The following is a 144,179-nucleotide window of genomic DNA, read 5'->3' on the forward strand; positions in this document are numbered from 1 at the left end:
GAACGACGGACTGGGCTTTTGGGTTTGGTTGTAAATCCCTCAAGGTCCACCACTATTTCAGATAACTTTAAACTACCGCAATCATCACAATGATTGGTATGTTGCAGCATACAACTTCCTCTTCAACGTTAGCAGCACTAAATTCCCTCCTCCAAGCATGCACCAAAAATATCATCAGATTAATACAAAATTACCGAACGTGAATGTACTTCAGTCACAACGATTGAAGCGCCGAATCACGCGTCCCGTACGTACAGGCTTTGCGAAAAGTAACCAGGCTGCTTCTTTTTTTTTCTCTCGCTTGTATTCTGAGATCCCCAGAGGATCACAACTTTTTAAGAAGTGAGGACAGGGGCCTTCCTTTACTTTGCACAGATTTGCAGCTGAAGAAATGGTACGAATTCTCTACTACCCGACTGAGGAGCCGAACACGGAGTCTGGGTAATTTTGGCAAAGAGGGTACTTCAAATGACTAGCGCCGTTTCCTACGGCAAACTGTCGCAGTTCGATGTCCCATGTTTACCTAGAGCACACAGTCAGCGACTTCGGACTTCTCGCAAAGGAAGGTTCGGTCGAGTGATCTTTCCGCGCTCGCATATCTCCGCGAGCACGTTTCTTTTGTTCGGTTCTCCACCACCGCGTTTTCTCCAAAACTAGGCGACATCCTTTCGTCTGGAGGCGCGATAAGACTGTCACCTTCTGATGGCGGTGTCGTGTGTCGGCTCGTGCGGAACGCTTACGGTCGTCATGCACCAAGGCGCTGTTACGACCGTGCATCCGCATTTGCGCGCTCTATTGTTCGCCTGTGGGCATGGAAAAGTATTGTGAATATGTGGTGATGGTCCAATGGCTCTAAGTGAGCCTGTTTCCAGGAATCCTGTTTTGTAAGCCTGTTTTGCTTTGTGGAGGCCTGCAAATGCCAAATTGACCCTGTCAAGAGAACGTCTGGAAAAACACAAAGAAACGTCCCCCTGCGGGAAATGCAGGAAGTGCTTTCTTTCTTTTGTTCACCCTTCCAGTAGATAAGCCCTATCGTCCAGTGAGGAATGCCTACTTTCCAAAGGAGACGACAGAGTGACATGTCCGCTGACGTGCAGGACAAGAAAGGAGCATGACGCATACAGCCATTAAGTGATTTCCCAGGAATGCAGGAAAGATTTGCAATTGTCGAAAACGGACAATGCTGGGAGCGGATGCGGCGCCACGTGCACTCGGGTTTCTGAGAAGTAAAACCACTTGTCAGAACCAGCCTGTGGTTTCTTTGCTGAAGAATAGAAATGTACCTCCTCTCCTCGCCGTTCCCAAGCTTTTCCCGCCAACAAGTGATCACGCCCAACGAATGAATGCCGGACCAGTCAGTGCTTCAGACCATCAGTGCAGTGATGTGTTCGATTGGATGCCGATACCTGAGGGGCGTGCCCTGGATTTGGTTGGTCAGCATCTTCAGAGAGGGGCTGGACATAGGGGGCTTTAAGGACGCTGCAGAGCACGAAATGTCGCTCTGAGCCCTGGGTAAACGGCTCATCCAGTCGCTTCTCGCTATGAACTCTTAACGCTTGCCATTTTGCTGATGTACCCTTCTTTTTCGTGTAAATAATCTTGTAAATAAGTTTCTCAAAGTGCCATTAAACCTGCTTGTACATATTCCACCAACTTCGAAGATTCAATCCTACTTCAACCCCGAGTCTCTGCACGCTACCAAGTGAAGGCCGGGTCGACGTAGCCCCAGCGTCACGACAACTGGTGGCAGCGGTGGGATAAAGCCGACAACTGGTGACCAGCGTTGGGATCTGAATCTACAAGCCACAACATCTGATGACTGGAGGTGGGATCTGGATCTACAAGCTACAACATCTGGTGATTCGAGGTGGATCAGAATCTACAAGCCACAACATCTGGTGATCGGAGGTGGCATCTCAAGCAACAAGCAGGAGCAACAATCGGCCAACAAGAGAGCAGCTCGGAACATCGATCGCATGTGTGGGTGAGTGCTTGGCTTTTCTTCTGATGTGGACCAGGTTCTGGAACAGGGTTAGATTTTAGAACTGGTAAAAAGTGTTGAAACGCCTTTAGGTTTGGTAGTTTGCACTGTTGTTTTGGAAGTAGCCGACACTCGGAGCGATCATGGACCTACAAAAGCTGCAGAAACCGGAACTGTTGCAATTGTGTGAGGAATTGGGAATTGATACAAGTGGTTTGGCACGAAAACCTTTGATTATAAAGGCAATCACAGATTTGGGAGCCGATGATGAGGAGCTCAGTGAAGCATGGAACCTCATCGCCCAAAAAAAGGAGGAGCAGCTCAGACAGCAGAAAGAGCGGGAAAAAGAGGAAAAGAGGCGTGAGCGTGAACTTGAGAGGGAAAAAGAGGAAAGGGAGCGCGAACGTCAGAGGGAAAAAGAGGAAAGGGAGCGCGAACGTCAGAGGGAAAAAGAGGAAAGGGAGCGCGAACGTCAGAGGGAAAAAGAGGAAAGGGAGCGTGAACTTGAGAGGGAAAAAGAGGAAAGGGAGCACGAACGTGAGAAGCTTGAAAGAGAAGCAAAAAAGCTGGACCAAGAAATTGAGCTCCGGAAATTAGAACTAGAGTTGAGCAAGAGGTCGGGCGATTGTCCCCAGCTAGCGGTACCTCGTCTCAACAAGGAGGCAGATTTCAAGATGTCAAAGTACATGCAGCCATATGTGATATCAGGGGATATCGGTCTGTATCTGGCTAACTTTGAGCGAACCTGCGAAAAACTGTCCTTCCAGCGAGACACTTGGTCTCAGAGATTATTGACGGTTCTGCCCTGCGAGGCAGCGGAGGTTGTCGCGCGGCTAAGCAAGGAGGACGCGGACAACTACGAGAAGGTTAAAGCTTGCCTTCTGAGAAAGTATAGGCTTAGCGCCGAGGCGTTCAGACAACGTTTTCGGAACGCTACTAAGTCCAGGGACGAGAGTTACCCTGAATTCCTGTACAATTTAAGAGTTAATTTGGGCGAGTGGCTAAAGAGCACTGATTCCTACAGTGATAGGGACGCTGTAGTCGAGCGAATTCTTTTGGAGCAGTTTTATAGCTGCCTCCCAGAAAAAGAAAGAAATTGGTTACAGGACCGAGGCGACATTAAGTCGGCAACTGAAGCTGCCGAACTCATTGAGGAGTACGCTTCGCGCCGACAATTCAGCAACCCAGCAGTGGATAGGCTCCGCAATCCCAAGTTCAGTGTGAATAACCGTCACAAAAGGCACTTTGCTAGATTTGCAAACGAAGAAAGGAAGGCTTCTTCAGGCAAACGCCCTAGAAAGGACGGCAGTGAGAAAAGTGGGGAAGTGACCAACGCGCAGAACACAAAGAAAAAGTTTGAGGCTAGGAAGCCGCTCACATGCTTTAGGTGTAATGAGCAGGGTCACATTGCCGTCAACTGCCGGAAAGAAAAGTTTGCTTTCTCGTATGTCAGTGACTGCGATGAAAATATGCAGCTTTTGGAACCCTACCTGCATGACCTAGTAGTCAACGGGAAGCCTTGCAAGGTACTGCGCGATTCGGCCGCAACGATGGATGTTGTCCATCCGGCGTATGTGTCGCCTTCCGACTATACAGGACAGCGTGCATGGATCCGCCAGGTAGTGGAGGAACAGAGTGTGTGCTTGCCAATCGCGAACGTGGTCATCGAGGGCCCTTTCGGCAAGTTAACAACCGAGGCTGCCGTTTCAGGAAAGCTTCCTAAGTGCTATCCGTATTTGTTCTCTAACAAATCGGACATGCTACTGCGAAAGAGGGGCATCCTTTTCGGAGACAGTGTTGTGCAAGCATTAACACGTTCAAAGGCGCGAGAACTAGCTACACTGCTCATACCAGAAAAATCCACAGCGGAGGAAACGGCAGTTAAAACAGTGGTCGATGCGGAAGATAGCGGGTCGGAAAACTTTGAGAGCGAGGCATCTCAGATAAATCAACTTGAAAGCGAGCTTGATGAGACGCGGAATGAGGACGTTATTGAGAGTAACCTCTTGCCGCCAGTCTCTAGTAATCTCACGAGACTACTAAGTGGAACCCGAGAGGACTTAGCTATGGAGCAAGCCGTGGTAAATCTAACGTTAAACCTTCCCGAGGAGATGGGGGACAACTTGATTTGCCTCGGCGGAAAAGGAAGCAACGCTCAGGAGCTTCTCAAAAAGACGGAGCAGAGAGGAGAACTAAAGAAATCCCAGCTGTCCGATCTGGGCGAAATAATAACAGAGTTTGAGGCCTGCTTCGTGGACAGGCCAGGCAGGACTGATTTGACTGAGCACGATATTGAGCTGACTTCAGACGTGCCAGTGCGATCAAGGTGCTACCGATTTTCTCCAAGGCAAAGAGAAATTCTGGATAGGGAAGTAACTCGCATGCTGGAATTGGGAGTAATAAAACCCTCGGAAAGCGATTATGCTTCGCCTATGATCTTAGTAGAAGCTCCAGGTAAAGACCCTAGGCCTGTGGTAGACTACCGAAAGCTAAATTCTCTCACCAGGGATCAAGTGTATCCTATTCCGAATATTGAGGAGAGAGTAGAACAGGTCAGTAGAGCGGCATATGTGACTACGCTGGACCTTACTCGAGGATACTGGCAAGTACCGCTCACTGAACGCGCCAGCAGATACGCGGCTTTCGTCACTCCGACGGGCAGCTACCAGCCAACAATGATGAGTTTCGGGCTCAAAAATGCTCCATTTTGTTTTTCCCGACTCATGAATAGGGTTTTAAATGGGTGTGAAACATTCGCGGTGCCTTATTTAGATGACATTGCGGTTTTTTCCGACTCATGGGCGGACCATATGGTACATCTAAGAGCTGTACTGAGCCTTTTGCGTCAAGCTGGACTAACCGTAAAGGCCGAGAAATGTTGCCTGGCAAGGGCGACCGTGGACTACTTGGGTCACAATGTAGGTCAAGGTTTCAGGAAACCCAGCGAGATTAAGATTTCTGCGGTAGCAGACTACCCGCGGCCGAGCACGAAGACGGAAATTCGAGCATTCCTGGGTCTGACTGGGTACTACAATCACTACATCCCTAACTATTCAGCTTTGGCTAGCCCTCTGACCGACGCTCTCCGCAAGACAGAACCGACAAATGTAGTCTGGGACGAACAAAAGGAAGCCTCCTTCGTAAACCTGAAGGCTGTGCTGATTAGCCGTCCGGTATTGCGAGCTCCAGACTATGGCCGAGAATTCACGGTCCAGTGTGATGCCAGTGATCGAGGGTTAGGTGCTGTTCTCTGCCAGAGAGATGACGACGGTAATGAGCACCCCGTGCTCTACTTGAGCAGAAAACTGAGTACTAGAGAGAGGGCTTATTGCGCGTCAGAGAAAGAATGCGCTTGCATTGTATGGGCCATTCAAAAATTGCAGTGCTATCTTGGAGGGGCCAAATTCACCGTAGAGACGGACCATTGTCCCCTGGCTTGGCTGCAAACTGCGACATCGAAGAACAGTCGCCTTCTTAGGTGGAGCTTGATTTTACAGCAGTACAATTTTGAAATAAGATACAAAAAGGGGAAGTTAAATGGGAATGCGGACGCGCTTAGCCGCTCTTTCTAAGCGGTCCGAGATGTTCCTCACCATGTATCCAAATTGATAATCGGGTTTTTTTTTTTTTCCGTGCGCTTGTATATGTGTGGCTATGTAAAGCAGCACGTTTGGTTTTCTAGGAATACGTGGGTCCTGAACGTCTTGAGAGTGGGCTTTTCTCGAACAACAATGGCAGTTTTCTTTTAACCTGGTCTCTTCAGACGGGAGCCGAGTGCTTGCTTCGACATGTGGTTGAGTTTCAGACAGCTCGAGCAATTTGGCCTACAACAATCAAGACAACGCGACAAGCAACAGCGAGCTTCAAGCGTTCACGTGCAGGCCATTAAGTCGTCTCTTCATGCAGCAGCTGGGACTGCTGCCCTCCGTGACTCTTCTGGCGGGGGAGGAGGCTGTTACGACCGTGCATCCGCATTTGCGCGCTCTATTGTTCGCCTGTGGGCATGGAAAAGTATTGTGAATATGTGGTGATGGTCCAATGGCTCTAAGTGAGCCTGTTTCCAGGAATCCTGTTTTGTAAGCCTGTTTTGCTTTGTGGAGGCCTGCAAATGCCAAATTGACCCTGTCAAGAGAACGTCTGGAAAAACACAAAGAAACGTCCCCCTGCGGGAAATGCAGGAAGTGCTTTCTTTCTTTTGTTCACCCTTCCAGTAGATAAGCCCTATCGTCCAGTGAGGAATGCCTACTTTCCAAAGGAGACGACAGAGTGACATGTCCGCTGACGTGCAGGACAAGAAAGGAGCATGACGCATACAGCCATTAAGTGATTTCCCAGGAATGCAGGAAAGATTTGCAATTGTCGAAAACGGACAATGCTGGGAGCGGATGCGGCGCCACGTACACTCGGGTTTCTGAGAAGTAAAACCACTTGTCAGAACCAGCCTGTGGTTTCTTTGCTGAAGAATAGAAATGTACCTCCTCTCCTCGCCGTTCCCAAGCTTTTCCCGCCAACAAGTGATCACGCCCAACGAATGAATGCCGGACCAGTCAGTGCTTCAGACCATCAGTGCAGTGATGTGTTCGATTGGATGCCGATACCTGAGGGGCGTGCCCTGGATTTGGTTGGTCAGCATCTTCAGAGAGGGGCTGGACATAGGGGGTTTTAAGGACGCTGCAGAGCACGAAATGTCGCTCTGAGCCCTGGGTAAACGGCTCATCCAGTCGCTTCTCGCTATGAACTCTTAACGCTTGCCATTTTGCTGATGTACCCTTCTTTTTCGTGTAAATAATCTTGTAAATAAGTTTCTCAAAGTGCCATTAAACCTGCTTGTACATATTCCACCAACTTCGAAGATTCAATCCTACTTCAACCCCGAGTCTCTGCACGCTACCAAGTGAAGGCCGGGTCGACGTAGCCCCAGCGTCACGACAACTGGTGGCAGCGGTGGGATAAAGCCGACAGCGCCTAATTTCCTCGTTAGGGGTTCATAGATAGTCAGTCACAAAGTGATGTTTGATACCCCAATGGCTCTCTGTGCTTTGTCCCGCGTTTTGCGGCATCCGTCTTTCTACCTGGCGCGAGCCTCTCTTCATGCTACAAGGAAAATTGCCACAAGCGCTGGGCATAGCCGTTTACTTTAAATGAGCCTCCTGCGCTATTTTGCGGCGTCCATCGGCTTCTTACACTGTCACAGTGAGTTTGTCCTCGGCGTACCAAGGTACAAGATGTCTTAATCTACAAAAGGAGTGTCGTGTGTTCATTTCCTAAGGATTTATCCAATGAAGACAAGCACCTGCCCACTGAAACGCTTTTACGTACGCTAAACTGGTGAGTTCCTGACGTCAGGGGGAATGGAGCCCTGCATATCCCCGTACCACAGCCGAAAGATAATTCGTACCGCTGTTTCGGACGCTCTCGTATGCAAACTCTACCACAGTTGTGAAGAAAACATTCATATTTGGTTTAGAATTTCGCAGAAGTTAAGGAAAGTTTCGACCTTTTGTCTCTTGCAACGACTCCACTTGGCCCTGACGTAGCAATATACTTGTCCATTTTATGTATTAAACGTTCAGAAATGAAATTCGTGCACTTAGTAGTGCACCAATTTAGTAGTACACTTAGTTAGGATATCCTTTCAGCTCGGAAACTATAGTGTCGGTTCGATTAAAAAAGCGAATTCCTCTTATCTTACCTGCATCAAGAACTTCGCACCTACTTTGAAGGTGCATACATACTTAAAACAGATTTATTGACAGCTCACAGCTACGAGGCTTCACCGCAGCGTTGTCTGAGTGGCTTCTGCGTGTGTTTAACATACAGGATGTTTGGCATTCGATCCCCTGCACGCAATGTAGCTAATAGTAAAAAGTTGCTGCACTCATTTCTTTTGACGGCCTGAGATTTTCAAAGCAACAATTCTTGAAAAAGGTATATCTCATCACACCTTCTGTTAAAAAAGAAAAAAAGAAATGCGCAAGGCGGACTGTAGTCACTCATGCATTATCTTTCCATTGATGAAAAATAATGTTGACTAAGGCTGTTATCCTGCTTTCCATCCCAGTTCAATCGACTTCCATGTGATGCTATTGATTCCTGGTGTAATACCAGTTCATCCCCGCTTCGTAATGCACACTCACTGAGGACCTTCTTCGCTCTTAGCGATATATTACAACGTCTACAAGGACGAGCAAAGTTCAACCACCGCCTTGTCCCCCCCCCCCCCCCCAGGCTGCATGATATATGAAAGGTTATTAACCATTATTAACTGTTTCCTTCGTCCCTGGTATTTCCATTAGGAATTCAATGCCATTCGTATTTGCCATGTCATCGTCCCTGCGAGAACACTTGGATGACCGTAACGCACTTAATCATGAGGGTATGTGCGCTACAGCTGATTTTCATCGTTTCAAAACCATTGTCAGTGTACCGAAGCAGACAGTAACTGATGCCTCCCTTCAATATGTCGAGAATCACGGTGCCAAAATCTTTCTTCAAACGGTATTTATTATTGTTGATTTATTCACACCTCTCACTGATTGAACTGTCAGCTAACTCAAAATTGCTCCAAAATATTCATCTAGAATCAACGACCTTGCGCACACTTCTTCGGTGCACTCTTTGAATGCATATAGTGCACACAGTTTGAACAGATAATAGTTGCCGACTTGTTTGGCCTATTCAAGTTATTTCACACAATGGTAATGCAGTCTGGACATGAAGCGCAGAGCGTGCATTTTTTGCCATTAACAATGAAAAAAGGGCGAGAACCATGTGGCCAACTTGTCCTCATCGTGAATATTTGATGCACTAATTAATACACAAATTTCATTACGATCCTCGGAGAGATTAGCGCTATGGCGAAGGTAGTGTCTCTTCTTTTCCTCAGGCTAATATTGAATGTGATCCGTTGGCCGCATAATCGAGACTTCACATTTTAGTTACCAGCACTGAACAAGCAGCTCTTCTACTCTGCGCGCACAATGTGTTCATAGGCCTCGCAGAGATGAGAATATCATTCAAGTAGATACCTCCACACGCTTACGAGTAAGCCGTACCACTGAATGGCACTCTCGGCGTAAATGCTTTCCTCTTCCTCTTTTCGCAAACAAATTATATGCAGCGGCAACCAGGCGCAATTATTCTCCACTTTTCGTGTCGCGGGCCTCTTTGCCATACTCTAGAGACACCCCAAAAGTATATTTGGGCAGGACGCATCCACATAGCTTTGAGCGTGACTGGTGGCGTGAGAAGGAACTACCAACACTTTAGAAATCAACGCTGCGGCGCTTCATGGCACATTAAAGCTGAACTGTAACTCCTGTGCAAGCACCTGATGATGGCTTCAGTTCCGAAACATATAGCTAGGAACACAAGTCATTGCCGCATAGTGCACTGGAAAAATATACCAAGCCAATAAACTACATTCCTTCCGTAGCCCACTACATTCGCCTCCCGCGGAATAATATTTCTCTCAATTTCTGACATTCTCCTCCGCACTATCCTGGTTTAAGCTGATACCTCTGGCTATAGAAGAAAAGAAAATATTCCACTATTCAGTTATATTTTTGAAGGTAACAAGAGTTCTTAAGCAGTAATAATAGCACCCCTATGAACATATTTATGTATTCATGTCCATGACTCCGGGATATCTTTTGTAGTTAACTCGGCTGCCACAACTTGGCATGTAGCTGTGAACATTTAAAATTTCTGCGATAAAATCAGCCGGGACGTAAGAAAGAAACAGGAGGACTTGGTGGCTGCAGAAAAGAAGGGGGTAGGAGGTAGTCGATATATAAAAACTGAACTAAATGTTACGATTTGCAAGATACGAATGGAAGTTCTCTGTAATCTGCTATTTTTGTCTTTGTATATTTGGTACATTTTTTGTGTATATCTTTTGCGCTCATTGCTGTGCTCAGGTGACTGTGCAGCCCTATGTAATAACCCCACGCGACGCGACCAGACAAGCTATAGTGTTTAGCTTTTTCAATGTGTCCCAATGCAGCCTAGTTTAAGGTGCGTTAACACGGACATTCTTCGTCCTTTCTACAAACAATGTGGTCGAAAGTAGTGAGTGGCTGGTTCAGGCATAGCCTACAGCCTTCTCCTTTTCCGTGGTTGCTGCGGTGATATGCTTTGACTGGCCGCGTTCGCACAGGAAAAGGCGTTTGTTTTGTTCTACCAAGACGCGACCTCCCGAAGAGCCTTTTAGGAGACCTTCTCTTCACACCGGACTGCGACCTGAACATGGAGTTCACCTGTACACATGTAGTCCCGCGGACAAAAGTGGTATATTCCACGTGCAGCGAGAAAACTGCCCGCCAGATTTTTCAGGCAGAGAAGCAGTTATTTCTGAGATGTGCATAACACACCCTTCTTGATATACTTTCCATCTAGTCCAAGCAATTTTGTGTGGCACATTTTTTTTTATACTTAAAAGATGCAATCGTTACGATTCGCGTGGAGATACCACTTTTGTCCGCGACTGTACTTTGCTGCTCTGCCCTCCCACTTCGCGCTTTGCTATATTTTTTCCTTTAGCTTTATTTTCTTTTTTGGCAAATTGTCTTGGGGAGGAGTTCTGTAAAATGAAAAAAATGCGCGGGCGGTTGAAGAGAATCGAGGTGCAGCCACCCAGAGACTAAAATATTCTAGGGCACTTCGTAAGATCTAACGTGCTGTCCACTAGCCCCCGCCTATCATGGCGTCTCATGTCGTCTTCAGAAAACCTCAATCTGGGGGATAAGCGCCCAAGAAAAAATTCTCTCTCTCAAGCCTTCTTATTTATAAATCTGAAGAAAGCGCTTTCCGACACAACTTTCATTCTTGGCAGCAGCAGGATTCTACACTTCGCTATTCAAACTTTCTTCTAGAAATGAAAGAGCTCCCATCTTGAAATATTTATGAATTCTAACTTATTTCTGCTCGCGCACACAATTCCTGACCATTTACGCCTTGCAAACTTCTGCAGATAAAGCTATCATCCCATGTTAGGTTTTTATCACATACGGACTGAATTGTTCCTAATTATAGTACTCACTGTTCGCTCAACTCTTAGCCAATGCTCACGGTCCTCTTGTGTCATCAATGTCACAAGAACAACAACGACATTGGTGACACTACCTAACGGGGGAACAGTGACAAGGAACTAGTTCGAGAATCTCCAGCTCAGGCGCTGAAGTATCTTCATTCTGGCTCTGAGACAGCACCCCACAACAGGTGAGAGGTTCCGCAAAACTCGAGCAGTTCTCTTGGGATACCACACCACAGCCGCCGCAGCGGCACACTCCTCGACGCCACCGGGACCTTCACTTTCAATTTTCCTCCAAACATTTTGAGCCCTTATTTCATAGACATCGCTTTCAACTGTTATGCAACAGCGGAATATTGGTAGATAGTAGTTTCAAACATAACGCTATATTATTTATTTAATAGTTATATACTGCTTTTAAAGTTTTTCTGCGCTCGCGCCTAGTCGGTAATACCACCATAGATTGGCAATGGCATCATCATCATCATCATCATCACCATCATCCTGACTATACTCAGTTTAGAACGAAAGCTTCTTCCACAGTTTTTCAATTTACGCGGTCCTGTGCTAGCTGCACCCACCTGACCCCTGCGAACTTCCTAACCTGATCCGTCCACCGAACTTTCTGCCGCCCCCTGCTACGCTTTCCTTCTCTTGGAATTTAGGTTGGTTATTGGTTACCCTAAGCGACCATCGATCATCCTGTCTTCGCAATACATGTCCTGCCCATGGTAATTTCTTTTTCTTGATTTCCACTCCCGAAATGTGGTCTTTCTTTATCATGCGTAGCAGGACACTGCAAGCTCAGCGAGGGGTGAAGTGGGGATATATAGATCATTATGGTATATTTTTACAATAAACGGAACAAATTGCATTATTAAAAAAGTTCCCGCTGAAGATGCTCTTATACAGAATGTTTTTATGGGCGCTACTTCGACAAATTGTCAGTCTATTCATAGCGATGATCCCAGACGTGTTCAACGGCATCATGCGGTTTAATTGAATATTTATTTATTTATTTATTTATTTATTTATTTATTTATTTATTTATTTATTTATTTATTTATTTATTGTACTCTCAGGGCCAAAGGCATTACAGAGGGGAGTGGGTAATTAGAATACAGAACAATGAATATAATACAGTGAAAACAAGTAGTACAAAATAAAATTCCTCTAGAATAAAACAAACAACATTCACAAAGCGTAAATAACATAAAATCAATAAAGAGATAAAGTGGGATCGAATATTTGCCTTTTATTTTAGATTTTATGAATCCGAGTTCCCTAGAAGCGCGTTTCAGTTCTCAGAATTCTCCATTAATTGGCTGTTTTATAATTGATACGAATATTGTTAGGTTTGGTTTTTATGGTTTGACGTCCCAAAGGTACTCAGGCTATAAAAGACGCCGTAGCGGAGGGCTGTGGAATTTTCGATCACCTAGCGTTTTTTACGTGCACTGACAGCACAGCCCACCGGCACCTTGCTTTCCGCATCCGCCGAAACAGGCCGCCATGTCCAGCCGGATTCGATCCGGCGTCTTTCGGTTCAGCAGTCGCGTACCTTAATCACTGAGCCACAGCGGCGGGGCTTAGGGACTGCTTGAATACTTAATATATGTGGTATTCTTGGTCTCAATACACATCACTATAGGCCTAGATTTTAAATTCTTAGTCGCTAAACACCAAAGTGCGCGTGATATTACCTAAGTGCACATTCGTCGTTGGCAATTTAGGCATATAATCATATTCTCGAATAATCTAAAAGAGTGAAACCTAAAATTTCTCCAACCATCGCTTTTTTATTTGACAAAATCCGACGTTTCAGAGCCGGCTCGGCTCCTTCTTCAAAGGTGCATGACGCGGCGCTTCGTGCAGTTATAGACCTTTTTATGACTGAGAAACTTGTTTGACTGGGCTGTTAAGGGGTTCAGTCGTCAACCCTTTCCTGTGCTATAAAAGCAGCCCAGCGCTAATATGGCAGCGCCCTTCCTCCTTTGTAAAATCATGTATAAGTAAAGGAATGATCCAGGGGGAGAAGGGGGGGGAGGAAAAGGGGGAAGGGGGTGAGATGGGTGCAAAGAAATGAGAAGGAAGGAGGGGGGTTAAGACGAGTTTTTTTTTTCTTTATTGCGAGTCGCGGTGCCCCAAGGGCAGGGGTGCTGGCTAGCGCTTTTTTTTTCTTTTCTTCTGTGAAGTGGCCAGTAGGGAGCGAAGCCTTGCAAGTATACAGGAGGATGATTGCCTATTGTCCGGTTGATATTATTTGCGGTCGACTGTATATGTCATGACTCGAGAAGGTGTCTTTTCCGGTAATGTGTCTCGGTGTCCAGGATGACCGTTCCTTCGAAATTTATTCTGTGTTCGGAATCGTCTGAACGTTCTGCTAAGGGGTTGCGTTCTCTTAAAAAATTTTGTACATCGTTCTTATGTTGTGGAATTCTTTCTGTCGACGCTATTGCTGACTTGGCACTCACTCCGCGGAGCAGCCACAATGTATGCAGAAAATGTACGACTTCATCCGCGAAAAAATTGCACGCTAGCTCTCCCTGCTACATCCCGTTAAACCAACCCTTCGCACTTTGCGCCGGCCATCGCGACGGCTATCCGACTAATTATTCAAGTCATTGAACAGAAAGTCGCCCAAGTCTTGCCATCTAGTGTTCTGTTTGCTCCTGTGTAAACACCACTGACGGACCCCAAAGTAACCGCTGGAAAGCGGGGTCCGCTTCCTACTCCGTCCTACCTGATCAGCCCTATATTTTATGGGGGGCCACCCAATTTCGTGCCGCCGCAGTCTCCTTCGATTCCTCGACTGGGAAGGCACGTTACGCACCCATGGCGAACCGCCGACAATGATCCCATCTGCTGCGCTTGCGGGCTTCCGACCACGTCACAGGTCTTTGCCGTCAGCGTCCGCCTGATCCTGGGAATGATGTCCGCAAGTACCACTGTGATCCACAGCCACTCATGATCGCCTCCACCTTGTGCTCAGTACATGATATGACGCTCGCCTTCGCCCGGCGTTCCATTTCACCGATGCTGCGGCGACAGGGTCGTACGCAAGAGAAAACCTGAACACCGCAGTTCCGGAGGAAATAACTGCCCGTTTGACAAACGCGTAGTCTTCTTCCACCAATTTTATTGAAGCATTCGTTAAATACTTTTCAGTTCTCGCGCTTATGGATACCGGCGCTGTCATGTCCGTCATTAGTGACGCCTTTCGCCACAAATTCACAGGGTCACGATGCCGCTTTCACCATTTTCGCTTCATACAGCCAGTTCCCAGGGCATCAACCTCGTGGCAGCATGCACGGTACGAGTTTGTATACAAGCCGTTTGCGTATATCGTCAAGATACTGGTGCTGTTTGAATGCTCTCACAATATCGTCTACAGCTTCCTCGCAATTCTCAGTGTTGTGATTGATTGCGCCTGTGCTGAAGTTGCGCTTTCCTCCGTGCGTAATGTTTCCCTGTACGACCCGCCTGGGCGGCCTGCTTTATTCGTCATAGCTAAAGACACTGACATCGCTCCCTTTTCTTCTGCTCTCGTTCGCCTTAATTCGACCTTTGCCCTCCTGAGTACTGTCCTCTTTACGCCCACAGCCATTTTCATCCACGTGGACCTTTGTCGACCTCTTCGCCGTTCTTATGATTTCTGATGGCAGCTGTGCCGTCTATGCCTCTAACCCGTTTTGCTGTCAAACGGCTGCTCTTTGAGGCGAGTGGCTTGGCTACATTGGACAGTTAGACCCTGATCCCACATACTCTCCGAACATCGTGCTTCTCCCCGCGTTGCTGCTATGACGTCTTATACGACTACGAGTGATCCGCTTCCTGATGATGCCCTGCATCGAGCCATCACTACCGACCTTCCGTAAGCTCAACATCACCCTTCTTTTGACATATCTTTTCTTTGACGTGTCCCAGCCTTCCTTGGGATGTGTCCTGGCTGTCTCACGAAATTGACACTGGTACGCAAGATCCCTTGGACCAGCGACCGTACCGCGTATCGCCTACTGAGCGCCGCGTCATCTGTGAGAATGTCGACGACATGCTTCAACGAAGAATCATACAACCCACTCACAGCCCTTAATTGGGCCTCCCTTGTTGTTCTGATGAAAAAGAAGGTGGCGCCAACGACTTTTGTGTCGACTACCGCCGTATGAATAAGATCACCCTCAAGGATGTTTATCCATTATCACGAATTGACGACGCGCTAGACTGTTTGCAGGAAGCGGAGTTCTTTTTATTGCTAGAGTTACGCTGGGGCTATTGGAAAGCACCGATAGCTTTCGTTGAGCGCCTGAAAACAGCCTTCATCACTCGCTACAGCTTGACTAAACTCAGCGTGAGGCCGTTCGGCATGTGCAATGCATCAGCCACCTTCACGAGTATGATGGATAATATTCTCAGTTGGATCAAATTGTAAACGTGTTTTTGTTATCTTGATAATATCGCCGTTTTCTGGAAAGATTGTCCTTCCTACCTGCTAAGCCTTCAGCGCGTACGCACATGCCTTTCTGAAGCCAGCCTACACTTCAACTCAAAGCAATGTTTTACATTTTTTTAGCTGCTACTAAGCTGATGACACTTGGTCATGTCATCTCCAAGGATGAATCTCTACCTGATACTAGGAAACTTCGTGCCGTCACAGACTTCCCCAAACCGACCACCTTGAACGAACTTCGCAGTTTTATCCGTCTGTGCACATATTTGCCACGTTTCATCCGCAACTTCACCAGTATCATCGCCGCTTTAACGCAGTTTCTCGCTGGCAGCCCTAACCTCTCATCGTGGTCACCAGCCCCTCATGTTGCCTTCAATATATTACGCCGCCTACAGGTATATCCACTATACGCCGCCATTTCGATCACGCCTGCTGGATCGAAATGCACACTGGTACAAACAGCATGGGTTTGGGCACCTTTCTGGTCCAATGGAAATCTTCATGTTCAGAGTATGGCGTCTAGTAGACTAGTCGCACCCTTACCAAAGCGGAAACAAACTATTCTGTGATTGAGAAAGAGTGTTTAGCAATCATCTGGGCAATTTCCAAGTTTTCGTCCATATATCTAGAGTCGCCCAACCTACGTCGTTGAAGACCATTACGCAATCTGTTGGCTGTCCTCTCCCAAAGATCCGCCTGGCCGCCTCACCAGCTGGAGTTTACGTCTTCAGCAGTACAACATCCACGTCATATATTGATCCGGACGGAAGCACAGTGACGCCGATGCCCTTTGCCGTTATCTGCTTAAAAACGATTCGATGGCTGACGTCGTCTGTGTCTACGATATGACGCCGTTTAAGGTACCGATATCCTATTTGAGCAGTTGAAGGATCCTTGGATTTCCTCACTCTTAACACTGCTGTCTACAGCCGCAAGGACGTCTCCATTCTGTGCACTTTGACATCAAGCCCAGCATTTTGCCATTCGTTTGTACCGCTGCAGTTACCACCCTGCGGGGCGAAAGTGGCTGCTTGTGATTCCCTGATTCCTCCGTGCTGCCATCTGTGGCTTTCCACGCAGATTCCCAATGCAACGACGCAGGTGTATTGAAAACGTATGCTCGCCTGTGTCTGCAATATCACTGGCGCGGCATGTGCCACTTCATTGTTCAATACATACGATCGTCTACCGCCTGTCAACATTGGAAGAACCTACCTCTCCATGCAGCCCCTCCATTGCAGCCATTGCCTTACCCCTGCTACCCTTTTTATCGCTTCGGCATTGATCTCTATGGCCCGCTTCGGATCACTTCAGCTAACAGCCTCGGTGTCATCGTCGCAGGTAACCACCTAATGCGTTACGTGGGAACATTGGCCTTGCACTCAAAAAGCACGCGGGATGCTGCTTCGTTCATACTGCATCGCCTGGTCTTTTGTCACAGCGCACCGAAAGAACTGATCAGTGACCGCGGACGTGTGTTTCTTTCCGACACCGACAAAGCCCATCTTAAGCAGTGCATACCGGTGTACTGCAGCTTATCACCCCCAAACAAACTGCATTACGGAGTGATTTAACCGCAGTCTTAGTGCCGTGCTACCCATGTACGTTGACACCGCTCACTCCATTCGGGAGCAGGCGCTGCCTTTCATCATGCACAGCTACAATATGGCTACTAAACCAGGACTGGGTTCTCCCCTTTCTTTTATACGGTCGTCAATCTGCGTCCACTTTATGGATACTATCCTGCCCTACCTCCCTGATGATACAGAGACCCCTATACTGTCTGAAGCGCACACATATGCCGAGGAATGCCGACAACTGGCGGGCTCGTTCACCGCAGAGAACCAGGCTCACCAAAAGCATAGTTGAGACCTTTCGGATAAAATGCCTTCATATCCCTCCAGCGGACTTGTTTGGCTATGGATGCCTTCCTCCGCTACCGGCTTTCTCAAATAACTCCTATCTGGTTATCGTGTACCTTACCGCATTCTGGAACAATTTTCTCGTGTATTCATAGTAGAACCCCTGGACCCATCTCCGGAGCATCATCGCCGCGGCCAAGAAACTGTACACGTCGACCGCCTCAAGCCCTATTATGATCCGCCTACCCTTTCCTTACCATGAGCCGTCAGATTGGCTACTTTTTCGCCGGGAGGTATTGTAATAATTCTGACCAAGAGCAGCCAATGCTTCACACCGAAGAGGTCGACGAAGTGGAGCAGAAACTTGGTTGGTAGAGAAGAAGTGGTTCAAGCGATACACGCTCGCTTGATACTCAGCGACCCCTACTGTCCTGGTGTTCCAATAAACAGCTTATACAATGCATTGGATCATGGGTCGCATTCATATTAGCGGCATTTTTAGGTAGCATTGACCAGATGTTAACATCGTTTATTTTCCCACGAGGTAATCAATGTTGGCGATATTTTCATGACACTGATCCCTTAAAATAGATGAGCGGAGCCCTTTACACTACTGCGCTAATGCTACCATGATTGCAGATGCTTTCTAAAAAGCATGGAAAGATACTAACATTCAACTTGAGATATCGGATAACGACGAACCTCACTTTTATATGTACGGATTAACTGGGGCAGATCATGTGTAATGGGCGTGTGCCCCTCATGTTTAAAATCAACTCGTTCCTTAGTATTCCGCTCATTCAAAGGTTATAAGAAGATGCACGGATAGCTTGTGTAAGAAATCCGGGTTTAAAAAAGCGTGCGTTCATTAAATGCAGACAAGCAAGCATTTAAAACCAATTGGCAAGAATTAGGGCTACGGGCTACCCCTTGTCAGTCGTGACTACTGTTGCAAAAACCCTTCCGAAAGAAGTGAAAGCGCGCACAAGGTGCCCGGCAACGCAGAGCAGCAAAATTCTACATCAGAAAGTTGCTCTCTACCTACAAAAGCTGTCATTTCTTGAGAAGATTGCGAAAACGTTTTGGGGGCCGCTCTTAAGAGTCTTCCGAAGAAAGGTCTTCACCTGTATCATTATAACTTCACAGAAGGCTACAGCAGTTTTTTCTTGCTCCATGATGAGATAGTCAAGCTGTTTCTCTTCTTTCCCTCCCCAGAGTCATATGTAACCCCTGAACAAAATACTACAATAGAAGCTTGAGAGGAAGCTGAATAAAGAAATAGATTACAGCGGTGCTCACATGCACATAACAAGAAGGCTACGCCACACATAACGCCAAAGGTCTTTCAAACTGGGTGTTAAACAGGCATCCTGGTGCACAGAGGGCCTGTTTAGCAGTATGGTATCGATTTACCATAGAACATGATGGACTAATCAGTGCAATGCTTCCATGGCAGGAAAGAACTTGGAAAATCTACATATCCTGTTGTAAGCAAACAATTGAAGCCCTTACGTGGATTTCCGCCGCTAAAATGTCGCGAATTCAACGTTTCCACATAATTCTTGTATCTAAACAATTCTTCCGGCTCCGGAATCGGCACACAAGTGTCGAACTAGTGCGGTCAATCTAGAAATGTACAGTGCCGAAGCTGCCGGTGTGTATTGATGAGCTAGCAAGTGAACCTTGGGTGATATTATTCTCTTAAGAAAGTTCAAAAGGCTTCCAATAAGGAAGTTGTTACGATTGCTCCAATTTACAATAATATGCCTGTATATTTGTCCTGCGCGAGAGCGTGGCCCTATTGTGCGAGGAATGAGTTTAATTGTTGTCGTATTAGTAGCATCCCCGCGTAAATCATAGCGTCGTTAATGTTCACGAAGACCCAGTGCTTATTAATAAGTTTTGCTAATTTTTAGGAAAATAGTCGATATTGTATCTCTTATGCTGCTATGAAGGAGCGGCTAGCTTTCTTAGCCTTCTTCTTAAGAGAATCGCGATAGTTTTGAGGTGTCGACATTTTAACGTTATGGCCTAAACGTTATGTGGGATACACGGCATTGGCGTTGAAGGCGTTCTCTTCGTTGACGGCATTGGCGTTGTCATCAAAAACTCGCGAGCATGAATCTGCGAGTTGTTAGTCGGATGGTGACATTGAAAGGTGCCAATTGGTCAGCTAGTTTAACGGCACAAGAACACATGACAAAGAAAAACGAACCCACCAAGTCCACTGCGTCTGGAGTCAAACAAGCCCCTATGCCACGGAGGTACGTTCGTACGACTTGGTTAAAGCGGGGCTTTATGTCTATTCTCGGTAGTCTCATATAATCTGGTGGCTAAATAATTTTTTCACAAATTTGGTCTTTCATATAATATCATAGAGACAATTCGACGCACCGCGAAGCCGCTGAGATCATTCGCAGAATACGCGCCCGATGCAAGAGGAATTCCAGAAAGGCCGCAGTTAACGACAGCCGCAGAAACGAGCAGCTGGCGCCTCCTCTTCACCCTCCTCCTGGTTCTCCTCGTCCCAGTGTGACCCATTCGCGCACTCCGGATAATGAAGACCAGACGGCGACAGGGTGGGATCCTTGGCCAGAAATTCCAAAATAAACTCCGCTGAGGCACCTCGAAATAAGCTCCCATCATCGAGCAAATCAACCACTCCTGGAGCAAGACTGCCAAACCCTTGTGATCTTAAATATGGTGGCCACTCGATCTTTACTAAAAGCTCTGCTATCCCCAAATGCTCCAAGCTTCTTAGTGGTGCTGGACTCTGTCGGTTTAACACTTCAGGATGTGTAAAGTACAATGGCTGGCCAACTTCTTAAGTTTCTTGAGGAAGTCAGAGGAGCCGCGTTCTTCCAGTGGAATGCAAGAAGCCTGAAGTCGCGAATCTCAAGTTTCAGCAACACGACTTCACCAACACTTCCCAAATTGGTTATCTGTGAGCCTAACTTATCTCAAGGAATCAGACTCTCCGGGTACGAATCTTTTTTCGCTCCAACATGCAGAGAGCGCAGCAAAGTCTTGCTGTACATCCGCATTGACATGACGTACGTTTGCAGCTCAGTTCCACCTCACAATGAAAATAAGTACGCATGTTTCAAAGTGATGACAAGAACGCTACGATTAACACTGCTTGCAGCATATGTGTCTTCCTCCTCTCACTTGGACTGTGAGCGACTGAAGGTCATTTGAGGCAACCCGCGCTCTTTGGATTATTACTGGTGATTTTAACGCCCACCACTATGGGGAAGCACTAGAATCAATGCCAAAAGAAGTAATCTGGCGTTATTTGCTTCCGATAATGACCTCTGTATACTGAATGAGTCCAGTCCGACTTACCTACGCGGTTGTTCCTAGACCAGTTGACTGGACCTCGCATCAGTTTCTCGGTCTTTGCACCGATCTGCTCACTGGCTTAGAAATGTGGAGACACATGGCAGGGACCACGTTCCTACGCATACGTCAAATTAAATGGACTTGGTGCGTCGTTGACTGGATGATATTTCAAAAAAATAAATAGGAGGCGTGCAAACCACCTTTATGACTGTTGCTACTAATGACATCTCGTAATCTAAAATACACAGTGATATTTCATATCAAACTTGAACACTAACGCGCTCTTCGGCGGCGAGCAAAAAGACGATACATAAGAAACAAGTACTTAACTGATCTGAGAGCGGCTAGACGTAGGCGGACAAAAATGAAGCGAAGAATGGATAGACTGGCAGACCATCGCTGGAATTCGTTCTGCCAACACTTGGACCCTGAAAGCCATCCCTCATCTGGAGGACTGAGGCGCATTTTAGTATGCCTCCAAAGTAAAGACAGTAATTCTGTGCTTTGGCTGCATGTCAAGATTGTAAGCTGATTGAGGTAGCAGATGACTTCTGTAAAAACAATTGTGGTTGCAACGACATCCTCGGGTTCCCAGCATGTTCCTCCTGCGTCACGAGAACTAGCTATAGATATCATATTTTCTCGCGAGAAACTCGATTCTGCTGTTGAGAAAGGAGAAACTTTATTGGCGAGTAAATTCGGGATTTGCGAGGACCCAGGGCCACCGCACGGCCCTCACATTACGCGAATTTGTCCAGGCCACGTAGAGCCAAGGCACTGGCACCCTGGTTCACACGAAGAAGTTGGATTTCAGGTCTTGCGATGCAAGGATGGTATGTCATTCCTCCCACGATCGGATGGAGGGCTGTCCCTGCGGGGAGGATCGGCAGGGCAGCCAATGAAAATGTGGTCTATGACCGCGTGCGCCTCTCCACCGAGAGTGCACTCAGGGGAAACGGGCCGGTAGGAAGATAGAAGCTGAGAGGGGGGAAGAGTTCGGTCTGGAGACGCCTCCAGAGGATTTGTTGGGAGTGTGACAGCTTGGAATGAGGTGGAGGGTAAAGTCGACGGGCAAGGCGTCCTTGCTGTGTGAGCTCGGAAAACGTGTGTGCTGGACATTGTGGGCATTGGAGGTCGGGTATTTGTTGGGATAGAGAGCTATCTGGCCAGATCATTTTTATTGAGTGCAAAGATGGCTCGCCTTCAGCGCATTATACACACCATATTGTGCCCCAGGGCGGTGTGCTCAGCCCTACTTCGTTTATACTGACATTCATCACCCTGCCAAAAAACCTCCCTTCCACCATCCAGATATCAATGTACGCGCCGATGACATCTGCATTTGGGCCTCTTCTATGACGTGCCACCAGGTACGGGCAAGACTTCAACGGGCAGCAAAATAACTTCGTCTTATTTTTAGAAGCAAGGTCTCAGCGTTTCACCGGAAAGTGCGTGCTGGCGGCATTTACACGCTAATCAATGACCTCATATCCGGTAGGCGTCGATGGTGATGTCATTTTTACTTCATATCTAATCGTTTCTTAGGGATTCCGATAGACTGTTATTTATTATGAAGCTCGCATTGCATACTTTTGAAAAGAAAGCGAACACTCATCACTCACTTACGGCGGGTACTTGACGGAAGATTATGGAGCTCGTCGGTTCAGTCAATGCTACAGTTGGACAGAGCACTATTTTTAGGATTCCTGCGGTACAGCACACTCGCACTTTCAAACACATGCAAGGCTAATTTGCGTGCCCTTCAGGCAGTCTGGGGTCAGGCCTTTCGCACATGCCTGGGACTCCCTCGGAGCGCATCAATATTGCGAAATATTGCACTCGCCAAAACCCTCCAGCTTTCTACATGTATTGACCTAGACTCATTGCGTATGTATAGGCGACATATATCAATGGTTCCACGGTATTATCTTGCGTAGATGCCTCTGCAGATATCACATTCTGGATGTGCAAAGATCATAGCAACGCACCAGTCATCCATCCCAAAACAATTCCCTCCTGCAGTGCGACGGCGTTTGCGGCTCCCCCATGTGTGCACTTTGCTATATTATCCACGCCATTCGTTCAGCACCGACACTGCTCATGCTATGCAATGACTATTTTGACCGTACTTACATCTATATGAATGGATCGGTAATCCCTGCTAAGTCTTCCTGCGCCATCGTCGTTCATGTGAGACAGGCAAAAAATTACCATTTAATTTCTCATAAGGCTATCTTTAATGTAGCAGAACTGGCCGCACCTCGTGCTGCTGTAAAGTATATCTCTGAACAAGCACCTCGAAAATGGGCTGTGATCTGTGATTCTATAGCTGCCCTAAACAGTCTTCAATCTGGCTTGAGCCATGGAGACCATGAGCAACTTGTAGCCGAGGATATGACACCTGCACCACCACGTATTAGAAGAGGGTCGCGAAATTGTCTTCCAGTGGCTATTAGACCAAAGTGATATTGTTGGCAACGAATTAGCTGATGATGCTGCTCGATTGGGGCACGATACAACCAATATTACCCAGATACCATTGGCAAGAGCTCACGCAGCAAGGCACCTTCGTCTACTCTACCAAAATGTGACTAGACAATCATGGTCTACGCCTGGAAGCTGGACATCCCGCTCGCACAACTTTGACCAATTACTTCAACTGTAGATAGTATTCAGCCACCCCTTCTGTGATGCTGAAATTTTATGCCGCCTGTGGCTAGGAGTGGCGTTTGCAAACACCTATTCCCATCTCATCGCAATGGCAGAGTCTCCAACGAGTGAATAGTGTGGGTGTAATAAGACGATTGCGTACACACTTTGTGAATTCCCTCAGTTTGAGCGACAGCATGCCTTGCTGGCTGCTGGACACCGCAGCTTGGACTCTCGCCCTCTTACAGAAGCTAATATTCTGGGCTCTTCGACGGCACCATCATCAGAAAGGAAAGTAGTGAAGGCTCTCTTTGTTTTTATGAGACCCTTAGTTGAGTTCTAAATTTTAAGCCCTCTATCCCCTTTTACTACAGATCTCAGGACAAGCTACAAACTGCTTTCCTTGCCTCTGTTCCTTTCCTTTACTCCTTTTGTTCTTTTCCCCATTTGTAGGGTAGCCTACTGGCTATCGGCTAGTTAATCTCCCAGCCTTTCTATTCTTCTATTTGTCTCTCTCTCTCTCTGTCTTGGTAGCTTGTGACTGGAGCCTAATTTTATGCGCGAGATTATAAAAGCACAGAATAAATTATTAGTGGCTAAGCTAGTCGCAAAGGGCATGAAGTCGAGCGACGATACACAAGGGCATCCGTAGACAGAAGCGGATAAATTTGTCGCGTCACACACTGAAGGCGGAACTTCAATAATCTGCAAGGTTTTACTTACTGAAGAAATAAGCAATTATATTAGATTTGAACCAAGTGTAAGAGCGCCTGTTCTGACCTGGACACTTCGACCTCCTTTTTATCATTATAAACATTTGTTGCGATCATCATGGCTTGACCAATTCAATCGAAGCCAAATAGCTCGGCAGTACTATAGCGCTAACAATTTCAGACAAAGCTCTCGCGATACGCATGACCGGTTTGCCGTGGAGGTGCTTTAATGCGGATATGCTATGTCGCGAATGTTCTCAATATTTATATGTGCCCATGCGTTGTCTGCAGGAAAAGATAACGAGATGTGTTTAGCCAGAAATATATTCTGCCATTGTATGAAACATCGCATGTCCCATAACATCTTCACATATACTATGCGATTGGCAGACGTAACTGCGCCGAAAACGGTTTTGCCCACTATCTCGATCCCATGACCTTTTTTGTCGATCATATTGCCAGTGTATTTTCGCCTGCATTTAGCTGTCTGAGTCTCTGTAACACATTACCCTAAACATATTCCACATTTTTTGTGTTGCTACAGATAGTTCAGAATATTTTTGCCTCATGAATCCACATGCTGACATGATTATTGAACAGACGCGACTCCCTACTACGGTAGAAGAGAATGCGTTTATTTGGAACAAAGCTTTGGATGCCTTCTTCGCTTTCGACTGATGGTGTCATTGTCTTCAGTAGGTCCACAGCTCTAGGGCCTGCAAAAATCGTACGTAACCAAAATATCAAAGACGCATGCATATATGTGACAAACCATAATGTAAATTTGATCAAACAAATTTACAGCGCGTGAAACAGCTGACCGCTGATGCCAGCTCTAATTACCTTATCATATATTATATAGAATGTATAGCCTGCTCTATGAGTGCCTACCAGAAAACATTAAAAAACACCGAAAAATTTCAGTCGTAGACAAATTAGGACACTCTTTTAAGAGGGTGCTTCTTTGTTTACACTTAATTAGATATGTTATATTTCTTAATGCAGTACAGTAGACAAGAGGATAGAATAAAACTTTTTTATAGCTCATGGCACCTGCTTGAAGTACTTTTGTACTCGTGCTAGCCATTCGTCTACGCCTATGTAAATCCACTTCGATGCTAGTACTGATGATTTGAACCATACACAATCGAAAAGGTGTAGATTTGTTCGCAGGCAGCCTAACACAAGCGCTTTAGATGTGACGTATACTTCCCATTTAAATGTGAGGCAAGGGCTAGAATGTCTAAAACACGAGTTAGGTGAGCGTAATTAGTGTAAATGCTTGATTACAAAATTTTGATTCTAAACATCACAATTATGGGCTAACTAGTATTTCTAACTGAAAATGGCCACTAATCTCTCTGCTGAACTTATCTACAGCCTAGCCTGATGGCTTTCTGATCATGACAGCTATTGCTCCATTCAGTTATGATCTAGGCAAAAAATACCGTAGCATGCAATATAGTATTGAAGCTATACCTATCATTATTTGCAATTAATGCCATCCGTAAACAACCAGGCGGCGCACGAGGAACTGACTTTTTCCGCAGATTGTACCTTCTGAGTTTCTTTAGCGTACGCGACGAATGACGGTGAGTGAAACCTGACGCTTTATTTAATCGTTATGGTGAAATGAGAAGCGAATTTTATCACTGAAAATAGCTTCAAGATCTATTTGTGAAAAGAAAAATTGTTTCTTTGTGCTCAGGTTTCAACCTTTGTGAGGGGTCACTGCAGCTCACGAAATGGCGCAGAGAAAAACTTTTATCGCGATGCAAGGGTTCTAAATTTTTTGCCAGATTTGCTTCTTCTGTAAAATGTGTTGAGAGCGTTACCTATGCCTTGGAACACTTGTCACGTGTCACGCAGACCTTTTGGTCGTCACGGTAAAACCCTTCCTTGCAGAAGCAACCGTAGCCGCAGTCTTCCGTACAGGCCTGCTTCACCTCGGAATCCTCACAGGTCGCCTCTGCGCAGGAGCTGCTCACGCACTGCTTCCATATCTCGCCCTCAGCACAGGGCTTGGGAATCTGAGGCCATGTGTCCCCTTTCGCATATGTGAGGGAATGAGGACACGTTTTAAAGAGATAGCCGAACACCACCATTGGGTCAGGCTGCGAAGATCTTTATGGATACGCTTTATCATCATCATTGTCTGACTATGCCCACTGCAGGGCGAAGGCCTCTCCCATATTTCTCCACTTAACCCGGTTCTGTGCTAGCTGCATCCACTTCACCCCTGTGAACTTCTTAACCTCATCCGCCCACCTAACTTTCTGCAGCCCCCTGCTACGCTTTCCTTCCCTTGGAATCCATTTTGTTACCCTAAGCGACCATCGGTTATCCTCTCTTCGCACTACATGTCCTGCCCATGCCCATTTCGTCTTATTAATTTCTACTAGAATATCTAGGATGTATAGGAATGTATAGGAATAGACAAATGTGCACCATATCCTGGATTTTTTTTATCACGCTGAAGAAATCAGTAGCAGAGAGGTCGCATTTAAAAATAACAAATTTGCTCAAAAAACGCTTATTAGTTATAACAGGGCAGAACTAAAGACCATCTTCCGAAAAGAGGTTAGAATGAACAGGGGCATAGTTAAATGCCCGTGGTTTGTATGAAACAATTTATCTTCAAGCAATTAGAGTATATCTTAGGCATATGGGACTGCTGTGCTAGTGGGATAGCTAATATTGATAAAACCTGGCTTTGGATCATGCGCACCACTTGAATTTACCTGGTGTGCACTGAGCGCTCAGCAATGTGTGATACAATAGCCTTGTCGCTGACATTGCCTCGAGTGTCTTGGTGGTCGTGAAAGATCTTCAAGTTGTCCAAGGTAGCATCGACCCTGAAGGGATGTTATTTTACTGTGTATTTACTGTCTCGTGATGACTATTATTGTTACCAAAGTTGCCTTTCAGCTGCAGTTGTACTATATTTGCAGCTTTTATACCTGCCTAGGTGTACAAGAGAGGACCACCTCCACTTCTTCGTACTTTGCAGTTCCAAATGTGCAAAAGCGCACTGCACGAATCAGCCCCCTGTCTGCTGATAGCAGTAGCCATGCGCATTTTGTAGCCTTGTTTTCTGAATATGAAGGGAAATGGTGATTCGACTTGCGGTCGGACAGCCAACCAAATTATTTTGTGTCTGCAGTCTGCAGTCAAACACAGTTGAAGGATGCAGCTGCAGGTTATCCTCAGAGAACACCACGACCACTCACACCGGCTGTCCAGGGATGATAATGAAAGCATTAGCTTTTGTGATCTTCCGTTTCTTCCGTTTATCCATCTCTTTTCTTATTAATGAACACTGCGACACATGGCGTTTCAGAATATGTTATGAACATTGTGACCTATAGGTTTTTTTACGGAAGAGGCCAAAGAGGAAGAATGCGGTAGGAAATGGCAAAGGACAAGTATAAATTTAAAGGTGGCACGGTGCCATTTTACGCCTAGCGAGAGCAGGAGGAGCTATACTCGGCTTTCTGTGCCGATGTAGGCAAGGTTATACAGTAGCGGAGCTTTCCTTACAGTGCTACTGCGCCAAGTAGTTCACAAATATCAGGCCTAGCTCAGTTACGATTTCGGATGCCATTCGGCCTTGATAGTTAGTTAAATGCTATCTAGCTGCGAACCCATAAGAAATATGTTCCTTTGCACCACTGAAGGCCTATGTGAAGATAGATTTGACGGCATTTAAGGGTCTAGTCTATGGAAATTGTCACATCGAGCGTAATGCGAAAGCAGCAGCAGCAGATGCCGTCCAACGCCAAGTAAGTGCCGCATTGTCATCCTTACGACGTGTTATAACCTTGCTGTAAAAGCCAGTGTCGCAGTATAATCTGAACAGTAATAATACTATAATAGTGTAATATATTGCCACGTGCCTACCGCCGCGCGACTGCCGTGCTTGGTGCCGACGACGACGAAGTGGTTGTTGGCTCCAGAGGCGCGCTGGTGCTGGACTCTGTGATCGGAGCTAGAAGCCGACCTTATTCTCGGGTCCTCGTCTACGTGTACCTTCACGGCTACCCGGGCTTGAGTCGTGACAATATTAACCTGCATGGTGGCGCAGTGGTTAGGGCGCTAGACTACTGGTCCAAGAATGTGGGATCAAAACCCGGCCTCGACGGCCACTTTCCGTTGGAGGCGAAAAGCTATTTGTCCGTGTGCTGTGGGATTCAATGCATGTTATAAATATCCCAGATGGTCGAAACTTCCGCAGTCCTCCATTATTGCGTTTCTTATAGCCTGAGTCGCCCTGGGACGTTAAATACCAGAAACCAAATGCAATAGTGTAATATTCCTCAGCATGACCCATGGAATTTCTCGAGGGATTGTATTCTGTACGCTTCGGAAGGAGCTGGTGCGTTTAGGCTCTGTAGCTTTTGCGGTATAGCCACAGAAAATTGTCCCCAAGTGTAATGCCCGCGTTGAAGTCTGGGCTATCAGAGCCACCATCAATAGAGTTCGATGAGGTTAGCGAAGCAGTGCATGAAACAAAAACAATCAGTGCACGAGTTAAGTGGGATAGACTCGAATACAAGGTGAATAAAAAAAATAAAAAAAATAGAAGGGTTCAAAGCGTCTGAACCGAATACGGAGCAAAAGCATTAGCTGCGGGTGACCGAGCGTTCTATTTTTTAATAATGTTGTTTATTGCCTCAGGGCATAATGGAATATGAAAAAAATTAAAGGGGGTATTATATGAAAGAAAAAAGGTGAGCTCTTCTAATAAAGTTCAAGAGAGAGCGATGATAAGGCCCTTGAGTCCATGCAATGTATGAAGATGAGTTGTTCGGCAAAAGGCCCACTGCCGTCAGGTGCCGAATTCTCGTCGGCTTCAGTGCCGGGCAAGCCCACAACAAGTGGTGAATATCTGCCTCGTGATCTGGTGACTTGCAAACAGAACATCCTGGATGTTGATATAAATATCGATATTGCGGCCATGTTCATGTCACCGCAGGTGTGAGGGCAACCCCGACTCGGATCCTCCGTAGCGCAACCTCCTTAGCGCGGGTAAGACCGCCGGGGAGGGTTACCGCACACGGTGGGACAAGAGCACGTGAGCGGGGCCGGAGGTGCTCCTTTCTTGTGAGAAGCAGAGTGGCATCATCTATAGTGAGGAAGCGTGTCATTGATAAAGGTAGAGTCGCCTGGCGGGTTGGAGAATCTGCAGAGGTTTGCGAACTGAGTAGGTCACGTGGGACCCACTCATTTCGAATGGTTTGCGAGATGCGAGCTGCCAGACGATGTATATACTGGCAGATTTCTGGACTGCGACTGACGCGTCGGAGCAGACGTATTGCTTGTAGGGCGTCGGTGCGGATGAAAATTTTGGCTGTAGGTAGCAAGGTCGTGACGGTGAGAGCGAAGAGCCTCTTGGACAGCAACCAGCTCAGCACAGAAAGAAGAAGGGAGTTCTGCAAATTGATATCTGGATGTGCTATTAGCGCCGGCTTACAAGGACAATGAATTGCAGTTGTCGTTTCATATCCGTAAACGTTGGCATCTACATATGCAATTATTGAGCCTTGGGGCAGCTTGGTGTCTTGCTTTGCGATCCTTTCACAAAGTGAGCATAGTTTTGCTCGTGGAAAGTTCTAGGCAGACAGATTTAACATAGTTGGCAGTAATATCCAAGGCTGACTGCAAGGCTGCCGCTTGAGTAAACATATATTGGTATGTACTCCACACCGTAATATCATCAGCATAGATCAGAAAGGTTGACCTCAGGGAGATTATGTAAGCACCAAGCAAGGGGAATGAAAGCAATATTAAACCACGTTGGTGGCAGTACCAAGCCCTGGGGTACACCGCGAACAGAGATAAATGATCCGATGGAATCGCCATGAAGCCGTATTGCAAATCTCCAGTTTTGAAGGAAGGATTTTACGAAACTGCATACCCTAAGAGGGAAATGCAGCGTGTCAATACAATTCAAAATGGCGTCGTGGCTGATGTTATCATACGCCTTTTCGACATCCATCGCGAGAATGGTGCGCACATTGAGGCTGCGGGTTGACGACAGAACTTGCGAGGCCAAAACAGCCAGCCCATCTTCAGTGCCTATGGATAGACAGAAGCCAGTTTGTGCGGGGCGGTAGAAACCGTGCTGCTCAGGCCACCAGGACTGTCGTGTGGCTAACATTATTTGTCAGCTTGCATAGTATCGATGTTAGAGAAATCGGCCGAAAGTTGCAGAGATCCGTCGGTGGCTTCCCTAGTTTTGAAATTGGGATCACAAAGGCTGATTTCCAGGTATCGGGTAAAGAGCCGTCTAGCCATATCTTGTTAATGGTGTTCAGAAGTTGAGGTAGTACAGCGTTACTCAAGTTTTTGTACACTTGATATTGAATGGCATCCGGACCTGGTGATGTCTTCAATTTGGCCTCATCTATTGCCGCAAGCAACTCAGGCATGGAGAAAGGACTGGCAATACCATCGGTTTCGTCTGCTGTTGGCAGTCTGCCTATGTGTGCTGGAATCCCTACAACGTTAGAAATGGTAGTTGAGGGAGGCAGCACGTCATATCTTGGAAAAACTTCCGTGTCGCTTCTCCGGTAAAATCATCCGGAGACAATTAGCTGCGAAGAATGCGGTAGTCGCTACGTCGGTACGACGGCGACCATGTTTCATTGCCTGGAAAGTTCGCCAGAGAGATGCGTTTGATGAATTGGTATTAAACTGCTCACACCAAGTACACCACTGCCGTCGTGCTAGATCCCGTTCATACTTGTGAGCCTTAGCTGTAGTATGGTTCACCCTTGTACGTGCCTGAGGTGATGTAGGGTCTCGTGAAGCTGTCAGCTCAGCTTGTCGGCGAGCAGCCCACAAGTTCAGCAGACCGATTTCAGGAACCGGTCGATCGACATCTGTCCATGCACTAGTTGTAGCCTTGTCTAACGCGCATTTTAAGCGGTCAACAAGCAGTGGTGACGACTCCACAGGCAGATCTTGCAGAATAGTGCGGAAACTATCCCAGTTGACCACCGTGCATTTACGGCGTAACCGGCGGGCGCGTGATGGATGAACACCAATGATGATTGGGTGATGGTCACTCCCCCAGCAATCAGGGTCAATGCGCCACGAAGGATTGCCAATGCCAGACCACCACGTCAGATCAGGAGCCCATGTGGCAGTGCTGCTGTTGCAAACAGTCCGCGTGGCTGTGCCGGGATTGTTCCGAAGAGTAAATAACGCATCAGCGAAGGCGTCCCGCAGACGCCTACCACGAGGGCTTGAGGTAGGATGCCCCCAATCTTGGTGTGGAGCATTGAAATCACCTCCCACTAGAATCGGGCAACTGGGGTACTTCCTACGCACAGTCAACAACCAGGCCAGATTAATACGTGAGGGAGAGCCACCTGCTGGCCTGACGTAAAAAGACACTACCACAAAAGTTCCCTTTGGCAATTTAATAGCAACTGCAACAATCTCCTGGTATGAGTTGCAGAAGTTTTCCAGAGAGAGGCACACGTGAGGGAAACGTGTCTCAACATATACCGCCGCCTTTCCTGGAGGGGAAGCAGTGTGCACACGACGGTCAATCATCGATGGGGACGCGTAACCACAAAAGCCTGGAATTGTTGGCAAAGTGTTGGTCTCCTGAAGCAACAGGGCCCACACCTTAAGCTTGTGCGAACGAAGAGCAGTTTTGAGCTCACCCACTTTAGTGAAGATGCCTCTGCAGTTCTATTGGAGCACACCAGAAAAGCTTTTAGAAGCTATCCTTCGTTAGCAGTCCAAGCAGTGCAACAGAACAGATGTCAGTTTGGACAGCTGTGTCACCGTGAAATGGAGCAAGGATGCGGTAGAATTATCTGAGATTGCAGAAGACACTCTGGGATTAGCACTGAGTGAAGCAGCTGGGCGGGACATAGTCGGTGGTGATTCAGCATTTCCATTTGCGGTGCTAGATCCCTCAACAAGCCTTCGGCATGCAAGAACTTCACGATGCTGTCAAAGCTTAGCAACCTCTACCAAAAGGCGTGCAATCTGCTTATCCACTTCTGTCAGCCTTGCTTTAACAAATCCGCATGAACGTGCCTTATTGGCCTATAGGGGCAACGTGAATTCCAGAGTCCGGTAGGCTGATTCCGGCATAACCGCCCCATGCGAAATGAGAGACCCAAGTTGGCAGCTCCTGCCAAGGTACCACGGACACGGACACGTACACGGACACGGCACTTAACGACAAGCGGTTAGACCTGGCGTAGTACTGCTTTCGCAATAAAAAACAAGTCATACTGCAGCTGTAGACACTGTAGACATGTAGCATCACGTACATAGTGCGTAAACGTCGCTTTTTTCATGTTGCGATGTGAGTGCTGGACGTCTGTGTGCACTTTTATTGCTAAAACAATACTACTCCCAGTTTCAGCCCTTCGCGTAGCCATGGTCGGTAGGCATGTTTCACCTTTAATGACCCTAGATGGCTGTGACGTCACACTAGCTGCGAGAGAGGGTCTACCAAGTCGAGTCGTCGGGTGGCGGCGGTCGGTAGGAACGGCGCGCCGAGGATGAGATGATGATGTCACTGTCACGTCATACCAGCTGCGAGAGATGGGCTACCAAGTCGAGTCGTCAGGGACGGCGGTCGGTAGGCACGGCGCGCTGCAGCTGTAGCAGAGCTGCTACCGAGTGGAGGCGCTGCTTCCACCTTTTCTCTCGCAGTTGAGAGGAGAAGGAGGGAAACGATGGGTACATAAATGCCCGCGCTTGCTCAGCTGAGGCACTCGCTATGCATCCTGATAAACAGAAAGAAAAGTCACGCCGTCTCGATGAAGCCAGGAAACGACAGCGGGCTACAGAGACAGATGAAGAACGGGAACAGCGTCTCGCTCGACGGCGTGCTCAAGATGGAGCAAGACGAGCGCGTCGCGTTTCTCTTGAATCGTCCTCAACCGGTGACGACTCCGAATGGAATGTAATGGACGCTTTGAACAGTGAAGACTCTTTGTCGACGGTGTGTACTCAGCAGTCAAGAACGTAGGAATGCAACTAGGCGGCAACGACGCGCTCAGGAACACAGAAGAAGAACGGCAACGGAACTGTAGCGTGGCCATGCTATTATTGCTTTCGCAACCTGCCGGGCTTAACTAAAGCTAAGCCCGAGCTAATTTTATTGCGAAAGCAATACTACGCCAGGTCTAACCTTTCATCGCTGTATGCCATGTCCGTGTCCGTGGTTCCTGCAGGAGCGGTCATCTTAGGTCTCTCGTTTCACATGGGGCAGTTATGTCAGAATCAGCGTACTAGGACCCTGGCATTGATGTTACCCCTATAGGCCACTAAGGCACGTTCATACGACTTGGTTAAACCGGGGCTTTATATGTAGGCTGGTGAAAAAGAACAAGAACGCTCGGTCATCCGCAGCTAATCCTTTGGCTCCATATTTGATTCAGCAGTGTTGAACCCTTTTAATTGTTTTCTATAATTATTATCTATTATTTTGAAAGCTTCTATGATGGAACAATAGTAAGGAGGTACCGTGCAAATGGAATGCTCAATAAATTAATAAATGAACGCAGTTCTTAAGGAATCATTTCATGCCAACTGATCCAGACTGTGCGCTCGACCATCTTCAATTCCTTTAGCATACATTATGTCTGAACAAATTGCCATGTGTCACCCGTTAATAATTAGGGGGTATTATTAACAATGCGCCCTTAACGGTGCGCACACTCCCAGACACCCTTAGAGTGAGTGGGGGTAGCTGTTCCGGTCGCAGAGGAGCTGCCCTCAACCTGCGTGGCAAGCTCAGCCCGAATTCAACTATCTTGTAGTGACAGAAGGGGGGGGGGGGGGGGCATTTGGTGTTCAGCTGTCGCCGGTTCAAACCAGAGTAAGGATCGGAGTCAGAAGTAACAAACAAAACACAATTTATGCACAGCAAGAGCCGATACAAAGGAATACACAAGAACACTTGAAATGCACAGACGAGAGGTTCACACAAACGCTAAGCATGCAACTACAGAATGATTCAATAACACAGAGGCTTTACAACAGATCAAACACGAGAGAGTTACATAAACAAACACCAAATTGTTCACCGGGCACTGTTGCAGTCCGACGCCTCAAGAGTCACGATGTGGCCGCCATACAAGACGAGCGCCGCTCCCTTGCAGGTCCGTGGGCTTGCCAGCAGCGGGTGATCCCCGGGAGTCCAGCCGAAGCACAGGCTAGCCCGTCGCAAACACTGACCGACTGACTGGCTCACAAGCGGCGCGGTATCTTTAAATAGGGCGCGCCGCGTCTGTTTGTTAGCACGCGTCAAAGCTAGCGCGCGCACACACTTAGCTTCGCTGGTTATAGCGCTCTCTCCTCCTCCCGTCGAGCCGCGCGTCGTCATTGGCTAGGTCCCATAGAATATTCTCGAATTTTCTGGCATATGCCAGACTGATGAGTCAGCTTCATCGCCGGGTGGCGAGAACGAGGGCGACGGCGACGCGTACAAAGCTACGCGCTCTCCCGCGCGGGGAAGGAGGCTTTTCTCTCCATGCTTTCCACGCGACGCCGCGCGGGCATCGCGCCGTACCGGCCTGATGAAAATGTGCGCCGATTTCGTGACACCATGAACAATCTTATTCCAGTTTATTTTGCATGAAAATGTTTTTTCTGGCCGGGGCCGCCTTCCTAAGTTGCAAGCAAAGGAAATCTTTGTCATGGAGAAAAAAATGGTAAAAAATGAGCATTTAGAAGCATGCCTATGAAAAGGTATTCTTTCAATTATAACCGCTTGAGCTTTTTAGGGAAAACATTAGAAGGGTTTAATGCTGCAGAACCGAATATTGATCGAAAGCATTAGCTGCGGGTGACCGAGCAGCCTTGTTCTTCTTCTGTTAGGCGCAGCGCCGGCTTGGGGACCACAGGCACGGAGACGGACATGGCACACAGCGACGAGCCGTTAGACCTGGCGTAGTATTGTTTCGCAATAATAAGTTCAATATAATTTGTTTCATTTTTCTTTAAGTAATGATATAATAGTAGACACAAGAAATTCATATTTCAAATAGTTTAGTGACCATTAGTCAGTTGAACTATTTTCCATGTTCTAAACAACGCAAAGAATGTAATAAATTTATTGCAGAGATCAAGACAGGTATGGTGTCTAAGCAAAATAATGATTTCCAAACGTATTACTCTTTCGACAATATTCAGCCATTGGTTGCGTACTGATGTCTCTTAGTGGAAACAACAAATATCATAATTTGAACTGCATCAACCAATTACATTTATTTTTGAACATTTATTCGGAGTACACTTTCTTTCAAGCGAATATCAGTATTTCAAATTCAGATCCTGACTAAAAACCCAGCGGTGCTCTGTGCTTGCTTTTCACAGCAGTGTATGCTATACAGCTGACAGCGAGAAAACAATTAGGTACCGCTGCATGGTGTTGATAAGTGGGTTCTCCGTAGATTTGGCTGTCTAAAGGTCCTGTGGAGGGTTCATTCATACCTCGCCACTTTAAACTCTCGGTTCGCTTAGTGCAACGTATATTCTGCGCGTACAGTTAATAAGATAGAGGCTTGATGTAGTGAAACCCGCGTATTCCTTTTATTGATAGCGCTCTTCAATATCGCTCTCAGAGTTTACCTTCATTTTCTTGAATAACATATTCGGGCACCAAGAGCACTGCGACACATTTAATAGTTTCCTCGGCTCATGTGAACAGCATATAGGTGTTAGTATTCGATCTTTGTATAGCCTCTGAATTCTTTTCTGCCAAGCGCTCCACCGTTACACCTATACTGTTGTAAGCACACTAGCCATGTGAGGTAGGAAAAATTCCTTTCGGCTGCAAAATTGAAATCACTTTGAGAGGTAGCAGAGGTTTATGACGTTATTTTTATTTTTTTTAGGTGCACTTTAAGAAACGTAATGACTTTTTTTTAACTTCTTGAAGATCAATTTCCAAATTCCTCAGCACTTCCTCAGTCATCCTGTGGACAACAGCACTCTGTAACATCGGTGATCGACCCATGTCAACGAAACAGCTGTAGAGTGACGCAGCGTTACACGCCCGAAGGAGGGAAGGGAGGATTCTGAGCAAGGTGAGTACACCGGCTGACGCGTGGTGTTGTACACGCCAAGTCGTCATGCAATCCTTCGAGACAGCGGGTCGCGGCATAAACTGCTTATACGTGGCGCCCGCTTTAGCACCGACGGCCATGTGATTGCTTCCCGCCCAGGGTTATAATCTTGCATGCGTGCTCTTTTACACTGGCCGAAATAAGCGCATTTCCTCGTTCCGGAACCGCTCCTGTAGACATCTTGCCTAGCCACCTCTCCTGCCGATAGTAGGTGGTACATCATAAATAGCGCGAACCGGCGGAGAACAAAAGAACAGCTGGACGCAAATTTTTCGCGTCGTCCATGTTGAATGAGCGCCTTCAGATATGCAGCACCAAACAATTTGACACCTTGCACTTGTTAGTTTGTTCTCCCTGCCGAGTGCGCGCAAAACACATTGCCCTTTCAACGGAATAACATAGCCCTCAGTAGTGGCCACTTGAAACCCTACCCACTTTACTTTCCCTTTTCTATGCGTTCATATATGGCAGAGTGGCATCGCTATGTTGTCAGGGCCGCACGGATACAGTGGCCGAGTAGAATTAACAGATATAAATACTTTGAAATAGTTTCGGCTCTCGCAAGAAGCAATCCATTCCCACACGGGCCCACTTAGGTGAAAAACTGAATATGCGCGCAAAGATTCAGTACGTGCTAACGCGTCTCCATTGTGGCCAACCACGTGATTGACCATATCGGTCCATGTTGAAACCTTGCTATATTTTGTTCTAACTCCGTCTTGTTGATAAAACGTCTTCAGCCTTTGATACTGCATTATGGAGGTGCGACGTTAAACATTTTTACCGCAAGTATTTCAGTAGCTAGTGAGGGACGTGTGTTAGTCGTTTCAGATATAATTTCAGTTTCACAGTCTACATGAACTCAAAGAGGCTATCGGAAAAAAACTCAACCACTGAAAGGAAACTCATTAGGTCAGTATTGCTCAAGACAAATCAGAACTTTCGGCTTCGAACGGATGCCCTAGCTTCATGTTTTTAATATGCTTCAAAGTGATTTATGTAATTTGCCTCAAGAAAGGTTTAGGTGAGAACTTTTTTAAAGCTATATTATTAAATCTAAAGCTATAATATTGTAGAAAGATATTATAAACTTATATTATATATAATATAATATATTATAGTAGCTTGAAGTAATCATTAACAAAAGATCGATATATGGCGGAAGGCTTTCTATATTCAATTTTAAGACATTTGTAAAGAATTTCAAAAATGTTTGCTCCAATGACTCCACATAGCCTTTCGCAACCCGTGTGTAATTTCAATTACATCCAGTACAAGCTAAACATCTCCTTAAAATTGTCTCTTGTTGGGCTAGATGGTGATTCATTTAGACAGGAAGAGTAGCGTAGACAGGCGCGGGCATGAGAAAGAAGACGAGCACAGCATTGACTTTCAACTGATCTTTGTTGCAAGAGAAAGGGAATTTATACAATCTATTGAATGATGTGACTGAAGCTAAGTCAAAACGTCATATTTCATGTGGCGTCTTTTGAAAAAACTAAGCATTGGTACAATGACATAATTGATGCAAACAAAATAGACTATAGCAGAAGAAAATGTCATAAGCAAACACATGCCTAACGGCTGAACAATTGATGACAACGACGAATTATAAAGCTGTACTGAGCTGCATATGGACTCCCATTGTCAGGATATGAAACAATGAACACACGAAGTCATGGATGAATACACTTAAAAACGACGCGAAACAAAAGCTAAAAACTACGCACAATTAAGACATATCATCTAAGTGTTTTCCGCAACCGTATACGCTGCCTGTAATCTGTCAAGTTCTCCAGATCCTTGGTATCAGCGAAATAGGCCTCGTTTATATTACTCCGATGCGCTAGAAACAGGATGTGACGCGATGCACTAGTTGTCACATTCCTGTAAGCACAACTTGTAAGCTATATATAGCCTCGAATACGCTAGGCTAACCTTCCTCTTGCCCCCAACGATTTGCTCACAGTGCCAATCTTCCTTACATCCGCTTTGGACAGTGAGAAAGACGACAAATTTCTTGCGGGTACATTGAGCAGCTTGCGGTTCTTCTCTTTCAAAACTGGACGCCGAATACAGCAACACTGTCAAACTGACAACAGTTTTACAGCTCACACGGATCACTAAAGTGACCAGAGTTTATAATTGAACTTGACGTCTACCTACCGTCAGTGGCCAGACCGAGAGCAACGTAGCACAGGAATACAATCACAAGAGTGCCCTTCATGCTGCAGCTTTCCACCGATCAGTGTATGAGTTTGTCCGCCAAATATTTCTCTTTTTCGGTGTCGTCACTTGATGTCAGGAGTGCAGAATCTGAATCTCTGCTTTGAAGGCTTTGTGACCTACGGAAGAAAAGCCAACACTGTATAATTTTGCATAGGTCAGTTTCCAACGGCGCCTTAGCCTGTAAGGCTGAGCGTTTTTATCCGAAATACCGCAAGTAAACGCCTGTCGTTAGCTCTATTTTATCTCAAAACCTTTATATTACTTATTTTTATCGCAAATTGCACTTGGTGTGCACACCATTTTTTCTACTCGTAATTCCAGAACTCAAACCAGGGTAAATTGCTGTCTAAAGTCCCAAGGGAATAAACACATTTTTTAGCAACGCGGACGAGGAACACTTGCAAGTACGTAATAAATACTTATAATCTACCTTCAAACGCGTTCAATGCATTGGCGTTGTTAAAGCGATTCCTAAAGATGGCGGCTCTTGAATACGAGCCAGGAGAGCAGCTGTACATACTCATTGCAATTCCTGGGCAGAAGAGTTAATTATTTGTATGAGACAAAATGGAACTGCTCAAAAGAGCAGTCGACTTGCGCCCTCTCGCGTAAGATAGCTGAAGCTTACAGCTTTCGATGGGGGCTGTAAGGCCACTGCTGTTAAGTCTCTCATAAATTGGTATCACACTGATAGGGTGCGGATGAAAATCTGGGGGATGGACGGTCGTCAACCTGCGGCGCCATCCGTTTCGTTCCGTAACCCCCTCCCCCCTCATTGGTGTCAATTATCGCATGCTGGACGCAATTCGAGGGCTTCACGAAAGGAGAACAATTTTTCTCTTTGTTCAGTGGTTCGTGCTCACACTGATGTGTTCGTGCCCTCTCACGCACGTCGTCACCTGTTCGGAGACATTGGCACCTCAGTGCCCGGGTCTGGTGTGATTATCCGAATGCAAGGCACCCAGTTGTCTACTGGAGGCAATTGCCGTGATTACATTATAATTCTGTTATCGTCTTCAATGTGGCGGCGCAGGGTCCGAGAGGCGGAACGCCGAATCCGGGGTCACACGTGCAGGGAATGGAAGAGAACAGAGCCACTGTGGAAAGGAAGGGAAATGTATGCGGTGAGAGAGAGTTTAACTTTCTTTTTTTGTTCGTTTACTGCGATGGGTTCGAAGCTATGCCTAACCTCAGGTTCGGTATGAAAAGTGTGATTGGTTTATTTGAAGCCTGGGGTGGGTTTCATAGATTTACCGCGCCAACCTCTTTATTCCTGAAGGTTTTAAAATGCCCAAGAAAAACCGGAGTAGGGAGAGCCCGACTATACCAAAGGCAATCTATTAAAAATCTACTTCTTGAGTCTCGCTGACGCAAGGCGCGCCAAGCTGTTGTAGTGGCACACGGAGTTTCTGGCTGAACTTTAAGCGGTTATTCCAACCTTCTCAAAATTGTGACTACTGTTTGTAAACAGGGGAGTTGTGTCATCGATCCTTCTCCGAGTCTCCTGTCTGCTTTCTCCACCTCCCCCCACCAACCACAAGCGATTTACTGTGGCCGGGAAGCATTTATATAGCTGATATTTTTAAGGCTAGTTAATGAACGGGATTTATATGCCTTTAGACCAAATAACGTAAATTGAACAGTGTTACTGTCCGGTGTTCTATTTTGAAGGTGTGTTGTTAAATGGAATCTCGTTTTGCGGCTTCTGGCTACAGCAAACTAATGGTACAGGCAGAGTTGACAGTGTGCTTGCGAATTCGCTCTGAAGAAGGAAGGCGCAGGTAATTAGGGGCCCAAGTGTTTATTACACAGAAAGCCACATTTCGCAACACTGCACTTATACCTAGATTTCCGTACAACCCATAGCCATGCCGCAGCCCCCGAAAGCGGGACCGCGGCTACATCTCCATATACGCAGATGACATTGCTCTGTGGTGCCTGGGACCGCCGGGCGAGACAGCACGGGTACGCGCGTGCCTGCAGGCAGCTCTGACGGCGGTGAGCGACTGTTTGCGCGGCCTAGGTCTCTCGCTCAGCGCGGACAAATCCGTCGCAATGGCCTGTGTTCCAAGCTCGCGCAAACGACCACCGCCGCTCACACTGGACGGGACCCTCTTGCCGTGGCGACGTTTGGTGCGGTACCTGGGGTTGGACATAGACCAGCGCCTTTCCTTCCGACCCGCGGCGATCAAGGCCTGCCTGCAGATGAAGAGAACCACCGCCGCCGTACACAGGCTCACTGCTCGAGGCCAGGGCATCTCCCAGCAAGCAGCGTTACGGCTGTACAACTGCGCGGCTCTGGGGGCAATACTCTACGCGCTACCGCTCGTCACACTGCGCAAACCATGCTCGAAGAAGCTAGAGGTCGAGCATCGCAAGGCGCTCCGCATTTGCCTCGGCCTTCCTCAGAACTCTCAATGCGCAGCTACTTTGGCCGAGGCAGGTGCGTGGCCTTTACAACTTCAGGCCACGCGGCGGACGCTCCGACACATCGATCGCCTACAGCGCACAAAGGACGGCGGCCCGCTATTACATCGGTTGCGACATCATCGCCACTCGCGCATGGGAGCGGCGCTGCTCGAGTACGAGCAGCTCACCAATGCAACGCCCCCCTACGACCTCTTCTCGCCCTGGCCCGCTGCTACGGAGGTTCAGCGAGAGATTGTCGGAATCGCGGGGAAACGCACCACACCACCCTGTGCAGTGCGGCAGCTGACTAGAGCCGTCATCTACGAGGAACTCCAACACCACCTCCTCGTTTACACCGACGGCTCCGTGGCCAGAGACAGTTGCTCGCTAGCAGCGGCGGCTACCATCCCCGCCCTGCAACTGCACAGACAGCTGCACCTGTCATACCTGGGTTCTTCCACCACGGCGGAGCTGCTGGGCCTACGCCTAGGCCTGGATCTACTGCTTGAACTGACTCCGCCGCCACCCAGGTGTGCCGTGCTATGTGACTCCCGCGCTGCCCTCAGCCGCCTTCGAACCACCGGCCGGGGAACTCCGCTGCTGTGTCAGATTCGCGCGCGTCTCAAGCGCTTGGCGGAGCGTGGCTGCGCTATACGGGCACAGTGGATCCCCGGGCACTGCGGCATAGAGGGCAACGAACGTGCCGACGAGCTCGCGACCGCAGCACATGAACTCCCTCCTAGCGACGAGCAACTCGCTTTGGAGGATGTGCGTGCGGTAATCGACGATCACCTCCGGACGCAGCATCCCGACCCACGCATCGCAAGAAGTGAGCGCATTCACAGTGTCAGCGGCCGCTCGCTGACTCGGCTGCAACGCGCAATGATCCTCCGTGCACGCATTGGATGTGTGTGGCCTGTGGAACGACGGATGCGCCACGGACTTGCCACTAGTGACGTGTGTGACGGCTGTGGCGCGGTAGAAACTCTCGAACATCTTCTACTGCGCTGCACCGCGCTAGCCGAACCACGACGTGAGTTTCTGGCGGCTTACAGAGCGCAGGGGGTAATCCCGGACAACGTAGCTGTGCTCCTGTGGCCGCCGGGCTGTGCGCGCGTCCGCGAGCGAGCTCACGTGAGCCTGTGTGAGTACATCGAACAGGCGGGCTTGATGACCCGCCTATTTCACCTCGCCAGATGGTGCGCGCTGGGACTGAACGCTGCACGTGTATTATTTCCCACAATAACGGCCGATCGCCCACGACAGCCGTCAGTGTTTTGTACAGTTGGCCAGTGCGTGCGTTGTGAACAGTTGCCTGGACGCAGAGCTATTGCGGAGGCCCGCCAAATGTGCCGAGTGCTCAGTGACTTAAGGCATTTGCGGGTCGGCCTCAAGCAAACTACTGTATACGGTACCATAGTGTATATATTTCTTTTATTTTTACCTACCCTTTTCTTTCTCCGTATCACTCACCTCTTTGATTTCCTCTACCTTCTCCTCGCCATCCCTTTATTTCCGCTGCCCCAGTTCAGGTGCTTCAGATATAAGATAGCAGATACCGGGGCTGGCAAACATCTTTTCTTTCCTTTTGTACATACAATAAATAACCACTACAACAACAACAACTCCGCGCTCTTAGGGCAAAAGGTATAGATCTTATTCACGTAACGTCATTGCAGCATTACTGGCAACCTTGGCACACACAACGCAACATAGGAGAGGGGGAAGAAAGACAGAGAGAGAGAGAGGGCCTACGGCGAATCATGACACGGCGTCGGTGAAATCTGAGCTCTGGTTGGACGGCGTTGCAAACGGCGTCGCAAGTGTCCGACATATAAACGACGCGCAGCAGGGAGGACGCCGGTAGATTGGCGCCGACGCGTCGGAAAGATTTTATTTTGTGCTTTTAGTGTCGAACCTCCAACGTCATGGCGTCTCCACATACAGGGTTGCCACAACTGCCGCTTGCTAAACATGATAGTGAATAGGGTCTATACTCACGCGTTCCCTGCGAAGCTAATTACACTCTCGAATCGCACTGATAACCATATGGTTAAATCGCACACGACACAGCACAAAGGAGAAAAAGAAATTCCCCGAGAACATCTTGGCAACTTAGGTCGCACGTCGATGGCTCACCGCGAGTTGCCATCTGCACGGCAGAGAATAGTACCAAAAATGACCCCCCCCCCCCAACCCCCCGACTAAGGAACGTTAGCGCCTCACAGGCGGCCGTAGCACTCCTTTCTGGCCTGGACACGAGCAAACATACAACGCCCATTTACAACACGCGCTCGCGGACCTGGAGGAAAAAATCACGGTGGTTCAACTATCTTTCAACAAAGTTTCACGAGCATCAGCCATTTTCTGCATTGCTACCATTTCGATATTGGCATGCGTTCGAGTTTGACAGGGTTGGCCTCAACGGGCTGGCATAGGTTTTTATCGCTCGGGGTTCTCGACACTGTCGGCAGGCTGTGCGCCACGGCTACGTACGGTCCCTGCGAGTGTGCCTTGCCGCTGAGCTACATCCGTTTTACGATCGGATACGGCCCGATGCTTGCGCAGAAAGAAACGTACAAACGGGCCAGCCTACGGAACACCCATGGCGAAAGTGAGGAGCATGTACCGCGAGGCAGCTGTTATTCTCCCTAGACCAAGCCATGTGAGAGCGCGGCGTGACGTTGCTCACACCTGCCAGACTTTGCTCTCTGAACGAGCTCAAGATCCCGGTTAGAGATGAATGACCTTGGGTGACATGGCGAAGTTGAGCCTGCGCTGTCAACTCTGCCCTTAGCAAAAAACAGGCACACTAAAAATGTACTTCAAACGCATTGTATTTATTTCGTATTAATTTCGCATTTTTTTGTCCCAATGCCATACAAATATGTTATAAATATACTAGGAGTACAACACTGCATATCTTAATATAAATATGTTTAAAATATGCTTTTCGCCTATTGAGCATATTTCTAACATACTGAAAATGTACTTTCTTCAGCTTGGCAGGGTTCACAAAATCTTCCACCAATAGACTGACAATGTACTTTGAAAGTATTACTAATGTACTTGACCTATTTTTCATGCTGGGAGAAAGTACCCTTGGAATGGATTAAAAATATATGAAAAATAGGATGCGCTCATATTTTTTGGAGCATTACAAATATGTTGCAGTTATATTTTCCAAACCAAGAAAAATATACTAATAATATACTAAAAGCATAAATTTATACCATTCTCGGAATGCACTAAAAATACATGAAAAATGTGATGCACTCATATTTTTGATGCATTACAAAAATGTTGCAAAAATGCACCAAAAATATAGCTGCCAAATACTGAAAATACGTCCGACATTTTGAAAACTAGCTACCGAGAAACATAAATGAAGGGCAATACCGACAAACACCTCAATGCGACATTTGTGTCCATTGTCATGACCCTTTTTCATGCTCCTTGGTTGACAGTTTTCAAAAGTCAATGTTACTTAAGCTAACTTACCGTTATTTCCATCCGTATTTTACCCACCCAGTCTGAATATATGTGACACAACTTCCTTTATATCTTTATTTGAAGCATTTGAGTACAATGACCCACCGTGGTGGTGCTGTGGTTAGGGTGCAAGACTTCTGTGCCCGAGGATGTGGGATCGAATCCTGGCCGCAGCAGCAACTTTTCGATGGAGGTGGAAAGCAAGGCGCCTGAGTGCTGTGCAATGTCAGTGCACATTAAAGAACCCCAGGTGGTCGAAATTTCCAAAGCCCTCCACTATGGAGTCTTTCATAGTACTCGCAGCAAACAATTTCGGCCATATCACATCACACATTAAATCACAATACAGTCCATGGAAAAGAAATACGCCTATGCCACTCAATATCTATTTACAGAGTTTAATTTTCAAGAAACAGTGCTACAATACACCAATATATAGAGTAACAAAACACTGATCTCGTGCTAAACGAAAGCAAGTAGAAAGTCCGGACCGCAGATCTGGATAGGTTCCAAACTTTGGACGCAACGTGGACTGAAAGGGAAGAAAACAAGACACAAATTAAAGTAGGCTTTTTAACATTCCAATTAACAATCATATACTGCTACAAGAACTAGCTTTAGAAACCAGATGGTTCGTTCCTTCTTAACATGGTTATGAATGATGACAAAACAAAAGTAAAAAAGCTGAGCTGGAGTTGGAAACCGCAATGTCTGAAACGCCGTATTTGAAATGTAGACTATGGCAAAGCCACCAACCTGTAATGGAAACCACAATGGGGCATTCTGTTTTTTTATCTGATCCTGACATGAATATAATAGTTCCATTTTTCAGAATAAAGGAGTGCGGGTTAGAATCTTGGAAGCATATTTTTTTTTTTTTTTTTTATCAGAGAATGAGAAATGAAACATACTTCCCGTTTATGCATGAGGTTCCATAGCGTGCATCAAAGAAAGGACCGAACACGAGCGCTCGTGTTCTGTCCCTTCTTTAATGTGCACTATGGAACCTCATGTAGATTACCCACTAGCCCAAACCCTGACCCTTCCTGTTTATGATTCTTTACTGCTTTCTTCAATGCACTCGCTGCATTGTTGAATTTGTGACGCAAAAAACTCTGGACCATAGAGTAAGGTAGGTGGGGAAATTTTGACATCGCATGAACTGAAGAGGAAGGAAACAAGACACAAATTAAAGCCCTCTTTTTAACATTTAAAACAATCAAATACTGTAACAAAATAATAAATACTGTAAGCTGTAACAAATATGGCAGCCCCTATTTACTCAAAATAAGTGAATAAAATTCTCAAATGCAGCCCGAATCTGGCCAGGTTAGATATACCAGTACCGCCCTTCTAAAAGCCGGTGTCATGATCACAGCTGACCGCATGCTTTCGTTGATTTATAAATGCAAGAATGAACAACTCTCGCAAAAAAAAAAAAAAGATAAATGTGCCGCTTCTTAACATTCGCATCCACCATAGCTTATGCTACTCCGCACGTTCAGACGACAAGGACGGTCGACTCTGGCAAAAAAACAAGAAAAAAAAAAATCTCCGCTTCTTAACGTCCGCCCTAATCCATACTAATTTACAAAGAAATTTTGTTTTTACACAGCAGCATTTATATAAAAAAAAACACTGTTATATTACGAACTTCACTGCATAACAGTTTGTCTTTTAGCGGTGTAGAAAATACAAAACCCAAGTTTTCAAACCCTTCCCTTTCCGCTTAATCTTGAATGCATGCATTTGTGACTATAATACAAGCGAATTTGGAACAGCAAACGAAACAAGTAAAGCTTTGGTAACATACAATTGCATACCTCAAAATATCAGTACAGTTGAAATTTTCTGTGGAGCCAAGCTGCTCCAAACAGGTGCTCTACCATTAATTTTACCCACAGAAAACCTTTTGACCAAACTTGGGACATCTCAATTAAAATCCTGACTGACGGCTGGAGGTACAAACATTGCCATCAAAAATTATAATAAGCTTCATGTGTTGATACAACTGCCATGAAATGGGTGCTCCCACTCAATACGAAACCAACTGGCGCTGTGAATGTTTTAACGGTGCCTGAAAGCCTGCAACTGCATTGCAGGTATAATAGGAATGGGATGTGCAAACTCAAAGTCTCAGCAATATAGACCACCAAGTTCAGTTTGATTCTTGTACTATAAGTTCTCAATGGTTTTCTCACATGAATGCAAACTAGCGCCCATATTGTAAACGTGCCTCGACTCCACGCTCTACCACCAGTGCTTGGAGTGGAGAAAACAGCCACTCCTCCACTTCAGGGCCAATTAGGATTCATGAATCCAACTCGGCATTTCCTCTGACAAGTTCTCTCTCTACTCGAAGCAGCGCAAATGGCGTATGGGGATGAAATTAAGGCGTACTTTTGGCCCGAAAACTGTGTGCTAAAGTAGCACGCTTAGTTTTTCATGTTGAGTCAACAACCTTCGCAAGCAAGTTCGATGTTAAGAGCATAGTGGAACTTGTTTTGCGGGCTAGATGAAAAGGGTGGCTGTGAAAAACTACCAAAAATGCTTTTGCGCCTGGCAACAGTCGCTGCTGGTGACAGAGTTTTATTTCTTTGGTGTGAGATCTTCTCGCCCTTAACTGCTTTGCCTTTTTTTTTTTTATTGCCATGCTTTGACAGACATCAAAATACATTTGAAAAAAAAAAAAAGTAAAAGCCGGCACTTTCTATGAACATGGCTTTGGCCTTCAGAGGGCTCGGGGGCAAACGGTGAAAACCAGCATGCTGCTTCACAGTGCGTTTCAGCGCATACACACTGAATTCGGAGCCCTAACTGAAAATGTGCTTGAAGAGAATGCCTTCGCTGGCAGCGAATATCCTTCCGTAGGACAAGCACACCAATGCACTCCCTCGACAGTGCCGCGCGTCCGAAGACGCACTACGTACCCTCAGGTGACAGGCAAGCCATTAATGCGTGGGGTGCAGCACAGATGTCCGCACAGCCCCACCGCGCCTTCGGTGCACCCCAGCTTACTGCATGTGACATGCTGTTCCTTCACGACAAGTTTGCCGCCGTTCATCAGACAAGGCGAGCTATGGAAGGAGTGCGCCTCCCCCACAGCTCGAGTCCACCTGCAAGCAAGCTCACCATTAACCATGAAATGCGCGCCTCAACTTTGCACTCAGTAGGCTCCGAAAAGTTGTTCACTTCATCGGCAACGACTTGAAATGTACCCACACCACAGACGCATAATGCGATAATCAATTACAGTACTGGTACCGGCGGCTGATCACAGTTATAAAAGCTCGGCACGGGCAGCAAGAGGCTACGGCCACACCTGTAAAACTATAACGTGCCAGATGTCCTGGGTCGCTGTCACTTTCAGCCAATGCTTTAGAGAAAGGTTTGGTGCATCCTCGTCATATTCACTTTCGTGAAGTTTGGTATACCGGTAGAACAAAGTCCACACAGCGAGCAAACGATGTGATGTCCTCAGTGTTTACAAGTGGAGTGGTCGAGGAGCGGCGCCAAGGCAGCGGCACTGCGGACTAGAGATTCTTGAGAAAACTCGAGTTCTCTCTGCCACTGTTGGGAGTTATTCGAGTGGAGGTTGTTTTCTGAAACGAAAAACGGGCCTCGGGGGCCGCTTGGAGTAGAAGTTAGAGTGAAGGCGCAGTCGTGAATATGGCGGTAAGACTTTCACGACTTTCACATTCACGACATGCCTTCACTGCAACTTCTACTCCAGGCCGCTTGGAGCGGCAGATCTGTTTTTTTTTCTTTTTTTTTTTGCCAGAGTCGACCATCCTTATAGTCTGAACGTGCGGCGTAGCATAAGCTTTGATAACTCTGATCAGCTGCCGGTACCAGTACTGTAATTGATCATCGCATTACACTTTTGTGGCATGGGCACATTTCAAGTCGTCACTGGTAAGCGAAAGTTTCGTGGCTTGCCCTGCGCGATGGCTTCCCCAGACGATGGTGGACTTGCAGGGGAGCAGTGTGTTACATGCAGTAAATTGGGGGAACTGGAGGTGCGGAGAAGCTGTGCGGACATCTGTGCTGCACCCCACGCATCAGTGCCTTGCCCATCGCAGTCGAAGAAGCGCATTCATTTACTCATCCTACAGAGCGATATTTGCAGTCAGCAAAGGGCATGGCTTTTCAAGCAGGTTTTCAATTATGGCTCCGAACTTGTCCGAAAGAGACTGGGCAATCAATGAACAGAAGGGTAAATGAACATCGGGCAGACACAGGCAAAAACCTCCCAAAAGCAGCTTCCCAGCATTTCAATCAGATGGGCCGTAAGGTTATTGAAATTTATTTATTTATTCTCCATGTTGGGCTTTAAATCTTCAAGGGACACAAAATATAGGGTGGCATATCTAATCCATAAATTTAGAAGATTGGAACCAACAGGAGCAAATATTGTTACGTGGAAACTATGTATTTACAGCATATTTACAACAGCCTCAACAAGCATAGCCGCGAGCAGCAACATGGAACCAGGCCCACTTTGTTGTCATCTCCTTGTCCCTTCCAAGAGGCAAGTGAAGGAAACACTTCGTTGTCGTTATCTTGCAACAATATCTTGAAAGAAGCATTAGTATTCCTTAAATATATTTCCTCTCTGCCACAACTAGTCATGACAACAATCCCATAAAGTGTAAATAGTACACTTTATTCATAGCATATGTACAGCCGCCCTGATTTTTAACAATATAGCGCGAGCGTCGACCAAACTGCTGCTCAGCGCCTTATAACGGCGATAAGCATGCAACACGGCGAGAGTTCGCGCACGCGCACGAAGAGAGAGCGTCTTCTGCTACGCTGTTCGGATCACAAAAACACACGCCCTGCCCCAGTATCTGTTTGCGACGTTCCACATTCTTGCGCATGCACGAACTCTCGCCGTGTTGCACGCTTATCGCCGTTATAAGGCGCTGACCAGCAGTTTGGTCGATGCTCGCGCTATATTGTTAAAAATCAGGGCGGCTGTACATACTCTGTATCCCCGCCCCCCTCCTGTAATAGCAAAAGCTCCAAGTGTTTTTTCAAACATGTTCGTTTCTCATTACTTCTTATTTTGGTTCCCCCTTAAATCGTTTCAGATAATGCCATGCTTGGCAGGTATACAGTGAAAGCTCGTTAATTCACAACTCGTTAATTCGAAATTTTGGATAATTCGAAATAGTCATCGTGGTCCGGTCCGCAGTGCATAGAAGTCTATGCGCGTAACAGCTCGTTAATTCACTCAAAAATTGGCGCCGCCACCCATAATTCGAACTGCGCGCCGCCAAGCGGCGCTGTTAAAAACCATCGTTGGAAGCTTTCACGGCAGAACGATAGATGGCACAACCATCAGGGCGCCGCTAGGGTGCTGGAACAAGTACTAAACAGTCTTTCCTGCCGCGACTTCTAGCCACCATACCGCGACTCCTTCGAGGAACGACGTTTTAGTGTTATCGACCACGGTTTCGTGTTGCATTTCGTGAGCCCTCGTTTTGCACGCCGCTTGTTGTGAGCTTGTGTCCGCGAGACGTGTTCGCGTGGGAAATACTGTGCCAAGACGGTGAAGGAGAAAGTGGCTATTTTACGCGAGGTGGATGAACGGAAGGCCAGCAAAGTGGAAATCGCGAAAAAGCACGGGATTCCACCAAGCACGTTGTCGACGTACGTCCGAAATAGGAAGGCCATCGAGGATGCCTATGAAGCCGAAGATTTCGCCAGCAACAGAAAAAGGCTTCGGTTAGCCAAGTATCCGGAAATTGAGACCGCTGTGATCACGTGGGTGAAAGAAATGAGAAGCGCTGACATTCCACTGAGCGGCCCAATTATCATGGCGAAGGCGGCCGATTTCGCCCTGCGCTTGAATGTGGAAGATTTTGTCGCCTCCGAAGGATGGTTTCACCGCTTTAGAGACAGACATAATCTTGTCTTCCGGGTGTTGTCTGGAGAAGCCAAAGAAGTGGATGCAGAAACTTGTGCCACGTGGCGAAGCGGTGCTCTGCAGCAGTACTTAGAAAGCTACTCGGCACATGATATATTCAATGCTGATGAGACGGCTTTGTTTTATAAGCTCCAGCCCGACAGAACAGTAACATTTAAAGGGGACAGCTGCGCTGGCGGCAAGCGAAGCAAAGAGCGGATTACTGTTCTGGTCGCCGCTAATATGACCGGGACGGAGAAGGTCCCTCTTTTTGTTGTCGGCAAGGCACATAAGCCTAGATGTTTCAAGAACATTAGGACGCTGCCGACGGAATACTCCGCCAACAGCAAGGCGTGGATGACGGGCGAATTGTTTAAAAAATGGCTCTTGAAATTCGATCGGAGGATGGAGCTAGGGAAGCATCAAGTTCTCCGCATTGTGGATAACTGCTCGGCACACAAAGTCGACGCCGAGCTGAAAGCCACAAGGCTCGTCTTTTTGCCCGCCAACACGACTGCGGCCTTGCAGCCGATGGATCAGGGGGTGATCAGAAACATCAAATGTTTCTATAGGCGCCACATGATCGAGCGCATGACTTTGTGCACTGGAAACCAGAAAACCAGCACCATCACATTGCTCACAGCAATGCACATGTTGGTGCGTGCATGGGAGCAGGTCACGCCGTCCACAATTGCAAACTGCTTCCACCACTGTGGCTGTGCTGCCGGAAGTATGAAAGAAAGTGGCGACGATGGGAGTCCGGAGCCTCTGCCTGCGGCTGTGCGTGCTGTGCTGCAGGACGTCAGTTTTGATGATTACGTTGGAGTAGACAGCGATGCAGCAGTGTGCGGTGCCCTAAGTGATGAGGACATTGTCGCTGAAATTGTTGGGGAGCAGTCTGTCCCAGAAGAGGCAGAAGACGAGGACGACGACGAGGAGCAAGAGCCCGTGCGTCCATCCGCGGCAGAAGTTATGGGAGCGCTGAATGTCGCGCGCCTTTTCTTCAGCTTTGAAGAGGGGGAAGAAGACTCCCTGCGTCGCATTCGCATGCTAGAAGACCGAGTGAGCACAGTAGCCCTCAGAGAGAAGAAGCAGAAGATGATAACAGACTTTTTTGCTAAATAAATGTTTTTCGTGCCCTCCGGGCATCAAACGCCTTCATTTTTGCTCACTTTCATTAGTTCGAATTTTGGTCAATTCGAACTGGCCTGGCGGCCCCGTGGAATTTGAATTAACGAGCTTTTACTGTAGTATACTCTGATTTGTTGTTATTTTAATTTTTTTTGTCCTTCTCTCCCCTTTCCAAAACCTCTTGATAGCTGTTCCCATGCAGCTAGCTGTATTGCTTATCAGGTCCCTTTGGAATGCTTGTCCCTTTCAATGTATGAAGGAGCACTGAACAAGGGTAAAAGGGGTACAAGAATGCTGAATTGGGTGAGTTGGTGCGTTTGCATTTGTCCTTGTCTTCTTTGCGCTACGTTTCCTAAAATGTAAAAGGGGTACATCTCAGTTTGCAGGTCGAGCCAACGTTTCGACAAGTGGACTTGTCTTCGTCTGGGCAAAGCGATGATCAGTGGCAGGGGTTTAAATACGCTGTTGCTTCCAAAGAAGAAAAGCTGTGGAGGTGAAAGTGGGTGAGAATAAAGCAGGTGAAGGAGTGGGGAGGGGAAGATGGGTGAGAAGATGAGAAGAAAGTAGGTCATGGAGTGAACGAAAAAAACATCTTCAGTATGTATTTCTCAGCCTGGAACCAGGGATCCTGTGGCCAGCAAAAGAAGTAAAACAGCATACCAGGAAAAACTACAATACCGGGTAGATGATTAGTCACCACTTAAGAGAATCCCTTAAGTATATTCCCTATGCAATATAACTATTCGGGGAAACAATCCCACATAGCGTTAATTGTACAGTTTATTCACAACGCATGTACACTCTATTCCCTTCTGCAATAGCATAAGCTGTACATGCTTCTCCAAACACATTTCCCCCTTATCACTTGTTGCTTGAGTTTGTCCTCAAACTTTTTCTTTTGCATGTCATTTGTGGTTCACTGTGCAGTTATTATCCTGTGACTTTGTACTAACCCCCCCCCCCCCACCACCACCACCACCAGCTTTGCAGAAAGTTTTAAGAATTGGCCCCCTTAGATATATTCCTTATCAGGGCCCTTTGCAAAGCCTGTCCCTCTTAAGTGGTGACAAATCATCTACCCGGTATTTTAGTTTTTCCTGGTATGCTGCTTTTCCTTCTTTTGCAGGCCACCACAAGATCCCTGGTTCCAGGCTGAGAAATACATACTGAATATCTATTTATTTTTTCACTGCATGACCTACTTCCTTCTCACCCATCCTCCCCTCCACACTCCTTCACCTACTTTCTTCTCACCCACTTTCCCCTCCTAATCTTTTCTTCTTCGGAAGCAAAAGAATATTTAAACCCTTGCCAGTGATAATCACTTTGCCCAGACGAAAACAAGTCCACTTGTCGAAACGTTGGCTCGACCTGTGAACTGAGGCGCACCCCTTTTACCCTTGTTCAGTACTTCTTCATACCGGGTAAACCATCTTCCTTTCATTCTACCTGTCCCCTTTCAAGAAACACGTGTCAGCATCGAACCTGCTTTAGGTGCTGACAATCGTTTACTTTGCATATTAAATTTTCTTGCTGCTGCTGCTTTTCTTTTTTTTTTTTTTTCATGTGATGATGAAAGCACTGGTTCCATGCTCATAGAAATTCATACCCAAGGAAACATTCTTTCAATTCTCGGCCTGCTTCTTTCTCCCCCCCTCCCCCCTCCCTAGATTGTCTTCTTCGGAAGCAAAACCGTATTTAAAACCTCCACCAGTAATTGTGCTGCCCAGACGAAGACAAGTCCCCTTGTCGAAATGTTGGCTCGGCTTGCTAACTGAGGCTCCCCCTCTACACTTGTTCAGTGCTCTTTCATCCTACAAGCGAATTCCCTACTTTGATCTAATAGATGTGCCACCTTCATGGTCCCAACAGCGCAACAAACATTGTTTAGACTTGATGTTAAATTCTTCTGTTCATAGTAAAACTGAAGGTGTATCTGGGATGATTAGATTTCTTACTGCTTAGACTGTGCAGCTCTGTCAGGTCAATTTTCAGTGCCCCAATGAGGCATTTACACTACCCAACTTGACACACAGTACTTTCTGAGAGAATCATGCTTAGCAACGGGTATAAAAAAATAATGCAGAATAGATGCCTCTTATAAAGGGCTACAGGTTAACTTAATTTTCATTGCATCAGTTGATCAACACTTACAGGACAGCCAAAACACTCAGTACCTCCAGTATTTCCTGCTGCTGCACCAGCCATCCCAGAAGTATTGAAGATGTCAACAAGTTCTGGCAACTCTATAAAACAACAGAACATTACAGAAAGAAAACATGAGCAACACTGCACATTGGAGCTTCAGATGGGTGAAGTTTAAATTTCGCAAACTTATTTAGCTACCGACAGCACAGAGCAACACAAAGATGCTACTCAGCTAGAAATCATTTGCACTATGTCGTGCAGCAACCAACAATGCTACTGAGTAAAACTTATTTGCCTTTGTCTGGGCCTTAGAAAATAACCTTTTTTTTTTTTTTTTTTTCATTTGCTCCTGCACAAGGTCTGCAGACATAATCAGAAAGGTATCACTTGCAGAGTTTAGAAATCGTCCTTGAGGTGGCACCACAAAAGGCAGCTATGTATTGTACAACCAACGCCGATTGAGCTACCACTGCACAGCACCAACTATAAGATTGGAATGCAAGGAGGCAGTGTCCATATTCCAGTGTACATAAAGCAATACCTACAGGAAGAAGGTGTGCCTACATACGCACCCGCCAGCTGCTCAGTTAAATGGACTCACTTGCTCAAAATAATGCGCAATGGTCTCAACTGCCTCAGATGAAACAGACAAAGCGAGCACTCAAAATATTCAAGGTGCATTCTGAATGAGTGAGCCCAAGAAAATTTGCACTTTTCTTTCTAGATGCAAGATTTCTGGTTCCCAATTCAACGAAAATGTTTGTACTCTAAAAAAGTAGTCGCATACAGTGCTAAGTCTGAACGACAAGCACTGTATCGCAACAGTGCTCAGATAACAACATTTTAGCGCACATTATTTGGATTACATAACTGGTATCAAAGCCTCCCTTGACCTTCACCCACTGGAAATTCCGACGGAAAATTGCACAACTTTGTCCTCATTGACCAAACTTGCTCTTAGAGTTGCCACTAGGCACTTCTTGTTGCCATTATAATTCAATGAGCGTTCTGCGTCTTCATGGTCACACTGATGCTTTCAACAGGTCCTTTTTTCCTAGACCAATTGCAGCATGGAATAAATTATCCGAATCAATAGCCTCCAAGCATGACATTTAAATTTACGGCTATACTTGCTGCCGATCTAAACGAACAACTACAATGGTTTCCTTTCTGTGCATTTTTTATTCTTTCGAGTTTATGTGATGGTGGTCTATGTTGCATTTGTTTTTGCTCTTATACTGCCATAGTCTGTTTTAGGAGTTTTTGAATTGTGCTCAGGTACAATTTATGGTATTCTTGTATTGCTGTTGTATTACTGCATTGTAGTGCCTGTTCTCGTTTTTCATTTCCTGACCGCTGATACATATGTTATCGATCCCCCCCCCCCCAATGTAATACCCCACTTGGGGCCTTTAAGTGATAGAAAAGGATGATGATAATGATGATGAGACAGACTATTTGGCTGGCAGAAAATGTCTGCTCCTTTCCAGCTCTTCAACACAGTAAAGGTTATGTGAACGCATAACTTTTTCTATCACGCAAACAAGACAGGCAGTCTTGTGCTCGTGCCAATAACTTTGGCATGTAATTATGCGACATAGTACAGCTAGAAGCAATATAAGAGAGAACACAGGAGCACGTGGCCTCCACACTTTGCAAAGTGCTGCCACCGACATGTGATCAGAATCAGCAGTAAAGGCGCACGCAAAGTAAGCTTGGACGGCTCCTCTTTCCGAGGATGCCCTTTACATTATTTCTTTAAACAAAGAAATAAGTGGTCAGTGGTACCATATACTCATGGATTGACCCATAATTTGATGAAGATTGGACACAGACATGGCATCCGGATTGTGTCCTGCGACATAAAACAGAGCCAAAGGCAAGTTTGCTCGAGTGAATAACCAGGAGTTTAAGTCTAGATGCCAAACTGCGCACCGCACAAGGTACTCCGATTGTATCGAGGGGATTGTCTACCAGATTCTCTTACATAGTAGGAAGCAATACATTGATTAAAACTTCCTGCTGGGCGAGTTGGTAGTTCATCTTGATGTAGGGTTTTTTTTTTTTTTATTTTTTTGCACTAAAAAAAAAAAATCTACATCAAGCAGTACATTGGACAAACAGGAAGATTCATTAATGACAAAATTAGAGAGCACGCTGCAGCAATATCGGAGAAGTCAGACACCAACCTCGCAGTGCACTGCAGAGGCTGCTTTATTTGTATTTGCAAAGACCAAAAATGTCCAGCTGACCTTCACAATGTGAAGGTTTTGAGAAGGAATAAGGACAGGTTAACAAGGGAAATTTTCGAAGCACGTGCAATCAGGAGCTCGGAAGACCAGTGTGTTACCACGCCTTCAGTGGTACTGTTGAAAAAGGAATCAGATTACGCTTGTTGGCAGGATGTTAAAGATAAGGAATAAGTTAGCTGCAGAGGTAAAGTGAAGGGAGAAAAGATGCGCGGGTTCAGATCAATATAGTTGTCAGTGCAGCGTTGTCCTTGTGTCGGTGTGCGCTTCTTCGGTTTTGTTCCCCTGCTCTGCTGCCTCCTTCCAAGATGTTACACCAATTAGCTCAACATTCTACTTTATTATTGTTCAACTGAGTGATTTCATGTGAAAACCAAAGCCTTGAATGTACACGGCATTGCGCTCCACTGTTTAGGGTATTTAAAAGGCAATAGATGAGAAATGTATGTGACAGTCAAGCACAGCAAAACTGAACATGCCGCGCCTACATTTCTTGCCATCATTCCCTTGTGTTTCGCCCTGCAGCTCGGAAATTTCTTTCTTTCCCTACTTCTTGCTACGCTTTTCCGCTCTTTTACTTCTGAGTGAACTGCACCACCTTCCTTCCATATTCATAGCCACCTTTACTTTTTTATCCTATGCACTGCATTCTTTCCTTCACGGTTCTAAGGCTTATGTAAAGTTGGCTCCTTAGTGTTGGTGAGCCTGATGATAAAGCCATTAAAAAAGCAGTTTTGCATTTTTTTTTTATATCTGCCCTTCGATTCTAAGTAGTGCGTGTGCAGTGATGTAATTTCAAGGGAAGTACATCCCCGTGGCCAGGTGCACTTTACGACAACTGATTGTTACCAAAAATGTTTTTACCATTTAGGCAAAAGATGTCACTTATGGAAGAGGAACTGGGACTTCAGTTTCATTAACTATATCCGAGTTTACTATAGTGGGGTTCCACTGTATTAGCACTGCGCTGCGTGTTCGTTTATTGTTAGTTTCGCTGAGCTAAGACAGTGCACTCTTAGACAGGCCCTCCAATGGTTAACCGGCTTCAAGACATAGCAATAAATGAACCAGCTGTGAATGGACCCCTTTCTAAGTCAAGCCAGAGCTTTGAAATCAATACTGGGTTGCAGGCAGTCACAAATTTGCAGTGATGGCAGATAGGACTGGGACAGGCATTGAAAAACATTCCTCATCATATGTCTAATTCTGCACATGCACCATGCCAATCATTTAATGTGCCAGAGAGTGCCATGTAATGATTGATCACAGGCCTTTAATTGTGACACTCAATTGTACCGTGAAAATCCTTCCCCATTTACAAAAGTAATCATTAGCTGTAACATGACCTGTAGAAATTGACAGAGAGCTGAGGCTGTGTGATCACTACATGCATAATATGATGCTGCATTCCCAGGCCATTAAAATTGCAAACAAGCCATTCATTTCTCCAGTAGACACAATATGAAAAATTTTTGACTGATTTTAACTCTTATTTATGTGGAGGATCATAATATTGCAAAAGTGTATTTAAATTGCCAATGACAATTTTTTATTCAATATGAGTTATGCATAGATAAATAAGCCTTCTAACTACTTCAACATAGCCAAAAACATGTAGTTGCTTATCTTTTGATCTAATTCCAGCCTAAGATGCTGTCTCCCCCTTTCGTTTTCCTGGCTTCTATTATACAAAAAAGAAACACCATAATTTTTTTTTTCAAAAATGAGGTTTAACTGCTTAAACACAAACAATTTAGAACTGATTCCTAGCTTTTAACAAGCAGCAGTCATTCATCAATAAGAGGCCTGGAGGAATGTAAGAGACTAATGGTATAATGAAGAATGCAATTTGAACATTATTTTCAATAGCAAGCTGTGGTACTTAATAGTGAAAGCTTAGCATCAACACTAAGGCAACAGGTGATGCCACCAAGCTGCCCATTAAGGCTCAGAAAAATAATTTATTTTGCCAATGTACTGCATGTTAAACTCGCTGAAATTGGTGTGCCAGACTTACTGAATAACATAAAAAGCTTTCTGCTGAATAATTTGACAATCTACCAGCTCCAAGATGCTGTGGAGCTGGCCGATACACATGGGGTTCACGACCACCCTGTACAGGATTTCTGGCTCAAACAGGCTTCTGCAGCACACTGCTAACTCGAATAAGGAAGTTGCTACATGATGATCTTAAAACATATCTTAATGGCCTGCAGATCTATTTAATTTCTGACTCTGTCTCAGGGATTAGATTGCAAACGTAAGCATTTTATGCTGTTGTCAAAGAAGGAAAACCATACATTTTTACAGAAATCTAAAAAGCAATACAAAACATTTTCTCATTATGGCCTATAACACACGAATGGAAGGTACAGAAGACAGAAACCTTGCTGGTCTTCAGTCGATGGGCATCACCATATCCCTCCTCTTCCTCAAGCATTGCATTCAGTAATATTTCCAGATTGCTGCGCACAGCTAGGAAGAAGAAAACCTATTAGCAGACATTCTCATACCCGTCTTTGCTTCACTCTATATTATGGCTTGTGAATGACATCACTTGCCTTAACATACAAATGGCACAGTTCAAAATTGAGCTCTTGCTCTGAAAAAGCAATGACTACGTTCATATTTGTTTTTACATATCGAACACCCTGGGCGGGGACACTTATATCCCCACCCACGGTGTCCGATATGCAAGAACAAAAATGTTGAAGCCGACATTCACCACTTGCTGTGGGACTGCCCAGCACTGAAATTGACACGAATCCGGCACTTGGCGATAGCTAGCCTACCAGCAAACAATCCTGCCTCGTATATCACCTGGACGGAGGGACATCATGCTCACTCCTTCACTTCATAAAATCACCCAACCTTTTTCCATTAATTTAATCATTTCTTCATTCTTCATCTCATACCCTACTGATGCCCTTAGGCAGTAAATATCGTTAAAAAAAACAAAAAAAAAAAAACAGACGGCACAAGCAGGCAATGTACTTTCCGGTTCTAACCAAAAAACATTGATAAACACTCGCCGGTAAAAAAATTACGGCATCTGAAAAACCCAATAACGCCGGTTTTTGGTATCTAGGACCAGTTCTTGACGAAAAACTTTCCTCTTCCGTCCCTTCAGAGTACAGAAACAAGCATAAAGTATTTTAACCATGGCTCCACTTGTTTACGTCACTGCAAAATCCGGACACTGCGATATGTGCCAAAAGTCTTTCTGTGGTGTGACATCGTATTTTTTTCTCCCTTAATACCAACGTTGGGGAAAAAAAAAAAATTACTGCACTGTCGACATGTTGAGTACTACGTGCATGCCCCTTCTCCCCAAGGAGGGCCGTAAATATAAATAACCAAAGAACCTGGGAGACCCTGCACAGCTCTGACCCTGAGACCCAGCTGGGCGCGATCAACCTGACCGAAGAACAACGCGCACCAGCCAGCATCCGAGGCGAAGCGCCAGACGCGGGTGGAGGAGATACGCGAAGTCTATTCCTCCTTCTTGATAAACATGCATGCATACCGCCACAGCGAAATAGCAACGCTATCTGGCTCAATGCAAGGGCGCCAGTTCTACATCTGCAAAAAATACAATAACAGTCTGTATACTTACGGCTGAACTTGACAGCTTGCGCGACAAGCAGCTTTGATGAGCCAGTTGCCCGCCGTTTTTTATCCTCTCGGGCCAGGCAACGTTTATCCGATTGACCCTCTGTGAAGGGCCGCTGAACGTCGGCAAGGTTTTTGAGTTACGTTTGACGACTGCGTCGTGCCCCTGAATTACATTAACATACTCTACAGCAAAAGACTAATCGGGAAATTGGAACATCGCGAACTTGAACAGGGTATCACATGTCACCAAAGGATCCCAAAATGGCCTAATCGCACGTGTGTCGCACCCGCCACCTATAAGGAGTAAATAATGTTTCTGTCTCTTCTTTTAGTAGTAACTCACACCATTTAGCCCAAATATAGCCCTTGTTATTCTATTTTAACGATCTTTTTCCTCATTTATTTTTTTTTTTTCACTTATGACATCTTTTTACCATGTATACAAGCATGGCCTCCGAGATCACCAAACGGTGATCTCGGAGGCCGTAATACAAGCAACTTTTTTTATATAATTATTTTTCAAATTTTATAGGCCTACACGACAAATTTTTGTCTCGCTTGACATTGACACACACAATGTTCTTACACAGCTCCTTCTGCATCTGCTTTTGTGTCTGCTTAGGCTTTGTAACGCACCATAATGTGTACAGCTTCATATACAAAGGCGTAGCAATTTCATTATCAACTCCATTCTTATTTTATTTTTATTTTTTTGTCAATTAGCGGTCGCCGTCGTCAGACAAGTCGTGCTGAATGTTGATCCTTTTGCCCGGAAGTTAACGAAGAACTCGTCCGCAGCGTTATGAGGACGATTGTTCGAGAGGATAACAATTCGGCTTTCTCGCTGTCTCGGCATCATTTCACTAGAACTGCTAGCTGAGAGGCGCACACGACCACAAAACATCAGTCATGATGTGTGTGCACCCCTCGAATGTATTCAGGAAAACAAAAGGGACGCAGGAGGTTTAGGAGGTATGATCTAGTCCTGAAAGTGGTATACGTGAGTCCCTCTTAATCACTTGAGTAAGAGACAGAGAAGATCGGCATCGTGGCCATCGTGGCCATCGTGGCCACGGACGTTCCGCCACGCTACGCTCTGTGGCCATTTCAACGTGTTAGCAAACACATCGCAAGACATCGTCGCTACCGTATTCAGCTGATTGTAGTACATATGTGAAAGAGCATATGTGTGATCCGTACTAAGCTCGCCATACGTGTCTGACACGACGTCCCGTATATTTGCTTGTGTTATATACGTGATCGGGATTGGGGCAGGGGGTCGGTAGAACACTGCATGGGAACGGGCCGCGGGCCGGGGCTTTCTGTGTATACAGCTTCTTTCGGAAATGAAGGAAACCTGCCGCTGAATTTGGTCCAGTGATTTATTTGACGCCGAATAAAAGAAAGCGTATTGTAGACAAAGGAGTAAAATGTCTTCCCAAAACTCTCTCGACGAAACCTTTGCTTCTACAGATACTACTGCGCTACTGCCCTTAATTCTCTGTTGAGAATATTATTACTGTAAGTTTCTTTTTTTTTTTTTTTGTCTCATCTTGGCTTATTTTTATGTACTGGCGGTAAGCAGTACATTTTCAAGGCGTCTGCGCATGCAGACTTTGTCGGGCCTGGGGCGGGCCTAGTGGAAACGCGGGCCAGGTACGCGCCTGGTTCATGTGTGCATGGGCCAGGCCCAGTCCCGGGCTTGGAGTTATGGGCCCGGGCTGGGCTCGGCCTTTAAACGGTGGGCATGGGCCGGGCCCGGACCGGAAAATCAGGTGCAGTGCTCTAGTCATGGGGTCGAGCGTGTGTTAATGCTGGAAGCATGAAAGCTTGCAGCGCGAACCCAGGACCCTTTTTGCAAGAAATTTCTATAAGCCAGCCAGATATATTAACTTGGAATTAAGTTCCATAACAAATTAGACCATGCAATTTACCATGGGCAGTATCAAATAACTATATATGGTCCTTGAAGAAAAAAACTATGGCAATTAGACCATAATCGTTCAGCGGTTCAATTGTGCAAGTGCGTTACTGCAGGAAAGCCAAATTCAATTTCGAGCGACCCGGGAATTAATCTTGTGCCCTGAACGTCCGTTTCAACTTGGATACCGCGGCTGCGCTCATGTACCCATGCATGCATGTTCAACGGACAGTCCTTCACGCTCTTCAGCGTTTGAATTTTTATCCCGAGAATGAAAACGGGTGAATTAAAACGATGTAGGCCAAGGATTCTGTGGCTTAAAGGCTACTGTTGCAAGGTAGTTTTCACAAAATACAAAAGGCAGGTGGCGCATAGTACCACTTAATTTCAGTGCTATGTACATTTACGTTCATGATCTACACTATTCACGAGATATGTGGCAGTTATCTATTTAATCACCACACCAAACCATAGATCCATAGAGTTAATCGACAAACACACACCGCTTTGCCAAGGGAAGGCCTAGGCCTAGCTGTAAAGGCAGGACGATTTCTGGATACGTTTTATTGGACTGATTCGTCGATGTGCGTTCTGTGACAAAAGGGGGACTATGGAACCTGTGGAACGACGCGCGCTATGCCTTTAAGGTGCAAACGCCACCTTGAGCAAGATATGTGCTCATGCACAGAAAAACAGAAAATCGGCGGTTCAGAATGCACATGGCTGCCGAGACCTCTCATGCCTCTTCGAGCGGTGGAGCTTCTGACTTCGACGCCCCCAGTTTGGCGAGATCTACGACGACGACAGTTCTACCGACCACTCTGCAGTAGTACAAGGCGGCCGGAGAGGTAAATATATACGTTCGAACTCGGTTGGCTAAAGACGCGCGGACAGACTTTACTCAAATCTGGGCTTGCTTTCATGGTGTTAATTCATTTCATTTGAAAACATAGAGCCGAGTCTAATAATTGTTTTGGGGTCGGAAAGCGCGATCTTTGAGGAGCGTCTCATTTGCATAAGTGTGTGCGCAGTCGAGATCTCTCGTAAAAAAAAAAAAAAAGTGGCGGAGGGGGGGGGGGGGGGAGGGGGGGTTATAAGTACGCCAAACATCCCGGAAGTTGCTACTTTGAATCTCTCACTGCCTGGGCGCTGGACATTACACTGACGCCATGTTTACTGACCTTTTACAGTAATTGGCACGGTATTCCGTACAGCACCTTCATAGACTAAGTGTCATATTAAATAAGCTCTCTGCTCCCAGTGGGCTGCAACCTATGAGAGTAGGAGGAGGGGGAGGGAGGGGGGGAAGGGGCTTTGTTTTAAGCTGCATCATATATGCAATCACAAATAATGGAACTTCCAGCAACAGGCACTTAGAGAGAAAACCAGAACCCCGCATAATCTTTGTTTAGCTGTTGAGAGACCTTGTCGAGATGCAAAAACAGGATTTCTAGGAGGTCCCTTTTTCTGAGGTGATCTGCACTTGCTTAGTGACTGGAGAAGTGATTTTAATGGTTTACTGTGAATCTCACAGTCCTGTGGTGATAGACAACATTGAAAAAATGGAACTGCACAATAAATGAGATAATGAGGAAAATATTTTTCTGCCACCACCGTCACAATTACCCTACATCTCTCAAATAGTTCCATCAATGTTTTTCTGCCGCTTTGGAGGAGGAAAACAGGCCATATCAGTGTGAGTCCAGGACTAGTCTTTTATGCATTACCTCCACGTCTGATTGTTAAATAGCTTGTGCTTGGATTCTGTGAGCTGAAATTAAACTAATGCATCACCCTTGCCCTAACTCTACTATTTTAGTTCCATGCGGTTAACATATGAACCAGGATATATTATTTACATTATTAGATATATAGCATAGTAGGAAGGGCCGCTGTGTGTGTGTGTGTGTGTGTGTGTGTGTGTGTGTGTGTGTGTGTGTGTGTGTGTGTGTGTGTGTGTGTGTGTGTGTGTGTGTGTGTGTGTGTGTGTGTGTGTGTGTGTGTGTGTGTGTGTGTGTGTGTGTGTGTGTGTGTGTGTGTGTGTGTGTGTGTGTGTGTGTGTGTGTGTGTGTGTGTGTGTGTGTGTGTGTGTGTGTGTGTGTGTGTGTGTGTGTGTGTGTGTGTGTGTGTGTGTGTGTGTGTGTGTGTGTGTGTGTGTGTGTGTGTGTGTGTGTGTGTGTGTGTGTGTGTGTGTGTGTGTGTGTGTGTGTGTGTGTGTGTGTGTGTGTGTGTGTGTGTGTGTGTGTGTGTGTGTGTGTGTGTGTGTGTGTGTGTGTGTGTGTGTGTGTGTGTGTGTGTGTGTGTGTGTGTGTGTGTGTGTGTGTGTGTGTGTGTGTGTGTGTGTGTGTGTGTGTGTGTGTGTGTGTGTGTGTGTGTGTGTGTGTGTGTGTGTGTGTGTGTGTGTGTGTGTGTGTGTGTGTGTGTGTGTGTGTGTGTGTGTGTGTGTGTGTGTGTGTGTGTGTGTGTGTGTGTGTGTGTGTGTGTGTGTGTGTGTGTGTGTGTGTGTGTGTGTGTGTGTGTGTGTGTGTGTGTGTGTGTGTGTGTGTGTGTGTGTGTGTGTGTGTGTGTGTGTGTGTGTGTGTGTGTGTGTAAGGGGGGGGGGACATGCACTTCAGCACTTCAGCATGTTGCATAGAGCTCTGCATTCGAAGCTTTACTTGAATGTATGTTAACGGTGTGCCCGATGTTTCATGAAGTCGGCTGATTTAATGTCTAACATCTATGCTCTTTGTTACCAGGTTACACAGAGCATTGATGAAGACGAGGATAGAGAGGTGCCCCTGGATTGATGCCAGGTATGAAAAAGGCTTTTTGGCAGAGAAAGAGAATGCTCATGGCACAAAGTTGTCAGTGTTTAATTACATATTTGTTTCAGTTGCCCCCACTACAAGGAACTTCATATTCGCACAGTACGAAGTTTCTCGATTTATAATCTGGTATCTAATTTTCAGCACAGTTCAAACTAAGCACAGTTAGCATAGTTTACACATGACATCTCGCACTGCATTCTTTCCTTGATGGTCTTTATTTTGAGATGTTTCAAAATACCTTTTATTTATCTGTTGAGAAACTTGGGGTCCTATTAGAGCTGCCACTAAAAAGTGATAAATGTGATAACCAATAACCCTGCCTTTCTTACACCAGGCCAAAGCAAGATATTGCTTGCCAGTAGGCACAGATGTGCATGACACTCTCCTGGAGCAGCCGGCAACAGCGCATGTAAAATTGTAACATTTTAGTTTGGCCTGTCCCAGAATTTGTTATGGAAACGTTACAGTAGCTCTTGTGCTTGTTTGTTTTTTTTTTGTAACCTATTGTGCTGCAAGTAGAAAAAAAAAAAAAGAAGATTGAGGTCTAAAGATCCAAACTAAAACTGCAACCAGGGTCCAAGATTTCAATTTTTTTTTGTCAAGTTTCAAGTTTATTGTACTTCATATATGATAGCATTACATACATAATAAATAAATACAAAAGGAGTCCCATAGTGAAATGTACTGTACTGGGACCTCCTCAGCTAATTAAAACGAGTTATGAAAGGGAGCAGTGGTTACAGCAAATGTACAAAGTAAAAATATAGTATGTTATAACAATAATAATTTTTTCCCTTGCCTCTATAACAAATAAATGTTATAGAGGCAAGGAAGAAAAATTCATTCTGAAATTATAGAATACCCCACAAAGAAGTAGCCGTAGACAGAACGACAAGTAGTATCATATCATAAAAAAAAATGAAAGGAAGAACAGCAGCATAGCGTAAAGTAATACAAGAAAATACAAGTATCCATTATTCAAATATTAATACAAACAAGTGAACATGTGCAAGAAAACAAGTTTTAAAAGTAACTTTTTACGAAGTGTGTATGAAGTATTTCATTAGTTGGTGGCACTGAATGATTGAAGAATTGAAGAACAAAATGAGCGCCATTAAACAAATGTAGCGAAAGACTTGATTTGATGTCCGGAGGTATGTTATTCCATGCTTTGACTGATGTGAATCCAACTACGGTAATTAGTGCACACTCTTGGCAGGAGAAAATTACTTCTTGATGAAAATCTAATGGTATTGGGGTCAGTAAGACCTTGACGATATATAAACTAGAGAAGATTGTTGTTACTAACAAAACAATATGTGAAAGTGCCTAAGTTATACGTGAGTAAGGCAGAGATGGGAAGAATGTCAAGTTGCTGAAAAAACTTGGGAATATTGGCACGGTATGGGCTGAATGTAAATATACGTAAAGCTTGGTTTTGTATGTGTTGTAGTGGTGTGATGTCACGTGTGAAGGATATGTGAAATCCCAAGTCGTAATGCAGTAATTAAGATGACTATGTATGAAAGCATAGTATTATGCTCATATTCTTGGAGAAAGGACCAGGTTTGCAGGTTTGAAATCCATTTATCGCTCTGAACACTGATAGCCTCAGGCAAGAAACAGGAATTAGTGGCTGAGTTGCTGCTAACGCAAGGAAATGGCTTGACAAAAGCTGAAAAATGAGAGCACCTGTAGGAGGACAGGGTTTCCAATGTCACCAAGTTGCGGTTTCCAAAATACACAGTGTTATCAAGTGTGTTTACCATGCTTAGGGGACACCCTATCTGAGGTTGGTCATCAATAAATATAAGGTCACTCACTAAAGTCTGTTAATTTGCTTCTGTCAAGCTTTATTGATGACTTTAAAATCATAATTTTAATGCCAATGACACCTATAGTTGTATGGATTTACTGAAAAGTCAGTGGCTCTTCAGATACTTTTTATTTTTTTCTTTCCCACCTTTTAATACCTGACCCATATCACAAAACAGCACTTTAAGCCCTGGTCACATTGTTGCATAAACAGGGATGTGGCTTTGATATGCACCACGCTGAAGGTTTTTTAGTTTTCTTTCAGCTTGAGTGTCACTCGCGCTACCAAGAGTGAGATTCTGTGATCAGTAATGCCTGCGATAATTATGCAAAAAGCAGTTCAGTGACTTGGAGAGGTATGTCACTGTGATTTTGGAGGGAAGTGGATAAACAAAAATATGCTTCAAGGCTTAGTCAGGGCTTTGTCACCTTCTATGCATCAAGATTGGTAGGGCCTGAATTACTCTTTTCTCCTCTAATTTAGCAGCTGCGCAAGGTGGAAGCAAAGAATTGCTAAATATATACTTAAATATTGTTTAGCAGAATCAGATCTATGTACGTATCTAGCCTGACCATTAGGAGGTGCCATGTGTGGCTCTGGAAGAAGCAAAATCATGGTCAGTCAGTGCTACCACGTGCATCTTCACGTTTTTGCTGCAACAAGAGCACGCCATAATTACCCCTCGCTGCACACAATTACTCGTGTCTGCCATAGGATGCCACAATGTTAGGAGACTCAGGTTATCATAAAAGACATAAAAGATGAGTGCTTGACCTATGGCAATGTAGTTGCTTAAGATTTACACTTTTCCAATGTACATTTAGTTATTTAAATGTTTAGTTCTGGAGAATTGCTGATTTTAACTCTAATGCCGCCAAGACTACTAAAAAAGGTGCTCTTCCTGGCTGAATATCGTTCCAGATACTGAAATTACGAACACTTTTTGGCTTGCAGTTGGCAAGCGGCCATGTAGCAAACTTGGCCTTCCAGCGTTCACCATGTAGCATTTCTCCTTTTCCTTCCATTGACTCCCCTTAACATCCAAAGTGTTTACATATACGGCTTTAGGTGGGCGTTTCAATCAATTTCAGTTATAACAGTTGCTTTTAAAATTATAATTGCCATATGAGCGCTTAAGCCTTTCACATGCAAGTGAGAACTCCAGCAATTTCTGCCGGAGTAACTAAAAAACTTATTTTGAGCTGTCACGGCAGCTCGAGCTCTCCAGTTCCAACCTGTTGGAAATTTTTTGCTGTGTCGATGCCGCTCACCACTGAGTTCACTCAATTGCTTGCATGTGGACCAGCCTTTATGTGAAGATTTAAAAAGTAATTGAACAAATTTTAGCTAAATAGGAAACGAGCAGGGATAGCTATTGTCTCTTTAAACGTTTATCGAGCCTCATAAACTGATTATAAAAATTAATTGCATGTAGTGGCCATCCTCTCTTTTTTTAAAGAATTGGTTCTGTTGTGTCCACTTTTCTGCTCCCCCTCCTTGGTTTAATGAAACTGCCATGCAACATTGATTAATATGCTACTGTCATATAATAGTCGTAAGTGGCGTGCAGTGCTGTTCATGAAGCTTACCATGATATGAATATTTTAAGCTTCAGTAATTTCAGAAAGGAAAGCTGGGCTAAGTTCTTATTGAGTGAGGCAAGATTTTCTCCTCTGGACTCACATTTTTTTTTATTAAAGCAGGAAGAAGTGCCAGTACCTTATCCTGTGCCAAGTGATGCAGACAGCTCAGGTTCTGATGAAGACTGAGGTCCTCAAGTGAGCATGTTTCTTTTTTTCTGAAATGCTGAAGATTTAAATGCCAGATAATTCCATCTTGACACCAAAAGCTTTGAATGAAGTGCAAATGTTAAGCATTTTGGGCAGATAACATTTCTCTGGCTTGCATGTTCAGTACATGCTCACCTTTATGCTGACCCTAACAAATGTAAAAAAATGGAATTTATCATGCAAGGAACCATATCGCACTGTTTGTCAGTAAAATACACCTGTCATTGTATCAGTTAGACTCAGCTATTTGGCACTTATGTATAAGTGGACTGTAGGAAAATTTGATGTGAACTAACATTTTCCTCCAATTAATATTTGTGGAATATCTCATTTATTTTAAGATGCTGACTGCAGAGCTCAACAAAGTACTTTGCAAGTTGCTGATGAGAGGACACAAGTTGCAGCCCTTCTCATGTCCTATGTGATGCGCCATAAAGTCAGCGACCAGGGGGATGACAGACCCGCTGGACCTGCTGAATATCATCTAGTACCCAGGAAAAGCTCAAAAAATTGAAATATACTTGCTTTTCAAAGCTTTGGGTGTACACATTCCTGAAGCTGAGAACCACTTCTATTGTCTTGATTGTACCAGGTACTTGGGTAGTACAGCTCAGATTGAGATTCACTGCGAGAACCGTGAATGGGATATTGACATAGCCTTTTGCTCTTCCTTTCTTGCAATTCCTTTGAAAGAGCAGCTTCAATGAATTTTTGGGCAGCAAAACTTGAAGTTGCTTCCGCAAAGAATCAGAGGAAGTGTGATGACGTAGTGGATGGCATAGAACATGCCAGGCTGTCGGCTGATTTTTCAACTCACAATATTTCACTATTGTGGAATACAGATAGAATTAAAGTGTTTTAAAAATTAACGTTTGACATCTGGCCAGTTCAGTGTGATATTCTTGAGCTGGACCTTGCAGTCTGAAAGCAGAACAGGCTTATGCCTGCTATTTGTTTTGGTTTTTCAAAGCCAAACATGACCACTCTTTTTACACTCTTTGCAAAGGAGCTACAGAAGCTTTCCTTAGGATTTCCATTAGTTAAACATGGAGAACAGGTCCAAATAAGGGTATTTGCAGCTGCATATTCAGTGGATGCCATTCGTTCAGCAGTCGGAAACTATAAACAATTTAATGGCTTTTATGGGTGTGGCTGGTGTTACTACCCCGGGGGCTCTTCGTACGAATATTGAGATCCTGCTCCAGTGTGCAGGACTGCTGTGAAGCATATTGAAGTGGCTAGAAAAGGCACATCTTAAGTGCCTGTTTATTAATAGAGTCAAGGGACCTTGCCTTGCCGTGACCTCGTTTTGATGTGGTGGATGGTTTCATCCCCGATTACCAACATTGTGCCTGCTTTGGTGTCATGTGACAGTTACTCAAACTGTGGCTAGAAAGCGAGTATGACTGCCCTTGGTAGAAAAGAAACAAATTGACTCAGCTAAATAGCCTGGTGTTGACCATCTCACCTCCAATAGAGATCACCTGCACCCCAATGAGGTTTGAAGACTGAGCTAGGTAATTGGAAGGTGTCAGACCCCCTGCAGACCCCCTACCATGCTCTGTACAGAGGAGGGCTCCTGCTTCTTTGTCGAGCAAATAGGTACTTTGGGCATACCACTTCTTTCTTTTTATTATTATTTCTTTTATTTTCTATTATTATCATTTTTTTGCTGGAGGTGCTGCGATGTGCAGGTCTGAGTTACTCCTTTAGACTGAACCAGCTCTGCTAGATGCTTTAACAATAGTTACACGAGTTGTGTCGATACATTTCATAACTCCTCTGTGGTGCACTGTTATTCACTGAGGCTTGAGCTCCAGAAGCCTGCAGTATTGGTGCAATAGGCATTACCTTTAGTAAGTGTCGGTTTCCTCTTTCACTCCTTGTTTCCACTTGTGCAGCTTTATGCATTTTGGAAGTTTTCCAGTCATGGATGCTTACTGAGTTTTTTATTGCCTTTACTTTTACATTTGTCATTTTTGCTCATTCTTTTTCCAGTTGTATACATACATATATATATGTACATTTTCCTTCTCCCTGCTAAGTGTTTTGCCATTGTTACAAGTAAGCTTTTTTTTTTCTGTCATGTGGCTTCTATGAGGTATGTATTTATAGTTGTGCTTCATTTACCCTTTCATACATCTTTCCTAATTTTGCCTGCTTGGCGAGTATTTGGGTACAGTTTAAACCTGATGTAGTGAAGGATGTGTTCTCTGTGCATCTTCTTTTTCCCATTATTTTTTGTCTCTATGTTTTTTTTTTTTTTTCACTTTCTGGCCTTTCATTTTTTTTTTTCTTTTGCACCTCTTACAATTGTAGTCTAACGGGCCTGGAGGAAAGTGGTGGCACATGGAGCACTGAACGCAGGGCTCCACTTGGGAAGAAAGAGATAAATGAAATAAAAGTTGTTCCTCCTCCTAAATCTGCTACTAATATATCTTTGTCAGTTAATGAGAGTAGGCACGTTCCAGATATCTTGTCTTTGGTGAAGTGAATTCCTCGCTGCTGGCTTACTCAGGCACATTGACAAGATCTTGCCTTTATAAGAAAAAGTTGCTTGCCGAACTGCACTATAAGCACTTGCTTCCACTCTGATCAGCTTTTGAAATGGTAATGAAGGCTTGGAGCATCATGCTTTGAAAGGGTGATATAAAACAGGAGAGAGGGGGGCAAGTGATCTGAAAAGGCAAGCTGTTGGGTATACTTATGTTCATCTTGACATCTATTCATTAATAGCTTTCTGTTGCCATTGAAAGTCACAATCAAGGAGTCCAGCAAGGTCATATAACATTCACTGCTCTTGTGAATGCTTGAGGCAGCGAGGCTTGCCGATTCTGAAAGTCGACAGTTGGAACTTGCATGTTCTGTGCAGGGTCGGTGCCAAAGTTGGCTAGAGCTGTTGTGTCAGTGACAGAGTGGCAGGGTCAGTTGGCGGCAATATCAGTAAGAATATTGTAGATTATTTCGTCTTCATAACAATATTGTTCAGCGATTACCAAGCCAGCGGCTTCCGCCCATTTGTTGAGTGTTATGGCAGCAGTAATGGGGCAAAGGGGGCAGGTGGGCATCAGCTTCTTAGGCTTTGACTGTCTAGGCTTTTGGCAAATATGGTCAGCTACGAATGGGCAGGATGCTTTGAAGTTAGTGTCTTTTATTGTGCCTTATGTGAGCATGAATGTATTTAGCACTAATCCAGCGGTTCAGGGCATAGCCAAATTGTCTAATGCTTGTGTGTCTGCTTGTAGTGCTTTCACACTAAAAAGAAACAATAAGGACATAGTGGATTCAAACCCAGGAATTACTCATGGGAAGCAAGTATGAAGTGCTGTAGCTATAACTGCAGTGGATCCCCCCATGTGCAGACTGCAACACACTCTTGCACTGTGCACTGGATGTCCTCGTCTCCATCAACTGCCACCTGTGCACAAAAGCTTTCGCACGTCTTACTCGATTGTTAAATTTTTTTTTTTTGATGCTCAAACAACTGGGTTACAGGGAACTACATAGGATGGCTAAAACAAAGGCTCATAACGCAAGATGAAGCCGTGGTTGTCTCTGGCTTCGTGAATGGGCTAAGCTTATTGTTTTGACTCCATTGCTCTTCGGGTGTCACTTGGCTGATTCTAATGGATGGCTCGTATTCTCACTCATTTCATTTTGTAGAACAGGTGCTGTTATATTTTGATTCTATTATTTTCTTTGTGCAGTCACCATTCTTTGTTGGTTTAAAATGTGTAATAAATTTTTTGAATGCCTTGCAACCTTCGTGATTATTGTCCTACAATGATACATACATCACTGAGCAGCTCATAAGTTGCAAAGGGACACATGAGTCATGATTTCCACTTTTTCTGTGCTTCCATATATCCGTAAAGTTTCAACACATTGTTTAAATATGATTTCAGCCATGCCTACTTGATGAAGCAGCGAGTCTAGAGCTCGAAACTTCATAGCTTTTTGCAGATTCATTAAAATAAAGATGCCAGATAAGAGATTTCCTTTTTTTTTGCACAGAAAGGAACAACTATAGATTGCAACAAACACTTGTTTGGAAAGTTAGAGGGCATAAAGACATAAAGAAAAGCTGTTTTCTTTTACCATAATGAAAATAACCACATTTTGCTCAGCCTGACTGGATTTTGAGCGTTAATTTTCTGTCTTTTGCAGAGTTAAAAAATAGCCCTGGGCTAAAGTGCTTACCTAAACACCCCCCCCCCCCCCTTTTTTTTTTGTCCTTACTCACTTTTATCCTACACTTCTGCAATATGCCCCATTTTATTCTATATATATTAAATTTAAGAAGGACAAGATGTGATTATTGCAATTAGTGCGAGAGTGATGCATTAGTTTGGCACCACACAGAACAGAAGCAAAGCCATTAACAGTCAGACATGACTAGTCCGGCACTCACTCTGACATAGCACATTTTCCTCCCCTAAAGAAGCAGAAAAGAACAGACAGAACTATTTGAGAGATGAAGGGCGATAGTGATAGGGATGAAGGTGGCGGTGTAAAAAAAAAATTACTTGCATCAGCTCTTTCAATTACATTTTTTTTTATGTAGTCCACTGTCACAGGATGGAAGCCCGTTATACTTTGTGGCACGGGCAGAGGCTCTTTATTTTTCTTTCCTTCTGCATGCCTCAACATAATATATGTCACAGGATGGAGGGGAAACTATTAAAACTTCTGTGATAATATAAGCAGGTGCAGATCACCTCACATGAAAGGAGCCTCCGAGAATGGTGGGGAATCCCTGCTTTTGCAGCTCGACAAGGTCTCTCCTGTTGCTAAACAAATCAGTCGGATTAAGCAGGGACCCCGTCTCATTCTTAGTTTTCCTCTTCATACCTGTTGCTAAGTTACGTTATTTGCCGTCCTATATATGAAGCAGGTTAGAATAAATTGGCCCTCTCCTCCTATCTTCGGAGATAAGACCCTGGGCCGCAGCCTCCTTAGCCCACATCTTAATTCAGCGCTGCTTGGCCACCAGCTCATTAATGGCCAGAGATTAAGACCCGCAGTAGCAAGAAGTCCCTTTTAAATGAAAAAATATTGGGAAAGATGGTCAGCTTGATGAATGTAGCTCAGTTGGACATTATCAATATTTAAAACCATGCAAAAGTTGGAAAAAAAGCGTGTTCCAGAATGAGTAAAAAGCCCGACCTGCTCGGTCTCACTTTGTGCAAGAACTTTTTGGCAGTTTCTTGGAACAGGAGCTTGTGGGTAAATGCAACATTGAATGGAAGGAAGGAACAGCTCAAACGGACCGGACGTAGGAAGGCGAGACAGGCGCATGAGCAGCTCATGTGTCTGTCTCGCCTTCCTACACGTCCCGTCCGTTTGAGCTTTTCCTTCCTTCCATTCAACATGAACCAGCCAGCCCGCAAAGCTCTCTTCTTGAAATGCAACATTATGTCTTTTGCTTGTCACCATACAGTGCAATAGCGCCTATGTGTGTGTCAATTTTTCTGCTGGATTAAAATTTCAGAAATTGTTGAGCACTCTTTCTGTGAATGTAGCTTTGTTGCATATGCAAAAAATATATCTTTCATTACCTTTGAAATAATCCACAGAAGGAATTAAGGGTTGAGCAATGAATATGGGTTCTGCACACTATTCGAAGCACTGTTTTATGTGTTTAAAAAAGCTCGCGCGGTAATAGGTAGTGTAATGTCTGTGATATTGTTAGTGGCCCCAGGTCCACCAGGAGCCAGAGACAGCTTGAGCACACATGGCAATGTAGTGGACCCACGGACGGCAACGAAAATGACAGGAAAACAATAAAACAAAAAGAGCATCCTACATGAATGGCATTGTTTAATGCCAATGGCTGGCAGCGAGGTGTGGGACAGCAGTGTGCGTCGCCTGCATGTGGCTTGCAGCGCTGAGCGCTTGCGTCAGATAACATACGGGCTGGCGGCTGGCAGGGTACCATGATGCGTTGCCGAATGCCAGTCTCACGCGGCCACGTTACCTGACCGTTCCAGCTAACAACGGCATCACTGTTCGGATGCGCACGTGTGGCCAGTCCGCACGAGCTGTCATCCACATCTACATCATTACAATGCATTTTTATTTGCACAAGGTTTAATGATCATTAAATTTAGTCCCCAGTGTCCGTTTATTAAAATTGTACTTTTGACAAATTAAATACACATTTGCAGAAATACATTTTTAGTTCATTGCCAATATGCTACCCCAAATATGATTTTGAGCACTGATCTTTGAAGGCAGCTTGAAGTGTGCTTGAAATATATTTTCAAGGAATATCCATTTTCATAATTGAGGTATACTTTAGGCACATTGCTTTCACATTTACAAAAGTACATTTTAAATTCATTTTCAAGATGCTGCCCCAAATATGATTTTAAGCATGGTTTTTCTAAGGATGCTTGAAGGGTGCTGCAAATATATCTTCAAGGGCCACCCATTTACTATACCTGAAGTGTACTTCAGACAAATTTATTTCATATTTGCAAAAGTACATATTTAATTCATTTTAAGTATGTAAAAAATGCCTACATATTTTTTCACCTATTTGAACTATACTCGAAATGTACTTTCAGATACGATATTTTTGACACATTTTAAAAATACATTTTGAATATTCAGCAAGGAATTTGATGAACATATTTCAGACATATTTTGAGCACATTCGTGAATACGAATTACATTTAAAATGCGTAAAAAATATGCCGCTGTGTATTCCAAACGTACTTCTTTTTGCTAAGGGTGCGCACCTGGCTGCTGCCTGGTCTCCTCCGTTTGCCTCCCGCACATGGCCTAGCGCCAAAACAAATCTGTACGTCCCATAAAGGAACCCATTAAGATTTCGAGGCAGAATGGGCAGAAAGAAAAATAGGGTGATTTACGCCGGTTTTAAGTGGAACTCAAGAGACTTCTGATGCGCATACAAGAAGAGAGTGAGATGTTTGCGCTTAAACTGAAAATTAAAAAGACAAAGATCATGGCGTCTTGCTCTATCACGTCCTGGAGCATCAAGGGACAAGAAGTGAAAGCTGTGACAGATTTGGCTCCAAGATTGCTACGGAAGGAGACTGCAGCCATGAAATTAGCAGACGCCTGCTTCTGGGAAAGAGAGCCATGGTTAGCCTTGACCGCCTAGTAAAGAGCAAAGACATTATTCTTCCAGCCAAGATCCGTAAAACGTGTGCTATGGTCTTTACAAGTGTGATGTATGAATGCGAGAGTTGGACTGTGAAGAAGGCTGACTGCCGAAGAATTGACGCGTTTGAATTGGGGTGCTGGCGGAAACTCTTGAGAGTTCCTTGGACTGCCAGGAGATCAGATAAGTGGATACTGCCGACCATAAACCCTGACTGCTCATTGGAGGGTCAAATTCTAAAGTTAAAGCTCAGTTACTTTGGTCATCTGATGAGAAGAGAGGAGTCGCTGGAGAAAAATTTGATGGTGGGAAAGGTTGAGGGTCGCCGGATAAGGCGTAGGCAGCGAACGCGATGGTTAGATGGCATCCTCGAGGCGCTGCAGATGAAGTTATGTGATGTTAGGAAGATAGTGAGAGACCGGAAAGCGTGGCGTGACATGGTCCATAGGGTCACGAAGAGTCGGACACGACTGAACGACTGAACTGAACTGTCGCAGTGGCCCCACAGTAGGGCTCTTAACGAGCAAAACAACAGCAGCCGCGGGCTTCTTATTGCTCAGGCAGCACAACCTCTACAAGCTGCGGAGTCTGCATAAAAAAAGCTCACCGAAATGTGAAACCGTGGTTTACTTTCATGCTAAGAAATTTGTAGTCTAAAGGCGGATAATCAAAATATACCCAAGTGTTGAATCACGCAAATTAGCTAGTGTTAGGACTATTTATTAGACGCGACGCATCACCGGCAAAACTATGTGGGAAAATAGCGCATAAAGATAGCCAGTAGACTGTATTGGTAAAATGGCTGGTGGGACGCTCTACATTTTTTTTTCAGCTCTTCTAAGTTGATGAATACATCACCCCATCATTCCTCATAGTTTCCTCCTAGTCCCCGCTCCCTTTTCACTGTGCCTGATGACAAACTCATCGCATAAACAAAAAATCAGTTGACACACACACAGGATGCCTCACCGCACATTACTTGCTGTAATTCTAAATTCAGGAGATTTTTCAAAGTGCTCATTGAAAGGACCGGGTAGCTGTACGCCCTATCCCCTCGACATGAATCTTCGAGCAACCGGAACATTGTGTCCAGTGTTCGTTGCTCTCAGCGAATTCATAGTATCAGCCAGTGGTAATCCTCATTCTAAGAAATGCTTAAACCTGTGCTTCGGTATTTGTTCTTTAACAACACGAATGCTAGCAGTCTGGCAGCGAAACAGAGCGATAAACGTCAGCCCACACTCTGACTAAACAGGCGTGCAATTATTCTTTATTCTTGTGATATATTCTAAATCGGAAGATATGGTTCCTCTCTCGCAAATTTAAAATTTCTTCGTATGGAGGGATGAAGCCAACATACTTCCCACTAGTTTTGCTTAAAGTGCACTTCTTACATAAGAGGTGTGCCTAACTCAGAACAAATCTAAAAGAGCATTTTCTAAGCTTTATGACTTCTAAGTGCACTGTAAAAACAAAAACACCTTTTTGGCATACTGATGGTTTCTGCAGTTTTCTAACATTAGTAAATATTTGCATTTGCTCTTTGCGAATGCCAGTTTGCTTTCAGATATCAACAAAGGCATCAATTGCCTTAGCGTTTGTACAATGATTTTTAGTATTCAGTTACTTAAAGCATTGAGTAAAATGAATTTTTTTATGGCTACCATTCACACAAACTTGCAGTTCTTACATGACTTCAACATGCTGATCAAGAAGGACGGCAAAGAGGCAGTTGAAATTGGCCTTAACAAGACACTTGGCTTGGTTTTGAAGGACAGCATTTGTGCAAGAAAAAAGGACATTGCCCGGGTGCTCGAAGTAAGTTCTGAGTGAATAAGTGAAATGAGAAAGAAGCGTAAGTGTTAAGCTGTTTCCTTGTGTTTGCTGCACGTGCTATCTAGTTGGCAGTTTTTGCTAATAGCCAAAATTTTTTGCCATTTTGCATTGCCTTATAGATATTGTTAAGGTTTATTTACAGAATGGTTCTGCACCTTAGCCTGATGTGCTAACCAACAGATGGTGAGGTTCCTCTTCTTCCACTTCTATCCCGGAGAGCCTCTTTTTGCACTTTGTTCTCTTCTGTTCGCATGCCTGACATTTCCCCCTTCGCAGACGAAGCCCCTGGGCTGTCAGTCAGAGTCCCGAGCGAGAGTGGCAGCGCTTCATTCTCGTGGCAGCGCCCCTCTCGGAAAACACTACCTGTGTTTTCCGAGAGGGGCGACCTTGGGAACATTGGCGAGACACGACGTAGTTCAACTCATTGATGCGTTTGAGCACAATAAATGGGCCTGTGTAGTGCGACAACAGCTTCTGGGACAAACCACGCTTGCGGAGAGGTGTCCAGAGCCACACTAAGTCGCCGGGAAGATAGGAGACATCCTGATGTCGACGATTGTAGCGCTGCTTAGAGCGGTCCTGCGAGGCCAGAGTGCGTAATCGGGCGACCCGACGAGCCTCTTCAGCGCGGCAGAGGGTGCTCGAAACAGACGGCTCGGTGTCGAGCGAGAACGGCAAAATGGTGTCAAGAGAACGTCGAGGCGGACGGGTGTAGAGGAGGAAAAATGGACTATAGGAAGTTGTCTCATGCTTCGAGGTGTTATAGGCGTAAGTAATGAAAGGAAGAACGTCATCCCAGTTCTTGTGCCGCGAGTCAACATACATCGCAAGCATGTTCGTCAGTGTCCGGTTTGTACGTTCGACGAGGCCCTTTGTCTGGGGATGGTACGGCGTAGAGTGACGCAACTGGCAAGTACAATAGCGCAGAAGCTGTTCCACAACATCTGCCGTAAACTGGCGGCCTCGGTCACTGATAAATACACGAGGAGGCCCATGATGGAGGACGACAGCGTGAAGAAGAAAGAACGAGACGTCAGCGGCAGTGGCGGAAGGGATGGCGGCAGTTTCACAGTAACGCGTGAGATGATCAACGCACACGATGACCCAGCGATTGCCTTTGGACGAGCGGGAAAACGCGCCTATGAGGTCGACACCCACTTGCTCATATGGTGTGGTTGGTTGTGTCACCGGATGTAAGTGGCCCGGCGGAGAATTGGTGGGGAGCTTGAACCGCTAGCACTGCACGCAGGAGTTCACGTAACGCTGAGTCGTTCGACGCATATTTGGCCAGTAGAAACGTTCCTTAATGCGCGTAAGAGTCCTGGCAAACCCCAAGTGCCCAGCTGTAACGTCATCGTGCATAGAGTGTAGAACAGAGGAGTAGAGGCTAGCCGGAACGACTAGCAGAAAGCGTGCACCGCCAGACGAGTAATTTTTTCGATACAGCAAACCATCGCGAATGCAGAAAGGGTTCGCAGATGCCGGATCATGAGCTTTTTCAAAAAGTGATACCAAGTCTTGATCTTTTTGTTGTTCTCGCTGGAAAGTGGCAAGATCCGGAATTTGTACGGAAACGGTGGCAAGATAGTCGTCAAAGTTGTCATCGCAGAGGGTAGTTGCGAGAGGCAGCCACGAGAGGCAGTCAGCGTGTTGGCGGCCACTTTTGTAAGACACTGTAAAGTTGAACTCCTGAAGGCGTAATGCCCAGCGGGCCAGCCGACCGCAGGGGTCGAGTATATTCACCAGCCAGCAAAGCAAATGATGGTCGGTGATGACTGTAAAGGAACGTCCATAAAGGTACGAGCGAAACCGCTGTACGCCAGAAACGACGGCAAGGCACTCTTGCTCCGTCACGGTATAGTTGCGTTCAGACTTGCTAAGGGTGCGACTTGCGTAAGCGACAACGTGTTGGTTTCCGTCATGCCGTTGTATGAGCACAGCACCCACGCCGATGCCACTTGCGTCAGTGTGGAGTTCAGTGGGAGCTGTGGGGCTGAAATGACGCAGTATGGGCCGCGATGTAAGAAGAAACTTGAGCTGGCGAAACGCAGAATCACATTCCGGAGTTCATTTGAAAGGAATATCCTTCTGCAAGAGGCATGTGAGGGGGTAGGCTACTTCAGCAAACTTAGGGATGAGGCGTCGAAAGTAAGAGCAAACTCCCAGGAAGCTCCTGAGTTCTTTCCCAGACTTGGGCTCTTTGACGCAACTGACAGCTTCAATCTTCTGTGGGTCAGGCCTAACACCGTCTTTGTCAACCAAATGCCCAAGCACAACGATCTGTCGTTCACCGAAGCGGCACTTCTTAGAGTTCAGCACAAGACCCGCTTCCTCCATGCAGTTAAGGACCATAGCTAAACGGCTGTTATGCTCGGCGAAGGTCCTCCCGAAGATCACTACGTCATCTAGGTAACACATGCAAATTTGCCACTTCAGTCCACGCAAAAGAGTGTCCATAAATCTTTCAAAGGTAGCCGGAGCGTTGCATAGGCCGAAAGGCATCACGTTAAATTCATACAACCCATTGGGGGTCACGAATGCCGTCTTCTCCTTGTCTTTCGGATGCATCGGTATCTGCCAATATCCGGACCGTAAATCAACAGATGAGAGGTAGAGAGGTATCCGTGGTGATCTTTCAGCACCTCCACCACACTGTTAAGGTTTATTTACAGAATGGCTCTGCACCTTAGCCTGATGTGCTAACCAACAGATGGTGAGCTTCCTCTTCTTCCCCTTCTATCCCGGAGAGCCTCTTTTTGCACTTTGTTCTCTTCTGTTCGCATGCCTGACAATATATTAAAAACATGGCTAAGCATCAGAAAGAATAATAAAACCATAACTAGCCTGTGCATTTTTTCATATGTAACAGCTTTTGCACTAGCTAAATTTAAATTACCTATTGTTCTTCTCCATTGTAATGGTGCAGCCTCTTCGAATCTGTTCAACTAGTAGTTGAGAATCAGGTGATACCTATTTCAAATCTTCATAAGCTTTTCTAATGTCTGCTGTAAGATGTTTGGCTTTCAGATTGTGTGCCTCTACATGTTTCCAATTTTGTTTATTTGCCTTCCTAAATTAGATATTAAATTATCGCCTCAAAGCTTGGTGGGGTTCAGCATGTGCTGGCAAGGGGACTCTCAACATGCTCATGCATGCTAGTACTTAACATGTTCTTAATGTCTCGAATATGTAAATCTGAGACTGCTTCAAAGAAAAAATTGTTGTATTGTCTTATCCTACAAGCTTCTGAAGGTTGGTAATGCAGTTTAATAGTGCTTTTAAAAAATGCTGTAATTTACTAGCCAAATTTGAAATGATATAATAATTTTAGTGCTTATGAGATTAGGTTTACCACGTTGGTTGGGAAAAAATGCTGCTCTGTTTTAAGGATCATGCTGTATAAATGTAATGCCTTCAACCACAGATGCTAACATTTCATGCCTTATCCATGTGGCACTGTCAGTAGACATTCTCATTTATAGTAGACATTCTCAATAAATCGAAATTATTTTTGCATTTCAAGTTAGGCGACATATTTTAGTATTCGGACCTTTAGCATTTCAAAGTGCTGACTGCCTACCGCTATAACGATTAAAGGACTTGAGGTCTTAAGGACTTGAGCTTTCTGCCGCCTCTTGAGGCTCACCACTGATGTTCAGGATGTCTACGCTTACAATGTGCTATGCGTGGAAAATGTTTTAACATGCCATGCTTCAGTGTTGACAATTTTTGGAGCTTCTGCTGTTTGGTTGTTTGATAATTCAATGCTGTTGCACATGTAATTGTCGCTCAGCTCAAAGCTCCAGTGTACAGTTTCAATAAATAATGTGTGATGAAGTTTCAGAACTGCCACACAGAGCAGCGAGAACACTTTTTCCTTGTAACTAAAACTTAAATGGAAGCATTGCAATGACCTAGGGCTCGGCTGGTTCATACTTAGCACAAGAAGGAGTGCTAAAGTTCAGAAACGCATTATATGTTATATATTACATGCACTTCGTTTTTTTTTTATAGTGCCCCATCGCTAAGTACGCTCTTTCCACATTTTTTGTTTGGTTCTGCAGTATATACTTGGCCAGTGCAGGGTATGCTGTAGGCCTTGTGCGAAGCCTTCAATGGAGCCAGCTGTTAACATTTTAGTAGTAAACACCATGTTCCAGTGCTGTCAAGAAATCATTACAAATTTTGAAGGTAGCCTATGACTAATTTCATCTTCAGTTGCAAGATATTCAGCAGTGGGTAATGTGAGGATCAGAACTGCGCCGATCGTGGTTGCTTAAGAAAGATGCTCCCCCATAATTGCTAGAAAAAAGAAACTGCCTTAATTTTATATGCAAGTGCACATTGAGTTCCAAGAAAACTGTGCCTACTGGGGCACTGTAATTCAGTTGCTCCATTTCTCTTCCTATTTCTAAAATTATACTGGGACCAGTGCAGCCCCAGCATCCATCGAGCACTTGTTTCAGTGCGTTGTCGGATACCAAAAATGCACCTGCATCGTTGTAAAGTAAATATTATTATTTTCTCCCATCATACGAGTGCAACTAGTGTCTTCGCGTCACAGCTTGGCTGAATCTCGCTGACCACCAGCGTACCCAACAGAAATGTATGAAAAAGAATTGGTTTCGCACTGGAAGGTGCTCGTATTTGTAATAGGGTAGGTAAATTTACAAATGCTGTTAAACCATCATGTAAAATACAAGGCAGTATTTTTGCCTTCTGGCCTGCATTACCAGTTTAGAATAATTTATTCTGTTACCATTTTGAAACAGTTTTTTCCAGTCAAAATTATGCGAATGCTGTTAGGAGTGATAGAAATTCCGCTGGTATTTTTTTCTTCTGCATACTTTAACAAGCTATTGGTTATTTACGTTTTTAACTATCATATTAAACATTCCAGTTCATGTCAAATGAAAGGTTCGTGGGGCAGCATGGAAGTTCTCTGCCCAGGTGCTTTTGATGAGTGTAGCCATTTTTATTTGACAAAATAGCTTGCATAATCTAAAAATACCATGCAACAGCATGCTGCATGAATAAAAATGGGTTGACCTTATGTGCTCTCATTTGTGACTTTATCGAGAACTGTCAGCTTTGTGCCTCCTAAACCAACCATAACAGTTTACTCTGCATTGTTAATTGTGAGATAACCACCAGTGGTTTCCGATGGGGCCCTTTTCCAGCACACTGCTGTACACTAAAGGAGCATTGGCGTATTCTAAATATAGAGTAGAAAATATGTTAAATTTGCTTTTTGTCAGGCGCAGTGCACATTTATACAGCTGCTCTCTTATGCACTTCGTTCACAATTTTATCAAGGAACAGGAAGAAAAGCCTGCCACGCCCTGCGCCGGATATACTGGGAGTAGCATCAATGAAGCTTAAGAGCATTTCCCTTTAACTGAGCAGCGGAAGCTTCCTCGAGTCATCGACTCTACTTAGGGCATTGCTCCAATAATGGGTGGATTTTGGCTGTTCAATCTGGCATATTATAAGGGGTCCGATAATTTGTGCTGCTTTATAAAGCACTTCTTTTTGGGCATCTGCGTGTCGAAGCCAAGATGCGCTGCACAACGCTTTATTTCATCGCACAAGACCGAATTTCATGCAAGTGCACGCGTTGACACTGCCAAAGCGTAGGATTAATATTGTGTACTCCGATTATTGTTGCATACGACTAAAAGTTTTGTTGTTGTTTTTTAAGAAATGTTACCATGCTGTTGTGCGTATTGTTCGGTTCTGTTTTTCACAAAAATTGTATACTTTGTTATTACATCTGTTGGAGCTGTTTTGCTTGTTCAATTTTTTTTTTTAGGTATTTACGTACATAACATGTATGTTTTTGCCCGTCTGCAAGGCTCTCGCTTGAGAGCGGCAGTATTGGTAAATAAATGAGGTTCCATAGCGCGCATCAATGAAGGAACAGACTCCCCCCCCCCCCCCCCTCCCCCCTCAAGCACCCGAGCAACCCGATCCCGAACCCTGACCCTTCTATGCCGAAAAAAAAGACTTCCAGTTTCCTTCTGCGTGTGAAGCTTTGACATTTTTTCGTAACATGCTCTGTGAATTTGAGAAAACAATCATACTGGTATGGGCCATTCGAGATGTCCACATAATGGCATGCAGTATCTCTTTACTTGCTCATTTGACATTACAGGTGGTTACCAGGTATACTATTAAGCTAGAGTGCAAATGTGCACATAGGAAAAGCATTAAAGATACTGTAGTGGCAAAAGTAATTCCTAATTAGGGAATGAATATATGCAGGTTATCCGCACTGATTTTTTCAAGGGGTTTAAGGGTGCAATTCCACTGCTCCCGCCCTGCAATAGGGTTTATGTAAAGGTGATGAAAACACCACAGTGCATTGGCCCCATAGAAGGGTGTTATGACCAACCGAATCACCATCTTTGAGGGTGTACTGGCACTCTGAAGTCACTTTTTTTCAAGGGTGCATAGGTGTTAGTTATAGACATGCGAAAACACCTAATAAAGTGTTTATGTTTTTACAGTGTATGTACATTAGGGGCACTATTTTTTTTTATTCCGGCTGTCAAAGTTTCAATTTTTTTCTTTTTTGGATGGTTATTAGGAACGGAATTGAAAACGTTTTCACTGCTGACAATCTAGCTAATTGTGACATTGTAATTAATAATTCATTTTGATCCGAAACTAAGGTCCTATGTGCATCGCTCTGTGGATTTTTTTCTAATCTAGCACCCCAGTCGCTGTGTGTGATAAGAAACAACCATCCAAATCTTCAAATATTTGGACGGTAGACCGTTACACGAACTACGCCTCCAGCTCAGAATACTGAGTCTGAGTGAACAGTAAAAAAAAAAAAAAAAACCTTCAGGGGGCAATTTGGCTCACTAAAGTTATTCAAGGAGGAAGCCTTCCCTGCCGCGCTGCTTAGGAATTGACTGCGAGACCGTTTGTGATTGACTAGAATTGTGACAGATATTGCGCCTTTTCTCAACGTTACAAGAGCTAGCTTCAGTTTGAAAACTCCCCGCCTCCGCTGTGTGCCACGCGCGGCACCCGGCCGCCTTCGGGGTATGTGGCGCGGCGGCCGAAACCAGCTCCTGACTGACGTCTTGGACCAGCAGCGAAAGCTTGCGCGCAATGGGCCAAGAGCAACATTTTGGAAGTATTAATTAGTCTGGAGCAATAATGCGAGGGTTACTTTTTTTCAGTAGCTGCGAACTAATTGGTAGTCCCAAAATGGTTAGGAACTAATTGTAAAACCTTGGAAAGAACCATTCTTAAGGTGCAGCAGCAGCGCGCGTGGAATCTTTGACTGGTTTTCGCCAACAGGGAAGACGATTATACTTTTCTAATATATATTGCCCGATTTATGCTGCCAATAAAACATCACACGCCTGCTTTTGAGAAACTGGCTGTGTGCGCACATTTTAATTAAAGCAAAATGTCTACGTGTTAAAAAGATTCGAGAGCGGGCTGCAATTTTTCCCCACCACGCTTAGCAATTTGAATAGTGCAGTATCAAAATAGCGGCATGAGGTCCTGCCGGCAGTTCAGTTTGGTATTATCAATAGAGACTATTATTTCCAGTTGTTGGTTAAGTAATTTGAAATGAAATGATCGAGCGTTCATGCATGCATATTGATCAATGGGCAATCTTAATGCACAGCATTACATATATTTCTTTCCCGCCGTGTACGGAATCTGTGCACAGAATATTTTTGCAGTGGCTGTGTATCTTATGCTGATATGATGGCACTCGAGTAATTGTTTCTCATTGTTACTAGTTTATTAGTTAATTTTGACTATGTTGAACGCTACATCGTTAGGTATTATATTCTTGTATTGCTAGTTTTATAGTGTACTTTCCCTGTACTAACTGCAAGACTTGTTTAGTTGTCATTATTTGGTTATCTGTAATTAAAAATTAAACTTAATTCATGCTATGTAATAAAATCGAACATCGTTACTAGCTTATGACGAATATAATTTCTTCTCTATTGATTATTTTATATTAGTAATTGCGATTAAATACGAGCGTGACGATACTGCATCAAACCATATATCTTTGAACGGCTTGTATCGAGTACGATTGCACTACACTAAAAGCTGAGCTACATGTACGAGAACACTGATGCGAATGCGCCGGCAGCACGCGTCGCGCGAAGCCTTCGCATGTGTCGCTTGGCTCATCGCTCGTATCTGCGGAAACAGAAAATTTCGCTCGTTCGCCCGGTAGTACATGCGATATCAGGCAATAGCATGAACGCGAATCGTATGCCACTGCCGCTCATTTCGCGTATTTTTCTTTTGCGGTGTTTTGCCGCGTAAATTTATTAGCTTTGTACGAACAATGGTGAATGGCCAAGAATTCAACGAAAGTCTAATTGCAAACAAACAAATAAACAAAAGGTTCACGTGACCACTTGTATGGCGCAAGTTAACACATGATAAGCGCTTCAAACTCAATACCGTGTGTCGTAAATGCATTTTGCTTTTCATGTGGTCGCAAAATAATTCAATACTTGCAACTGTTATTACTGTTGTTGAATTTGCAAATAGGTTTGGGTGTACTATGCCAGCAACACAGAGCGTCGCCGCCGTTTTGCGTTTCCCTCTGTTCGCGCCATCGCGAACATGTATCTTTCCCAGTAGGCGACAGAGCGAACTGTTATCGCTTCCGCCGCGCCGCCTTGTCGTGCCGCTTCAGTTTTCTGTCACACGTAGCTCAATCTTAATTTCCAGTACACTAATTGCACTACATACACTGTAAAAACAAAAACACCTTTTTGGGCATTTGTCTGATTCAAAACACTCTTACACCCTGAGTCTAGGGTGTTCGTGCCATTGGAAATCACCTCTTGCATACCAAAGGGGTGCTTTGGTTGGAGATTATGCCTTAGGGTGTTACGGGCAAGCAATATCACCTAACATGCAGGGGGTATATGGCTGCATAACTTCGTAGCCTTTTATACACGAGCGGCGCTGCTAATATAACCCAACACCTAAATAAAGCACCAAAAGTAACGCTAAAATTAAAATTACACACGAGTGCTTTCTAAAAATGAAACAGAAACTGAAACAAAATTTCACCGCCAGGAGGCCGCCGCTAGCAACGAACGCTCTTTTCAAAGTTCACAATATGGCCGTTAGCGTTGTGGGGTGCGTTTCGACCACGTTTCGGCGAATGCTGAATGTGCTTCTTCGATTGTTTACCCTCGTGAAATGTGTTGCATTTCCCATGCGTATGTGTTACAGAAGTGTGTACGCTTGTGAAGTGCCTTCTACATGTGGCGTTTAACGCAAACGGGCATTTATCGTGTCGGCAAGTGTCCGGGCTTCTTTTTGCTTTGCTCAGGCGGAAGTACTGCTGCACACCGCTTTATGTTTGAGATGTTCGAAAGAAGGCATGGACGATTTTTTTTTTCTGCGTGACTAAGAGGTATGTGCGCCGACTACATTGCATTCGCGCTGAAATCGCACTGGTTGGTTCGGTGCCGGTAATACGAAGGCGGACAGCGTCCTTTCGGCTGACGCAATCGTCTGTAAAGGTAAGCCTATTCTCACGCATATTGCGCTTTGTGGGAACAGTGTCCTACCGTATTGCTGTATTCTGTGTCTTTTTGTGCCGCAACGCTCCAGAACGTGCTGAAATGAAAACGTGGGACACGCGCTTGTTTTCACCTGGCTGCCAAAATGACATCGCACATGTTGTAGATGTCGCGGAGAGTTACGCAGATTTCGCGCAAGAACATCAGTATCAACTTTCTTGTACAGAAATAATATACGTGCTACGTTTCCTTGCATTTTGTACACGCAGGAGTTTCACGAAACGATTTTCATTTCTTGACAGTTTGATACTTGCGCTCAGTTCGCAACGACTCGGTTTTGTTCCACCGTTTCCGTTCGTGCGGCAAGGTCATGTTGGTGTACCACCTTAATTCTCCTAGCACTCTCGACTCCCCCCTCCGCCCTCCTCCCTTATTTCTTACACTTCGCGCTCGCTCTCCTGAAACCTCCTTCATGCTTCGTCACCTCCTTTCACTCGGAGCGCTGCGACCCCCCCCCCCCTTTTTTTTATTTATTTACTCGGAGCATAGGCGCGCGCCGTCCTGCAGCTCGGGGAGCGTCCTCCCGCAGCCCTTCTGTTTACACTTTTTGTTCGAGCAGGCTATGTTCGTTTTCGGTGGCCGTTCAGCGCGGCACGCCTCTGCGCTCGTGCTCTCGGCATCGAAGGGCGCCGGTTTGGCCGGCCTGGTTGCATAATAGTTTATTCCAAATTGCGTAAACTATATGCCGCTGTCATCAGCCTATGTTAACTTCCCCGCGTCTGGATTTGCCTTTTTTAATCACAATGGGAGCATTTTTCCTTTTACGGGGACCATGTTTTGCGGTTGCATGGAGTGTGAAGTTGCATTTTTATTATGCTGTTTTTGTTATGGTGTTTACTTTCGCTCTCGAAGAGTCATTTAGGTACGTATTTTATTTTCAGCAAGACTTCAATTAAGGCACTTGTACACGTGCTAAGTCAGCTGATGTGGTTCAAACCATCCAGTTTTCATTATTTTTGTGGCCACATTTCAACATAACTGTTTGACCTCATTACTTGATTTTTGTAGTGTCTTTAGACTAGAATAAATGGATATTCGATACTGATGCCTCAGCATTCAAGTAGAGGTCGACAGCTTGAATTCTGTGGCCAAATATTGTACCGGATGTTGCTATTACAGAGTTTGATTCTGACCAGATGTTTGCTTTTTTTGTCTTTTGCTTAAATGTGCATATGAAGCGGTTATCATAGCCTTAGTCGCATATGTTTACCTGCTTTGCTCATCACAGTGCACATATTGCAGGCAAATTTGTGACTTACTGTTATAAAAAGATTTGCAATGTATGTGTTGAAATACTGTTATAAAAAAGTTTGCAATGTGTGTGTTGAAAGCAGTTTACTGATTTAAAGGGCCCAGAAAACAATTTGTCTTTGATATGCTAACGATGCATGTCTGTAGATTGTCTCTAAGAATTGAAGCCTACTTTTTAAAGCTGAGCGTGGACCCTTAGTTTAGAGATATATTACATATTTTATTGCTATTCAGCCGTGTGCCAAGTTGAGGGGAGGAGGATCATAATTTTTGTTTTGTTATTTTTTATATTAGACCTTCCTTAATATTGCTTGCAGTTTGGGGATGAGTGGCAAAATACTGATGGTTTTTGCAGTTTTCTAACCTTAGTAAATATTTGTATTTGCTGTTTGCTAATGCCAGATGTTTTTGTTTTTTTTTTCAGATATGTACAAAGGCATCAATTGCCTTAGCTTTTGTACGATGATTTTTAATTTTCAGTTACTTAAAACATTGAGTAAAATGAATTCTTTATGGCTACCATTCACACAAACTTGCAGTTCTTACATTACTTCAACGTGCTGATCAAGAAGGACGGCAAAGAGGCAGTTGAATTTGGCCTTAACAAGACACTTGGCTTGGTTTTGAAGGACACCATTCGTGCAAGAAAAAAGGACATTGCCCGGGTGCTGTTCTGAGGGAATACGTGAAAGGAGAAAGAAGCGTAAGTATTAAGCTGTTTCCTTCTGTTTGCTGCATGTGCTATCTAGTTGGCAGTTTTTCGCTAAATGCCTACATTTTTGCCATTTTGCATTCTCTTATAGATATACTAAAAAGATGGCTAAGCATCAGAAAGAATAATAAAACCATAACTAGCCTCTGCATTTCTTCATATGTAACAATTTTCGCATTAGCTAAATTTAAATTCCTTTTCGAATCTGTTCATCTAGTAGCAGAGAATTAGGTGATACCTAATTCAAATCTGCACAAGCTTTGCTAATGTTTGCTGTAAGATGTTTGGCTTTCAGTTTGCGTGCCTCTACATGTTTTCAATTTTGTTTATTTGCCTTCCTAAATTAGACAATAAATTATCGCCTCCAAACTCAGCTGTCTCTTTTTACCTGCAAGGAGGTACACCATTGTTGTGTTGCTTATTTCTATTGTAGATGTACAGACAGTATGCATTCTGCAACTCTTGGCAAACATTGGAAACCAGCCGGGAGCTCTGGATGTTGTTTGTATCATTTGTAAGTTTTCTCTTTGTCATTTGAATATTCAGGAAGCCTACTTGAAACCGACATTATTAGCGAATTTTCTTTGTTTCTAAAATGGCTTACAGTCTAACTTGTAATATGTATTAGTGATTCATAATTCAAATAAAAATACTACACAGGTTTTCATCACAACTGTGAATTCATTCCTGTGAAAGGATTATTTACACTCTAAGTACAATCAAAAGCACGTTTAAGAGACTCCTGCCATCACATGCTTACCACGTCGTATTGCATACAAGAGTCACCTGATGAAGCACTGGTAATGTCAAGATTGGTGCAGTGTGCCATTTGACTAAGCACTCTGCTGCAGTGGACCAGCAGTGCTTTATCAGATGGCTCTTGCAGGCAGCTTGGTGGGGTTTAGCATTTGCTGCAAGGGGTCTCTCAACCTGCTCATGCATGCTAGTACCTAACATGTTCTTAATGTCTGGAATATATAAATCTGAGACTACTTCAAAAGAAAAATTTGCCGCATTGTCTTATCCTACAGGCTTCTGAAGGTGGGTGATGCAGTTTAATAGTGGTTTTAAAAAAATGCAGTAATTTGCTAGCCAAGTTTGAAATGATGTAATAATTTTAATTCTTCTGAGATTAAGTTTACCACATAGGTTGGGAGAAAATACTGCTGTGTTTCAAGGTTCATGCTGTATAAATCAGATGCTAACATTTCATGCATTAACCATGTGGCACTGTCATAGACATTCTTATTTATAGTAAACATTCTCAATAAATCCAAATTGTTATTTTTGCACTTCAAGTTAGTCAACATATTTTTAGTATTCGAACCTTTAGTATTTCAAAGTGCTCAGGCTGCCTGCCGCTATAACGATTACAACGTCTTGAACACTTGAGCTTTCTGCCGCCTCTTGAGGCTCACCACTGATGTTCTGGATGCCTATGCATACAATGTGCTATGCGTGGAAAATGTGTTAACATGCCATGCTTCAGTGTTGACATTTTTTAGAGCTTCTGCTGTTTGGTTGTTTGGTAATGCTCTGCTGTTGCACTTGTAATTGTCGCTGAACTCAAAGCTCCAGTGTACACTTTCAATGAATAATGTGTGATGAAGTTTCAGAACTGCCACATAGAGCAGCGAGAACACTTTTTCCTTGTTACTAAACCTTAAATGTAAACACTTCAGGAAGCATTGCGATGACCTTGGGCTTGGCTGGTTCATACTTAGCACAAGAAGTGCAAAAGTTCAGAAATGCATTATGTGTAATGTATTACATCACTTTGTTTTTTTTTGTTTTTTTTTGTGGTGCCCCATCACTAAGTATGCTCTTTCCACGTTTTTTTTGTTTGGTTCTGCAGTATCTACTTGGCCAGTGCAGGGTATGCTGTAGACCTTGTGCGAAGCCTTCAATTGAGCCAGCTGTTAATATTTTAGTAGTAAACACCGTGTTCCAGTGCTGTCAACAAATCATTACAAATTTTGAAGGTAGCCTATAACTAATTTTATTTTCAGTTGCAAGATATTCAGCAGTGGGTAAAGTGAGGATCAGAACTGCACCAATCATGGTTGCTTAAGATAGATGCTCTCCCATTAATGCTAGAAAAAAGAAGCTGCCTTAATTTTTTATTCAAGTGCACATTGAGTTCCAAGAAAGTGCTTACTGGGGCACTGTTATTCAATAGCCCCATTTCTCTGCCTATTTCGAAAATGATACTGGGACCAATGCAGCCCCAGCATCCATTCAGCACTTGTTTCAGTGCATTGTGGGATACCAGCAATGCACCTGCATCGTTGTAAAGTAAATGTCAGTATTTTCTCCCATCATACAAGTGCAACCAGTGTCTTCACGTCACAGCTTCTCTGAATCTCGCAGACCACCAGCGTACCCAACAGAAATGCGTGAAAAAGAACTGGTTTCGCACTGGAAGGTGGTGGTTTCTGTAATAGGGTAGTTCAATTTACAAATGCTGTTAAACCAGTATGTAAAATACAAGGCAGTATTTTTGCCTTTTGGCCTGAATTACCAGTTTTTTTTAATTTGTTACCATTTTTAAAACAATTTTTTCCGATTGAAATCATTTGAATGCTGTTAGGAGTGATAGAAATCCAGCTGGTATTTTTTCCTTCTGCATACTTTAACAAGCTATTGGTTATTTACATTTTTAACTATCATATTAAACATTCCAGTTCATGTGAAATGAAAAGTTTGTTGGACAGCATGGAAGTTCTCTAACCCAGGTGCTTTTGATGAGTGTAGCCATTTTTATTCAACAAAATAGCTTGCATAATCTGAAAATACCATGCAACAGTATGCTGCACGTATAAGAATGGGTTGACCTTATGTGCTCTCATTTATGACTTGATCAAACACTGCCAGCTTTGTGCCTCCTGAATTGACCATAACAGTATACTCTGCATTGCTAATTGTGAGATAACCACCAGTGGTTTCTGATGGGGCCCTTTTCCAGCACACTGCTGTACACTAAAGGAGCATTGGTGTATTCTAAATGTATGTTGAATATGTTGAATTTGCTCAGGTGCAATGCACATTTAAACACCTGCTCTCTTATGCACTTATTTCACATTTTCATTAAGGAACCGGAAGAAAAGCCTGCCACGCCGTGCGTCGGATACTGGGAGCAGCATCAAAGAAGCTGAAGAGCATTTCTTCTTCACTGAGCAGCGGAAGCTTCTTCGAGTCATCGACTCTACGTAGGGTATTGTTCCAAAAATGGGCCGATTTTGGCTGTTCAATCTGTGATATGACAAGGCGCCCGATAATTTTTGCTTCTTTTTAGAGCACCTCGTTTTGGGCGTATGTGTGTCGAAGTCAAGATGCGCTGCACGACGCTTTATTTCATCGCACAAGGGCGAATTTTATGCAAGTGCACGCGTTGACACTGACAAAGCGTAGGATTATTATTGTGTACTCCGATTATTGTTGCATACGACTAAAATTTTTGTTGTTTTTTAAGAAATGTCACCATGCTTTTGTGTGCATTGTTCGGATATGTTTTTCAAAAAAAATTGTATACTTTGTTGTCTGCATTTGTTAGAACTGTTTTGCTTGTTTTTTTTAGGTATTTACGTACATAGCATGTATGTTTTTGCCCGTCTGCTAGGCTCTCGGCTGAAAGCGGCCGTATTATTAAATAAATGAGGTTCCATAGCGCAAATAAATAAAGGAACACAACACAAGTTCCCCCTGACCCCCTCCCCCCACTAGCACCCGAGCACCCACTAGTCCGAACCCTGACCCTTCTATGCCGAATAAAACACTTCCAGGTTCCTTCTGTGTTGAAGCTGTGACATTTTTTCGTAACATGCTCTGTGAATTTGAGAAAACGATACTGGCATGGTCCATTCGAGATGTCAAAATAATGGCATGCAGCATCTCTTTACATGCTCATTTGGCATACAGGTGGTTACCAGGTATACCATTAAGCTTGACTGCAAATGTGCACATAGGAAAAGCATTAAAGAACGTGTATTGGCAAAGGTAATTCCTAATTAGGGAATGCAATATATGCAGGTTATCCGCACTGATTTTTTTCAAGGGGTGTAAGGGTGCAATGCCACTGTTCCCACCCTTCAATAGGGTGTAAAGATGATGTAAACACCCCAGTGCATTGGCCCCATAGAAGGGTGTTATGACCAACCGAATCACCATCTTTGAGGGTGTACTGGCACACTAAAGCCACTTTTTTTCAAGGGTGCATGGGTGTTAGTTATAGACATGCGAAAACACCTAAAGAGGTGTTTTTGTTTTTACAGTGTATGCTACCAGGCAAGTTCGTGTTGCATTTTACTCCGCAACATGGAGAGGAGTGGAGGCGTAGTCATACGTAAACGACTGCTCTCCGTACCTGCTCGTTTTTCTCTTCAAACTGTCGCGATATGTTCTTCATCCCCTCACTGTTTTATTTTTTGAATTTTTGGAAAGTAACGGGCCCGGTCAGCGTGGATCAGGTCTTTGAGCGCGCGTGGATGACTGCACTGCATAGTATCACGAAAAGGGACCTTTAAATACTACAAGGAGTCCTCTACACACGCACGCTTTAAATGGAAACTCGTAGCCAGGGATAAAAAAGTGGCTGCTTTCATATCCTTCTCACTACCATTATTAGGCGCAGTAGTAACTTTGCAGACAACGCCACCCACATGAATGGAATCTGTTACTCAACTTAGCGAACTATGAAAAAAAATTTAAGGAAGTAGGATTACTAAATTCATCATATTTCCCGAGCCGCTAGGTTCCGCGCTTTGAATTCGTGCGCGCGCCACTGATGCGCCTGCCGCCGTCGGCAAACACGCCGGCGCAATGAAGCCTGGTTCGACTGCAGCGCCACTCGCCGCGCAAGGCAGCGGCGCTCCGAAATTTCTAAACTGAAGCTGGTTCTAGTAACGTTGTTTCCTTTGCTTTTAACCAACTGTAAACGCCGCTGCGTCTATATCTATATGCTCGGTGGAGGGGCGTTCGTGGAAGCGCCAAATGAAAGGTGCCACACGGACGCCTGGGTCGAACGCCCGGCGGGGTCAGTTTAGTATATGCGTGAATCTCCTGGTGAAGTCATCACCAGTAATTACGGCATGACTGGATGTGACGTCATGATGACGTTACCTCCGGTCATGACGTCCCGGTCGATGACGTCACCATGAAACGTCTGACCCTTACTATTGGCTAGGGATAGTTAACCATGATCTGCACTTTCTGAGTACTAGTTAATGTCTGGTTAGTGTTAGTTAAGCAACCCTTAATTAGTAAGTGATGATTATGGTAGTTACGATGACCTTCAAATGCATGGGTTCCTATGAGCATCTGCTTAAGTATTTTATTATAAGTCGTAAAGTATCATAAAATTATCTTGGAAATGCCTTAAGTCACGTTCCTATATCATCCGATTGCTAATGATTAAATATCAGTTCAATATTGATTGGCATATGCCCCTATAAAGCATACACCCGAAACGCAGACACATTTGCTAACGACAGTATGAGGTATTAAAGGATTTCCGCCCAATAAAACTTGGATGTGTTACGCTGTGCGTGTATTCCACATAATTAACATGAACTGATTCGAATTTCTCCCCGAAAACTCGAAAGCGATCGAAGGTCATTGCGTTTATAAACGTGGCGTGGGAACAGAGTTATCCAACTGCCGAACAAATTTTAAGCCTTCTTCAGTGTCCAAATGTTAACAAAAATTATATTACAAACCAAACAAATTCTTAAAGAACAATCAGTGTGTGACTGCCAGTACGGCCGGGCGTCTGCGTGGTACAAAAGGCCGACGACAGATGCGTTAATTGGAAGAAATAGCTATCTGTTAAAGTTTTTAATGAAAACCCAATACTGTTTGGAAATTACATTGACATTTAAGAGTATTTCACACAATCAACTTTCTTCTGTTGCTACATAAATTATTCAATTATGAATTAGAACAATGTGCCTATGATAACAAAATCCCATCTGAAATACAAAATCACAATGGTAGCCAATAACCATACGCCATTAAGCTTACAACTTCTTTTGTCTTGAGTGCCATAGAGCACCATTTTGTCATTTTAGAGCGTAGCTCTTTGGCGCCCGTTCCTGCGTTTTGCGTCGTCGTCACCGTCACCGCCGAAGTTGTCCCTTGCAGCCTGCTCCGCAGCCGGAGCAGCGCACTCGTGCCATCGCTCGCCGCAGCGGTCACTCTCCCCCCCCCCCCCCTCGTGTTCTCCGGTTGCTGCATGCACTACTCCCGCCACAGTTCGCCGCTGCGTGTACCCCCCCCCCCTTTCTTCCTGTGTGGCGGCGACGGTGTTCTCCGGTTGCCGAAGCGCCGGCCCGGCGTCAGTGGATCACGGTGCGTGCATCCCAAGCCGAACCGCAGAGCCCCGTTGACTTGACTCGCTAGCGGCGTCAGCGGCATCAGTCAGTCGCTGCTGTCTGTACGCCGCGCAACGCTCCTATGGCCACACGCGCAACCTCCCGCGACCTTCCGATCCACAAAGCTTTCTTCATGACCGTCAAAAACTGTTCGTTGAGGGTTTCGTGAAGGAATATGTGTGAAAAGTAAAGTCTGTAATTGTATATACATGTCTTGTACGAATTGTTAGCCTCAATCTATCGAAAAGCTGAAATAGGTAATGAGCTGCGCTCAAATTTCGTATTAGGAATTAACGTAACCATCGGCAAGTTTTTTTTTTTTAAGTATACATATAGAAATATTAAGAGCATCCTTCCCTCTCACTTTGTTTGCTTTCGCTGTTGATATCAATACGTGACTACTCGGTATTAATGGAATAATATATATTGATGGAAACGACTGAAAGACTGAACTGAACTGAACTGATATATTGATGGAAGAGAATCAATTTCTCAAAACTTTGCGCCAATAGTCTGAAAGGAAATGCTTCAATGTAATTTAGCAAGAATATAAATGCTCTAGTTTTCCATCTGAACAACAAATATGTCCTGAAGAAGTTTTGCCTCACCTCGATCAGTATTACAACTAAAATCATGCAGAATGTGAAATCATTTTTGTGGGGTTTGAAAAATGTCTAGACCGGGACGAAGATGGGCAGAGACAGTATCAGAAAAAATATAAACAGAATTGGCGATGTGCTGTGTCGTCATATGCACGCCCAATGTACACAAGCAATGGTTCATAATTATAATGAATCTTTATTTCCGACTATCAGTCACAGCCTACATATCAGAAGAAAGCGAAGCAGGCACAAGCTACTGGTTGCCGCGAACGCGTTAAATGACTTAAACATTCCGTGACCTCAATGAAACTTGCGCTTTAAAAAGTGCAGTACCAAAACATTGACGCCTTCTGTACTTCCACGTTGGTGCGCGCATTTCATATTCAGTTCAAACAAATAACGAACCGATACTATGTGCTTAAAATCTCCGTCTGAGAACATGCGCCTAAAATGTATACAACGGGCACTGACACATGCCTCTTCCTAGCACCCCATACCGCAAACGGTCCTTATCTTGTGACTTGCCTCCTTACTTTGACATCCTTTCATTAGAGTGTTGAAGGCGCTGCCTTGCTGAAGTAATTAATAAAAAAAATGTCAAAATTTTGACGGTTGCATTGCCCGTTCATTTTTGTTTGCACATAAAATGAGGTCTGCTTTATATTTTCGTTCTAAAATCGAATTCTATGTAATCTAACTCACCTGAACTCATTGTTGTTAACGTGAACCTGTGGTACTTGAACTACTCGCGCAGCCTCACGCGGCAGACATTGCGAACTCTATGGTCGTTATTTCTCACAGCGACACAGGAAACAAATGCTTTGCACAGAGCTGTGGAGAAATTAGTTCAATTTTGGCACTGTAATCACTGCCCACGTATTCAGCTGACATACTGCTTTCACCCTGCTTCCTGTGCATTCAATGCGACCAGTTTTGTTGTTTGTTTTAGGATGATAAAATGCGATATTTTTTGCAAAATATCGCCAAATGGCAACAGAACACAAAACATTGCAGCGGTTTTGTCAGGATAAGCCGTTTATGCAAGCGAAGGCTTTGTTAGGCTTCGTTACGCTGCGTTGCTAAGCCAGGGTAGACTTATATAGATAACGTAGTTTACACAGCGCATTATTGATTAATTAAGCATGGTCAAACACATTTTTTTGTAGTTTAACTCCGTTGCTGTCTGCGAACGTCAACAAACGCAGCCTAAAGCTGGTGCCAGAGCATGACTCCTCCATGGCTGTCAGCAAAACTCAAGGACATCACAGCCGGGTCTAGATGACAGGAATTTGTCGAGGGCAATTTCAAGGGGATGTCCCAGGTAGCGAGCCACATGTGTAGCGGTAGAGATGGCGAGACAAGGCTGTGTACCATCACGTCAGGTAATGTTGTATATTTGGTTTGGTTTATGGTGCTCAACGTCGCAAAGCGACTCTGGCTATGAGAGACGCCGTAATCGAGGGCTCCGGGAATATCGGCCACCTGAAGGTTCTTTTACTGTACACTGTCATCGCACAGCACACGGTCGCCTTGCTTTTCTCCTCCGCCGAAAAGGGGCTGCTTCGGCCTGGATTCGATCATACGTCCTTGGGCCCACAAGTGGAGCGCCCTAACCACTGCATTACCACGGCGGGGCTGTCGTATATCTGGGGAGATATGTATCGGTAAGAATAGTTTCGCAAATCTATGAAAAATAGGAGTGCCCTTCTTCCCTAAGAGCTATGCATTTTTTGAACCTAATGACATGTGAACTATTTTTATTAACATTTCATTTTCATTTCAGTAAATTGCAATCTTATTTTCTTTTTGCGGTTTGGAAATTGGATTGAAGACATATGTTTCGCTTCTAATTTAAACGCATGCAATGAAAATGCATCGCTGTCGTAAATTCTGCTCCTAAAAGGTTATTTAAAAAAATGGTGCAGCTAAGCTTAGCCACTAGAAGCACATTTACTGTCAGCTGGTTCACACTTACTATCGAAGGTCTTAAATGATTAAAGGCTTGGGAAGTGTCGCCTCGTGGCTGTCGACATGCAGTCCGGGAACGAACACCGCGGTCTGTTCTCTGACAAACTGCCTTTCCCCTCGCAACGAGACGGCGCACTAGGAAAGGCCGCTAGTGCCCGCGATGGGGCGCTGCTATTTCTCTAGATTCGTTTCGTCTATACTTCATACTCAGTCACATACTCGGGCAAACAAAGGTCCGTGGATGGCCTGTCGGTCTTCGTAAGGCTCAAGCATTGTGCGCTTCTACTCATTCATCGGCCTTGAATCAAACTTTCTGGCATCCATCTACTCGCCTATATCGTATTTCCCTTATGGTACGTGTGTTTGACGTGATCATTAAGTAGTGGACATTTACTCTGGCTTTCATTTTCTGAAAACGAATCGTACTTTCTTTTTTTCTTCCTGGTACTTATCACCTTCCTGCATACTGCATGCATACTTTTCTTTTTTTGCTGTTTCCGCGCACGCGTGAACACCCTTTCCTTCACACACATAGTGGACTGTTATCTGGCGTGCTGCTCTGTCTTGAGTGCCTCCCTGCCTCAAGCTTCAGATTTGTATCAGGAGAGTTACATTAAACCTTGCAACATGAAACTCGCATTTCAAGAGTGGAGAACAACCAATTGTATTTCATGTAACTGCATCTAAATTTAATGGCATAATTTAACAAAGACAGCTATCGCACAAAATAAAAAGAACTTACGCTAAGGTTTCACTTGCACAGCGTCAGCTCCAAACGCAAAGTGTTTTCCTCAAAAGTGTCTGTTTCTGCGACGAGTCTAGGCTTAAATACTTTCGAAAATTCAGCTTCTTTTTAAAGAAAAGGGCTTCTTTCGAATTACTTGGCCCATATGTAAGAATATCTGCATTTAAACCAATTCGCTCGCTGCTGGTTTGCATAAATATTGTAAGGCCATTTAGCTGCGGTGTGCAGAACGTGAAGTTACGAGGTATTCAATCTTTTCGTGAATGACATCCTCTTCTGACAATAGGAACGCCGCCATCGACATTACAATAGAATAAAAACGGAGATAATCTAATGATGTCGGGACAGCTAGGGAAAAATCTTTTTGTTAAAATTTTATCGAAACACGGTGATATATATGTGTAAGGGAGAAAAATATTTCAAGGTATTCTGAATTTTTATCTAACACTCGGATCAAGTAAAAATATTAGTGATCTTGTAGTTGCTGTTTGAAAATATTTTATTTACTCTACATGATAATCTCCTATAGACTCAGCTTGCACTGAGGTTTGACGGCACTGGCGGTGTCGTTTCAACATGCGTAGATTATCTTGCAGATGACGACGCCTATGACTGCCTTCCAAGGAATGCGGTACGCCTGAATCAACGTTCATCGTCCAATGTGACGTCACTGAGGAAATCCTTTTTAAACACCCCGGTAGGAGCATGTCACCATGAAGCCGGGCGTATAAAAGAGGCCCTGCATCGACCTGTCCTCAGTGGGAGCGGTGGTACGGCATAGACCTCTCCCTGTTTGTAAACAATGTGACGTCAGGGAAGCACGTGACGACCCGGCTTGGTGGGCAAAAGCGGCTCTTTCAGCCGGGTCTCCCTGCTGCAAGGAGCGGCGGGAAGCTGTGCGCTGCTGTGCAATTTTTGCTTAAAATCTTGCGATAGCCATATTCGCATCCGTAACAATATGCGGTACTCCTTAGGACACGCACCTATTAGCAATTTTCGCCTTGAAAAAGATTACCGTCCCGGCAAGCATGCATGCAAATATTTTTGTTCAATGAACTGGCACGGCCGCTTGTGGACGACCTGAAGTCCTACCAAATGCTTGAAAGTCATAGGACGTAAGCATGCTGAAAAACGTGTTAATTCAGGCCTATTTTAAGCATAATATTCTATTATTTTTCTTGAATCTTCACAAAATCGCCTGTGAGCCCCATGAAGCGTAGGCAGTTATACGCGAAAACAGCATCCCACGCGCCAGCTTCGTGCTTGGCTGAATGATTTCCATCTCACGTAAAGACATTTTTAGTTTTTGTTATGTTCGGCCAGACAGAAAATTATTTCCGCCTAGTCGTGCAGTACTGTCACCAAAACTGTGTTACAAGGAAGTCCCGTGGTATGGAAAGTAACAAAGCGCAATTTGTACCAAAAATACTATTCATGCAAGGCGCACAAATATTCATAAGGGCCCTTTAATGATGCCAGTAAAAACACTTTTCGCTTGGGACGCCATAGCCCCTGAACGAGCTATATAACGATTCCGTCAAGGGATGCTGTTGTACTTCTGCGATCATGCCACTGGCATGACTTTGGGAGCCGTTTGGTGAGAGAACTAGCTCCTTCAACATGGCCTACTGAACTGGAATAAATTCAATGCCGAGCAAGAATCTCTAAAAGCGGTACAATTGATCGCATGCCGCCTGGGTCTTTTAGAGTGCGATTGGCCAACATTCAGCACGATTCGTTCGGAAGGGTAATAAAGCAAACTAATAAGTGCTTGTTCTCTTTCCCAGAATTACGCGAACGCACTTGTATACCAGAAAAATGTGCTTACGGTCAAGAACAATGTCGAGGCCTGCTGGCGCACGACGTTTGTCGCTTGGCTCTTTGCACAGCTGAAAAACACATTTGGACCGCGTATAGAACGGAAGAAAACATCTGCGATCGAATATTGCATCACACCACGCGGGACCTTGACGGCGTTGCGAAAAACACAGCAAGTTGTCACCAGACGAGACCAAATCCTCCGTACCATGCCTTCAGCTGCGAAATGTTTTGCCTGCCAAGGGGAGGTCGCCCCCTTCGCCTCTCCTCCGAAACGTCATTCGTGACTTAGGCCAGGAGAGGTCTAATGAGTATGTCGTTCAAACATGCGTGGATTATCTTTCAGACTGGATATTAGGGCGAAAGCCTTTATAGGCGCAAGACTCGCCAAAGTGTCCGGTTGGGTTTCTGTAAATCTATAAGTGTCAGTCAAACTGATGGGCTCGGTTTAACCTTTAAGAAAAAAATCATCCTCCATTGGCAATTGAACCGTACCCTTGCGGTCACCAGCCAAGTGCGTTAACAGACTGAGCCCCGCTTGCACGTGAGAAACATATCTTGCTTCTCCTTGTCTGGCGTCATACCAACGCGGTTGTCATGGAGGCCGCCGCCTCTGACGTCGTGGCGCAACCTAGCAACAATATGACTTCACAGACGAGGGCGGCGACGCGATGACGTCGTGGGGAGAGAGTCGTGGCGCGACAAAAATTCCTTCTGGAAAGTTCGTGGGCATCTAATCCTTTCAGACTCTTCCGACTTGTGTCAGAATGTCACGTGGCTATGAGAACGCCGTGCTATAGGAGCGGCGCCTCCAATCCCACTCTTGAATGAGCACTGCAACGAACGTGCTCCAGGGAACGCCAAGCTGTAAGCCTCTATAGGCTTTAGTGTGTGCGCTCGTGCGTCCGTCCTTCAAGAGAAAGTGTCACATACACGATTAAACGCTATAAACCTCTAATATCGGACTTTGTCAAATTATTCACTAGGCGCTAAAGAATCAATTAGCTGTCAGCCACCATTCAGTAAAGATCTTCCAAAGACTCAACGCCCACCGCGCTATAAAGGATTTCGCCTCAGGGGTAAAAAGTGCCACCTCAAAATTTTATATTTTTTGTCCCATTTTCGCGCAATTGATCGTTTTCTTTTACTACTGCCGCACCCAGTAAACGTTTTTGAAATGCTCAGTGCGTTATTGTCACATCTTTCCCATCTTTTTCTTATGCTGTTCGGGAACGTTGAAACCAAGCCGAGGCCACCAAGAGAGGAGTTATTACAGCAAATCCATGATAAGGAGACGCACATAGTAGCTAAACTAACTTGGATTGAAATGAAACGGGAAACTTTCTATGAGCTATGTGTTAACCTAACTATCTCGAAAGTGTTGTTCAACATCTACACCGCACAGTCGACCGACAACAAAGAATAATTGAATTGGAAGACCGAACGCGAAGAAGTAACCTGATTGTTTTCGGTGCTCGGGAGGGTATTAAGAAAACAAGACAGGATAGTAAAGGTAAAGTGTTGAAAGGATTATTATCTGATAATCTTGGCGTGACTGTTTCATCGGTGGAGCGAATTCATAGGATTGATCACAGGAAAAAAAGGACACAGGCCCGTAATTTCGAGGCCGTATGGCTACAAGGAAAAAGCAGCTGTATTCAAACAATTCAGTTAACTAAAAGCGGCCAAGTACAGAGCTTATGACACTCTTGCCGGGAAAAAACGCGAAACAATTTACAAGGGTTCAACGCAGGTGAACCGAATATTGAGCGAAAGCATTACCTGCGGGTGACCGAGCGTTGTTCTTCTTGTTCTTCGTCTTCTTCTTCTTAGCCCAAATATAAAGCACCACTTTAACCAAGCCGTATGAACGTGCCTTAGTATCCTATAGGGCACACGAATGCTGAATTGGGCGTGTTGGTGCGTTTTAGGAAACGTAGATCAGAGACGACAAGGACAACATAAAGGATACACACATGTGCGCTAAAATGGCCTATAGGAGTATCGTGAATGCCAGGGTCCTGGCAGGCTGATTCTGAAATAATCGTCCCATTTTAAACGAGAGACCCAAGTTGGTAGCTCCTGCCAGGTGACCACGGACACGGCACACAGCGACGAACGGTTAGACCTGTGTGGCATTGCTTCCGCAATAAAAGGACATCGCTTTTGGGTTCAGTGCAAGAAGACGAGCACAACACGGTAAAGATTAAGCTGGTCAGCGATACACTTTTGTCGATCTTACCGCTTACCTGTGGGATTCGCGGTCTGACACATGTGTCAGGCTTGCGAACAACCGAACACCCAGGACGGTGAATCGCCCTACCGAGAGTGACGTGAGAAGCGTGAGAGCAGACTACTAAACGCAAATCCCCAAATTGGAGTGAGTACCTTGCTTCAAGCTTTTGAATGTGAATTCTTGCAGTTACCTGAACAGAATTTGCAATTTTAACAGACGTATAGAAACACAGCACCCTTCTATAATTTGTTTGACAGAAACATGGCTTAACGACGCAATCTTAGCCGAAGGATTTCTACCACTTGGTTATTGCATCTTGAGTAAAGACAGATCGCCCTGTAACGGTGGCGGCAGAGCCTTATTTCTTGAAAATCAACTTTTCTTCCCTACCCGAGCTTCCAAAGCTTCCTTTATACGCTAAGAGAAGTAACAACGTCTGCTTAGTACTGTTTCCGTGTCCACAGGTGTCGTGCGATGTTTTTTATGAGTGCTTTTCTATGACCCTTTTGATATTGCGCGATGGTGATGTGGAGAGGAACCCTAGGCCTCCAACACTACATTTTAAATCACTCCTAGATATTGAATCTTTGCCCTCTGACCCCGCAGAGCAGATGAAAGTTATATTTTTGTTTCTAAAAGACGCTCATACTCGCTGCTTGCAGAGTTATAAAGCGGAGACGGAATTAGCAGCCGGCGTTAAAGCTATTAAATCCGGACAGAAAACTATTGAAACGAAAATCACTGGCATTCAGGCCCGCATAGATGTGCTTGAAGACAACTGTAAAAAATTAGATGAACTGAGCGAGGAAATTTCCGACATTCACACTCAAACAGATGAACTTTCAGGGTTAGTCAACTCAGTAAACTCATTAAACTCACGGCAGGATGAGCTTGATAATAGATTCCGGCGCAATAATTTAATTTTCAACGGCATTCCAGATTCCGATGAAACCTGGCAGGAATCTGAAGAAAAACTCTCCACTATTCTTACCGACTGCCTTTCTGGCTCCCTTTCCCCCAACGCAATAGAATGCGCCCACCGTTAGGGACTTTCAAAACGAAAAAAATTCCTCCTGTCATTGCGAAATTCTTAAATTTCAAAAGAAAAGATTTAATCCTCACCAAGCGTAAAAGCCTGAAGTATAAAAAAATCTCCCTTACTGAAGATTTTTCACTCGCAACACGTCTGGCACGAAATAAACTTATGGAGTTTGCTAAGAGCCAACCTGGTTCCCCCACCCACAAGCTGCACTACAATAAGCTAATTATGAACAAGTCATGTTACATGTACGACACTAACACTGACACCGTTATTAACATTTATACACGCAGCACACAGGCTGGTTCAACCTCTGCCACTGTCTTGGATAACACATCCTAGGTGCGCGGGAGAGGTAGTGGTCAGGCAATCGCTGCTTGAGTATCTGTTCTTTTCACTAATATCAGAAGCGTTTTGAACAAGTATAACGATCAAACATCAGGTATTGACACTTGTTCCGCTAAAATAATCGCCTTAACAGAAGCGTGGCTCACTGCGCATGTTCAAGACAGTGAAATCTTTTTAAACGCTGAACGTTTTACATTTTTCCGGTGTGATCGTGGCACGCAGCGAGGCGGCGGTGTGCTCCTAGCTATTTCCAATGACATCCTTTCATCATGCATACACATCCAGACTAACCTAGAAATAGTTTGGTCCGCGATCCCCCTAATCACCAGAGAGTAGTGATAGTGGTTTGCCACCTTCCTCGACACCTACGTTTAGTGAAGAACTTTATGATGGTATTATTTTTGTCACTACACGTTTTCCTTCACGTCCGCTTTTCTTATTTGGTGATTTTATTTTCCGAACGTAACATGGATCTCAGACTCCCCTTCAATGTTCCTGTTCTCTTCTCAAGGCCGCGAGTTCATAGATTTATGCTCAACATTCTCTTTAGTACAATTGTGCACACAAGCAACTAGAATAACAGCCAACGCAGCGAATATACTAGATTTAGTCCTAACAAATCGATCCGACATAGTGTCACCTATAACATACTTTCCAAGCATCAGCGACCACTTGCTTCTGCACTTTGACATTAACATATCCCCTACAAGTAACCTCAAAAAGAAAAAAGTTATACGTGACTACGGCAAAGCAAACTTTGAGGCGATAAATAACGAGCTATCTTCTTTTGTCAATGTTTTCCTTGATAACTCTGACAACCCGAGTGTGCAAACTAACTGGAGCGTGTTCACAGCTATAGTGACCCAACTAACTGAACAGTTCATTCCCCTTCGCACGGTTACCGATTACTCAAACGCTCCCTGGTATAATAATCACATCAAGCGTCTATCTAACAAAAAGAAACGCCTCTACCGTATCGCAAAGCTTTCCCCCACTAGCGAGTGATGGGCTTCATATACAGTTGCGTCCCATACGTACGTGCACGCGCTCAGAGAAGCTAAAATGAAATTTTACTCACGTGTACTGCCCTCTATGATAACCACCAATATAAAAAAATTATGGGGTATCATTAATCCTTAAACTGATGATAGCATCGCTCTAACTTACCCATCAGGTGACCCCATTCCTTCCGACGTTTGTGCTACGATTTTGAACCCCGCATTTACTGACAACTTTACAACAATATCTGATGTACATATGATAATAATACACTATACAAACTATTTTATCAAGCCCCCCATAACCATTGATATACCAGGTGTCAATAAGCTTATTGATGGTCTCAGTTTGCACTCTGCTCCGGGATATGACTGTATTAATTCAAAGTTCTTAAAAAAAAACACTTCAGCTCATTCTTCTATAATGTTGTCAAAACTTTTCTAGCAAGCACTTGATCATTCAACACTTCCTAATGAGTGGAAAATCGGAAAAGTGGTTCCAGTCTAAAAATCCGGCATTAAAACATCCCCTAGTAATTATCATCCAATATCCCTTACCAGTACCTGTTGCAGAATGCTCGAACATGTAATATTCACTAACCGTGCTAATTTCCTAGAATCTCCAGCGCAACACGGTTTTCGTAAATCCCACTCGTGTGAAACACAGTTATTATCATTTACACATGCACTGCATCACATACTAGACATCTCATCACTAGCTGATTGCATATTCCTATACTTTTCTAAAGTATTCCACAAGGTCTGTCACAAACTACTACTTTACAAACTATCAAAACTGAACATTGGCTGTAACTTACTGAAATGGATTGAATGTTTTTTACTTAATCGCTCAAAATTTGTCTCTGCTAATGGTTATAACTCCAACTTTACAGAGGTGTGTTCCGGAGTTCCACAAGATTCCTTTCTTGGTCCTCTTTTGTTTTTTATTTACATGAACGATCTTCCCTCTCTTGTAAACTGTCATATTCACCTCTTCGCTGATGTTTGTGTCATTTATAGAGAAATAACCAATGCTAACGACACATATTACTTCAGTTAGACCTTTCTGCTATAGGTAAATGGTGCAAGGTTTGGCTGATGCAGCTAAATATTAACACATGAGTCATGCGCGTATCTAGAAAATCTTCCTTCTCACCACACTACTACCTCGGTAACATTTCCTTGGAACCAGTTTCGTCATACAAATACCTCGGCGTCCACTTTACTAGTAACATCGACTATTCCTTCCATACCGAGACCATAATTAAAAATGCTAATCGCATGCTAGGCTACTTACGTCGCAACTTTTTTAATGTTCCTTCTCACTTGTAACTGTTACTAAACAAAACATTATTAAGATCGAAACTCGAGTATGCTTTACCGGTATGGGACCCTACTCATGTGAACCTAATTACTGATCTAGAGATGACCCAAAATAACTCTATACGTTTTATACTTGCTAACTACAACCGAACAGCCAGTATAACAGCCATGAAGACTAATTTGTGCCTCCCACTACTGACATCGCGCAGAAAAGTTTTCTGCATCACCTTGTTCCACAAATTGTACCATATTCCCACTCTTCGTGATCGCCTCATTCCCCGTCCAATTTATGTATCCCATCGCATTGACCATCAAAACAAATTAGGAATTTTTTCATATAACACGAAATGCTTCTCGCAATCTTTCCTACCGCGAACCTCACGAAACTGGAACCACCTTCCAACAGAACTTGTGGGCATTAATAACTATGAGCAGTTCTGCGTAGCTCTAGCTAATATTTTATACTCAGGTGCTATTTGACATGCATGTCAATACTGTACTCCTTTCATTTTTTTGTGTATTTACTACTCCCTCTCTGTAATGCCTCTGGCCCTGAGAGGTAATGTAGATAAATAAATAAATAAATAAATTATCCAACTTATGCATGGCATAAAGAGACTTCGCAACCGATGTAAATCGCAGCATAAAAGTGATGGTGTGCTTCTAGAGCTTTTGAAAACGGCTCTGCAAACAAAAATGCGTTGCGCTAAAAGCTTGTATTGTGAGAAAACGCTGGCAACGTGCATGAAAACTAAACCATCCATTATCTGGAGTACAATTATTTAGTCCGGTCCCAGCTCTTCATCGTTAATTATTAATACTAAACCATTTTCTAACCCTTCTGCTATCTCTGAAGATTTCAATAAATATTTTAGAACAGCATTTTATAGAAACAATTACAATAAAATAATGTTCAGTTTATTAAATAAATTGTCATCTTTCTCGAAGTTAGATATAAGTTATAACAGAGGTTTGGTTTCATATTAACACGAACAAAAGTGCTGCAGCCGATCGTATATATTTTAAACAACGTATTCTGAGTCGAACGCCCTCTACTTGACTGTTATTTTCCAGAAATCCCTCCAATCTGAAACATTTCCAAAAACCTGGAAAATAGTGCCAGTATTTATGCCCGGTAACAAGCAAAGCCTCTCCAGTTACAGACCAATTTCATTAATATGCATTTGTTGCAATGTGATGAAGCACATTATTCATTAACATATTGCTTCAATACTTATTTAACAATAATCTTCTCTCTAATAATCAGTGTGGTTTCCGGGTTGGGGTATCTACTCTCACGCAGTTAATTTAATTCACACACGACATTGCATCATGCCTACACCACTGCGGTCCCATGAACGCCATTCTCATTCATGAACGCCACTACTCTAAAGCATTGGATTTGGTTTGTCTTCGCAGGCTGATTACTAACTTTGGTGCCTTTTTCAAAGAATTCACAATGTCGCACTACCAGCCAGAATTAAGAACTATTTACGATTAAGATCACAGTTTGTCACGGTTAATCACTCTCAATCAAAGCATGTCTCTCTAACATCTGGCGTCCCGCACTGATCAATTCCAGGGCCGCTTTTATTTCTCATTTACATTAACGACGTCGTCCAGATAACTGACAACACAACTGTTTATATCCGTTTATGTGCTGATGACTACGTTATGTATTCAAACATAAATAATGCATGTGATCAGCGCACTTTAAACATTGTTTTATTGATTCTGTGATTAAAGCTACACATGGCAGATGAAGATATATTTTAGCAAAACTATGTCGACGACATTAAATAACAAGAATATCCTTTTCATTTTTCGTATACTAACCACACGCATCAAATAAAGCGCGTTAACGAGTTCAAGTATCTTGCTGTAGCGTTCTGTTTAAAATTGAATTTGTGATGAAGGTTCAACTTGCTCCAAGGCACTCAATAAACTGGGATTTCTAAAGCGTATGCTAAAAGATACGACCAAAAATTGGAAGATGACGGCGTACAAATCTTTGGTAAGACCTTTAGTTCAATATGCCTCGGCAGTATGGTCTCCCAACCTGGCTAGAGATATCACTAACTTGAAAATGTAGACAAAGAATAAAGAAGATTTATATATAAGCGTTATAACCACAACTTCTCTCCCACAGTTCACGCCCGCACCTTATCCCTTGATACGCTTCAACACAGACGTGTATGTGATCACCTTATCATTATTCGCAAGATCATCAACTAGCGTATTTATATTGACGTCCCCTTCTCTTTCGCCAGTTCTTGAGCATGCTTCAACCGCCGTACCAACCCGCTTAACATCATGAGGTTTATGTCGTTTTTATACTGACTTAAGGTTTATTTTTTACCTTCACAGTCTAAATATTGAACGATTTGGATAGCATATCATATCACATGTCTGTTGATCACTTTCTGTGAGAATTAGCAAGTTATGTGCCTTCTTAATGACACCGTACTGTTTTGTGTGTTTTCAATGTAAATTGTTTGGACTCACATTGGCAATCAGCACTTTCCCAATAATGTAGCTTTATGTGAAACTTTCTAAACCACTCCTGCAATGTCCCAATTCATGGGATAGCAGCATTTGTAAACAAAAATAAAAAATACAAACTACTCAAGTAAGCACTGCAGCGAGAAAAGAATTCGTGCTAACCACGGACTGTGTTTCTGCCACGTAACAAACTCCCTACAGAATATACGACATGTAATGGCATACAGTGCGAACACGAAAATGCTGAAATCAGTACAGTAATAAGGTTTATATAAAGGCAGTTTTTCTTAACTATTAACTGTCGCTGCAGCTGCAACACAGCTCATGAAAGAAGACACAAAACCCTATTCAGATATAAACAGTCTACTGGCCTAAATCTGTTTTTAGTTGCTTAATATTACATTAAAGAGACATCGTTTGATTTGAAGTGTGCAATATCGGACCCCTTTCCTTGAGAAGCACCCTAACAAGAAAGGAAAGCACACAATCTTTTTGCTTACAAAATACTAATACCGTCTTCATCCATGTTCGCTGCAAGTTTGTTTCGTGCACCAGGATGGCGCAACTGCTTCATTACAAAGGGTGGGCGCTCTGAAGGTTTTCAGTAGGATAGTCATGCTGCAGCTACACTACCTCTGGGCTTTTAAACAGATAAGCCTTCGACACAAATTCATCAACTGCTCACGACTTCCTTCAACTCTTGACGTACCGCGTATATGGTATTTATTTGAACGTTTCGACCAGATGCTTTGTTTTTTTACTCTAAATTATCCACTCGCTTACTCTAGATCTTACCTCTTAAAGGGGCTCCGTGACGTTCACCAGACCGCTTATTCCAGCCGGCCTCTAGATTTTTTACACTTTCCCGATGCTCCAGAGCGCAATTATAACGGCGAACTGGTAGCACCTAATATTTTAATCCGTTGCAATAATCAATGTTTTGGCACCGATGGGAGCGACACACGACGGCGAAGTTCATTAACGGATATGACGTTTCCTTCTCGCTTGGGCGCTGCTTCGCTGATTGGTTGAGCATGCCCATTACATTTTACAATCGAGTGTTCTTCAATTTAGTGTGCAAAAAACAAATGAAATGTATTTTAGTTCCGTGTGCGCTCTTGAAGTGCTGCAGAGACAGCTCCATTCCCGCAGAGTCTTCAAATCTCAAGGCAGCTCACAACAATCGTATCATGGAGGTCAGCAAAATCGCTAGACAGTCGATAATCACGTGGCTGATCGTTTCGTTCGACGCTCCACAGATGGCGCCAGTTGTGTAGAGATCTTTCATGAAGTGCTCTCGCCACAGCTGAGTCGGCAGCACTCCACAGTTGACGGGCTTCCGCGAGCAGCCCACTACCCAGGGAGTTGTCATATAATAGTTCCCGGCAGATGACCTCCTTGCTGGCCCTGTATATGTATATTATTTAGCTCCTGTACGCCACTCCTCCGCCTCCGCCTTCGTACTCGTTCTCAAACTCTCGCACATGTAGCGCTCGAAGGATCCGCGGCGGCACCATCGATGGATGCCGGCGGAACGCCAAAACGGCTTTCCGGCGAGTTCTGCCATAACGGCGAAATCGTCTTTTAAACAATAGCTGGAATGCAAAACCCGACACCTCAGCAGTCTTGCAACACACGTGGTTGCTGTTACCATGACAAAGACGCTGCCAAAAAGCGAGGCTACAGGTTAAGTTAGGCAGGCAGTCATGGTGGATAGCTTCGGATACGTCAGCAGAAAGCGGCGTTTCTCATAGGCTCCGCCCAAGTCGGGCGCTGGGTGAGCAAAATAGGAGAGGGACTCCCTCTCAGACCAGCATAGATGCGCTGCCCTTTTTTCTTGTATTTAGAATTTTATAAACAGATTACCTCTCGTTTTCGTGCGCCGATGTTGTTTTGTTTTTTTGAACTGACATCGGCACGGTGTAAAGAAACTAGAGGTTGGCTGAAATTAACGCCCTGAAGAACGTCACTATGCCCCTTTAATGCTATTGCTGTGTTAACCAACAAGGAAGTGAAAACAAAAGAGGAAGAACGAGCCTTCCCATGCTAGTGACACGAAAATAAAGGAGAGAATCAATCAATCAAAGGAGTGGAATGCGACAGCCTTAGAGGCAATGATTCTGCTGTATGTTTCTTTAATCTACCCCGACGTGCGTGTTCTCGGTTTTTGTTTGCACTTATGGATCTTGTGATTGCAAGCCGCCACCTCAACTGACGCTCATGTCAGGTGATATGCTTGGCTCGCCCCTTCAATTTGGGCATTTCACGTAATCTCATGTTTCATACCACTGCACCCAATCACACCTCGGTCATGTCATCTGTCTCAGTTTCTACCAATTCGGCAGTATCGTGTGGCCTCAGTATGTCGCAAAACTCGCAATCCAACCAATGCCGTCGCCACCCACTTACAACTGCATCTGCCAACTCGGCCCTGTCATATCACCTCGGGGAGTCATGTTGGCATGACAAGAACCGCGGACGATTCAACGCTCAGCAATGCCACTTACGAGACCATTGTGCAGCACTACCTGTCAACTGCTCTCGTGATGGCAAACACCTGCTCATTAAACCGCGTTCAGCCATGTCACCTGCCAACGGCTGTCTGTCAGAGTGCCTGCCAACTAGCGCACGAAATAACCACTGGGGAAATTCAGTAAACTGGTCTCCTGACGTCGTCGACCACACATATGGACAATCAGCGCTCAGCCATCTGGTCGCGTGACCTTAAACTGATCTTTAGACGGCGATTACTTCAGAGGCTGATAACCTCTCAAAGTGAGGGTACTTCGTCAAAATCGATAGACTGGGGCCCTTCGGTTTTTCATTAAAGCGTCAAGGTTCAGTAATCATCGAAATGTCAACACGATTGGTGAGCTGCTGCATGGAGATCCCCCCCCCCCCCCCCCCGCTTTTTTGATCTTTAACAGTACTAAATTCTCTCTCCTGAAAGCACATAGATTCGCAATTCATTAAACGAATCGCAAATCGTGTAAGGCAGAACAAGTTCAGCAATAACGACTAATCGCACGTGTCACCGTAATTTTGACAATTAGACCGAAACCCTCTCGCGCAGAACGCAGAACGAGACAAAATAGCAACAGAAAACAAGATGTTTCATTCTGGCATATTCCACTTTATTCCCTCACCGTTCTCGTGCTAAGGTTATTAGGGTAATTGAATGAAGTCGTTTCCAACGAAGAACCGCATGCGGTTCGCGTCCCCGGTCTCCAGTAATTTGCTAAGTCGATGTTCCCTGATTAAGTGGTTCCGCGAAGAATGGCTGCGCCAAGCGATCTTTCACTGCTCGCCTGTCTCCGCGAGCGCGTCCCTGTTGGGGTTTAGGTGGTTGCTAGCTACAGGTGCGGTTGAATTTTCGGATTCTGCCCGCAGTTCCTCATCATAGCGATACTTAAATATTAAGTAGTGTCCGGAAATCAGACCATAAACACAATCACACGTAATGGTTAATAGTCACTACTGCTATCACCACCTGGAGTCCGGATCCGAGCCCTGCAGAATTAAAAGAGTGCGTGGAACGCTTTGCGTCGTTGTTGCCCATCTTGCTTCCTTCGGCACCTGCCGACATTCGTTGGTCTGGATGCGTGCGGCGTTTCCGCGCACAGACTGTCACCTGCCGAAGCCAGCGTTGTTTGTTGGTTCGTGCGGGAGACCTACAGCTAGCATGCACAAATCAGCTAAATCTCTCTCATTTTTGCACTAATGGTTCGTCAGCCGTCCATTTGTGATTGTCACCTAAATGGCTATCCTTGCTTCGTCCGTCAACTTGCAATGCTTCTGTCTGTCTGCCGCCAGCCTTCGTTCATGCTGCAAGCAAGTCTACAACGTGGTGCTGAGTACATTGCCGCTTGCTACTACTGGTCTCCTGCTCTAGTCTATGCCGCCTGTCATTCCACAGGACGAAGCGATGACAGTTTTATCTGAAGGTACCATGGCACAAGGTGTCGTTATGCGAGATGGGGTAATGAGTTCCTTTTCCAAGCATTTCCTCAATAAAGACAAGCACCTGGCCACTGAAAAACAGTTACTACTGCAAAGTGGTCGGTGCTTGCGGCCAGAGGGATGGAGCACCGCTCATCCCGCGCTCCGATACTGAAACGCAATTCGTACTAATATTTCCAAAACTCTATTACGCAAACTCCACCATGGTTGTGACAAAGCTATTCAAAGTACGTTTACACGTTCGTTACTCACAAAGAAATTCGCGTCCTGCTCTCTCTTGCAAGGACTCAGCTTCAGCCGACTGGCGAGGAAATGTGCTGTTTCATTTCGCGAATTAAAGATGCAAGAATTAGATTGGATCATTTTGTAGTGATATGTATTTGGGTAAGTTAACTTGCTCCTCAGTATATTTCAGCGGAACTTCACAGGTTGGGGAAATGTACCGGGCCAGTTGGTGGAGCCGGCATAATCAGCAACACAAGCGTTTGCATTTTGAAGCCTAAGTCATAGAAAAGAAAGTGTGCGAGCGACATGTGTAAGCACATTATCGATAGTACAAACTATAAAGGAAACTGCATGTCCGAAACACCTTGAAAGCAAGACATGACAACAAGAACGTTTTCTCGCTTTCTCTGTTTTTGGTTCCTTTCTCCCCTTCGGTGTAACCTTTTTCTGTTTCTTCGTCTTACTTTCTTCCTCTGCCGGCCTTGTTGTTCTTCTGGGTTTTCTTCTTTTGGATTTACCATCTGCGATGGAGTCTAACATTCAGATCTTAGCACAGTGTGTGTGTGTGTGTGTGTGTGTGTGTGTGTGTGTGTGTGTGTGTGTGTGTGTGTGTGTGTGTGTGTGTGTGTGTGTGTGTGTGTGTGTGTGTGTGTGTGTGTGTGTGTGTGTGTGTGTGTGTGTGTGTGTGTGTGTGTGTGTGTGTGTGTGTGTGTGTGTGTGTGTGTGTGTGTGTGTGTGTGTGTGTGTGTGTGTGTGTGTGTGTGTGTGTGTGTGTGTGTGTGTGTGTGTGTGTGTGTGTGTGTGTGTGTGTGTGTGTGTGTGTGTGTGTGTGTGTGTGTGTGTGTGTGTGTGCGCGCGCGCGCGCGCGCCTGCGCGTGCGTACGTACCTACGTGCGTGCGTGTCTCTCTCTTATTCTTAGTGCATTTTGTATCGCGTTGTTTTCGTTGAATTGGCACATTTCTCTTAAAGGAACATAGAGCATACCGTTGTGCCCGGACCGTGCGATTAAATTTGAGGGTTAGCGTGCACTCCACACAATAGTAGTTTACAGTCCAAAATATATTCACATATAGCCGTGAAGTATCAGTGCATCGTGTAGCCAAGTCACCGCATAGTCCGTACAGCTCGGTTTCGCAACCAATCAGCCGAGCTGGGATCAAATTGAAATCTAGGCCTGACGAAGTGCCAGCCTAGCTCCCCCGGAATTAAAGTATACTATCAAGAGCCACTACTCCCGCCTCTTCTCTCCCTTAAAAAGAAAAAATCCTGTAACCAACCGATAAATTTGAGGAAGTGTAACTGGTAAATATTGTAATGTAAGCACTGGCATATTATGGAAAAAAGGGTGAGAGTTCAAAAATTACGCAGAAAGCTTCTACGGCCACACGTGATGTATTCTATAATGCGCTACCTGCGTAACGCTAATTTAACATTAAGCAACTTCGTTATTAAAGTTGACAAATACAAGGAATATTTGTATTTGGCGATAATAACAATCATTAGAAGATAGATACTCGGCTGAAGAAATGTATATGGAAATTATAACGAAAATGAAGGAGCGGCCGCTTTAGAAAAAATGCTTACGAAAATATAGCCAGAATTCATGTGCATTTCATTCTGCTGGAGAAATGTGGGCTGAAAGCCTGATTACCTTATGCAAATAATGTCTCATTTGTGTGTGTCCTCTACGTGGAAGAGCAATAAAATTATACTGACCTGTCATAACTCCGGCATCTTTTAGCTTAAATCCTAATGAGAGAATAACATTGATAACTTCCAGCATTTGCTGTGATCGATAATTGGAATTCATTACAAATGCACTGCTTTAATTGGATGCCCTTTCTATCATTCTGTTATCGCCATGTGTGTTACTCGTAATGTTTTCAGGTGAAAGCCGCGTTCTATCTGAGTATCTATCTAGCCGAGTATCTATCTGGCTCATGCATGGAACCCACAGGAAGTGTTGTCAGAAAGGGTCCTTCGCACTGCAAATCGAAGAAAAAAAATGTCCCCCCGGAAATCGAAACGCTATACCACCGATCCACCATCGAGCGCGCAAACCACTACTTCACGCCTGGCTCGTTAGAAATAGATCGCAATTCTCTTTGTCTAGCGTAAGGATGATAGTAGCAATGACAACGACGATGCAGTTAGGGAAATTGGTGATAGTAGCAATGATAGTGACGCTGCAGTAGTGACGCTGCAAGCGTGTTGCCAATCCCTGAAAACTGCAGCAACAGAAGTGCCAGGTGACGTCACTAAAAAATAAAACACAACAAAAAGGAAATGAATAAAGCTATATGTTTTCTGAGTATACATTGAAGTGCATAAATTAAAATGCATACGCAATAAAATAGTTTGCTGGAATAAAATTGCTTCCAGAAATCCTTTGATCATGCTAGTTACGTCCGTCGCGCCATCTTTAGTACGTTGATTCAAATCGAACAAGGGTGCATTTAAAGACCACACTACCCGTCGCTTCTGTGGCGCAATCAGGCGTAGATGGCAGGGTAAAGAGATAAAGGATAAAGCTGAAAAGAGGAGAGGGACCAATCTATGTATTTTTTCAAGGGCCACAGTTTGCAGTTTGTTCTTTATCAGTAAGCTCTGGTATGTTATGCAGGTGTTGCACTGTTCTCGGTTAAATATTCAGAAACTGCACAGGAATTTCGCTGTATTTGTCTGGGCATCTGAATGGGAGCGCTGCAGCCGGACTAACTTGTTCAGACGAGTAAAAGATGGTGGGCTAGGATTGGGCCACCTGTTTTTGCGACAGCTGATCAGTCGTTGTTTGTTTTTTAGAGACACGACCGAGCCGTTCTCACGCACCGTATGCCAAGTCAGGCTGAGACGGCTGCTACCGGAGTACGTGGTTTCAACGGAATGTTTTTCCGCAGGGATTAGGGACTTTTATAGAGAAGTTGTAGCAAGTGTTCGGTTCCTTTTAGAGCGGTTCTCAAGGGATTATTTGTCTACAGTAAAACGAAAGAAATTATATCGTGCCCTGTGTGACATTGTTTCCTATACCTTTGTACAGGGCCTTGTACAATGGAGGCCAAGGTGCAGATGTTTTCAAAAGGGTAAAAAGAATGCAGGTGACGCCAGGAGCAAAAACCTTCTTTTTAAATTGCACACCAGAACCTTGCCGGGGAAAACATTTTTGGAGAAAAAGGGATTATTCATACCCTGGGGATCACACTGTTTAATATGCAGGAAGCCAGAAACCATAGACCATGTCTTTTTACACTGTTGGGAGGGAGTATATTTTTGGGACGTATTGCAAAGAACGCTAATGAAAGATTTTCCGCTGGACCCGCATGACATTCGGTACGTATCCGTAGAAAATGAGGATGGGGTACCATTTGATTTATATATGCTCATGGGCCTCCACTGTCTATGGCGCTCAAGAATGGTGGGTTACCATTGCGATAAAGATGCACGGCCTGCCAGAATTTATTTTCGGGAAAGCGTGGACAGGTTTTTGGCAATCCAGAAAGCTACAGCAGAACCTCCCGAGTGGCTCTCAAGGATAGAGCCTTTGTTGTGTATGCGTGAATTTTAGCGTGTCATATGTACATAGCGTCTGTAAATAGCATTTGAGCGATTTTTGTATATTTGGTTTTCGTGTCAAGACCAGGCAATAAAAAAAAAAAAGCTTCTGTGGCGCAATGGATACACACCACGTATCTCTGATTGAAAGACATGTGTTCGATTCCTGTAGGTGCTTTTGTTTTTTTTTTTTCAATCATTCGAATAAGTTACGACCATATTTCCTGGGGTATGTTACCTTTAGGTTACATAATACCAGGTTTCTATGTTCTTAACAGCAGCCAAACCAGCCGCGAACGCAGCCATGACATAACGGTATGACAGCGGTTACACAATACAATTACGTTCACAGTAATCAACTCCTGTCTTCAGTGAGTTAATGTTACCTTTAGGTTGGGTTCAGACACAGCTCTCAGCAACAATCGCCTTTTAACGTGTTTTAAACTATTTTCGACGGAATTACGCCGCGCCGATTTTTCAATTTAACTTATTCAATGTTGCAGAGATGGCGCGACGGACGCCACCGATGTATTACGCTCTTAAGAGTAAGTAATTTTAAGCCATTCAACTATTTTATTAACATTTCATTACAGCTTCCATACTGCGCTTCATGCTCAAACAAAACGTAAGGTTGTGTTTTATTTTTCAGTAACGCACCCGGAACTTCTGTTGCTGCAGTTTTCGGGGAACTGCAATACGCCACGCTGCAATGATGGTAGTAGCGATGGCAGGGGTGGTGCATTTAGGTGACTATAATAATGATTGTTGTAGCGGTATTGATGATGATGGTGATGGCAGCGATGAAAAGAACTATGAGTTAGTAATAATGATAAATAATGATAATAGCGATGACAATGTTGGCGAATTTAGTTGATAAAGATGGTGGTAGCGATAGCGATATGACAGTGGCGACGACAATGATGATGCAACTAATGAAAACAGTCCGGTAATATGGCTTCCCCCATTTCCACTCTTCAGGAGACTTAGCAGAGGCCTGTAGTTTTGAGATTGTACACCACAAAAAAACAAAACAAAGCCAACTATCCCAGAATAGGTTGCACAGTAACAAGTCAGCAGTTTCTGGTGAACTGCTCCGCTTTGCTGAGCCCAGCTGGACTCTTAAAAACAAACACTATGAAACCTTTGTAATACTTGCGTTCCGGGAATAGTCGCTAAAGAGAGCAATTTCAATTTCAGTTTCAATTTATTTATTTCCCATGTATACATGGTGAGGTTCGAAGGAAAAAAAGCCAGCAATTGTGGCTTGACATGCCCCTCGGCCTCAACATTGCAGCGCAGCCGGCAACATTCAAATTTCTGTCACAAGTAACATCGGGAAATGCAAACAAGGTTGTCAAAAAATTAAAAAAAAAAACCTGGCACGGAATTGAAAAGAGAAAAAGAAAGGCAAGGAAATGAAGCGCGCACATAAAAAACGATAACAAAAAAGCAACAAAACTGGACCACTCAGCTCATGTATAACCTTGTATGAATAAACAATAAAAATGTGCGCTGGGACAGAAAACTAGTTATTTATTAACCTGCGGACATCTGGAATATCAAAGAAAAATGCGACACGGATATTAGTCGTTCCTCTAATCCATGACTTCTTTAATCATGACATGACAACAGCTGAAAAAATAATTACACGCGATTAAGACACACCATTTTTCGTAGAATTCGGCCCAGTTTTGTTCTCTCCGATGCCGCTGGCAAAGTGGTTCATGCTCTAGAACGTGGAGATCTTTTGCACTAATCATTACTGCTGAATATACGAATGGAAACAAGGTTGAAGTTAAAGGTAGTCTCTCGCTGACCGACTGTTACAACATTGTTAGGCCAGATGGTAGTTGTACCGGTATATTATCCACCCGATAAAATAGTTTAATAACAAGTACGGATCACAATGGCTTCAAAAACAGGCTACAGCGGCGGCCGGTTTTCGATGGAGCAGAAAAGCAATGCGCCCGTGTGCTGTTCGATGTCCGTGCTCGTTAAAGAACCCCAAGTGTTAAAATTTCCGCAGCCCTCCGCTACGGCGTCTCCCATAGCCTGCGTCCCTTTGGGACGTTAAGCTCCCTAAACCAACCAACCAAACCATAAATAAATTGCTGGGAAAAACACCCTAGGGCATTTCCCGTGTGGCATCTGCCATTGTCGTTTTTCAAGCATTATCAAGTGGCGCGTACGAGACAAGACGCCTGACACACTGAAGTAATTCTTGCTGACATCTGGTAACCCTGCCTTGTCCCTTCGTTGTACTCACATCTCACCTTCCAAATGCTAATGTAAAATAATCGAAGGTGCAAATAATATTTTAAGCTAACTGAAAAATATTGGAAGATATTGTGGTAAACATATTTATGTAAGTAAGTTTTGTCGATGTGTCAAAAAGTCTTTGAAGTAAGTCCCGCATTCGTTAGGATCGAAACCTCCGATAGAAAACCAACGATTGCTTCTTTGGAAAGAAATGCAGAAAATTGCAGGCCTCCCACTCATATATTTGCCAATTTATTTAATTTTATAACGCTATTTCATCTATAGGCTAAACAATTCGTTGATATACAACGCGCTATAAAAAATATCTCGCACTTATTTCAAGGTCTGCGTTACTAGCGGCATTAGGCGGCGACCGGCGTTTTCCCAAACTGAATTTGACAGGGCAAATCATGATTCTTATCCTCGGTAATGAAACTTACCGCTGCGAAAGGTATCTCTTTCGCGAGTCAGAATTCTGTAATTTCTCCCGCTAATCGCACGACAAGCCGACAAACGGCAATCTGAGGTTTGGTTACCTCATTGAGGTTTAAAGAAAATATTGAGTGCAATGTTCAGCACTTATGAACAAGTGGAGCGGCAAATTACTTCGGTTTTACTTTTTTCTCTTTATAGTCCCACTCCGTTTTAATGCCTGTTTTTGGAAGTTGTCTGATCTGCATTATTGTTTGTGACTAGTGACTTCAACAACATTGAGAGGGAAACGAAGCATAATGAGTTATGATTTTCTGGTTAAACTAACGTTGCAACTAAGAACCTTGCGACAGTGACGTGTTTTCACGACTACTTTAGCGAGCCTTGAGCGTGCACGCACATGATGCTGAAGCTGAATGCCATGATTTTATTTTGTGTATGACAATTATGATAACTGAGGCAAAAAAAAAAAGCTTCGGAGATTTTTTTATTTTAATGTACAAGTCACAGGATAGGACCAAGGAGTACTAGTAATGCGGCAGTTCTGACGAAGAATGTTGTGTTTGGAAGCGATGAGAGCAATGAGGACGATGAGGTTTCTCCGCCATTGCCAAAAAATAAGAAGAAAAAAAAACAGAAAAAGGCCAAGCAGCCCCTTGAAGCTTAGAGTTACATTCCAACTAGCCAGTCGGAGCTGCCAGTTTTATTGCAATGATGCAGGCAAAACACATTGTTTGATTTCCCGAGGTTGCAGTTTTCATGTTGTATTCATGGCTGAAGTAGTCGGCTGGGCATACCCGGTCCCACATGATATATACGCCCTATGTAGTTAGTGGGGCATACGCTGTCCTTTGTTTTTTCTTTTATGAGCAAATATATATTCGTCCGTTGTTTGGTTGCTTTCATTGAAACTATCCAGGGAACCTCTTGCAATGAAAAGAGCGCCCAAACAAATTTTTTCTCGTTGCATCCTTCAAAGGGTAATTTCACAGCAAGATAGACTACGAATACGGTAAAGGGGGGGGGGGGGGGTCTTCAAATGCGTCATCTAGCGAGACGTTGATAAGGCTTTACGAAGCTTTAAGATGAGCGATAGTCATGTGCGATCGCATAAGTATCGTCGAGACTACGATCCCCTGGTCCTATTTAGGTTGCGAAAGCTCAAAGAACTATCTATTAGACAAGTGTGGCCTCTACCTGCTGTTTCCTTTAACGACGCTCACTGTATTTTAATGTGTTGAGATACACTCAATCGCTAGTTACAGCGAGACCCAGGTAAAACCTTCGTGACCTTATTTCTACGATATGCTTCTTACCTTTCTGAGCCCACATCTGAACTTTCCAATTCGTTTTAAATATTGTCGTCTTGAATGCTTGTGCTCTAGAATATATTTTGATTTATTTTGATTGTTCATGCATATGTTTCCCATTGTTCATTTGTTTCAGCGAAGATTGCCAACACTTTTTAACATAGGCATTTTCAGTTATAAGACCGGAAGGAACAGGTTGACCTCGTCATCACTTCCTTCTAATCAAGCATGTATATAGGGGGAGGACACTTTTATTTTAAACACGGAAGAGTCCAGGTTATTCAAGCACTTGGGCCCAGCACAGCCCGACTACTCTCCAACGTTCATGTCTGCAGAATTCGTAGCCCTTTTCTCGTTAATACCTTCAGCTGAACCGGGCACTCGCCATGCAGCAATGTTTCCCTTTCCCTTAATTGGTGACGTGCTCCAAGAATCGCTGTGAGTGTCCCCTGGGCAGTGCGGTAATATAGGGGGGGGGGGGGGGGGGGGCACAATTGCGCAGGGTTCCTATTATTGCCGGAGTGCGTAGGCACCCATGCCATCTCCACAGGGCGAGGCAGGGGTGCGGCGGAGAGCACTTTTAGCGCCTGAGTGAGGCGCTAAAAATATATTCAGGACAAGAGATCTAAAAATCGTTTGTGTTAAGCATAAATTTTTCCCACATGTCATCACCGGAATCTACCAGCCTCCGTCTAATTTCATACCTATTGTATCCTCATAGTGCTCCATGTTTCATTACTGCCACGTGCCTGTTCATATTTACTTAACGCGGCCGTCTTAAAATTTCATCTTTCATCAATACATACGCGCGATATTTCATATCTTTGCATTGATAACACCACACTGGCACTAACGAATTAGCCCCTCGCAGCGGTACTGCAGTGATTATAACGATCGACTTCTGTGCCTGTAGATTTGGATTGAATCCCGACTGCGGTGACTGCTTTCGACGGAGGCGAAAAGCTAGGCGCACGTGTGTGATGTGATGTCAATACACGTTAAAGAACCCCAGGCTATTCAAATTTCCGGAGCCCTCTACTACAGTGTTTGCCATAGCCTGAGTCGCTTTGGGACGTTGAACCCCATAACAAAACCAATGAGTTAGCATAACACTCGATTTCAGCCCAGAATTTGGACTTAGTGTTTTCTTCTCCTTAATCTCAGATTTATGAGAATAGTTGCATATTTCTTTGGTTTTGATTGGTGGACGGACAGATTGATTAATGGGTGGAAGTTACGAGCCTCCTCTTTTTAACTGAATGGCGACAGTCGCCACTCTGCTTCACCTTTTTATTCATACTTCTTCAGGCATTCCTTAAAATTTAACGACGCTGTCTCCGAAAAACTGTAAGAAATATTTCAGTTGTCACACGGTTTATGACTGCAGCTTTCTGTGTACCCATTCTTCGCAGTGAAGTGTACCCAGCGCAGTGGTTTAATGAATGTAGCGTTCACGCGCTGATTCCGAAGACGCAGGGTTTGATTGCGGTCAGTTCTTGCTAACTTCAACTGCAGATTCATTCGCATTTCGTTTTATATATCTAAACCTTCGAGCTGCAGAGTGACTGTGCTCGCAACGGCATCCGGATGAATGCCGCCACATTACAGTGCAAGATGTTCAATTGCTCCTACGCGTCTAAGGCACATAAAACAGGTTTCTTCTCTTTTGCTTACTGAACTTTGTAACATCCGCTTCAAAGACAGTCTAGCAGTCTACTTTCAAAGAGCGCTGGCTCTTCAGTTTTCATGGAAAGGTTCCTTAATTTTTAATCTGCTTTTCTCAAATTTCTCTGAAGGTCAGCGTCTTTTAAAACCAAAGCTTTACTAGTCTGGCGGCGCTGATTTTACAGTGTCTGCAAAAATTATCTTAAAAGCCTGACCGCGTGCTTCGCTCGCTCAGCGCCTAACCACGTGAATCTCTGGTGGCTCACAGCCTCGAGCTCGCTTCGCATCGCGGTTGAGCCTAACCACGCGACTAGCCTGATATAAGCATGGGCGCTGCTCGGTGCTTCGCAACGGTATGGCAGAACCCGGTTCAGGTACTGATCTCTGAATAGAAGACGCCAGACCGCATCTGACCTCCCGGCAGCGACATGAACAAGCACATGAATGACCGTGAAAGGAAGCCACACTAGCAGCAGAAACTGAAGACAGAGAGGCTCGTTTTGAGTAGGAACGTGCAACGTTCAAACGACAAAGAGCGACACCGATTTAGACGCGGTGTTCCACAAGTTCCCGCTTGGGTGGGATCTGGAAATTTTGGGCTTTAAAACTGTGGCGTACTACTTCACCGTTCATAGAACCGTCTTTGGCTTAATCGACACAAAAGAAACAGCTTTACAGGGTGTTGAGCTAAAAAGGTCGACCAAGACTTGATCAAAAAGAGGTGAAGTAAAGCTATGCGGTATCTAACCGTGCTTAAAAGGTCTTCCGATTCACATTGCCAGCTTCAACCCAGTCTTAAGCGAATTCGGTCAACGGAAAACAGGAAGATTCAATTAACGCATATCAAGCAATGTATAATTAATTAAACCTAAACCGAGGTATAACCAGGTGATACCAGAGCTTTCGCTTGCATAACCAGGATTAGCTGAGCTAAACCGCAACCATTTCTTCCTTGAATTATTCGAGTTCTTACCCTATGTTTTAGCAGCCATTTAGTGTTCTTTATTTCTCCATTTTCTTTCCCTGCATGCTTAATGGTTTATTCTCCTTTTTCCTGGCTCCTATTTAGCGCACGTTTGATGCCAGTATTTAAAAACCTTTGCTACATTTATATTCTCATCTATTGTGGTCAACGGGCGTCCATCTAGATACTCCAGCGCACGGCATAGACACTGTCTTTCCTCACTGTATATGGGGCACTTACAAAGAATGTGGCCTATATACTCGTCTCATCCACAGTTTGTACATGCAGGGCTGTTTGCAATGCCTATCATAAAACAATACGAGTTTGTGAATGCTACACCAACCCACAGGCGGCATAGCAAAGTTTCTTAGCGTCGGGGTAGGCCAGTTGGAAGCCGAAATTAAGATTTTAGGTTCCTGGTCACGGCGATCATCTGCGGTGAAGGCCTTCCAGGCACTGCTCCGCTTTATGAAAAGCACAGGCCTAATCGAAAGACTGTGATTTTGTTATGTTACGTGATATGACTGTGACGTGATGTGATGTGACATGTCTGTGATGTGACTGTACTAACTTCACCCATCCCTCTCTCACAACTTTTATATCCACTCACCCCTTTCCCCCAGTCCAGGTTAGCAAACCAGTTTCTTTTACGGGTTAACATCCCTGCCTTTTCTCCTCCTCTTCCTCCTCCTCCTCTATTTTGGTCAGGTGTTTTGTATACTATTCTGATGTAGTGTCGCACGCTTCGAAAGCTGTCCAGCACATGTCTCTTCGTATTGGGTCCTTCGTAGTATTGCCACGGGACCTAAGTAATATTTTCTTACAGCTTTCTGATTTATCTCTAACCCCAACTAAACTACTTCCCTTATGTACAAAACTCCGCTCCCAAAGATACGCTCTGGCACCATCACATCTTTCTTACAACTCTTCTTACTACTTTAACTACCGTCACGTTGCACTGACTCCACGTTTACGGCGCCCCGCTGCATGACCTAATGACACGCATTCAAGCCCAGCCGCTATGTCCGTTTATCGGAGGCGAGAAGCATGGCGAATCTTTACTGTGACGCTAAGCACATTGAAGAACCCCAGGCGGTCGAAATGGTTCCAGCCTTCCACTACGGAGTCCATCGTAGCCAGAGTCTTTTTAAAACTTTAAACACTTTTAACCGAATCAAACTTATAAGTGCATTTCGCATCAACCTTCATAAAGTTTTCCTGGTGAGTTTTTCAAGATATTATTATTATTATTCATTGAGCGGACAGGAATAAATTTTACCTCAGTATTATACCTTTTCTTCCGCAACAACTATTCTAGGCAATGAGCCGAAATGTCATTTTCGAAAATAAATATCCTTTTAGAACGCTGTTAAGACTGCGGAAGCGAAACTGAGAACTGAGGGGCACGGGCAAAAAAAAAAAACAGAAAACAAAATACGCATCAATGATTCGTTTTTTGTGACTAAAGCGCTAGAATTCACTTAGAGCTTTTCTGCGATACCTTCTCCTTCCTGCATTATTCGTCTCCTTTCTGCACATTTTTTCTTCTTGCAGGGTAGGGATCTCTTCCCAAGATGAATTCCTGCGAAATTTTATTTCGCATGGCGTCGCCAGCCGCGATGGTGGGCATCAACATGCTCAACTTCCTGTGGTGGTTCTGGGTGGGCCTTGATGTCACCAAAACACAGGTATCTTCTCACTGCCGACCAGCAATAGTAGCTCAGGTCGTCCAGCTGTAAACTACCATCTTCTCTCGGCAGGCATACAACCCGCTCCTTGACAACGCCTGAAACGCTCATGAACACGTCCATGGGCTGCAAGCGGGCTATTGTCTGGCGAATCATGGCAGCCGCCTGGGCCTCGCTGACCGATGCCAGCGAGGCGACCTTCTCCTGCAGCGATGGGTGCCGGGCGACCCTTTCTAGGGCGCAGGCGCAGGGCCTGAAGCAGAAGGGCGGAACCGAAATGTGTAAACTCTGAGGACAGAAAATTCCGTCATTCAAAAAATTTGCGCAATATCTTCTAAGTGGTTATGTGACCGCGCAAACCTAAATGAGTTTTTAAAATATTTGCCACATTCAAAGCACATACATCCAACACCTAAATCCACATTGTTTTTTCACAAAATCAAAACACATAGTGACATTCAAAAGAGAGTATCGTAAATCTCGTGCTTTCTTAAAAGTATATGCTGCGTCTTTGTGCTGCGCCTGGACAAGCCAATTAGTTTAAACAGGGCCTTATCGCGTCAAGAGTGGGTAGCAATATTTAAAATAATTTTTTTGAAAAAAAAAAGAGAACATAGTCACAAAATGATATAGCAATACTCGACAAAATTACCATATATGTCAGGGGGGAAGACAGATGCTTTTTTCAGCACTTCTGCCTTGCAGCTAGCAAAATCCTGAAATTTTTAAATCTCCGGCCCCCTAATATAATCCGCGCCTGAAGAGGATATGTCATTTCTCCTTTGGTGCCTCGCAAAACGAAATAAAAAGTATTGAAACTCTAACTTTTGTTACTTTTCAAACACACTTTAAGCTCAGAACACCTGGAATACGTACAGGTCGCATCGTATCCCGCTGACGAACAAAGCGGCCAGCTCAAGCAGGTCACAGTTCCGACGGGCGACTTCCCACACTGTGTACCACGCTTTGAACGAAGGCGACGTTCGCTTCACAGAAGCCATGAAGTTGACGCGCAGCAGTGTATAATTTTCGGCCACATTCATGGAAAGTCTTCGAAAATATATTCCAATTTTATGCGAGCTCTCACCAACAAACTCTGCACAGAGGAGTAGGGTGCTGCATCTCACAGCATCCGCCAGACGCTCGACGTCTTCGTCTTGAATGTAAACGGGCGCCATAAAAATTTCCTGAATGCTTCGGTTTTCCCCGAGAGATGAAACCACATTACTCCATGGACAAATAGGTACATTTGTTCCGTCACCAAGTGTCGTGGTCAAATGCAGATTCCGCAGCGAGGTCGTCTCTTTGATGCACTGGCTGAGATAACATCCTAGCGTATCATCTAGGTCAATTGCAGGAATATTTAGCAGCAAATGGGTAATATGTCGTAGTAACGGTATTTTTTGCAAAGCTCGCCCGAGCTCAACTTTTGTACATAGATTGCGATGGCCGTGTACTTGAGAGAATGCTTCGCATTCAAAAGAGTTTTGGCTATCTCCAACAAAGTAGCTACCCGATTCAATCACTACATTTTCCTCAGCGCCATATTCTCCCACTAGCCTAAACATTTCCGGCAGCCACCTGTGATCAAAAGGGACTACCTTGACAATCACTTTCCGGAAATGCTGTTTCCTGGCCGTAGATCTCAAAAGTAATTTCCATTCTTTTATAGACAGCATATGAAAATGCAGTGTCATTTTTTCAATTGTAGTGTTTCTTATAAAGTGGTCCAGCCACAAGGTATTTATCGTCGGCAACCTATAGCCCTCTGGCCTCTTTGCAGAAGTCATGCTGACAGTTTGAATGTCCGTGTTCTCCTGGAAGATCTTTGCTATAACTGAGGCGGTTTTTTGGCCTATGACCAAATTTTCGAGTATAACTTCATTTATGTTCCTGCTCTCTGCAATCCCTTTCAGTGACCACAGCCACCAACACTCGCATCTATTGGCCATTCCTGACATAGGCTTGATGAACAACCTTTTAATGTTCGTGCTTCTTTTCAAAAAGTCATAAAACTCTGAACGGTTAATAGTTGAAACGGGGGCGTTAAGCGATTCACCTATTGCAAGCTCATTCAACGTGGCGTTTTCACATAGTGCTGCCAAGAACTCGCGCGCTTCCTCTTCGGCTAATTCAAGAGGGGCGATCTTGAGAACTGTCAGCGACCTGGTCGTCCGCAAAAGATTAGTTAAAGCCGAGGGCAGCGCGGCTGGCAAGTCAAAGAAACACTCGAAATGTTCCAAGTGCACATTAGACGCGATCACCTCGCAAAGCTTTTCATGGCCATAACTTCTTGAAAAATATACTTTGAGGGTCTTCACCGACTTGTTCTCTTTCAAGGCATCACAAAGTACGTGGTCATTGAGAGAACAGACATTTTCGCAAACCTCCCAGTAAAAAAGTTCCATGCTGTCTATGCATCGGTGGTTCTTCAAAAGCGAGAAGAGGAGCCAGTTAGCCTTTTTCCAGTCCATGAAATCTTCAACCGTTGGGCGATACCGAGGCCCTAAGCCAAGGCTTACCAGCGACAGCTGACCATTCCGTTTAGAGCACTCTCGAAGCTCGTAGTGGATGCAGTAAAGGATTTCGTTCCACAAGGGTAAATAATGGAGAATCTGACAAGTTTGGACCTCGGTTGCTGTGCAGGGGAGGTCGGCGTCGATAGTAGATGCGGTGAACCAACTGGTGATGTACCGTACAGGGGAGAGCCATTTACGTAGTCCCGTTGAGTCGCAGGTATCACTGACTGCTGAAGTTCCAGAGTTCGCCATCCAGAAACTGCAAAGTTTATTTGGAGATACCTGTCATAGAAAATCAGGAAGACTACCTATCTAAAGCAGCGCAATATTGATGCTAAAATAAATCAGCATTTGGTTTTTTGCTACCGGCACTGAGAATGTAGAATCCCAGATAAAATGAATGCTGAAAATTTCACATATACACCAACAGCGCTAAGCGGTGCTCCGTGCTTTGAGAAAGATTAGACTGTATCCACGCTCGAAATCTTACTTGGGATCTTATTTTTAAGTAAAAAAAATGAGCCCGAGGAAAAACAAATATAGCGCTATCTTTTACTGCGCCCAGTATTCAGGTGTGAGCAGTATATTTGCTCTGAAATGCCTCTCACTGCTTAAAAAATATAAGATACGTCATAAATATTGGTATCTTCCTGATATTCACAATGTCATCAGGTTTATCATCACCTGCTTAATTAGGTCAGCTGCATTAGAACTGTATACATCTTATCCTTCCACATTACCTTACCCTGTTTCCCCTTCGACTGTTATCCTCGAGCATTCTCTTATCTTATCCGCCCAGTTCGCTCTCTTCCATTCCGTACTGCATCGCTACAGGCTGCTATTTTATTCAATTTTTTGTAGGCATTGAGACTTTATATCCCGTTAGTCCCTTGGTATGGGACTGAAACACGATATTCCATATGCAAGTTCCCCTGTATTCAAATTGCTAAAAAAAAAAAAAGGTTTTAGGGGCCACTTTAGGTGCATGGGACAAAAGCGTTCGTAACTGTCGCGTACTGCTACGGTTCCTGATACTCTCGCGTGTGTGCACTCTTCTAATGACTCTGCTCCTATTGTATCACATATACGCACAAGCATACAGTCATGCGATCTCACAATATATGAAAAACCATCCACAAAAGTACAAGGTTCCACTCCAACCAAGCTGTAAATGCCTGCTTTTCCTGGGAGCATCTGTCTCGGGATACTAGTTCCAGAAGTATTAAATTCGCCCCCTCCCCCCCTCTAGCTTTCATCGCAAAGGATCTGCCAGAGTTGGCAGCCTATGGAAACTAAGTCATATCAAGTGGAGGGTCTTGATGATCGGGATGCACATGATGGTGTAGCTCACAACGAATGCTGATGAGCATGGTGACATAACCGAGGCAGAATAAGGGGATTCGCGACTAACCTGCATATACGCCCACGAGGACACAAGGGGGAGCCTCATGCGAAAGCCCCCAATTCCCTTCTACTTAGTTGATGCATCATTCAAGCTTAAATGATGAAATCAACCATACGCTTGCGCTCACTATCCACCATATTCACGTGAAACATTTGTTACACGGATCCCCAACACCAGCTCGAATACCTACTCTTCTTTGAAGCGGTATGCATGTGTACATATGTGGCACCCCGCATATCATAATAGCGTTTCCAGAATGAGGCAGCTCAGATATTGCGCTTTGTCACATAAACAAAACCTGACTATCTCGCATTAATTAGGACGCCGGTGCCTAATTTCTCTAAATTTTAAACCCGGTATTGTTGGTGACTAAAGTGTAGTCCAGCAGCTTACCCTTGAGGTAGCAATATGAAACTAAAAAATTGCTTTCAAATGTCAGTGCTTTCTCGTTATGATATTGCGCATCCGCACTCTCTATGTGCGCTATAATTCTAAGTACGCAAGTAAATCCACAAGGTGTTTGTAATAAACCATTTATTAATAACCAAACCCTATAGCGAACTGCTGCTGATGTCAGGAATAGAACAGCGTATTGATGGGTTATGAAATGACGAACGTGCTCTGCTGTAATCACTGCTATTGCCCTCTTTCCTCTCTGCATTACTCCCTTCTTTACATGCGCACTCCAGATGACTGACCACGCAAGACATGTAGTGCTGTATTTATTTTTTGAGGTTCACAACAGACGGCAGCGAGTAAGGCAGCGTCCTTGAAATGTATGTTCCTATTTAATTCTACTTTTAAACTGCACCAAAATTCTTTTACTGTGCCTCCAATAGAAAAAGACGCCAGATTCGTGTAGCATATACTTTTCGTGTCTCTTCATTAATAGGCACCTGAAAAATGGGCTAATCATCAAGCCAATCTGTTGCCAATGCAGCTTCACCATCCTTCGAAAACATGGCCTATATTTATCAAAACCAAAACGTTTTTGCAAAAATAGAGGTTTTGCATGTTTAGGAATAGCAGCGACAAACTGTACTAGGCAACGAAGTGTTTTTCTAGATAACGACCTAAGCTCGAGGTTTAAATCACAGTACCTTCAACGCAAAAATCGTTCAAAATTAAAATGTAATATTGGAAACTACGAGGGCCAGGAAAACATATGTGCATAATACAAGACTGCCCATACAAGTATCTGCAAGAACTGCTCGCTAAATGTTTCGTTTTCTAAGGCTCTTAAAAATTGGCATTTGCAATTTAACAGCAGTTCCAAAACAGTTGATGGCTTTCTCGTTTGAGTGAGCACGCCATATTCATGCGCGTCCTAAGTTCCTCGTTCATGTTGAACTACGAGCTAACGAACGAGGTATCAACTTCTGATTCAAAACGTAGTGAAGGACCTTATATTTGGGGCCTGTTTGCAGACACTGATAGCGCATTGACCTTTTACTGATATGAGCAATCCGCAGCCAGTGGTGGAGCTCGAGAAAACTGCACTGAAAAAGCAGTTAACTCACGGACCGCGACAGCGACACATGGCTGTCCGCCACGACTGCCTCGATCTTAGGTAGCTATTGGTAGGTGGCGTAGCAATGCAGTTTTCTCAAACTCCGCCACTGGCTGCGTCTGTATACCACTTTTGCTCATGACTGTGGTGGTGCGGACAGAAGTAAACGGAGCGCCCAGTCCAAGAAAAAATAACTGAGGCGCAGCGCCGCCTAGACGAGCTAGCCGAAAGCCGAAAACCGTCACGCGCATCTGCCCGCTCCCTGCCGCCGCAACCCTCTCTTTGCTACGCATGCCTTGTCACTGTCTCGGCGTCCTTGTCGCGATAATGATAATTATGATCGGATGGTCGCACTTTTCAAAGCGAGCGGGCATTTTAGATGCGCGTAAACCGCTTCCTTGATACAGCATAGTCCGTGGAAGTGGCGGTAGAGTGAAGCCGTCTCATTGAGAAAGCGGTAGACGCACTTCCGCTGCAGATGCCTCCCGTGTTTTGAACTTGCATCTTGAATTTGTATCTCACTCTCGATCTGCTCGAAATAACGAGATTCCGTTCTCTCAACGGTAGGGTTCTCTGAGGAGCTTCACCGGGCGACAGATAGCGAAAATGTTGTAAAAATGAAGAAGAGCGCATTTAAAGCCTGTCGTACTCGTTGCTTCAATGGCGCAATGGAATGATACTGCTTACCTTAGCGCTGAGCAAACAAAGCATCTTTTCGAATCCTAAGTGCAACTTTTTCCACATTTTTTTTAAAACGCAACGGTAAAGTAAGCTACCAAGGTCTTTCTGGGGGCTGTTCCCCTTTAAGTTGCAATATGTGATGTTTTTAATTTTTGATAGCCGCAAAAACCAGCCGTGAAAAGAACCATGAGTTGACGGTATGACAACGGTAACACTATTCAATTAGCTTCACCGTAATCATTTCCTGCCTTCAGGGAGCGAATGTTACCTTTTGGTTGCGTTCAGAGACACCTCTTGGTAACAATCGCCGTTTAACGCGCTCAGAGGCAACCAATGATGAGAAAGAAGTTGCGGGACCCTACCGTGGAGGAGACGGAATTACGCCTCGAACTACTCGAGTCGCAGCCGCAAGAGGATTTCGTTCAATAGTGTTACTGTTAATGTTGGCATATAAATGCACTTGTGGGGTGAAAAGTTCCCGTCTACAGAACACTTCCGAAGGTGTCCGCATACCAACAATATCAATAGGGAATCAGTCATCAACTACTAATTCGCATATTAGCTAATAGCTATGACCAACTGAGTGATGAGTCCCCAATTGATGTGGCCACTGAAAATTTGGCAAACTGAAGCCCCAAATTTGACATGATCCAAACTTCCGCAAATTTGGTGCCCAACTTGATTTCACAATTAGTACCAAACCAGTGCTGGCCTCGACGTTTGAGAAGGATACCCGCAAATATTACCCAATGGTCCCCCAAACTTTGACAATCTGAATCTGACGACAATTCGCATCAACTATGTGACTTCGTTTGAACAGAAAGATGATTTGCCTCCTCCTATCTTCCGGCATCTGAGGTGGCGCCTCAAAATACTCGTTCAAGGCCTCAGTCGGTTCAAAATTAACTTCTTAATCCTAATCATACAATATCTTGAAAGATTGTGCGCCTGATCACGCACTTAAGGACCTCCCGTGCTGTCGCGCCATATCAGAATATAATCGGAATAGCCCCCGCTATAGCTACATGCATGTATCGAGACAGCCTTGTTCCTGGAAGGGCACCGGTCGGATCCTTTAACATGTCAGATTGGCATGATGTTGCCGGCCACAGTTCGTAAATCTGCCTTGCTCTTCGATAAGCAGCAAGTCCGTGGCTGTCGTGCCCAGTTACGAGGAGCCTCAATCAATACCTTTCGTTTTCTATCGTTTTATTTTGCTGGAAGTCTGCATTATGACGTATCAGACGAATGGCCCGAGCTGCCCGTCACAGATATCATAAGATAGCGGCTCCTGCCGTCGGCGATAATCAAGGCTCGCCACACGTACCGACTATACCGCTGCCTGCGTCATACATGCAATTTTGAGATGTGGTCGGTGGTGTGCCAAAGGTCGCGTCGCTTCCTACGGACGCTTGAAATCCTCGGCTTCGTCCCCAACAAGTGGTCAACTTCAAAGGGATAAATAGATAGGAATTGAAATGTGCAATACTCAGCCTTATAGGAATCAGGCTGACATTTTCATCCTTGAAATTTACTCGGCGCATGCGGGTATACATTCGCTTTTTAGAGTTGAACACGTCACTGTCACACGACTAAGAGCCACATAATATGTATGGATTCCTCAAAGATTGCTTTGCGGAGATGATATGCGCTTCTCTCGGTGTTTTGGAAGCCACCTTCTCGGAACACAAATAACAAAATAGGCAGATCAGCAGCTTGCCCACAAATGGTATGTCAACACTCGATATTCCGCACCCTGGTATGTTTATACCAACCCGGTAAACATTCCCGCGTCCAATCTTCAACTGACGTCCGAGCGGAATTTGGGGGCAGCCCACTTAAACTTGGAGGTCACTACTGATCTAGTTATTGTCATATGGTGTTGGATACCAAATTTTGGAGAAGTTCGGAAAATGTCGAATATTGGGGCTCTAGTCTGCCAACCGCCGACTGTTGGCTTCTTTCCCATATATATATATATATATATATATATATATATATATATATATATATATATATATTATAGTGCAGCGGTTCAGATGGTTCGCACAGCAATATATTTATCTTACGTAGCAGTTACGATGGCTAGCGTTCAAAGCGACAGCTCGAGCTTCGTCCTCTTTGTCGTCTTCACTTCTATATCGTTCTCGGCGCGCGACGTCTCTGATTTCCCCTTGTTTCTCCTTTCCACGGGCCATGCATCTAATATATATATATTGTACTGTGATAGTCAGCACTTCAGCCATCGACATGAACCTGTGCGTTGTGCGACGAAGAGAAAGAAGAAGTACGCTGGGCTCGCCGTTGCAAGGTCCTGCTCTCACAGCTCTCCATCTGAGCGTCAATAAACGCCCTACTACAATATATATATATATATATATATATATATATATATATATATATATATATATATATATATATATATATATAGTACCCACCAGACCCGCATTTTTTACAGGGATAATAAATAATTGGTTCACAGGAAAGGAAAGCCGCACTATCTGCTCGGTCACACTTATTCGGTGGACACCTGTCCACGCCGTAAGGGAAGGGAGGAAGATGGAAAGCGGAAAGAGAAAGTGGGGTGGCGTAGTTGAGGGCTGCGGAGTAATTTCGACCACCTGAGAATATTTCACGTGCACTGACATCGCGCAGCAAACGGACGCCTTCGCCCCCATGGAAACGCAGCCGCCGGCAGGCGGGATCGAGCTCGGATACTCCGGTGCAGCGGTCGGGCGTCTTACCACTGCACCACCGCGGCAGGGCTTTTTATACGGGAAAACAGCAAGACAGCAATCTTAACCCATCGTGCGGTCTCTAGACTTTTGCGCAGGGCTTGTATACACATGTCGTCAGTAGAATGTCTCTCGCAAGCTAGTCTCCAACACAGCTAGATGCTAAATGGGAAGCGAAACGATGTGAGGCCCTTTGAACGCTAAACAAGGAACGGTTTTGTCAAAATTTTAAGCCGAAGTCAAGGGCGCATTTTGCGTTACAAGGAGAATGACAAAGTCGACGTCGGCTTTTTTGCGAATCGCGGTCTTTAACGCGATTATGTTAACACTATGACACATTGTCTAGCTCCAAGTGACATGTAGGGCGATAGAATTTAAATGCACGCGACCATTTTGCATTAGACCCCCATTGATATCCCCTGCCTGGTAATATGCCCCGCCTCACTGGGAGCCGCTGGAAAACGCTAAATTCACCAATCTACTTTACTGCTAAATGGGCGTCATCCAAATCTACGGCAACTAGAACGTTCGCCTTGGCTGTGCCAGCAATGTCGTATTTAAGCTCTGAAGAGATGGTACTCACGGAATATGCTGCGGTACGTCGATCCTTCTTCCGCAGAACAGACAGAAGCAGTGCAGCAACGCTGATTCTTCTTCTTCACCTTCGGTGTATATGGCACATACCCACAGTGGGGGACTGGCCAGAATTCATTGCAGATGACAGAATAGAAATAATAATGTTGATTTGACTGTATGATATATAACCTATTAATTAAGAGTTAGTGTTACTGAAATAATTTGAAATTCTGAGGGGATAAACATAGAAATAAATAAAAAGGGATAAAAATTTAAGAATAAAATTTATATAAAAATATATTAAAAAATGAGTAGAATTTAGACAGATCAGCGCTAACACATAAATCTTCCGGTAGCAATATTACAATTGTGAAGTAACTCACACACCGGTTTCAGGGCATACCCTTTGACGGTTGCACCAAAAGAGAAGACGAGAGGAACTGTAAATGGCAGTTCCAGGCGAGCCAGAGATATTTCTAAATAATTTCTTCTCTGAGTAGCATACCTGCGGCAGGAGAGGGTATAATGTTAAATTATTTCCACGTCATCACATGAAGCACAAAGATTCGACGGCGTCAATCCAGAGCGACATAAATATAAAGATTGAGGCAGGGAATTTTACAACGAATGAGCGTCATGAAGACCTCACATTGCCTCGAGGTACAACATTGGGCATTCCAACGAAAATTTAAATGCTTGAAATCTAGTCGCAAGGAGTGAATCATGTCTCAAGGAGTTTAACGTTTGAAACCGTTCAAAACTGGATATATTTCGCAAAATAATTTTCGGTATAACACCGACAACAGACCCATTGAGAGCTGAATTTGCTAAATAATCCGCCATTATTATAGAAGCGATGCCGCAGATCATCGGAACCCACTGAAAACGCACTTCTTGTAAATGTAACGGAAGGAAAAACATCAGGGTTTGTTTCAAAATACACATTTTCGGGCTTTATAATGCTGCTAAGACTGAGAGGCAGTCAGAGAATATGATTGCTGAAGGAATACTTCATTTTCTTCCTGTTATTCAGCCAGAGCATATTATAATCAGATATGAAAAAGGCGCTGCAACCACTATAATAAATGAAGCTGCTGTCAGCTGCGATTCCCACGTTTGTCTGGACAATCCTACGTAGCTGCAATATGCAACCTTCACTTGAGGAGAAAAACAAAACCGTCCAATGTGTCACCCGCTCGCAACCTATAGCCAGAGGTCAGTGGATGTCTCTTGTCACACCCAGTTATACCGCCACATTGGCTCACGAATTGCGGCGTTCGATTGCCGAGCATGGGGCCCTGTGTGCGAATCAAGGGTACAGAGGCAGCGTTTGAGGGGAGGGGTTAGCGAAAATGACCATTTGCTGATTATCACCACAGCTCGATAAAAAATTGAAAGGAGTCATTTGGACTAATGCGGAGGAAATGCAAAATCACACACTTGTCAACTTAATTTCATAGAATAATTAGTGATCGATAAACGTTTTGACAATTTTATTACGCGAAGCGTATTGTCTGGTTGGGCCCAAAAGAAACCGCTGTACCATAGGTTGAGAGGGAGCTTTACAAGGACAAGCTTTACAAGAGTTCCTTCTTTTTTTTCTTCTATTGCTACGTGTGGAAATAACGCAGTAGGGGGTAACAGTATTCCAGACTCGATGAGCACCGCTTCACCGCCTAACTACGCACTCAACGTCGTATTCGTCAATCCGCGCGAAAGATTCGTCTTCCTCTTGCTCAGTACACCAGAGAACATTACCCCCTTTTTCAAAAGCGCAGTTCTCGAGCGTTCTAGGTGGGCGAATCAGACCGCGAATGATACTGCTTGAGCCATGACACATGAACAATGTCGGATGCTGGTGGTACAGAAGACTTCGCGTTCATCGGTGTTGGTTGGTTGCACAACTTTTATTTCCACCGGAAATGGGCGTCCTCTTCCCCGCCCTCGGCACGCGTGCTGGTTGAAGACGGCGAGTCCTGCGCCCGCGGATTAGAGGCTGGCAGGTAGCCCTTGGCTTGTTGCGGCCTCTCCCGCCAGATGGACGGTGCAGTACTCGATCGCAGGGTCCGCGTTTCGCAGCAGGGTATCCCAAGCTTCTCTACTTGTAATACTTTGTCCTCTCCCTGGAGATTTTGGGCACTCCCAAATTATGTGATCGAGGGTCCCTCTCGCCCCACAGTGTTTGCATAGATCGTTGTCATCGGTGTGAGCTCGTATGTGACGCCGGTGATTCGGCGCAATACACGCAAAGGCCTGAGTAGCGTGAGAGAATTTTTTCACACAAGCCCACTCTGCCGGACGGGAGCGGAAGTAGAACGAGAGAGCCTGGAGCGTAGTGCATATCGCGGTGGCGACTGTTGTAACGGCACTCCTGGGAGCCATGAGAGGCAAAGAGCTTTTCGCAAGCAACGTGGCGGGCTTCATTAGCTCGGGCGATGGCATCACGAGCGTAAGTACTGGTGGTGTGTGTGGGAGGGGGGGGGGGGTGTATGTGCGTGTGTGTTGTGTTGATTTTTATGGCGCATAAACAACTGAGGCTATAATGCGCCAAGAGCAAGGTTAATAAATGTTTTGGTTGCAAAAGAAGAAATGGATATATTAAATATCTATAGTTTGTTTAAAAAGCTTCCTTCTTGTAGGAAACTAAAAAACATATGGTAGGTCTACAAATGCTCTTTCTCCTAAAAGTAAGGTGGGTGGAATGGGATGGTATGATTGTAAAATATACTAAAATGTTTTCTCCGTAGTGCCTCAAGTTTAGAGCATGTAATAAGAATGTGGTTTACAGTGAGTATCTCGCCGCATTCTTCACAGGTCGGTTTGTCATGTTTCATCAGTAGAAAGTTACGTGTAAGATGCGTATCTCCAATACGTAGACGCATACTACCTCTTCCATAAAACGTTGTTGATGCGTGCTCGATTTCCATTCTCCTAGTGCGGGGTTTATGAGGCGCCACTTACTATTTTCTTGGTTGTTCCAGATAGACTGCCATTTATAATTCTGTTTATGTTTTATTAAATTCATGCCATCTCTATGTGGCATGTTTACTGTCTGAATCGATTTGTTGTGGGCAAGTGCAGCACATTTGTCTGCTGTTTCATAGCCGTCAATGCCTACGTGACTTGGGAGTCAACAGAACACTATGATATGTCCTTGTGTCATGATCATTTTTACATTATGTATTATTTCCCCATGTAGAGGCATGACAGCATTTCTGCGAATTAAATCCATCAGTAGACTCATTGCTCATGTCCTGTAGCGCACCAAAAAACAATTAAAAAAAAATCCGTTTAGATAACACTGTTTCCAATGCCTTCATTCACTATTTTTTCTACAGCTGTCAGGATAGCATAGGATTCAGCTGTAAAGATTGATGCGCACTGAGGAAGCCTAATTATTTGTTCCCAGTTCTCTTCCGCTACGGCACAGCCAACATAACTAGAAGTTTTTGATCCATCTGTATAAAAATCTGTATTATTACTGTACTTTTCTTTGATTGTGCGACATTCTTGTATTATAGGCTCTTTAGGAGTTTGGCTTTTCTTGAAGTGTGTTAGAGTGAGATCACAGACTACGGAAGGTTGTACCAGGGGGCAAGGAGTTGTTTTTGGTGCAATATCGGGAAAGGTGTCCAAAATTTCCAGCTCACCGCAAATGTCTTCAAAATACCTTATCAGTGGCCTCGTTGCTTTCGGTTTATTTGTGAAAATTACTCGTGAGTGGCATGTTGAGACTATTAGATAGCAGGGGTGTTTTTTCTGTGATCTTATTCTCAGGACATAAGCACACGTGCGTGAAGCCCTTCTATCTTTCAGCGGAGGCTCATTTGTCTCCACATAAAAAGTATCAACAAGGGATGTTTCGTAAGTGCCACAAGAAAGGCGCAAACCTAAGTCAGTCATTTTTTGTTTGCAGGAAATCACTCCTTCCTGCGGGTGGCCGAGACAAAAGGCATGATTGCCTGACGAGGTCTCTGCCACCGTAACAAACTAAGCAGTCTACAGCAGTACATCAGAAAGCTGGTACAATACATAAATATAAACATAGAAGCCAAGGAAAAAAATAATAAAAACAAAAAATGCACGCATACATTCATACAACATGGCTCTACTCTTTCAAGCACTATGGACTGGGGCGGCTTAATTAGATTTCATTATTTACATAGAACATTGCTCATGTCACACAAACATAAAAAGAGTTCATATTGGCATAAAGAAAACATGGATTTATCAACGTTACTGTACATTGTCAACAGAAATCAAAATCCGCCTTTTGCGCGAGGATGTAGCGCCATCATGCGGGAGCGGGCGGGAAACACATTGAGCGGCAGTGTAGCAGACGACGCGAAAGCACACCATACGATATGGCCACGCCAACGCTGGTAGAAAGCGAAAGCTTCCCCCCTTTTTTGGCCTCGGAGCGGAAAGTAGTGAGAGTGATTGCAGCATATCATGTTCACGCAGTATGGGGGAAGGTAGAGCGTTTTCACAATCCACTCATAACGCACGTACGCATATACTATCTTCGTATTGTAAGAGCGTGTAGTGCGGGCCGTGTTTGACGTGACAGAATGAGACGCTCTCAGCGTGCAGGTTTTCGGCAGACAGGAGAGCGTGGGGGCAGAGAGAGAGAGAGAGAGAGAGAGGGATCTCAAAGGGCAAAGCAGCATGGGGTTTGTTGATGCTGCAAAGCTAGGTGGAATCGTCTCCTGTGACTTTGAGCGGCACATATGCGCGGGGTGTCTTGAGTTACCGAGCACAATGCGGTCATCGCGGCGTCGGCATGGTGCAATGGGCGTCGCTTCCTCCTCGCGTCATCTACAACCGCAGCTTCGCAGGGGGGCGCTGCAAGCGCCAGTGAAAAGCGCCCTCTTCGGCGGCGTCCCGATAATTGACCGGGCAAGCCTGTTCCCCCTCCCATTGAACAGCTGCGCAAGTGGCTCTTGAAAGGGGTCAGTTCTGCACGTGCTGGGCTGCTGCACATCTGTTTATGCAGTCGCGTGCTTGCTCATGGGTGCGTGAGTGCTTACGCATGCGCATTCTTCAGAGAATTAGAAAAATCTTTCAGCGCAAACGCGAAAAAAAACAAAAACTTGTGGATCATGTCCTCTCCGTGAGGCAAATTGACGAAAACGCCATTATGTTAACGGCGCTTTTAGTGCCGCAAGCAATTAAGTGGCAAAACAGTTTACAAGGTGGAAAGTAAATCTATTTTTTACATAGTCATCTTCACAATGCAAAATTTTATTCGATGGCTCAGTTTGGTGCACGGAACTTCGCTGACTTAATAGATTGGATTTTGATAATTTTTGTGCTAATAGTAATGAACATTACCGTTATTTTAACGCAAATTAGGAGTCCTGAAGGCGATATGCGAGGCTGAAGAGAAAGACGAGACCATTCACCGAATATGTCTACCAACTGCTCGCTTATGGTTAAAAGAAAAATGTCGTAAGCTTGATTAATAAGTTCCATAGAGAAAAGCGGTTGCTTATTTATTTCATGCTATCACAGCGCACGCGTACCCTCAAGACAACCTATCTGCAGAGCTACAGTGCCTAGAATATTCTAGGCACTATAGCAGAGCCATCGATCATAAGCGTATGCTCACTGATGTGGATGACAAACGTTTTGACTTCAAAATTCTTTTTTCGAAACTGCATTTGGCCGCGTGAACATCCGTAAGTAAATAACAATAATGGAGAAATGCTAAACTAAATGCTACGATTCCGTGCAAAAGTGTGGTAAATAAATGTTTCTGCAATAAATAATGTCATACTTTTTCAATTGGATAGAAGTCTGGTCTAGTTGGAGGCCGTTCATGGCAAAAAATTATGGGCGCGTCTCCTCTTTCTCTGTACTCGTAAACTGTGCGACAAGGAAGTTTCATCGCGAACATTTTTTTAGCATTCATGGCTATGCTCTCCAAAGCAGCAGTTTACAAGCAGTGGCAAATGCACTTGCACGGCTAGCATTCTGTGGCACTGCAAGCATGGTGCTGTTGTGTGATTTTAATAAAAAGAACCAAGAGGGGCCATTCCGCACCCCTGGACACAGTAACCTTTTTTTCCCTCTCTGAACGCCTTGGAATGCCGGCCAGACTCGCAGCGACCAGCAACATCTCTTTTGTGCACCTGCGAGTGAGACGGCGCGTGCATACAATGAAGGAGAGGGTGCCAACGGCGCGAGCAGCGCGCGTACCACTCAGGACGTGGGTGGTTCAATGCGCTCCTCCGGCGACGTCCCCGACCAGTCGTTCAGAAATGACCGCCAGAGGAGGAGGAGGCGCTGGTGTAGTGGGAGCAAACTTCAGGTGCGCTCCCCTATAGGATTTCATCCACGAAGATAGGCAGAGAGGCACATATATATACACACCCCGTGAAAAGGGCATTGTCCCGGCCGGAATGCACACCTGCAGGAAACGCGCTGCTTTTTCTGGCAATGGATGATTCAGAGCTGTAGCCGGTTTCTGGCCTCAGGAGTCAGAACGGATGTGGTCGCAGTGGTGAAAAGGTTCTCGGTGCGCAGAGAATGGTCATTCTGTTGTGAAAGGATCTCCAACGTTCATTTCTGCCTCCGCCGCGATTTCTGCGGAATCAACAAACTTGGTGACACATGTGAATCTCCTACATATCGGATGCGCATCTCGGTCAGGAACCAACCCTGTTCTACGTCCAGAGTGATCCACTCTGCAAGTGAACGAGCATGAACCCTCCAGGAGACTCATTTATTGTGCCGGGCGGTTTCCTTGCCGCTGCAAACGGTTGGACGTAGACGACGATTATCAAGCTCCCTAACGAAGTGCATCTGATTGCGTACACCAAAGGAACAAAATCCGGATGCTTTGGCGTGCACGAAGGCGAGCCTTTAATTAAAAAAAAAACCGTGCGTTGTGCAAGAGTGTCAAGTGCGTCATATGCTCCGAGCGGCAAAAACGCAGATACTACAGGTATGTATGCATCTAAACGAAATATGCATGATGAAAAGTACCTACTGGAGTTTTCACCCAGGCTGTAGCGCACCATGGATAGCTGCAATGAGGATTTTTTCGGTACGTGATTGCTTTAGTTGCGCCGGGGCCTGAAGGCGATGTATTTTGTCCTTTCTTTTCTTTATGTGCGAAAGGGCTAGGTAGCTTTGATATCACAGGCGGCTCTGTGCGCTAGGCCGTAATATTTAGCATGCTTTATCGTGACTGCCTAACAAGAAAAAAATACAGCGTTTTAATGTACTGCCGTTCGCGAGCCTCATGACCAGCTCAAACACTCGGCTCGCGAACGGCGGTGCATCACAACGAACACCCAATTTTTCTTTTCTGTTTAGTCAGGCGGCAGTCGCGATAAAACATGCTAAATATTACGGTCTAGCGCACACAGCCACCTGTGATATCTGAGCTACCCGGCCCCTTCGCACACAAAGAAACCAAACGACAAAATACATCGCCATCAGACGCGCCGAACAAATGCTCATTGCGGCTATCACTGGTGGGTTACAGGCTTGGTGCAAAATCCGGTAGATACTTTTCATTATGCACATTTCCTTTAGATGCATACATACCTGTAACGAAGTGTTTTTCGCACAGTCGAGAGTACGCAGTAGGTAGCTAAGGTCGGCCATTCACATCTTGACGCTTGGTGGCCCTAATTGTAGCTTCACGTCGTTGTTGGCCGCGGCTCGGCGAAGGAAACCTGAAAAACCGCGTCTTGAATCTTGGCGCGCTTAGAGAGTGGCAACCGTACGCGGCAGATGTGGTTGGCATCGCTTCGCCAAGCCTGTGACGGCCACCGTGCCGCCCGGTGCCGCCATGCCCCCAGCCCCCGTGCACTGGCGGCGCCGAGAAACGCCGTCGACGCCGCTCAATGTGTTTCCATCGCTCGCCGCTACGACTTCGCGCATGCGCAGAAAACTCGCGCAAAAGGCGGATTGCCCGGAGTTGCCCTTTGAACGCCTTTGTCGGCAAATAGAAATCCAAAATAGAAACATAGCGATTTAGCATGTCTATTACCTGATATTCAAAATCTTGGTTTCCATATTTTGTTCTAACTTTTTTGGTTCTCCGTTTGGGGTTACGAATATCATATGGCACCAAGACAGGCATGTAAATAGTGTGGAGTTTTTTTTTATAGATTTGCTGTGCCAGTACCCATAAATATACTTTATTTGCTGGTAAAACATCAAAGGTAGGAAAAAGTGGTTGCGTTGGTAACAATCTAATAGGAGCGGTGTGGTTTACAAAGATTCGGAGGACACGCTTTTGCAGCATTTGTAGCCTATCATAGTTCCCATTTGTCATCGTTCCCCAGACTAGAATACCATACAAAAGTTTGGAATAAAACAGGGAGTAATAGAGTGATTGTTTTAACCAGAGAGGTAGAAGCGAGGCTATTTTTCTGAGACATCCGACAGACTTTGAGAGTTCCGAGAGCAGGTGATTTAGATGAGGGGTCCAAGACAAGTCTTCACTAAACCATACCCCAAAACTTCTGCACACTCACTTGCTGTAAGTTTTGTTCTCTGTATTCTAGATGAATCTTTTTTTTTCGTGATTATTTATTGGCTTAAATACCATGCACTTTGTTTTTACTGCATTGAGTTGAAGTCTGTTCTGCTGCAACCACGCGGATAGTTCGTCCAAATAACAATTTGCTGATTGTTCGATGTTGTGCAGTGTCCTACCTGTAAAAAGTAGACTAGTGTCGTCTGCAAGCATGATTGCTGTGAGTGGTGTTTTTAATTCCGTGATGTCATTCACGTATAAGAGGAAAAGTAAAGGGTCTTGTATCGACCCTTGCGCGAGACCTAGTTTAATATCAAGTTGCTTTGAAGTAACACAGTCTATCTTAACAAACTGACGTCGAAACGATAAGTAACTCTTGATAAGATCCAATGTCGCGCCTCGGATCCCATAGCAATCTAATTTTATAGCTAAGATTTCATGGTCAAAAGAATCGAAGGCTTTACTCAGGTCGAGAAATATCCCCAAGGTGAAGAGCTGATCTTCAAGATTTCTGATTACTTGCTGCTTTACGGTAAGAAGAGCGTCCTGAGTTGTTTTATTTTTCTGAAAGCCGTATTGTGAGGGTGATATTATATGATGCTTAGTTAGGTATTTTCACAGTCGGTTTTTGATTTACAGCTTGTAAACCTTAGAAAACACCGGTAGCACTGAGATTGGCCGGTAATTCATAATATCATCAGTTCTACCTCCTTTGTGTATTGGAATTACTTTGGCCAGCTTTAGTTTGTCCGGGAAGACTCCTGTAGAAAACGTGAGATTTACGAGATGGGCTAGAACAGGGCTGACTATTAATGACACCCGCTTTACGGGTTCAACTTTAATATCATCATACCCACTAGCAACATTACTTTTTAGGTGTATTATAAGATCATTAATTTCTCTTTCGGTAATGGCTTCCAATACGAATGCATTTACTCGGCGAGAAGGCCAGTAGTCCCCATCCTGTTGAATAGACGACTGGGGCACGGCCTCTTTAATGAAATGCTCGTTGATTTCATCTGCAAGCTCTTTGCCACTTATGGAGCCATTGATTACTATTTGGTCTGCCTTATCCTGTGAGCAGTTTCTGCCGGTAAGGTAGTTAACCTGCCTCCAGATCTTAGCTGGATCCGTTCTTATCCTAGAAAACACTGCTTTCTAATATGCACGTTTGGCTTGCTTAATATCAGCGTTTAATTTATTACGATACTTCTTAAATTCTGTGAACAAGTTCCCGTCTTGGCAGTGTAGGAATTTGTGGAACATATTAATTTTCTTTTTAATGCGTTTTAGCAAGGTGGTGTCAATCCAGGGCTTCTTAGTCTTCCGACTGCATTTTTTATGCTCTATTAGCGGAAATGCACGATTGTAGCAACTAAAAAAGACACGAAGAAAAGCCTCATATGCAGAGTTTGCATTCTGCTGTAGGTACACGTTCGACCAGTCAGCCCGTTCAATTAAGTAATAAAAACAGTTTAAGGAGGCATCATTCACCACCCTATATTCAGGCCTGCTGCATTCATATTTATGCTTTAGAGTGTATTGTGTGGCAATTAATGTGGGCATATGGTCGCTGATGTCGCATGATAATACTCCTGCTTTAAAGTCCAATACATTCAGGTTTGAAATACATATATATATAGAAGTAGAACTGTTCGAAGTAATTTGGGTTGGCATAGTAATCGCATTTTCGCACCTGTAAGAGGATAAGACATTCATCAAGTCCCGCGCAGAAGAGTCATCTGCCAAAGTGTCAATGTTTACGTCTCCCCCCAAAAAATAACTGCTTATCAGTATAATTACAATACATTATTACATTTTCTAACTGCTCTAGGAAATGCCGCTTGTATCCAGCTTTTGGCCTGTGCAGAACAGCAACTAGAAACGTGCTAGTTTCTACAATTAGGTACTCTAGATTCCTATTCATCACTGTGTACTCATCAACAATATTATATGCATACTTTCGCTGCAGGTAAATAATCAGGCCACCCCCTCTACCCTTTCTGTCTAATCATATTGGGATGTAATCAATAAATGTAGGGGAGGGGTCATCTTCGTTTAACCATGTTTCTGTGAACA

The 144,179-nt window shown here is 44.6% G+C and overlaps 2 protein-coding genes and 1 long non-coding RNA gene across 4 annotated transcripts; 1 reads left to right on the forward strand and 2 right to left on the reverse strand.

Moving 5' to 3' along the window:
• Positions 1 to 24,641: 24,641 nt before the first annotated feature.
• On the reverse strand, positions 24,642 to 97,904 carry LOC146187640 (ixochymostatin-like). Its single transcript, XM_084603040.1, has 4 exons — positions 97,858 to 97,904; positions 38,299 to 38,477; positions 25,861 to 26,072; positions 24,642 to 24,741 (listed from the first exon to the last, which is right to left on the reverse strand). Exons 2-3 carry the CDS (start codon positions 38,357 to 38,359, stop codon positions 25,861 to 25,863), a joined length of 273 nt encoding a protein of 90 aa, XP_084459166.1. The 5' UTR covers positions 38,360 to 38,477; positions 97,858 to 97,904; the 3' UTR covers positions 24,642 to 24,741.
• Positions 57,311 to 59,715, reverse strand: LOC146187641 (uncharacterized). Its single transcript, XR_014707379.1, has 3 exons — positions 59,321 to 59,715; positions 58,091 to 58,179; positions 57,311 to 57,385 (listed from the first exon to the last, which is right to left on the reverse strand). It is a non-coding gene; the product is annotated as an uncharacterized LOC146187641 (long non-coding RNA).
• Positions 61,689 to 69,957, forward strand: LOC146187642 (uncharacterized). 2 transcript variants are annotated; one of them, XM_084603482.1, is made up of 4 exons: positions 61,689 to 62,088; positions 63,979 to 64,035; positions 67,570 to 67,644; positions 67,998 to 69,957. In XM_084603482.1, exons 1-4 carry the CDS (start codon positions 61,877 to 61,879, stop codon positions 68,002 to 68,004), a joined length of 351 nt encoding a protein of 116 aa, XP_084459608.1. In that variant the 5' UTR covers positions 61,689 to 61,876; the 3' UTR covers positions 68,005 to 69,957. The 2 variants fall into 2 exon arrangements, with proteins under 2 accessions (XP_084459608.1, XP_084459607.1); XM_084603481.1 differs by having other exon boundaries at positions 61,693 to 62,088; positions 67,567 to 67,644.
• Positions 97,905 to 144,179: the final 46,275 nt, after the last annotated feature.

Source organism: Amblyomma maculatum, chromosome 5 (assembly GCF_055883805.1).
Source record: "Amblyomma maculatum isolate TAMU_Amacu chromosome 5, ASM5588380v1, whole genome shotgun sequence".
Classification (NCBI taxonomy): Eukaryota; Metazoa; Arthropoda; class Arachnida; order Ixodida; family Ixodidae; genus Amblyomma; species Amblyomma maculatum.

What these genes read in the sequence shown, in the direction of transcription:
- LOC146187640 (XM_084603040.1), bottom strand. Translation starts at nt 38,359, where the DNA reads ATGAAGGGCACTCTTGTGATTGTATTCCTGTGCTACGTTGCTCTCGGT. An exon ending in TCTCGGTCTGGCCACTGACG is followed by an intron (nt 26,073 to 38,298) that starts GTAGGTAGACGT and finishes CATATGCGAAAG; the next exon opens with GGGACACATGGCCTCAGATT.
- LOC146187642 (XM_084603481.1), top strand. Translation starts at nt 61,877, where the DNA reads ATGCCTTTAAGGTGCAAACGCCACCTTGAGCAAGATATGTGCTCATGC. An exon ending in AGTACAAGGCGGCCGGAGAG is followed by an intron (nt 62,089 to 63,978) that starts GTAAATATATAC and finishes CTTTGTTACCAG; the next exon opens with GTTACACAGAGCATTGATGA. An exon ending in TGCCCCTGGATTGATGCCAG is followed by an intron (nt 64,036 to 67,566) that starts GTATGAAAAAGG and finishes TTTTTATTAAAG; the next exon opens with CAGGAAGAAGTGCCAGTACC.